At 38.8% G+C, this 120473-nt stretch overlaps 2 protein-coding genes across 3 annotated transcripts; one reads left to right on the top strand and one right to left on the bottom strand.

Moving 5' to 3' along the window:
- The first annotated feature begins 16244 nt into the window (after positions 1-16244).
- Positions 16245-28402, top strand: LOC137160213 (structural maintenance of chromosomes protein 2-like). The gene is made up of 5 exons (XM_067558652.1): positions 16245-16260; positions 17267-17355; positions 18448-18558; positions 19093-19197; positions 28280-28402. Exons 1-5 carry the CDS (start codon positions 16245-16247, stop codon positions 28394-28396), a joined length of 438 nt encoding a protein of 145 aa, XP_067414753.1. The 3' UTR covers positions 28397-28402.
- Positions 28403-44716: 16314 nt separating this feature from the next.
- Positions 44717-116828, bottom strand: UGT8 (UDP glycosyltransferase 8). Of its 2 annotated transcripts, none has more exons than XM_067558678.1 (6): positions 116317-116828; positions 86611-87434; positions 54749-54891; positions 53685-53761; positions 49524-49743; positions 44717-47333 (listed from the first exon to the last, which is right to left on the bottom strand). In XM_067558678.1, exons 2-6 carry the CDS (start codon positions 87430-87432, stop codon positions 46970-46972), a joined length of 1626 nt encoding a protein of 541 aa, XP_067414779.1. In that variant the 5' UTR covers positions 87433-87434; positions 116317-116828; the 3' UTR covers positions 44717-46969. The 2 variants fall into 2 exon arrangements, with proteins under 2 accessions (XP_067414779.1, XP_067414780.1); XM_067558679.1 differs by having other exon boundaries at positions 47201-47536.
- Positions 116829-120473: the final 3645 nt, after the last annotated feature.

Genomic DNA, 120473 nt, shown 5'->3' with positions numbered 1-120473 from the left:
CAGAGTGTTTCCTTCTCAGACACACACACACACACACACACACATTTCATTTCAGCCACATTGATATTTGAAAGGGAAAAAATAGGCAGGAGGCTCTCGGAGAGTGACTGAATGCAGCATTTATATACATCCACATTCCAGGGGAGCTTCACATGGCAGCATTTTATGTGCTGAAATCTTCTTATAGGCAGGGCCCCATGTATTCTGCAGCTGTGGAATATGATGTAGAATCTACTCTTTTGATGCGGAATTTTGCTACAGAATCTGTCTCCTCGCCAGCTGCCAAAACCTACTCTCTGAAAATTCTTCAGTGCAGTTATGTGTTCTCAGTACAAAAATTTGTGGCATATGTAAAGACTAAGGGAAGAGTAAAATAAATGGAATTAAATACCTAGCTAAGTAACATCAGACTATTATGCAACTGCTACTAAATAAGTTGTATAAAAGCAAGGCATTATTGTTTTTAAAAATTGTACTGATTGCATTGTTCATTTTGTTGGTAATTAATGCATTGGAAACCAAAAACTGCTACAACACAGTGCCAAAGAATTTAGGTCCAGTTTGCTATACAAAGCCTTGCTTATAAGGGGAAAACTGGGGCTGCCCAATCCATCAGGAATAACCAGGGATGGATAATTCAGTGTAGTTCCAAGTAGGTGTTCAGGATAGCATTTATAGGCAGAAATAGCACTGGGGAGCCCATTGGAGTTGTTGAATAGTGCAGTTGGTGTTATATGGGACTTCTAGTGACAATTTCAATCCAGCATTTACACATGGAGTTACCAGAATTGTCTGTCATGGATTTTGGACAATCCAGAGATTTGGAAGACCATGGCAAACACATTTAGAGCAGTGCAAAGGAAAAAGAGTAACATGGGTCTCAAGAGCAGCTTAATCAGGAAGCTATATGCAGTGCTTTGCATAACAATACCACTTTATGGAGCCCACTACTTTAGGACACAACTACATCTTACATGCCAGTGGATGCTACTCTTTCTGTGAACAATCTATATACAGATAGATATATTGTAATACTCTCTCTCACAGAAATCAAAGGATTTATTGGGACAGTGAAAGTTACAATTCCAGCACACTCAGGCAGGTCTTAACTTCCACATAGCCCCAATCCTCCCTCCCCAAACCAACAACTTAATATCAACACAAGACAATAATTAACACTAACATAAAGATATAGCATCATCAGTTGGTGGAGATGCTGTCTGTACTAATCATTATAACTATCCCCAACCCTTAGTTTAATGGGCATTTGAAAGCAGTAACAAAGGTTTTATTATCATTGTAGCTCCTGGGAATCCAGGTAGTATGCCAACCATGCAGTTTCCCTGATGGTCTGCCCCTTGAGTCCTGTATACATGATGGCATCACTCATAGCTGGATCTATATTATCAACAAGTATAGGGTACATGTCTTCCAAGCTAAGTCTATCTGTGTGGGTAGACTGTCTGCTGAAGATCGCAGTGTGGTGAGATTCTGAGGGTGTACTGGCAATTTTTCCTCCACAACCAGGCTCCCATTACAAGCTATCAGAACATGCTGAGATATTTCCAAATCTTCTTCTGCATGCTTCGTAGGGTTGTTGAATATCCTATCTGTTTCTAAATATTATAGATGGCAAATTTCTAAATCCTAACTCAAAAAGTGTTACATCAAGTCTTCATGACTTGAATACATTCCTTATGTGAAAACAGAATAAAGTCCATACCATCAATATATATACTTGGTGCTTTAAAGGGACCAGTTTCACAAAGCTAACCACAATAAAGCATCATTTCAGCTGGGAGCAAGAATTTAAAGCGAAAAATGTGTATGATAATTGGGAATGGTTTAAGAACACTTAACTAGATGTCCCAAAAGCCACAACTGAGAGAGAAGGTCATACTGGTTAAAAAAACAACCTGGTTAAGGGAGAAGTGAAAGCAGCCATAAAAAAATTAAAATGCATATATAAAAATAGAAGAAAAGGGAAGATGATATTCATGAATATAAATCATGAACTATGAACTGTAGAAAAATGATAAGAGAAGGAAGGGAAAATCTATGGCTATCACAGTTGACAATAGGCGGGAGATTTTAAAATATAGATTAAAAAAAGTATCCTCTCAGTGTTATTGGCCCATTCCAAGAGGGAAATGGTAGCACTGTCAATAAAAATACAAAAAAGGCAGATGTGTTCAATAAATATTTTGTGCTGTATTTGGGAAAATGCATGATGAGTTGGTCATATCATATGATGATGAAACGCTTTCCATTCCAATAGTAACTCAGGAAGATGCTATATAGCAGCTACTAAAGTTAGACATTTTTAAATCAACAGATCTGGATAAATTGCATCTAAGTGTTTGAAAAGAGTTGGGTAAGGAGCCAACTAAGCTATTCATGTTGGTTTTCAATAACTCTTGGAAAACTACAGACGTTCCAAAAGATTGAAAGAAATCTAATGTTGTGTCATTATTTCAAAATGATAATGATGGAATGACCAGAATGTCAGAAGGACCAGATGGAATGTCTCCTTGCTGGTATTTTCCTTTCATGACAGGGAAGACAAGAAAATACCCAGTCCTTAATGTCTTCAGCCATGCCCAGACAAAAAAAACTGTTGGATACCCATCTCAATGTCTTTTCATACCTTGCGTGGCCTGCTGCTTCATTATCATGAAAGCACTCCAGTACATTAAGCTTGCTGGCAAAACAATTCTTTATAGTTATATACCAGCAAGTTGATTGCTGGATCAATGGACAATTGTTCCTGGACTGCATTGAACATATCCAGTCTGGGTTTCCTTCAGCAGATCTGTTGGTGCACCAAACGTAAATCCAAGTCTTGGACTATTCTTGATAAATGTCATAAGACCAGGCTGAACCTATTCTTACTGCCCTCAGTTGTCTTACAGTATCAGCATCCACATTTTGCTTTCCAGGTTTATAGTGAACTGTGAATGTGTAGTCACACCATTTGTAAATCCATCTCCCCAGGCCTCTTTCTGGGCTGTACTTCATAAGGAGCCACTGCAGGACACTGTGGTTGGTCTGTGTACACTGTGAATTTTGTATTTCATAAAGATGGATGATAAGACTTGAGGGCCTCCTCAATATCCAGATAGCTGAATACTTGGTTTCCCTCTCATTTAATTTGTGACTACCAAGCTCATCCAATTTGTTCAAGTGCAGATCCAACAGCAATCTTTGAGGCATCATGGTTTTCCAGGAATGGTTTGGATGGGTCCAGTAATTTAAGCACAGGAAGGTTTAAGAGTCCTTCCTTCAGTGACTCAAGAGTTTTTTGTTTTGTTTTGGAGGGGGTTTTGGTATTCCTCTGTACAGACAATATTGCTCTTAGTCAGCTGGTATAATGGCACTGACCACTGTGTGAAATTTTGTAAAAATCTCCTATAGAATCTGCAGAGGCCTACAAACAGCTATGCCTCCTCCAGGTTTGTAGGAGCCTTCCAGTCCTTTATAGCATTCAGTGTCCAGGGTTGATGTTCCAACCCATCATCCAACTACATGTTCCAACTACATAACTCAGAAAGGTGATGCAAGTCCTTGCAAACTGACTTTTGTTTCCTGCAACTGCAAACCCTGACTCCTGAAAAAGCTGTATATCCTTTTCACTCCTACCAGATGTTCCTGCCATGTTTTATGGAAACAAAGGAAGTCATCTAAGTACATGAGAAAATCCTCTCCCAGTACAACAGCACTAGAACTACTGGTCACCACAACAAAAGTTCATTTAATATGCGGAGACCCCAAGTTCAGTAGTTCCTGTTGTCTGCAGTGGCTGATGATTAATAGTTATTAATTTAACTTCTGCGGTATAAATGTTCTTCCAATTCAGCCCTGGAAGTTCTCCATCAATCAGATTTATTTTAGATCCTGGAATCCAACCACACTGTGGTTTCCCAGCCGTCAATGTCTCCAGACACATAGCAACAGGTATCTGGGCAGCTTTTATCATGAGTTATTGTATAAGTTGCTGATGGTGGCCATAGTGCATCAGTAATTTTTTTTTTTTCTCTGATGAGGCTTCCCTCTGCTTCAGCAATTCCACATTGCCTGCAAATATCATCTGGTCTGGAACCCACTCAAGAAACAGTCTCTCTCATATGATGCATGGAATGTCTGTGAATAGCTTGCACCTGGACCTCCTCCAATTTTTTAGCCACTTCCCTAGCAATCATTTTTGAAGTGCTCCAACTGGTATAAATGAATCACCTGGGGCTGGGAATTAACGGATGATTCCTCTAAGGAAACCCTCACTTCTGCTTCCACATTTGTAACGCTGCATATAATCTGGTTCATAGGTTTTTTTCCAATGTGTTATCATCCTTCACCAGCAATTTCTGAGGTTTCCCTGTTAAACCATTTATAAACTGATTTTTCACATAGAATTCTGTCTTAGTTCCCCTCTGGACATAGGGCCCACTCTGCATTGCCAATACCAGAGTTGATACACCAGGTTGTTCTTGATGCACACCATCATCCAGCCAGAACAGTGCTAGGCACTACGCTGCTGTCTCATCAGACCACTTAGTCACAGAGAGCAGCACTCAACGTCCGTCAAATACTCAAAAATTCCAGTCTCATCTTCAGAAGCAGTAAACTACTCAGGCAAAAGTGTGTTTGTTATCTTGGATCTATTGCCCCCAGTTGAAATACTTGCTTACAGAAATCACTGGGATTTATTGAAATGTTACAGCAAGTGCCAACTCAAGCGCACACAAGAAAACTTAACTTCTTCCTAAAACCCTCCCAAACATACCCAACAACATAATATCAAAACACAACAACTTAATGCTCAGATAGAGATACAGGAATACCTGTTGGTGGAGAAACTGTTTGCACAGATTACTACAATATTTTATACAGCATTCTGGTTACTCCACGTTGAAGCCACCAGAGTTTTGCTTAAGAATGGTGAGCAGGAATTGCTCTAATGGTTCCACCTTGCGAGGTATAAACAAGTAACCACTCTTATTCATTACATGACTATTTTCCTCAATCTCTTTGGTCTTATTACTCTGCTGCCTTGTATAATTAACTCAGAAGCTGCTGAGAGCCTGCTGGAAAAAAGTACCACTGCTGCTTGCTGTGTAGATATAAGTGCAGAGGTTTCAGCCAGTTTTATAAATAACACATCAATGTATGTTTTTATAGGAAAACACGCTCCAAAAGCAGTAAGGAGTTTCCAGCCCGTTTTCACCCACAGAGACTCTGTCATGTGTTCTTTATTCTGCTACTGCTAACTTCCCAGGTATTTCTGAGTCTCTTTGTTCTGAAATTGCATCAAGAGTTGGAGACAGTAAAGCAGAAGCAAGTTACAACACAGAAGGATGGTAAGAAAGGAAAATCATGCTATATTTTGGGTTCACTTTAAATGACTGTTGCATCATTTTCTACTTGGAGGTTGAAGGGGGCTTCAAAGTAATATTTGCTGGAAACAGGGGCTCCCAATGGTTTCAATGAGCACTAGATCAAGCCCTATGTGAACTTCTAACCCCACTAACTGCTGCTGTGTTATGTGGCAAGAGGGCTCTTTCACTTTTACAGTCTGGGCCAATCTGATCAGATTTTCACTCATCCTTGAATCTGGACTAGTTTTCTTCCCCGTTAAACCATTCACCACTCTGCTCTCCCCATGGTTGAGCTATAGCCAAGACCTGTGAGCTGAGAACCCTCTCCAAGGTTGCAGGTCTGTTCTGTGTCAGTCCCATACAAGCTGTGCCCCAGAGCAATGCAGTATACATAAGCCACCCAACAGGATAAGACATCTCTGCATGATCTCATCCCCTACGGATGCCAAAAGCTGACTCTGGATAGCATCCTGATTCCTACCAGGCACAGCCATGTACTGCCAGCTAAACTGTAAGAGATTCAAAGAACAGGTTCCAGATGACGAATTTAGCACAGCTCCTACTGCCTCATATGTAGTACTTCTGTCACAGCCTGTGCCACAAGCATTCTAGTATAAGACACGGTTAATATGTTGGGCATATATTTAGTGTGTCTGGGAAAGATCCTTCTGTATAGCAGATTCCGCTGACTTAGCTGCTAAAGTCACCTGTAGTGTGGTTTGCTAGGTGGTAGACACAAACCTGGCCTGTGGTTAAACTTTTAACAGGTGAATTGAGAGAACAGAAATGACATGGTAAGAAATAGAAAGCAGCAACATTTATCATTTTGATTATTATTGTAAGTCACAGGATAGAAAGCAGCAAGTGTTTAGGTGTACATGTTTATATACCTCTTGTTTGGTATTTGAATTCCCTAGGCACTGGGGCTTATGAATATTATATTGCATATAAATGGCTCTGTACAGATACAGCAGACAAGTAAGAGTATCACACAGTCTTATTTATAACATTCGACGAAGCCAAATACTAAGAAAGTGCCTGCATGCTAAATCAGGTATTCAATCCTTAATACTAAAGAGTTCAACTTATTACCATCAAATTCTGGGGTGCTAAAGCTATTCTACAGCAGTTTAGCACCTCTTGTGAGTGTGGTATTTACCAATAATTTTGTCTTCAAGATTAGAGGTGTTATTTTGCTCCCTCACTTTTAGATCAGTGAGTTTATTTTCACCTATTTAAAGACACTTTGCTTTGCAGTGGAGAAAAGAAAACTCTCCTCTATAAAATATTGAGCAATCCTTAAGAAAATAAATTAAACCCATAGGCTAATTTTTTATACATTTTATTTCTTTTACACACATGCAATAATCAAAGCACAATACAAACTTCAACTATTAAGCCTGATGGCACCATTGTGTCATAGTTTAAGAAAGTCATGTTATCCACATTTTTCAGATGGGAAAGTCGATATATAGAGTGACATATTTTTTTAAACTTGAGATAGGAAGTCCATATGCAAAGAAAATATGTGAGAAAGTTACAGTATCTGTGAAATCATTTATCACACTTGGAAATCAGAAAAATGCACATGCAAACAATAATTTAGGCACCTAACTAAACATTTATATGGCCAATTGCAATAAGTGCATTTCTGCATGCATAATTAGGGCCTCTGCATTTTTAAAGTTGGGAGAGAGGAATTAAATATCTTGCCCAAAGTCTCGTCAATGGTGGAGCTGGGAGCACCTGTGGTCTTCACTGGATCACATTACCTCTCAGGAACATATACTAGAACTAATGCATCCTTTTCATATAAAGGTCATATAGTTCAGAAATACTTTATTCCTTTGTAGACTCTGTTCTAAGCAAAAATAAATTCCACAGAATGTGCAGCTATAGTTTTCTGATGAATTAGCAGAATACCACGCAGAGCAGTACAAACAAAATGCAATGTTAGATGTGCTTAGCATCTGAGAAACCAGCCTGTTATTAGGTACTGAATATTAGTGGGATAATTTAGCTCACTCCTCAGGCACTTCACCCCATATTTTATCAGTTTCTCTGGGAGATGGGAGCTATTTTTATTTTCTATTTCATTTGCCCCCTCCCTTATACATGTATTATTTTAGTTGAAGGTACGAAGTAGACATTTAAAATATTTATTGGGTTATTAAACTCAATCTGTTGTGTTGCTCCTGGATTCAGTTTTATGGGAAATCTACAAAATATGATAAGTTTCACCTTGGAAGTCCAACTCTTGAAGCTGCTGGCAATGTGACCACTACTTTTACTGCAAGGATAGAAACAAACAGCTGACTTAGTTGCATAATAAAATGAGTGACTGTTAGAATGTTCAATTTATATATCCATGGTGTATAGGCCTTATTACTACGGAAATATTCTTTCCAGTGGACCAAGATGTATTCTGTACAGTACATCCAGCCTTGCTGGCTAATAACATTAATTAGATGTTTCCAATATTTATTATAAGCAGAGCTGGTAGAGCTTCCTATAAGTAAGGCTGTCCAACACTTCCCATTTCAAAACCCTGTTTTCAGTTGCTGATAATTTTGCCAAACTTCAGTCATTCAGACTGAATTTCCCCAAACTCAGTGGTCTGTCTCAGACTAAAATTTTTGTAGAATTTCAGCAAAAACGGTTGAGTCAAGCATGAAATTAGAGAAAAATATGTGCTGCCTATGTTTAAAAAAAAAAAAAAAAATCCTAAACCTGGAAGGGATGGTCTCATGGTTAAGGCAGTTGAGTGCTGCCCTGGAGAGTTGGATTCAACCTCTGCTGCTGCCTCAGAGTTCCTGTGTGATACTGGGCAAGTCACCTAAATCAAACTTCTCACAGGTGGGCACAGATTGTGTGTTCCTCATTTCCTGGGTACCCTACCCGAGACCCTGGGCTCTTGAAGAAGGGCTGAGCACTCACAGCTGCAACTGAAATCAATGGAAACTGTATTTTTGAATATATAACATGCTATATAATGCTAAGGACTGCAAAGTCAGACTCAACTCATCTTAGATCAGGCCCCCCAAATGAATGGACCCTTTTTACATCTGTAATAACACCACCACTTAACCTCAAAGTTGTGTTGGGAAAATAAAACAGTGTGTGTGAAGTATTCAGAAACTATAGTGATAAGTACCATAGAGGCACCTAGGAGGAAATTACTTACAACACACATCCCAACCCTCCTCTGAAGACGCAGTTATTAAAGTCCAGGATCACAAACTGAACAATGAGGAAAAAACAAAATATTAAGTAGTTGCTCTTTCAAAAAGCATTGGCCATCATGGGCACAGAATGAGGCAGGGGTCCTGTGGGAAAAAAAGTATGTGATCATGTAAGTAAAGCCTGGACTATAATACACACATGTAGTTTATCTGAACTAACATTGCACAGAGGCAATGTTAAATCTGACATTTCTTAACTTCTGAGTGTCAGATTTTGCAACCTGACAATTCTTTTAGCATAGTGGTTTATGTGTAATTTATATATCACTATCTTCAGTCCCTCGCACATTAATTATTAGCATGTACTTTGCTCCAGAATTATGCTTCATGCTTTACAGAATGACATCTGTTTTTCAAATTTCGAGTCCAGCTGTATTTTCAGTGCCTTCTCTTGTTATAAGTGGCATATAATTTTGTGGCCCCAGTCCTTAATCCACATTCCCAAACCACCACACATGTTGGCACAATTCAACTTTGTTATCTTTGCTTATCTCCAGCACTGACTTTGTTCCCTCACTTACACAGTGGCAAATGAATGCACAAATTTAAAATGATAACAAACAGCTCCAAGACTTTTAGTTTGCCCTTGTAAATAACATTGATAAATGTTAAGTGTATATTATTTTTAGGTGTCTGACACACTTCCAATTACACCAGCAGGTGCTAAATAGTTACTTATTCTTTGGCACCTTCAAATTCATTTAGAAGAGACTGATAATTTATAAGCAGATGCAAAATAACTAACTAGCACCTACTAAATGAAGATCCAAAGACCTTAAAAATCAAGTTCCTCTAGGCTAGTAACACTTTGAAGGAAATGTATATAGAATAATAAGAACCACCAAAAAAAAACCGTCAGATGGTGAAGACTCTTTCAATGCCAATGCCAAAAGCCAAGGATCCTTGTGAATATTTGGAGTAGCAACTTAATTTTCAGCACCATGAACATCAGCAAAACACCTACGATGCCTCCTAAACCACAAAACACTTCATTAGTATTATTATAGCACTCCCTAAAGACCCCAAACAAGTCTGAAACCTCTTGTACTAGGAATTGTATATACAAATATATATATATATATATATATATATATATATATATATATATGTCTGTCAGCTCTGCTGGCCACATGGTCTGTTCTGGGGTCTATTCCAGTTCGGTAATCTGTTTCTGCTCCCTCTGCCATGAGGGTCTCATTTGATTGCATCCTTTTCCCCTCTTCCATTGGTCTTAAACTCAGAAACCATCAAGCACAATGGTGGACTCTGTATTCATGGGAATTCTAAGCACCTGGTCAAACTCCTCATAGTAGTGACAGGTTGATGGGGAGTTGCCAGATTCGCTGTTGACATCCTTTGCCTTGAGGTAGGTGCCCTTGAGGTTTTTAATTCTCCCCTAACACTGGATAGCCATTTGCATGATCACCAGCCTCTTGGAGATGCTGTCATACAAATGCTGGTTTCAGGTGCTTCTCCTGAAATCATGCTCTTTGCTGCACTCACAGCAACCAGAACTGTAGTGCAATCCTCTGGCCAGCTAGCAGCACGCTGGGTGGAGGATCTCCTGGACAGCAACATCTCATGCTGTTCAGATGAAATAAGCTGAGCAAAAATGGAGCAAGCTACACAAAATGAGGGGTTTAAAATGTGGACCAAGTGTATATAACCAACAGATGGCTTCTGGCACAAAGAAGAAGAATGGGAAGTGAGTGGGTAGAATGGCTGGGAAATACAGTCTTAGAAATTGTATGATGGCTTTGGATGACTATGAAAATCTGAGCTCCATATCCCAAGTTTTAGCTGCATCCCTCTACAAAAAAACCTGGGCTGTAACTTGTACCCTCAGCCAGATAAGCAAGCCTAGGTGCAAAGAACATATAAACCCAGATTTACGGGGCTTGGGTGTGGATGATAGGTGAGTTTGGGCTAGCACCCAGGCAAAAGCCTGGGTTAACTCTGCAGTGCAGAAATAACCAAAGTAAGAGACTGTTCCTGCCCTGAAGAGCTTTCAGTCTAAATATCCCTTCTCCTCCAGTGCAGCAGTCCCTGCTTTGGCGGCTTCTGCAGCTACTCTGCTGGCAGGAGCCTCTGACTGGTTCCTCAGTAATTTTCTTAATTAATATATATTCTGGAGCTGGAAGAGTTTCCATAAGTATTTTCCCAGAGTCCTGCCATCAGCACCAGAATCGCAGTTATCATTGCCACATCAGGAGGCATGAACCCAGTAGGACATGACTGGGAATGAAATTACTTGGATGAAATTCAATGTTGATAAATGCAAAGTAATGCAAATTGGAAAACATAATCCCAATTATACATACAAATTAAATTAGCTGTTATCACTTAAGAAAGAGATCTTGGGATCATTGTGGATCATTCTCTGAAAATATCCCCTCAATGTGCAGTAACAGTCAAAAACGTAACAGAATGTTAGGAGCCATTAGGAAAGGGATAGATAATAAGAAAATATCATAATGCCACTGTATAAACCCATGGTACGGCCCACACCTGGAATATGGCATGCAGTTCTGGTCGCCCCATCTCCAAAAAGATATATTAGAATTGGGAAAGGTACAGAAAAGGTCAACAAAAATTATTAGGAGTATGGAACAGCTTCCATAAGAGGAGAGATTAAAAAGACTGGGACTGTTCATCTTGGAAAAGAGATGACTAAGGGGGAATATGACAGAGGACTATAAAATCATGAACAGTGTGGGGAAAGTGTTATATACCCTTCCAAGGTAATCAGGAGTCAGCCAATGAAATTAATAGGCAGCAGGTTTTAAACAAACATTGTGGCTCAGGCTGCAGCTCAGGCTCTCAAATCTCCCTGATTCCCTAGGCTTGAGGTTCTGTAAGAGCACTAAGGATGCACCCGCATGCTTCTCATTGAAAGACGCAGATCTTAGAACTAAGGTCAATTCTTCAGGGCAAATGCAACAGCTAACTTTTAGCAGGGATAAAACTCTCCTGCCCTTTAAACTTTCATGCCCTTTAAAATTCTCCAACTGTGAAGGCCATAAAATCTGGAACCTATTTAATGATGTGGTGGGTCTGGATGAGAGGATACTAAATTGATGAATTGCAAGATTATTAATGAACCCTAACACACACCTTGAGGGCCACAAATTTATCTAAGTGCTCATTAACTATTAACTAATAAAACAAAAATATCTTGCTGTGTAATTGTTGCAATGGAATTTTCAGTTATTACTTCAAACCCACTGTTTTGAAAGAGAAACATAACTCTGAAAGTTTATGGGAATAATTTTTTTTTCCTGGATTTACTTGCAGAGGGAGTTCCACATTACTGAGTTAAAAATGAAATGTTGATTATTTTCTATAGTGATGTTATATTGAAAATTCCTAATGTTCCTAGGTAGTACAATTCAGAAACTGATCCTTGAGTTTGACATTGGATTTCTAAAAGATTGTACTTGTGGGAAAAAAACTATGGGTTTACTTGAGTAATGGTGATGGCAAACCATAATTTAAAAAGAGCTAGAATTGATTTGTATAATTATAATCTTAAAGGAATCCTATAATTCTGTAGTCTCTGCCACTTAAACAGGCACATAGGTAACAGGCAGCAGAGTCCAGTGTATAAAGACTTGAGACTGACAGTCTAGGGACCTGGGGTCTAATTCTTATCTCTGCCTGTCTGTAAAATGAATATAATGAAACTTGCCCTCCTTTGTAAAGTGCTTTGAGATTTCTGTGTGAAAATGGTAATTATGCATAGAAACTTTATATTTTTATTATTATAAATAACTGATGTGGAAGTGCTATATATACACACAACAATACATCCAAAGGCTATGAAGAGGAAAATACCCACTCTTCTTGGATATTAAGCTTTTCTCAAAGTCTGACCAAGTGGCATATTTTATATAAGGAGGTTTGAAATACAACAGCTCTTCTTTGGCTGCCACAAAAGGAGAAGTATAGACAAGAAAAAGGACATTGTTATGTAAAAGGCCATGGTTAATATGTTCTTGATTAACATAAAAACAACCTCAATAATAGAGTCTGAAAAAAAAAAGACATTATTTGGGTTTCTGTTTGAAGTGTCATGTCTTGGCCCATTATAGTCATTAAGGATATAAGAATTTTAATACCTTTGCTCTTTGAGTGCTGTAAGTTTAGTTGTATTTTTCATTCTGTACGATGCCATCTTGTGGCGGAATACATTTATCCTTTTCCTTTTTTTTCAGAATAGGGGCAATGATTATTAAGACTAACATTTTTAAATGTGGGTGCCTAAAGACACGCACTTAACTTCATATTTAAGCACCTAAATAAAAGTGGCTTGGTTTTCTAAGATACTGGGCACGCGCAGCTCCCAAGGAAGTCAATGAGAATTATGAGCTCTCCATATGCTTGAAAATGGGACCCTTTTATTTAAGTCCTCACCTTTAGATACCTGAGCTTGTAAAAGTTGGCCTATGGGGCATGCTGAAAGCATTAGTGTGACATTGTAGTGTGTGACTGGGAGATGTAATGAAGAGTTTTATCATGTAATCTTTCTTTCCTTCCCATTTGTGCAACATCATCTGCACCCGCACATTCTCTAAATTATCTGAACACAATATCACCAAAAACCCAGTTTTCAACTGTGGAGGCCTGGCTGTGTGGTATGCTAACTACACCATGCACTGCCCAACAGTTGACTCCGGATGAAGAGCAATATCAGAATCAGGATACTCGTTGATGGCAGTCCAGAAAAAACTTGGTGATGGCCCTACCCCCACCAGCTCCTATAGAGTGAGAGGCTGTTCAGTGAGCACAGGGGTCAGTATCATAAAGAAAATAAAGGATGGCCCAGTATTAAGGCATAGATAAAAAGTTAGGCTTAAACAGCTTTAATATGATGTCTCATAATAGAGCTCAGTAGACATAAACCTAGATCCCCTGCCTGTACCCAAATGTGCTGTAATTGCAGATGAGCATCAGGAGATCATTTTAATTGACAATTGGATTGTACAAGGTCACTCTGGAGCTTTTCTTGGAACTATTCAAAAGCATTTCAGGAAGTGACTGTGCTAAGAAATCTACCTGCATTCAGATCACTGTCAGAGAGAGAATACTGATCTGGCAATGTCAGACTATGGCAAGTTGCATCATATCATATCTTAAAGTCACTGGGCCTGATTCTGAGCTTATATACAAAAGTCTCACTCTGGTATAAGTGTATTGACTTCTTTGGAGCTACTTTTGATTTACACTAACAGCTGAAATCAGAACTGGGCTCACAGTATCTTTCTGGTGTAAAATTCCAACCACTAGTCTCATTGTAAAATAGCTCATAGAGCGATCTGATGAACCTTCCAACCAATGAAGTTTTCTCTATGTACCCAGAAGTGTCAGGACTTGTTAATGATAGGCCTAATTCTGCTTTTCCTGACAGCAGTGTAAGTCCAATGGACCTGATTGTCCCACCTCAGAATAAAAGTAATTGCTATTGACACCAGGCCAATTGACTTGAATGGAGTTACTCCTGATTTATACTAATGCAGGAGCATAATCGAGCCTGTTACCTTTCTTCTACAATGTTTAGTTAAAAGTAAAACAGAGGACTTAATTCCTATTCTTTTTTCCATCTTGAACTCCATATGATTACCTTACAGAGCCAAGAACCCTGTGGGAGAATAACACAGGTAGCAGCTTTCAGCAACTTGAGTGCTTTAAACTGGTCAGCTGCAAATTCTGGACAATCTACATAAAGTTGCTGCGAGTTTTCAGAAAACCTGTAAACATTGTGTGACACCTCCCGCACCCAGCCCTTCCCCTGCAATAGATGGAGTTTATAGGTTCATCCGACTGTAAACATATTCTTTCTACTTTCTTGAAGTACAGCATAATTTGAGTCTGCCAGTGAAATTAGCCATGTGGAAATACTTTGTGGTGGGGTGAAATGTGGTGGGGGTGACATTCTGCAACCCCACAAGACACAAAATAGTATCAGCCTTCAGACGTAGCCACAGTGAACAGGTCTAGCAGTCTTCCTCTACTAAAGCCAGATTCCTGAGATCTTTACTGTGTTTAATTGTTCACTGAACATGACCAAGCAGAAATTCAAGATGGACTCTTAGAACAAAGTCAGCTTTGTGGCTCTTGTCAACAGAGCTTTATTACCATTTTGATCCTGATGGCTCTCTATATAAAAGGAGAGGTCCTTGTAAATCACATAATGCATGTAATTTAGGACAAGGTCTGCAAAATTGCCATGAGCAAGAGACAATGCTCTTATTTCTTCTTTCCTTTCCTTGCTTTTCTGAATTATTTGTTTCACATTCCTTGCAACTCTCTGTATTCATTCCCATAAAGGACACCGCCACCTTCAGAGTGGATGAAAGGGCATGGGGAAAATCCACCATCCCCTTCATCCCTATTATGGCCCACAGGAGCTATGAGTTCATACATTTGTCTTTCAGACTTCATAAAATTGTTCTGTGCACTTCATGGGAGCAAATTAGCAAAGGCTGAGCTAAAATTAATGTATTTAATATTTGTTTAAAAGAAAAACTTCACTGAAATGAGATCACTTAATTGAAAAGAGGAGAGAATTTTTCCCTTAATTTGGAAAGAATAATGAGCTTTTGTGAGAAAATTGGGTTTGTTCCAGCTTTTTATCTGATTGTACCTATTCCCCTTTATACTTTTGCCAAGTGATTTTCTCAGACCAAATCTTGTTGCCCTTAGTTCTTAAATAAGCAAAATTCCCCTTTAAGTCCTTGGTGGTTTATTTTGAAGAGGGGCACAATAAACACTGCCATGTTTGGTCCTCTTTGCAAAGTTATTTTTTTTTTCTATGCACATTTGTATATTTTTTCTCCATTTTCCAAACTAGGGTTCTGGTTCAGGAACGTAGGTATGTACATGCTTAACTTAAAACAAGTGGATGTTTGAAGTCAATAGGAACATACACGTGCTTAACATCAGGTACATTTTTAACTTCCTTCCTGAATTTGGGCCTAATGTGGAATATCAAGAACATTTTGCAAATAAGAACTGTACTCTCCATATGTATTTTCTGTGTTATAAATTCCTCCCTCCCTACTATGTATCATTACAGCACGGAATTGCAATGTCTAGCAGGTTAAATCCTTAAGAAAGTGTCATCTACCCTTTCCGTACAGTGCCATCAGAACACTACACAATTTCTAGCATGCAAGTGTTAAAAATAGAGAACAAACAGCTGTTCAGCCTTTCTCTGAATAGAAGAAAATGTGTTAGATCTTTAGCAGTACATATGATTTGCAGATTAGGGGACAATGATAAGGAGGTTTCTAGCACGCACACGCGTGCACACACACACAGATGAACCCAAGACACAACATTTGGATGTGGATCCAAACTTCATCCATGCTGTCAGTGTTCACACCTGTGGTTTAGAATCTGGTCCATAATTATAACACCTGATAGTTTTAAATCTAAGTATGCCCCTTAAAGAGATTTTTTTTTGCCAGGGAAAGTCTCTGCCAATACTGAAAAGAAATGTGTTTTGTTGCCTCTGCCTGCTATTTGAAACATTGCAGATGATAAGCATGTTTTCAGTTCACCCCATTAGTCAGGTATTAACATACAGGGCCAAATTCATCTAGGCTCCAATTCGGGAAAGCACGTAAGCATGCGCTTAACTTCAAGTATGTGCTTATTGATTTCAATGGGATTTAGAAGTCAATGAGTTTAAAAATTTATATGCTTAAGTACCTGTCCAAATCAGGGCCATAGATACAACAGCAATTGGTATGTAATAATTAGGTGGATGGATAAATGGTAGTTGTTTCCTAGACCCCCCTAGATGCTGACAGACATTCCCTAAACCAATGAAGCATGTGATAGGGGAACATGCAGCATTCGCTTTCATAGTTATATGCTGATTTTAGGGCTTGTCAGCCCCTGTGTCCTTTAGCCCATAAGAGTGTGTAGACCTATGCTAGCATCAAGGAATGCCGAAATCTGATTGGAAGCAAAATTATCTCATGCAGCATTTGTGCTGATGTCCATTGGTGAAGTTAGTGGTCATGAAAGTAGGGGTTGAATAACCCTGGTCTGAGCTAGGTATAATGTAGACCAGGCTTGTTCAACTTCCTCTGCATGTTTCCGTCCATGCACCTCAGTCTTATAAGTTATTTCTGTCCTATGCAGGTTTTTGTTATCTGTGAGTTGTTTTAAATCAACTATAAGCCCTAGGATCCTCTCAGTTCCAGTTTAGCTGACTTTGGCTTCTGCTGTGTCTAATTATTTCCTTTCGGTATCATTGATGATCATCATTCAATGTAATGTGCAGCAAAGGCTATTTTTAAATTATCTGGGGAATTAAATTACTTTGGCTGGAAAATGTTTCTGAGGTGTTGGATTTTCAGTTTATTCCCGGAGAAATTTCCATATGAATGAAAGAAAAATAGATATAGTCTCTGTTATACATATGCACATGGAATTGTAAAAGCACCCTTCTTTGGATGTGAACGCTGTTCTCTCTGGTTTATCTCATATTGTTCTAGCTATAGATAAAAATTAAAAGCCTTAAATAACTTCACATATTTATTATATCCATCTCAGATGACTTTGAGAAAACATTTCTAGCTCATGCAGCATCCAATTTTATGAAAATTATTTGAAACATATTTTTTCCTTTCTTAAATAAAGTATCCCCTCTAAACAACATTTCAGCTGAGCAGAAGAATGTGGAAACAAACAGCAGAGGGGAATCCAAGCATAAATACTTAAGTCAGAAGGTAAAGATGAATTCATGGTTTTCCATACCTAGATTTGTACTGGGGAATAGTTGGTTGCACAGAAGACATAACAAATGGATGGGGAATGTGAATGTACTTATTAATTAATGTAAAGGGCTTGAATCACTATGCTGGTAAAAATAATCTTCCAAATAATGGGTCTCACTTAGATCAGGGTAAATCAAAGCCAAATGAGTAATGTCAATACTGCCTCAAATGTCAGGAGAAAAAGTCCCTGATGTCACTGCAATGGTGATTAAAATATATTTTGAAGCTCATTTCAAGGGCTAGTGTATAATACTTTGCTTCCTTTATTATTATTGTTCATGTCCACTGTTTCTTAGAAGCTTGCAGATTAAGGGCTTAATTGTACTTATATGGCATGGGCTGATTTGGGGCAGCTTCGAGTCGTGAAGCCCTAAGGGAAGTGGGCATTCAGAGTCATAGTTATGCAAAGGCAACCCTCTCCTGCTATACTCTACACTGGGTGATCAGCCTTGTGTGGGTATCTGTCTCTGCAGGCCACTGCAGAGATGTTGGAGATCCATTGCCCTGCCTCCTCCCTGCCATCTTTGGGGCTCTATGTACCCCTAAGGGAATAAGGATCATCCCCTGGATTCATCTGAATTAAAATTAATCTTTCAGGGTTTTTCAATGTTTTTCCATGCTTTTCTCATGGATACACAGAGAATTGTACATGCAATTCTTATCATTATTAATGGAAGCTATTTAACAATGTAAATTCTGTGTGTCTATGGGAAAACAGACCATCCTGCATACAGATCCCCTCTCCCAAAAAGAGTTGAACACATGGAACTCTCTGAACATCAGAATAGGAGCTCCCCCACACTCTGCAAAATTGTGACAACATCTCCAGGATAATTTCTGCTTCCACTGAGAAGGTCTCCATGCAATCACAGAATCCGTGACCCTGTCTAGGGCTGGCACTGAAGAACAACTTCTGTGTTGATGAATCCATCTCTGTAGGTGAAAAATCATAACTGCCTCCTTGAGAAGGACATCAGAGCTGTTTGCCAGATTTGATATTTCATAATAGAGAAATAATGGCTGGTAAATGTTGTTGTCCATTAGGCTGACGAATTGAAGCCTTCACCATCCACTCCTGAAGCCAAAGACCCCAGAAGTGATGTTTCCATTAAAGAGACTGTCTCCCTTAGACAAAGAGTTGATGCTTTAGAAATGGTAAGTGGCTCCAGTTACCTCTCAAGAGACTGTTATTTTGATCCACGAGAAATCTAATTTCCATTTGAATTATTCCTCAAAGTGGGCTTCAGGAACCAGATATTCCAAGCAACCGAGAGCTCTTTCTTGAAAACAGATTAACACTTTCAGGGCTAGTCTGAGACCTAATTTCTAGTTTTATTGAAGAAAGGAACAGCCCTGGGAAGGAATTGTGACTCAGAGTTTCAGTTCGTTCTACCTTGCTCCAGAGGGAAAGTACCTTATTGCAGCCATTAATTTACTGCACTTCTTACTAGTATTTTAGCGGAGGGGAATAGATCCAAGGCCATGGGAGATTAGAAACCCTATGGAGCTTTCTCTCTCCTCTGTTTCCAGAACACTGATCCAGTCAAGCTGTGCAGCAGGGCAGTCTGGGGCATATGTCTTTATTTTACAACATAACCATGTACAGGTGAACTGACTGGAAATTACATCAAGAGATTTCCATAGTTATGAGCAATGCTGGTGATTTTTTTTCCTACTTCTTGCTTTTAGGGTATGAAATTCATAGAAATGATTGTTTCCCAAAAACCTGAAGAAATGAAATTAATGCAAGCTCAGCACAACAATGACAATAGCTCTTTTGAGGAAAAAATCCAGGTACTACTTGGCATCTATATTCATTCCTTCATTAAGGGAACTGGGATTTCAACAAATCTGAATGATGTAGATTAATCCTAAACTGGCACATAATTCCTACAGGATCTCTGGTTTCTCAACCTGTACATGGACTATTATTTGCCCATTATTTATTCTCAGAGCAAGAGCTTTGACAAAAAGAGTGCTAGCCAATAGCTTCACATTAATGGTATTAATGAGATGTTTGGTATGCCTGCTTACACTTAGAAAAATGAACAAATGCATCATACGAACTGTAGAATGTAGGAAAATAAACCCCACCTGCGACTTGATTCTACACTGCCTTGCACACTGTGGAGTCATTTATTCCTATGCTGAGTAAGCAGGACCCAAGCATAATTTTTTCGGGCCCAGTACAAACTTGTAACACGGGCCCCCACCCACATATATACCCATGAGGGTTGCAGCCGGGGCCGATCCCCCCAGGGCCTCTGGACCCCAGTAAAGTGTACCTCCCCCCCCCCCCACACACACACACAGGTGGGGGCCCTATGAGTAAGCCAGGTCTTGGACTACACTCCAGGCCTTCTGTGCCATTCCAACAGAAGAAGGGCCATAAACTGGCCTAAAAGGCTAACTGTGAAGTCTCCGGGCATGAGGAAACCTGCAAGTGGTGCAGCCTGTCGTCTTAGCTTCCACCTTATTGGCAGTTCAGGCTACAGTGTTGCTCCCTGGGAGCCATTGTTAGTCAATGTAACATGGGGCATTCTCAAGACTGCTTTGAGGTCTGCAGGGGACCAAATTGACCTCAAGATGGCCCCAGGATCAGATCAGGGAAATACAGATATAGTATAAAGCCCCTTCACTGCCATCCCCCTACAATTCTGAGTCAAGTGCAACTCGACCAGGCTTCAGAATTGAGGCCAGTCAGTGTAGGATGCTATTACGGCGACAACCCTGGTTACAGTCTGTCCTGATGATGTTCCATTTGTTTGGATGTGCTTTGTGACTGCTGCCAAGTCACAAGTAGGCTCTGGCAGCCATGACTGACTGGTGACCTCCCTTGGCTATTGGATTACAGCTTTGTTTATATAAAAGGAACATTGCCTTTGGGTTGCCAGCCTGTATAGTCTCTTATGCAACAAAGATCTGGTCTCTCTCTGCTCACTGCTCACTGCTCTTTACGGCTGGAGCTAGGTGAATTATTTGCAGTGAACAATCCATTTCACTTATTTAAGCCCTTCTTCTGATTGTGAATTACAGCAGAACCTCAAAGATATGAACACCTTGGGAATGGAGGTTGTTCATAACTCTGAAAAGTTCGTAACTCTAAACCAAACATTATGGTCGTCAATGTCCTCCATCTGATTCTGGGAGAGATCTCTGCAAACGTGGCACCTGGCAGCACTGCCTGGTTTGCAAGCAGCTCCCTGCCCTATTCCTGTTTCTTGCCTTTGGGCTGAACTGGGGGTCTTGCCCCGCAGCCTTGGTGCTACAAGCCCAAGCCTTCAGCCACCTCTCCTGCTCAGTGCAGTGCTTGCCATGCTCCAGAGGCAGCATGTGACAGGGGGTTGGTGCCAGCCGGCTGCCAGTGCCCCTTCCTCCCCTGCCATTGCACTCCCAGAGGTGCTGGCAGGACTCAGGAGTGCAGCCACAGGCAAAGCTTGGGCCGCATCCCTGCACAGGCTGTGACCCTTCAAAACTCCTCCAGAGCGTAGTGTGCAGGCAGCAGCACAGACTGTGGCTCCCACTTCAGGCCAGGCTTCGGCTGCAATAGCAGCAGCTCCCATCCTAGCGCTGGCAGCTTCCTTCAGTTCCTTGCAGCATCAGCAGTTCAGGCTGCAGCAGCTTCTTTCCGGGGCTCGGATTGAGCTCGCAAGTTTGTCCCCCTCCTGACGGGGAGGCGAAGGGGGGGATGAAAACAGCTTCCCTCTCCCAGTGAGATGGGGTGTGGAGGTGAAACAGTGCCCGTAGACCCCAGGGCCAAGCGGCTTCTGCTCTGCGTGCTAGGGCTGCCTTGGACTGGCAGCAGGGGCTCACAGCAGTGCCTGTGAACTTCAGCGTCTTCACCTGCCACCTGCAAGTGACAGCTCCTCACATGAGAAGTGGTGTTGGGGACAGGAAACCCAGTTGTGCCGACCTTTAAGATGCAATACCTGATTGCTTTTTTCAGGTGCTACATGGTGTTCGGTAGACGGGTCATTTTGTAACTCTGGTGTTCATGTCTTTGAGGTTCTACTGAGCTTCCTCATTACTCTGAATTATTCAATGACTGGTTTATGAATTATTTCTCAAAATGGGCATTAGGATCCAGAGACACCAAGCGCGCTCTTTCTTGAAAACAGATTAACACAGTCAGGGCTAGTTTGAGACCTAATTTCTAGCCATATAGAAAGGGCAGGCGCAACCCTGGGAAGGAATCGTGACTTGGGAAGTTAAAGTTCTTTCTCTTGGTTCCCCTTGCTCCTGAGGGAAAATACCTTACTGCAGCCTCTCATTTACCGCTCTGACAGCCTGTGGATTGATCATAGTTGTCCTGACTTTTACTTTGCATATTCGCTATTTGTGCTGTGTGATTGGTTACTTAAGTCACATGCTATTATTTCTACTTCCTGACTTAGGTGACTCCTATTTTTCTAGATGGTGTTGCAAAGGCTTCCAGGACAAAAAGTCATGTTAATATATATTTGGAAGAATAGTCATAAAACTCCGTAGCTTTTTGTGCACAAAACTTTGCTTGTGTGACTTCTTTTGGAAAGTGAATAAACAAGGTTGTTTTGTTGTTTAGTTTTTCTAAGCCATCATAGCAAGTCTGAACATTTGGTTCAAATGGATGGTCAAAATTAATTGTCTGCAGTATATCTCAAGTATATCTCTAAGTCAGCACGCTGTATACTCAGGGTTGCGTTCAGAGGTTTTTTCTTTGTTGTTACCTCTAACCTTTAAGTACACAGACTAATGCTGAAAACCAGGACATCTGCTCTTCTTTTCATAATACTTTAATGTGTTCTATATATATATTAAATAAATGAAATAAATAAGCCTATAGTTGTTATTAATTACAATAATATCTAGATCTAATATATAATGTACCTAAAATAACTAGCTTTTATATGTGTGTGTGTCACGTATGACACCAAAAAAATGGAAGCAGTTCAAAGATGAGGGCAAGAATGATTTTGTGGTATAGAAAAACTTGCATATGAGAACAGAATGAAAAGACTGGAATTGTTTACTTTATGGAGGAGATAGGTAAGAGGAGATATGATATAGATATACAAATGAATGGTACAGAGTAGGTAGTTAGGAAACTTCTATTCACCCGTTCTCATAATACTAGAATAAGGATAGATTTGATTAAATTGAAAGGGAGCAAATTTAAAACCAATAAAAGGAAAAGCTTTTCCATACAATGCATTCACATGTGGAATTCATTGCCACAAAATACAATAGAAGCCAAGGGCTTAGCAGAGTTCAAGAAAGGAGTGAACATGTATATAGATAACAAGAACATACCCAATTGCAGTACTCAGGATTAACAAAAGAAAAATTGCAAGTATTATAAACCCTCTTCCTTCAGAGCATAAGCCAAAATGTAAGTAATGAGGAAGAAAATTTCCCTGTGGGCAGATTATCCTACAAATGCTTATGGAAGGTTTCCTGAACATTCTTCTAAAGCTGCTGGTACTGACCACTTTCAGAGATCTCTTTGAAAAGTACCTCTCTTGCTCCAGGATTATCCTCTTGCTCAATGTCAAAGTCCCACGTAAAATAATGGAGGCTTCAGAAGTTTTTAGCAAGGAAAGTGTTATGCAGGTTTAATATAGATGTCACTGTTCCTCCTCTTGTAATTCTGTGGGGGATTAATTCTGCTCACATTGAAATCAATGGAAACAGGTGCAGTCCCTATACAATGAACATAATTTAAAAAGTATGTTGGTTGCCCTGAAATATTTACCTTTGCCATGATATTCACAATATTGCCTATAGTTCGAATGAGAATTATTATGTGAAACTTTACATCTGGTGATAAATGTGCAACTTTTCATGGTGCTGCACTATATATTTCCCTTGAATCAGAAACATTAAGACCATTACATTCTATGCCCCCACATGACATTGGGCACCCTTCTCTGTCTTCTTAATAGTTGATTCTTTTATTTCCTGGGGCAAGAAGGTGTAGACACAGATTGCAGGAATTTGTAAGGTATACATCTGTCATACTAAAAACTGGGGATTTTTATTTCTGTGCAAACACATATTTGCTGAAATATCAATCTGGCCATCTGTTGCTACAAAACACCAGTTTCCATTTATGTTGATTTCCCTTGTTTTCATGTTAACTCTTTTTTTAAGAGAAGATCATACTTTTTTCCAGACTCAAAACAATTTAGGTAGCAATTGAAATTCTACACCCTTTTCTGCTTGAAATACATGTATTTATCATGGTTTTAGTTAAGTCAAATTCCATTCAAGTGGGATAGCTTTCTGTATCTTCTAATATCAAAAGGAGCCAAACTGGTCCCAGTTATCTCAAAAACACACAAGAAGTCAAAAATCTAACATTTTGGAAACATATGTTCCATTTTGCTATTTTCAGGAGGAAAGGCATCAAGGAATTAGATCCGGAGATGTTTGCCAGTGTCCTTAACTAACACAGATGGAAATCTTTGGCTAATGAGCACAAAATGTTTGTAGGTAGAGGGATATTTATTTCCTGTAAGCTGTCGTTAGGGATTCATTGCAGGAGCACTGATAATCTTGTGAGTGTTTGTTATTCATAGAGTCGTTCAGAGCACCTCTGCAGACATTAGGCATTTGCCATGTGCAATGATTTTTGCAATTAGAAAAGTGTCACTTACATATCCCCAATTTATTATGGAAGGCTAATTCAACACAGGTCCTTTATTCCACCTGTGGGGCGCCTGACAAGTAAATATTACACAGTGAAAACTGTAGGAAATGGCCTGTAGATTGTACCCTTGTTCAGATATCACCTCAATTAGCATTTTTCATTTTCTTGGCATTTTGAGTAATGGCAACCCCGGTGCAATAACAAGCAGCAGCATCTTTCTGTCACCATTCTTGTAGCTTATGAGTAAACTGATGTCTGATAGAAAATACACCTGGCACTACCCAATATTGGCATCACCTCAATTTGTCTATCAATAGCCTATCCAGCCAGAACTGCCATGTGGGTTCTGTTACCCATATCAGAGATAGCATTGTCTCAATTTTACAGATGATGATGAACGGAGAGAGAGAAAATAAGTGACATATAAGTTCACATAAGAAAATGGTGTCAGAACTCTGAATGGCTTCAGTGTCTTAACCATGGGATTATTTTTCCTTTTTTTATTTTCATTCATGCTTTTGGCACTTTTTTCCAGCTAATAGCCCACTGTGGTACCTAGCTTACTAACTCATTTAACTGGACTACATGAACCACTGGTCTGTTCTGGTATGGCAATTTCTATGTTCTACTTAGTCCAGAATAGAGCTGGACAAATAATGTTTTTTTCAGTTCACTGGCAATTCTTTAAAAAAAAAAAATCATTGAATCAAAATAAAAATTAAATTTTTCAAACTTCTTGAGCTAATGGAAAGGTTGAATGGTTTGTTTGTTTGTTTGTTCGTTGTTTGGGGGTCAAATGAAACAATTAGTTCAGGCTGAAAGAAAAATCTGAAATTTTGTTTCATACCTAATCATTTTAATATTTTTAATAATAAAAAAATTAAAGGAAATTTCAAAACAAAAAGTTTTGAATCACAAAAGTTTAAACATTCCATTGCCAAAATGTTGACATGAAATAGTTCATTTTAGGGGTAATTTTTATTTTAGGATTTGGGAGTTTTTTTACTGAAACAATAAGGCACAATCAACAGGAATTCCCAAACTGTTTTGGTGTTGCCCTTTTAATAAAAAAAAAAAAAATTCTGTTGAAAAACTCTAGTCTAGAACCCAGTTTCTGATAGTGGTCAATACTAGAAGCTTCAGAGGAAGGTTCAAGAACCTACATAATGGACATTGGCAGTCTTAACTGAGCTTTGCTTTTTGTGTGTTTGAGTGTAATCCTCATTCTTCTTTTAAAACAGCTTTGATGTGGGTTTTTTCCCGAGCCATTTAGTTTGAGACATCTAACAAACTCATTGGTTCAGTTAGCATTTCTATTCACTTTAGTGCTTTTCCCCACATTTTCATGTGATCCACATTGGCAGCTTGAGATACTGACAAAGTAATACTGTAATAGAGAAAATAAATAAATTGTTTCTTTTAATTTTGTTGATTATCAAGAGAAAATATCTAATAAGTACCATCTTACTGATATTTCTCTGAGACCCTTACTACACAGCAATGTCCCATTTATTACATTAATAACCAAAAACCCCTGATGATCCCATCTATGTCAATGGGAAGTATGCTGGGAAATTCTCATTGCAGTACATGCCATATACCCTATGACAAATACAATGCTAAAACCTTATTGATTTAGGGCTTGATCCTATAAGTGCTCAGCACTCTGGCCCAGGCCAGAAAAAGATGTAAGCTTGTATTTAACTTTGTGTGCAAGTAGTCCCAGTAAAGACAATGAAGCAACTCACATGCTCAAAGTTAAGCACTTGCTTAAACATTTGTCGGATTGGGGCTCAGCACCTTTTAGTATTGACTGCCAAAATGGTGCCATCTTCTCTACTGTCTTTAGGGTAGCACATTCAGACGCAGATACACAGGACCTGGTACAAATCTATATGGTTGCCATATGGGCTATATGGAGTTTTACATTTTGAGAGAGCTTTTTTGCACTACTGACTGAATCAAACAGTAAGATAACACCCTTATGATGGATTTAAAGGGAAACATCACTACAGCTTTCATGGTAAAAATTGGATATAGGTCTAAGTTGCAGAATCTGGATCCAGATTTGGATCTGAGTCTAACCTTTCCCAGTATTTGGAAGTCTTTGTTTCCACCATTCCATTTGAGCCCTCCTCTACTAATAACAAGCCCAAACCAAATTAGTGAGATCAAAAGAACCTTGAGACATATTCCAGGGAGATGCTTTTCAAATGTTTGTATGAAGTGATGAGTGTTAAAGGTACAGATAAACTAGCAACAACACATGAAATTTCTGTCATCTTGGAAGACTTGCCAAGACCTTGAGGTAGAGAAGTATGGATTCATCCATCTTGGAGTTTTTTCTACAAGGTGGCATCTGTGTAATGAAATCTATCTGATGACATTTTATTCAAGAAAGTGCTATCCATCCAGAGTAAATGAACCATTTCTTTGTAATCTATTTGATTCATCTCCAAGACATGAAAGTACACCTTGTAAATGGTGATATTACTGAAAACATCTTATTACGTTGGAACTTTTGCATTCATCTTGTGTGTTTCTGATGTGAATGCCAATGTGTCTAATTTCTTGAGAATTAAGATATCTGTTTTCCATTTATAGCCTGTTATTATCAGCAGTCTTCTTGATGACTTCTTTAGAAAGGAGCATGATGGAAATTACTAATGGAACTGAGAAGTGAACATTTCAGGGGATACTGCTAGATTTGTTTTAATCAAGAATACAACAAAATATTTCTGAAAAGCTTCTGACCATTGGAATTATTTTGATTAAACCCACAGAGGGTGTACTCAAAACAGTGTCAAGTAGAGAGACCCTCTAAAAATTCCTAGTTTAGCTCGACAGTCTGAAAGTACAAAGAATATGAAATATTTATCATTGGAACAGATTGTGCCCTGATGATCTTTGAATAATGCACAAGGAGCCCCCATCTTGCACCCATTGTGTGCAGCCCTAGGCACGGTTTAGCCCCTGCCCGATTCCAGTGGGTTTTGACGTCTACAAATATCAAAGCCACAGAAGACACTAAAGTTACATTAGTTTAATATACTTGACTGACTGCTAAGAACAATGGATGTCCAACTTATGCAAATACCCCTTTTCTCCATGTCTTGACCGTTACACTGCCCTACCTCACACACACCATTTGTCTCTTGATTCATCTGTTGTTTGTTGTTTAAATCATAGATGGTGTGAGCTCTCTGAACAGGATCTATTTTTGTGTTATGTGTGTGTTCAACTGGTAGTAAAATGGGATTCTAATACCTGTTTGGGATGCTTAGGTATTGCTACAGTAGAGGTAGTAATAATAATAAACAAAAATAATTGAAACTCACATTTATAAAAGGGGGAAAGGAGCTCTCCAGTTGCGCTGTGCTTTTTCAGTGACTGAGCAGCGCAGTGCAGACTAAGGAATCAGCTCTGCCTTGAGTATGCGGTTGTACAGAACACCACCACCTGACAGAGAGCTCCAGGAGTGACTGTGCAGGAGAAGACAAAATTCCTCCCTCCAACATCCCACCATTCAGAGGAAGTTCATATTCTGCACTGTCCCACTGACAGGAGCAGCATGCTCATATGAGTATGCCTGTCCAGCTTGGATGGGATGGTCCAGATGGGGACTGGGCCATGATACAGGGGTGATTTGCATCCCCAATATGTTTAGGGATATGTAGAGATTGTGATTGTATCTGGCCATTGTGTGGCAGGTACAAAAGGGGAATGAAAACTATTTTTTTAGTGTTGGCTTCAATGTGTCTCAAATCTCATAAGAATGACTGATCTCATGAGATTTCCTCAATTTTTTCGTTAAAAACTCACAAAATGATCTATCAGGATTTTGGTAATTCAAATCCAGACCTGAGCCTCAGACCTCTAGCCTAATTTTAATCTGGATCTAAACACTGTGTATTGGGTGAAATCCTGGTCCCACTGAAGTCAATGGCAAAAATTCCATTGATTTCAATGGAGCCATTGTTTCACCCATGCTATTTTATTCAGGCAAACTTGGAATATACCACTTCAAGTTTAATTTGACTGCCCATTAGATGTCAGTGTTGTTCCAATGCGATTACATTTGCTTTTCTTGCAATATAAAGAAGCTGAACCTTACAAAAGTACCTCAGAGATATATAACCTTTATAAGTATTTTCTGTTTTGTTGGGAATGCTTGATCCAATGGATTTTTTTTCCTTTCTTGTAACTTTTAAAATATGTCTCAACATTCTTTTTCTTTAACTCTTGCAGAATCGTTTTGAGTCTAAGATGAATGCCATAGAAAAACAATTTAACAATGCCACTGAGACGTTGAACAGCCTTCAAAACCGCCTTGAGGAGGTTAGCTTGTTAATTTTTCAGAAATAAAATATCATTTACAACAGACAATGATTTCCTCTATCCAATGATTTATTTGTAACATTGCTATTTAGGAGCGTTGGGCAGGAATACATACTAAAGACTCAGCACAGCAGCTATCATCAAATATTCAGTGTCATTGTAACCATGTCAGTCCCAGATATTAGGACTAGTCTATACTTAAAACTTACAGCGGCACAGCTGTATTGGTACACTGTAAGAGTGCTTGTGTAGCATTATGTCAAAGGGAGAGAGCTCTCCCATTGACATAATAAAACCGCCTAAATGAGTGGCAGTGGCTGGCAGTGGGAGACGCTCCCCTGCCGACATAGCGCTGTACATATAAGCACTTATGCCAGCAAAACTTATGTCACTCAGGAGGGTGTTTTTTTTTCACACCCCTGAGTGACAAAAATTTTGGCGACATAAATGCTAGTGTAGATAAGGCCTTAGAGAGACAAGGTGGGTGAGGTAATATCTTTTATTGGACCACTTCTGTTGGTAAGAGCGAGAAGCTTTTGATCTTATACAGAGGTCTTCTTCAGGTCTGGAAATCAGAGTGTCACAGCCAAACACAAGGTGGAACAGATTGTTTACCATAAGTAGTTAACAGATATTCTAAGGGACTATTCAAGATGAAGTGACCCATTAATACCCCTCCAGTGACAGGGAGGAAAGGAAGCAGGAAAGGAAAGCAGATGTGGGAGGGGGTTATTAGAGGATTATAGATTGTTGTAATAAGATATAAATCAGTGTCTCTATTCACACCATGATTTTTAGTGTCTATCAAAGTTATGAATTTAAGCTCCCAGACTCATCTTTTGAAAGTGTTGAAAGAGTTGTGTAGGTTTCCATTGAGGATGAGGATTGATAGGTCAGATAGAATGATCACTTTGTGAAAACAGGCTCACTTCACTTTGAATGGTTCCTTGAAATATGCGTTATCTATTTATGCTAAACAATCTGTTCTGCCTTGTATTTAGCTGAGACACTCTAATAAAGGTCTGGTCTACATTACAGATCTATATCAGTGTAACTGCATCACTCAGGGGTGTGAAATATCCACATCCCTCAGCGATATAGTTATACTGACCTAACCCCGCATGTAGACAGTGCTATGTCAGTGGGAGATCTTCTTCTACACTTTGCTCCTTGTGTTGGTGGTGCGTGTCCTCACCAGGAGTGCTTGTATCAATTGTACTGTCAGCATGGGGCATTGCGGGATGACTCCTGCAAGCTAGTAACAGCTGATGTAAGCAGCCCAGTGTCTACACTGACACAGAGTTGATGTAATGACATTGACCTTGACTCCATGCTGCTCATGGAGGTGGAATTATTACATTGGCATAGCAAGGCAGCTATGTCAGTGGGAGTGAAATTTAAGTGTGGACACTTCCATAGTTAGGTCGTTGTAAGCTGCCTTGCATCAATCTAAAGCTATGTCTACATTGACGGTGGCAAATCCGCAACTGTCAGATCCATTTTTCCAGTTCGATTGAGCGGCAGTGAAGACACACTCAATCGAGCCAGAAGTCGATCTAATAAAGCCACCTCCAAAAAAAGCATAGCACTGCATCGACGGGTACGCTAAACAGAAATTATGAAGTCAAGAGGAGTTACGGAAGCTACTCTGTGTAGCTTACGTAACTCCTGTTGACTGCTGTTGAATTTTGCCAACAGTGTAGACCTGCCCTAACTCGGTAGTGTAGCCCAGACCACAGATATCACTAACCTGAAATAAGTCCTTTCTGTTTCCTCCATCAGCCAGGCCAGGCCAGGACAACCGAGCCATTGCCATTCATTTCACTGCTGCATATGCTGACCCTTTTGACTGCAGGTCATAGAGTACTCAGCAAGAACTTTAAGCAACTTTAACTTGACTAGAATTTCCTGCTTAACACATGTTGCCATATTCTAGGAGAACAGCTCCTTTTCTAGGTCTATCATCAGCCATGTGGACATTTTACAGTAAGGACAATGGCAGGTACATAGAGTGTGTGTGGGTAACAGCTACTTAGCTACTGTTCCTCTTGATAAGAGAATTATGTGTGTGTGCGTGCGAGATTTCCATACCCAAAATAAATCACCACCGCAATATCCTATATTTATTTCTATATTCTATGCCTATATCATGAGTATCCATTCACAATTGCATTAATATTCAAATTTCCTTCTCTTGACATCCAAAATTCAAAACACTGTGGTGCTGCATTATATTGGAAAAACAAGTCCCCATCCCAGGCAGAATACAAGGGCTGCAATTTCAGCCCTGAAATTCAGCTGCTCTACTTGAATTGTGCTTTTGTGCTTTATGACATCAACAGATGCATTTCACTGAATTGCTGTCTTGTATTCAGTCACAGAGAGTTCTCAGTATTACCCTGCATTTTGCATAAGAGCATCTCTGAACATATCCCCAGTGCATTCTAAGAAAAGACTGGCTGGGACTGGATAGAAAGCAATGGTATTTTCTTTCCCCAGGTTTGGAATCAATACCATTTCATTTGAAAGTTTTCATTCAAGTAATCACATTCTCCTGCTAGGTCAAAATCCCAACACATCAGGACCCAATAATGCTAAAAGTCCAGCTCACTGAACCATGAGGGTATGTCAACACTGCAAAAAAAAAAAAAAAATCCAACCCTCTGGCACTGAATCTTGGAGCAGGGCTCTCAATATGGTCTGGAGCCTAGGATATAAGATTTATCCCCCTCACCGGGATTAAGAGCCAGGGGTCCAGCCAGAATGGTAATGTCTCCTACTGTTTCTAGCCCCATCGTGCGAGCCCCACAAGCCCAAGTCATTTGACCCAGACTCTGACTCAGTGCCACAGGGTTTGTTTTGTTTTGTTTTTGCAATGTAGACATAACCTCAATCTTCAGTGTCCTAGGCTTTTAACAGTATAATTTTGGGTTGTTTTTTAAATACATAAAAGATTTAATTAAAGCTATAATTCTTCATCCATAGACAAGAACATATAACCTTTAAAATATATCTAAGAATTATTAATAATGAATATTTAATGTTCTGATAACACCCCAGGATCCAAATCTGTTTTGGGAACCCATTTGTTCTGCATGCTGTACCTGCACAGAAAATACACAATTAATACCTAAGGGATTAGAATGTATAGACACACAGATGATATCTAGATGATATCTAGATACAACATAAAGCCGGTGAGTGTGGTGAAGAATTGATACAGCTCTGTTAGTCTCAGGGATTTTAGTTTGTTCTATCGTTGGAGTTGGGAAAGGAGTAGGAAAAGGACCGAAGGGAAGAGGAATAGTCACAGCTTGTTGCCAGTGTATTTAAGCAGACTGAGCTTTGCAGAATTAGCTTGTTCAGAGGATGAGATAATTTGTTGGCTTGGATTCTGTTCCCTTATGGAGAGGGGGAGTTTCCTGCCACAGAAACAAACTATTAAATAGACTGGCGTGGTCCTGACAACCTGCTGACTTGGAACCTAATTTCCTTGTACCTAATTTCCAATAAAGCAAAGGATTTTGAAGATGATCTCCTTTGCAGGTTAATCGAATCCAATGTAAATTTAGTTAAGACAAAAAGAATTGCTTTCACCACTAGATGTCACTGGAGCCCTAAAGATTTTTCAGAACTCAGGCCTTGTAGCTCTTTAGCCATTGAAATAAGTTGTGCTCAAAATACAAACTCAGCCGACGTAAACACAAAAAGACATTGAATGTTTCAGTAATTTCCATTTATAGTGAGCAAATAAACTAGCACTCTAACATACTGTCTGCAGGAAAAAGCTCAGTCCATTTGTTGCATCATGCCCACTATAAACAAATGGGGCCAGATCCTCAGCAGATATAAATTAGCCATACTTCACTGAAAGGAACCACATCACAGTTGTCTCTCTTGTTGGCAGACTGAACCAAGAGGTTACAAATTGAATGGTCATGGTGACAGTCTCTTGTAGAGGTGGTCAGGATTGAGGAATATGCTGGGCTATGTAAGGAAGTATTGCACTTCTGCTAGCCATACTGTACTCACTTTGTAGATTAGTTAAGTCAAGGCTTTCAGAGCCTCACTCAGGCAATTTAAAGAGGCCTTATAGTAAATAAGAATTGGGCTCAAAGTCTCCAGAACTAGAAATAGAGGTATGCCCTAGTAATTGATGAAAAAGTTTCAGTATGCATCACTCAGTAGTCACTTCGCTCTACTACCTGAACCTCAAACACTACAATAGGTTAATTATTTTATTGACAGAAAGTGGGGACTGAATTTTGTGGCAGCTAAACTTCTTTGAACTTGCTAAGAATCTTGTGGGCAGGCAATGATCCTGGGGGGTCTACAGTGAGGTCAAGCCCATTCAGGAAGAGGTAAACCAAATAAAAAGTGGCAATTGTCAAACTGTAAAAAAAGGAGTACAGGAGAGTGAAACACCAATTTAATATTAATCCCTAGTGAAAATCTGTTGAACTCAGTGTAGTTACATGATGGCCATATTTGACTACACCATTCTATTTGTATTTGATGGAATAGTACAGAATAGTTTTGGGAAAATACAGTGTTTAATTCTGAGAAGCATAGTATTTCTGATTTTTTCACTTTTGTAGGGCACTGTCCAAATAATTTTGCATATGCAGAGAAGAAGACTGGGTGGCTTTGCAGGATATAGTGCTTTAGAATTGATAAAATATTTCATGGATGTAACACATAACCTGTCTATGAATGGGCCTTTATTTGACAGGGACTGGATACAGTATTCCTGCAGATCTCTCAGCTTAAAGATGATTTCTATTTTATTGAGAACTTCTTAAACCACACAGATATGGGAAGTTCAAAGTCCTACGTGTCCACATCTGAATACTCAAAGGAAATAGGAGAAGATACACCTGCAACTTTGTCTCCATTTTCCCAAAATTATGGTGGGTCAGATACCTGAGTCCAGACTAACATTTAAACCCACGGTTTACACTCACTATAGAAACATGTGGAAAGATAAAGTTAAAGTAGATTGACAGGAATTGGATGAGTTTCAGACAACCTTGTATTGAGGTATAGTACATCTGGTACAATCCTTAACAGAGAAATGCACTTGCTGTTTTGAAGGAAGACGACAACTCTACAGAATGTGCCAGAGTAATTTTGCTCTGCTGTACATGTGGGAGAAAAAAACTCCTCTTTGATCTCTAATGGCAATTGGTTTATGACTTAAAATTTGGTGTTAAATTACCCATAACATTATTTTAACATGCATAGCTACAAAATACTATTTCTTCTTCAGCCCTTTAAAAGTATTTCACAGTGTTTGTGTTAGTGACTCCAATAGATTAACTATACGCTGTATCCAGCGATGTTTCCTTTTACTATTTCTAACTTTACTTCCCTTTACCTTCACAAAACGTCTTCTTTCTCTTGTATTATCCAACAAGGAAAAAGAGGAGCCGATAAGTTTTCACTGTGCCCTTCATAAGCCAGGAACACCTCAATTAAGTACTTTCTATATCTTCTCCTTTACAAGCTAACTAAACTTGCTTTTCCCAGATCTCATGCATAATGATTTTTATTGCTGTTGTTTTGACAACTTTTTATACCCAGTCAGAGATATCACATCCTTTCTTTTTATAAATATACATGTTTTATTAGGATTTCTATAGTTTCTGATGGACACTAACACAAACGATATAAGAGTTAGAGAGACATTCCAAGTTAGAGAGACTTGTTTTGCAAAAGCTATACAGGAGCTAATTAATAGTCCCCAAGTAAGAAAAATGCTAAATACTGTATTGACTTCACAATGACCTCCCAAAAAATTGCTTGAAAGTGACATAAAGATACTCAATATCCTTTCTTCATGAGCTCTATGCTTTTATTCCAGCATAAATGACTAGTCAACATACATGGTAGAGAAAAGAATAACCCACATTGTTCTGTTCCAACATGCCAGCTGGATCCACAGTTACTACAAATGCCCTTGAACATACTGATCAAGAAAGTTACATGCCACTGAATGGAAACCATGTTTAATATTTTTATCAGCATGCCCGTCCAGACATGTGAATTGCCATTAGTTTACAGTAATTACATCAATCTGCATGTCTTTATTATGAATTACAGGCCACATTCTCAGCCATTGTAAATGGCATTGCTCTGTGGGCTTCACTGGATCAAAGACGATTCATACCTTCTGAGGATCGGGCCCTACTGTTTTAATGCTTGCTAACAGCTGTTACCAATAGCAGCGTACCATACTGTAAGGGAAAAAAAAAAAAACATAGTAGGTTCATTCTGCCTAAACAATCAATGAATTACTTCAGACAACAAAAAGAAGGTGGTGCCAATTTACACTGTGTACACATTTTTCAGTATCAGAATTAAAATAATTTAAAGTAATTTAAAAATAAATTATGAAACAATTATCTGTCTGCCTTCAGTGGTAAAAGTGATAATAAGTAATAATTGCACATTATTTCTCCTGTAATGAAAGGATTTGCTATTGTGTTTACTGTAGCACTAGTGAAAGACCCAACACACCAGATTCTTCTGGATCATCAGACACAAGCCATGGAGCCAGAGACACTGGAAGAGAATCACAAAATAAATATCCCTTTCATTAAGAAACTTAGAGGTGAGATCCTTATTTGGAAGACATTATCTTCAATCAAACCGAATGAATAAATGTCAGGAGCCTACAGAGATCACACCTAGAAGCTATTCACTAGGTATGAAGTTCACCCCTGGGCAGAAGGCCAACAAACCCCTCAAAATAGGACTTAAGTAGGCCCTCTCCACAGGGGTGAATTTCATTCCAGTTAATGAAATAGCCTCTGAGAGAATCATATACGCAGTAGCTTTACACAATGCAAGATTTTTGAAGATTTTGAAGATCAATATATCCCAAAATGCTTTAATGCAGTTTCAATGCAAGACACTGCTCTGAATATTCCTATAGATTTTACCACCTCACTGTTTAACACATTTTCCCAGCTAATATAATCAATAATGCTCTAGCCCACATGGTCATGGAAAGGTGGGATGAGGGGTGCAAAGGAATTCTTTCTGACCTCCACAGAACTGATTATCTTATGCCCTAAAGCAAGAGGTTTTATAATGCCAGTCTGGCAGGTATGAATATTCTGCGGTAGAAAAGCTTTCTCCAGAGGACTGAGAAACCATCTCCACAGCTGCATTCGGGCACAACATTCTTTTATAACCTTTATAAGCGACTTCCCATCTTGTGCAGATTCTTTTTCTGTTTCAGACATCAGCGCCATGACTAATAACTGTATTTGCTGACCAGGAGTTCAAATTTGGTCCCTTTCCAGACATCCATATATACTCTAATAAATAGGATCTTTGTAAAAATCCAAGGATTGACATATCTATAGAGCTCATAATCTATAACTAAGATGATGAACATGATGCTGAAGTGGCTTGCTTTTATCATGCAGTAATGTGGTAAGGTATTCTCTCTCAGAAGGACGCTTGGAAAGTCGAACAGATTCTTTTATGTACTTTTGAGGGCTGCATCAACCAGTTTCAATCAATCATTTGCAGGAAAAAAGCTAATAGCTTTGTTTTATTTTTGTTGATTGTTCTTTTATCTAATTGAATAAACTACCGTAAAACTACCGTAAAAAACTGTAAAATGCAAATGAGATTTATCAGGAGAATGAAACAAAAGAGAGAAATGGTAAAGATGAATCAGTGAAATAATATGGATGGTGTAAAGGGCTAGTGCATTTTCTAGGGTTTTACCACCAACCAGTGGACTCCACTGGCCATGGGTAGGAATGCACACTCCACTTACTGCAAGGGTAGAAGAGCTGTTGTAGTAGCATGTGCTCCCTGGGAGCACCCCGATAAACTGTTGTCAAGTATGGCCCATCAACCACACCACCAGCACGGGCTATGGCTGTAAAGCCTTAATCTTAATAGCATGGTCACCTCTTTTCTCAATCATAACTGAAAAGTCTGATTGGCTAAAAATCGTTTGAGGCCCCTATCCTTGATTTAGAAGGGATTATTCTGGTGTAAATTCTAGGTGAAAATGTGAAAGATTGTACATGTTGATGTACTGTTTTGATTCAAACAGACCTCCAAGTCTTTTTCTATGGTGCTGACAAAAATGCAAATGGATACCTGACATTCACTGAGATAGAAAAGGTCCTGGGAGAAGATGCACCTCAGAAAGAGGAATTGGAAAAGTTTGATGACAATAACAATAAGATGTACTCCTACCTTGAATTGAGAAAAGCCTTTGAGCTGACAGGTAAGGATTTAAAAAAAACCCAATTAGGTTATTTCTTAACTAGACCTTTCTTTCTTCCTTCCATCCAACACCTCTTCCTCTTTATGGAAGATGGAATAAAGGCTTGTATACTCTTGAGAATTTACCAAAATATCTATTCTGCAATAATTATTCCAAAATAATTTATGTAAATTCCCATTAGGACACTTTTATTCTGGAATAATTAATAGCTATTTCATTAAATTTACAGATGTAGACAAACCCTTACAGGTAGACCTGTGTCACGAATCTGAGACTGGAATCACATCTGACCTTTCTCAGACTCCAAGTTGTTCAGGTTCAGAGTTCCAACAGAGAGGTCTGAGCCTGTGTCACAGTTCCACTGTGGATATGAACTTATTCCAGACTTGGCAAATTTCAGATCTTGGGACCTGTTTTGAACCCAACTGTAGCTCAAGTGAAATCACAATCCTATTTGTTACTCAACAGTCACAGCCATTTAGGAGTTTTGAGATCAGCCCCTACAATTATTACTTTCTGAGTTCCAGCTTGCTGACCACATTATAAAAGGGAGAAATGATTACCATAAGTACATTTCATAATTATGACTGAAGACTTGAGACAAGAAGTTTGGGGGAAGTTTGTATATGCATACTGGAATTGGGGTTCCCCCTTTCAATCCTTAGAAATATACCTGGAGAAAAAGGCACAGGATAATTTAAGATAATTTAAGAGTAAAATTCTCCTCTCATATCTGCATTTTGACTCCAAAATTCTGTTTTTCCCCACATGCAAAAATATCAATATCATATATCAAGAGAGTAAAATACTGGAACTGACATTCACCATATAGCTGAAAGAGAATTTTCCTTTAAGGCTTATCTATATTAGAAAACTTGCACTTGATTTAAAATTTTGTGACACCAATGAACATCTGCCATGTAAATCCACTTAAACTGGTTTAAACTGCATTTACACCACATAAACTTAATTTGGCAAATTAACAGAGGAAACCAAACCAGTTTAAGATTGATACAAATTGGTATAAGTGCATCTACATCAGGAGTCTGCACTGCTGCTGTAACTAAATTGATTTGGCTACACTGATGCAAAAACAATCATGTTGATCAGCCCCTTGAAACTAATCCTACCCCATAGCACCTGCATTGGGCAGAAGGCCCCATTCACAGCAGAACTGATTCAAATTCATTGTACACGGGAGAGGACACAGAATCCCAAATCTGCAGTTATACCTCACCTGACCAGAGAGAGGCTTGTGGGTGTGGTTTAGTGGTCTCAGAATGGGTGGCAGGGGTATTGCACGCAGCATGAGGGCTACTGAATCTCAATGCTACACTAGCGATTGCTGAGCAATTCTGAACTGCATTTTGAACTATCCTGTGTGAATAATGAGAATGAGAATAACAGGCTGCACAGTGACTTTGAGCCACACGTGTAGGCAAACTGTCAAAGTCAGGGCTGGAATTAAATAGTTGAACAGTGAGCTGATTATGTTCACTGAAAAAGAAGGACTAGACTAGAAGTCAGGGACTGAGGTGAAGGCAGAGCTATTAATGTGCATTTTAATGAGCTTCTAATGGCAATTATAAAATGAGTATTATGGAAAGGAGGCCTCGGAGTGCCTGGAAAAAAAAGCCAAACTGTAGAAGCATCTGGCATAATCAGCCAGGGCAGAAATCATTAGATAAATTGCCATCCAAAAATCATTATGCTCATCAGAGGCAAAGATAATGGGATCAGAGGATCCTTACTATTGTTTTTGCTTTAAGATTCTCCCCTCAAGTTCTTACTGCTATGAGTGTTTAAGTATTTTATTAACTGACATATAACAATAATGATATTACATAAAATCAGTAACACACTCCATGTAGTGCGACTATACCTCACAGCGATATGTATAGATTGCTGCCTTTGGCCTTCTTTTTTCACAACACACTGGTATCTTAGTCCAGTGGGTGTTTAAACTGTGTTGCCATTTATGATCCATATGGACTGCTCCAGCAACCTTTACTCAAGTTATCCTCTAACCTAAATGTTTCAAATTCCCACTGAAGTCAATACGGCTACTCATGTAAGTAGGAATTGAGAAGTTGGGCCATAATTTTGTTGGGTTTCCTATTCTCTCAATTTTGCTAGTTTCTATTTATTACATAATGATATATTACAAATTTGTCTACATTGTTCTAATGAAAGTGACTGTGATGATGACAATTGTCTCACATGACCTTCTCATAAACAAACTGGGGAAAGATAGGCTAGCTGGACCTAGTATAAGGTGGATGCACAACAGGTTGGAAATCCATACCCAGAGAGTAGTTATCAATGGTTCACAGTCAAGCTAGAAGGGAATATTCACTGGGGTCCCAGAGGGATCTGTCCTGGGTCTAGTTCTACTTAATATATTCATAAATTATTTAGATAATGACATAGAGAGTACACTTATAAAGTTTGCAGATGATAGCAAGCTGGGAGGAGTTGCAAGCACCCTGGAGGAATAGGAGTAGAATTCAAAATGATGTTGACAAACTGTTGAAATGGTCTGAAAAAAATAGGATGCAACTAAATAAGGACAAATGCAAAGTACTGCACTTAGGAAGGACTAACCAACTGCACAAATAGAAAATAGGAAATGATTGCCTAGGAAGGAATACTGCAGAAAAGGATTTGGGGGTTATAGTGTATCACAAACTAAATTTGAGTCAACAATGTTCTATTGTTACAAAAAAGCAACCATTATTCTGGGATGTATTAGCAGGAGCGTTGTAAGCAAACCACAAAAAATAGTTCTTCCTCTCTATTCAAGGCCTCATCTGGAATACTCTGTCCAGTTCCAATCCAATACTCTGTCCAAGTCCAGCACCATACTTCAGGAAAGATAAGAACACATTGGAGAAAGTCCAGAGGACAGCAATGAAAATGATCAAAACTCTAGGAAACATGACCTATGAAGAAAGATTTGAAAAAAACTGGGTTTGCTTAGTCTGGAGAAGAGAAGACTGAGGGGGGACCTGATAATAGTCTTCAAGTACATAAAAGGCTCTTATAAAGAGAAAGATGATAAATTATTCTCCTTAACCATTGAGGCCAGGACAAAAAGTAATGGGCTTAAATTGCAGCAAGGGAGATTTAGGTTAGACATTAGGAAAAACTTCCTAACTATCAGGGTAGTTAAGCACTGGAACAAATTAACTAAGGACATTGTGGAATCTCCCTCATTGGAGACTTTTAAGGGATGGTCTAGATAATACTTTGTCCTGGCTCAATGTAGGGGACTGGATTATATGACTTATCAAGGTCCCCATCCAGTCCTACATTTCTATGATTCAGAGCAGCTACATTTAGCTGAATTCATCATAAGAAAAACTATTATTTAAACATCTGTGTTTCAATATACTTAAGATATGACCCCCCATCTAACAATGAATCTTTTTGTATTACAGACTAACTGAAAAGACTAATTGCAAGTCTGAGAGATGCATGCAATGTTCTGGATTTTGATTTTCTTTTATAGGAAAGAAAAACACTTACAGGTTTATTTTACTTGATCATTCTTTTAGAACAGCAAAATACCAATTATATAAGAATAAAATGCCCCGTATTCCAATATGCACACCATATTTACCATAGTAGCCATGTATTTCAGTATAGACAGAGAAGGAGACTTCTCAAAACGTTTAACTCACTTTGTAAGATTGTTGTACATAGATAAAAAAGGAAGATGAAGGAAATATTACTGATCAGGAACGTTTTAAAACTATGGATTCAGTATTAATAATTGTTATGCAACTTGGGCATGTCTTTTTAAGTTTTATTTTATTCAGTATAATGTATAACTTCTTTATTCTTCTTTAAGCTCTAGCAGAGTCAATGATGATTACTCATTCACATCTCCTCAGTTAGCACTGTAGTACTAATTACTTGGCATATCAAAGAGTGAAACCCTTCCATTATCATGACAGATCTGGCATAAGGAGCAGAAATTATTACATATTTTTATTACAGTGTAGCAGGTGTGACTTCTTCAGATGCTTGCATGTTCCAAATGGTTATTACCAACATCAGGTGATATGCTATAGGACTCTCAGAGATTCTTTGGAGCCCTAGGTTAAAATTCTGTAATTATCAAATTGAAATGATAGTTGTGAAATGATTTATTTGCCTCTGATGGAGACACCCCCCTTTCTGGATATAGCTAAATTACTCCTGCTGTAACATTATTTCAGACAGTGTATTTCTTTCCCTTTGGAATTGATTGCACAAAAATAGTTAGCATTTAAACTCTTTTCCTGGGGAAGATACCTGCATCCGCCATTACTCCTAAAAGATCTTTAGCCTCATCTTTAATTCAGCTACTACAAATTGAGCTGTGTGCTTTACTATCAGCATCCACAATATATTTTTCAGAAACAAAGTATATAAATGTTTCAGCAAAGTGCAATATGAAATGCCTGATCCTGTGCCTGCAAAAATGGACCTGACTTGACCCACAAGAACAGTCGTGTTAACTTCAGTGTGGCTTCTGATATGTTCTCATGGCTGGGCCCTTAAGTAAGTGATGTTGCCTTCTTCCTTAGTTATGAGAAAGCATCTGCATTTCAATGGGAAATGAATGAATATTTGCCAGTCCAACACCCAATACACCTATACACCCTAATATGCAGGGGAAATTCTGGGGAGCCGTTTGTTAAAATATTGGAAGCACATCATCATATGCACTAAATCTATGTTGCCCCTGACAGATCTCTGAAAAAGATTTGACCCTACTGCAGTACAAATTATACTTGTACTGGCATAACAAGAAGGGAGTGTCATATAAAGACGGTAGCACATCCCTTGGGTAGAACATCTATTGAGCAGCACATATCTCTAATGTTGTGATACAAGGCAGGTGGCTGGGGCATATATCTAGAATCTAACCACACATGTAGATATAACAGAGTAAAGGCCAGAAACCAAAAATCAGTTGTTTAGAACACCACATTGGTTGCGGCAGTCATGTTTTCCCAGACACTATGCAAGCAAGTTTATAATTTATTAAACGTGTTCACACATCTCATGGAAAATCTAAGCAAATCAAACCCAAAGACTCACTTTTATACTTCATAACAAACTTCATAACAAAATGAATTTTTTCTATCATTCCTTGCAAACTCAGAGGTCTGTAATTATTCATATTCTGCTTTCACTTAGGCCCATGTATTCCCACTCTAATCAGTGGCCAGGATTTGGCATCAGGGATTTAGTTGATCTTCAGTTTACACAGTGGCATTGGGACTGACTTATTACCTGTAGTATTACTGAATGCATCAGACCAAATTTGGCGCAGATTTATGTGCCTTGCAACCCCCAGAAAATCAGTGGAAGATGTAAGTGAGAGCAGAAACTGACCCTTTTTGTAGTCAGCGGGACTTTAAACAGGCAGATGCAATTGCAGGATTTGGGAAGAAATGCCCAATCCTTCGAGGTACTGACCACTTCCTAGAAGGTTTTGAGTATATTCAGTATCTGCAGTATACAGTGGGTGCACTTGAAGAGTTCATGTTTGTTTTGGAGGTATTACCAGTTCCAGGAGTATTCTCCATGTTAAGCAAAGAGAATATTGCCACTACCTATAGTATTTTGAAAACTGGCAAAAAAAAAAAGAGCTTTTTAAGTGAGGCCACTTCAAAGGCTGAGTAGTGAGTACAAAGCAAATGATAGGAGATGCTCAGCATCTCAGATGATTTAGATTTCCATATTGATAAGATACTATACATAAAATGATGATTCAAATAAAGTATACCTACCAAATCTGGATACTTACTTATTTCCCCGTTTTAATTTTATCTCTTCATTTTAGATTTGCAGATTCGACTAACAATAAATAATAATAAATAAATAAATAATATCTTGTTTTAAAATATAAAATAAAATAAAGAAAAATAAATAGACAATAGTTCATGAAATGCCAAATCCTTATAACTGAAACAATTATTTATATGTCAAAAATGTCATAAATAGGGGAATAGATAAGACAGGAATAATATGGTGTATTTTTAATCTTGTAAAATAAATTATGTATTGGAAAAATTGGCAGTACAATTATTTTCTATTTCTTCAAAGTTAATATATTTTAATATACACCTTCCCAAAGCTACTTCTGTGAGAGATTGTAGGCAAGCAATTTAGCCTACAGCTGTTTTGCAACCAAATATGGCTGGGCTTTTCAAAGGCGCCTCAGAGAACTCATTACCCAAATCCCAAGTCAATAGGATTTGGGTAGCTAATTCTCTTAGGCTTCCTTGAAAATTCCAGGCCATGTGAATACCATGTGCTGGTGTTACAGTGCTTACCATAGCTGTTGCTAATTCTACCCATGGAGAATTTGCATCAGGTGTGAAAGGTACTTTTTTCCTTATACAAGTATTTAGAAAGTGCTCAAATGTGGACAGCGCAAACTCCTCTGTGAAAGCCAGTACAAAGCTGCCATTTTAAATATGGAACAAGACAAAATGCACTTCTTAGGGCACATATCAGCAAACACATAGGCATAGAAAGATCAACATACATATTCCCTATATTAAAATTGAGAATACTGCTGAAGCCAAGAATACCTTTCAAACCAAAGTGAACTTTCAAGTGCACCCTCTGTATATGGCAAGTATTGAGCCCCTTCAACTCAGCTGTGACATATATGACAGTTGAAAGCACTTAGCACAGGTGTGCAACCACCACAAAAGTCAATGAGAGTTGCTTGCACATAAGCAAAGTATGTGTCAGAAATAAACAGGGTGCACATCAGAAAAATTTCATGCCTGAACTCACTCCTGGAGGACCTGCAGACTTTTTTAGGACATCCTCAGAACCTCTCAGGTATGGTATTGCTTCATATTCACTCAAGAAATAGCGGAGGGGGAATTAAGGGGCAAACTTTACAGATGGCAGTATGTCAATTCCTCACCTTCATTAGTTCAGGTGGTATTTCTTTAATTTATTTGCTTCTAGGATCTCCTCCCCACACACTCTTTCAAATTATAGCAGGAGGCAAGAAAGACATTTTATTCCTCAATTTCTTTTGTCAGTTTATGCAAATATCATCACTAGTTTGGATGGCAGCCAAAATAAACTATATAAGGATAAAATGCCCCAAACTTGGATTGAGTAATTAGCTATTTATTTCTCTTTCAATCTCTCTGCTTCCTCTCTGGGATTTTCATCCCTCCTCTTCCTTCTGAAAGTTTCCTGCTTCTGCCTCCTCTATATAACCATCATTATATAGAGACATTTGTCTCTTTTCTTCAACTTTCCTCAAGATAATGCCACGCTGTTACTTGCCTTATCAACTTGGTCCTGGTCCTCCACTACCTTCGAGCTCATGTAATTATTTATTCCTGTGCAAAGGGCAAAGGGAATGTAAAGGGCTCCAAATAAGAAATCTCCTCAATTACATAGATTGTACTGGTTTAAACCCACTTTGTACTCACTTTGTATAGCTGTAAATAACTACACAATATGCAAGGCTGTGGAGGGTTGGGCCCTTTGTACAGTATCCTGTGTCAGCAATAGCTGAGAAGAGAATTAATTAGACTCAGACCAGTTTCACACTGCTGCTTTTGCCAGAGCTGCTTTTACAACTGATAAGAGCAACAAGTAAGAATTTGTCTAACAGGGAAGCTTGTGATGGGGGAAAAGGGGAAATGAGGAAATGCAGAATACATTCAACTTCAGACCAAATTTAGACTCCACAAAAAAATACTTTTTACAAGTCAGAGACCTTTCTCTACATTTTAATAAACATCTCTGTAATGTGATATTTTCCCTATATCTTGTTCAGTTCTATAATTTAACATCAACCTATTGAGTGCAAAAGACAAGTTCAAAGGAAGTTATTAGCAGTGGGTTGGTATAAAAGTCAGTGTTAAATGAATTTCTACACTATCATACAAAAATGGAATTTGTTGATATATGAACACTTTGTTCTTTAGAAACCCAATATGTGATTGTCACTCTTTTTTTGTTTATCCTCCCCAATAGATGGCCAAAAAGAACCAAGTAATTTACAAATAAATTTTGCTTCACAAAAAAAGCTGCTTCTTGCAAACTGTACTTTATTGAAGAGTTTAGTATAAATATTGGAAATTCTTATACCACTGCATTTTTTTAAATCTGGCTGGGGATTCAGGGGAAACGAAAACTATAATCATTGTCAGTAATGGGCTTTTTACTATGAGGAAACAGAATAATGTATTTGTTTGGTGTTTCATATACGTAGCATGCCCATGAGTGTGTACACTGACCACTACAGCATATACATATTTTAACATACATATATACATTTATACATACACACATTGTGTATGTATAAATATACAAAACCAGATACCCAAACCAAATACAAATCATTTGAATAAAGATGTACTTCCAACAACAGTATTTCTATATTAAATTCATGTTTATTGCATAAGTTTTATCACAGTGGAGATTAAATTATGTTTAATCATCCGGTCAGTGCTTTTGTACCTTTTTATACACCAAAAACAGTAAAAGCAACTCATTCATACACTCAAAGTCCTGTTACCATCCCATCATTCATTGCCTCAATGTGTTCCTTTAGTTGCTACATACTTATAAGATTGTAAAAAGATATAACTAATCAGCTTACTTATAATACCATTTTCTTCAAGTATTCGGAAAGCAGTAAAAATGTCTGTACCATAAATTAGAAACATATTTGTAATGTTATTTATTGCTATAGAAGAGAGGCTCCTGATGGAATGATAATGAAATATTATGTCACTGTGTATGAAGATGATCTCAGCATTCGATAATTTTCACAACTCTTCCCATGTTAGTGAACAACACAAGATAAATGGGCTTATTTCCTTCCTCTGTCATTCATGGGATTTCAAACTACAAATAAATAAAGCATACACTCACAACCTGTGTAGTGCAAATTCCAAGTAAACAGAATGACATTGAATCATAGTTGCCAACTTTGGTTTAGCAAGATAGCTCTGTTTATGCCCAGTGCCCTGCATCCCCGCTCTCCATGTCAGCTACAATGACTGACAGAGATTGTTGAGGAGAGGGGGGCCATAGTGGGGCAGGGGAGACAGACAATCTCTATGAACTGTTTGGTTTGCTAGGGTTAATGTCATGCATGACATCAAACTTCTAAACATACATTGGTTATCAATCCAGAGAATAGCCCCTATCCCACTTTCAGAGACTTTAGTGTTGGCAAATATATCTGTGTGGCCCAGACCAATATAAATTAATAGTTCTTCCAGATAGAACTGTTGAAAGAGAACATCTACAACACTGTGATTTAGAAAAAACTTAATAGTGTAATAATAATTATTAGAAAAGACATTCAACTTTTTTTTAAAAACAAACCCCAAATAGTGGTTTGATTCCACATTGCTCAAGGATCTGCCAAAAGCTTTGCACTGAGCTCAGGGGTAAAAATTATTTTCTGAGTTTCATTTATTTTTCTGAATTATGCATTCTACCCACACAGCCATTTTATTTATTTAATTAAAACTCCCCTACATTTCTTCCAGTGGAATAAATTATTTATGTAGGGAAAGGCAAAAAAAACCCCATAAAATAAAATAAAACAGAAATAAATATAAAATATAAAATTTACAACTTATCTTAGATTAATCAAAATCCTTTTCTCTAAAGCAATGGCAAAGAATTGAAGAGTTATATAGCCTATCGGGAAAAAATGCAGTACATATTTTTACCATTTTTCTTCAATGTTCAGTATTGACAAAGTTCTTTTTTATGGCTGCATTCTCAATCTGCAACTTAATTGCTGTCAAACACTGGGAAAGATAACTTTATTTAAACATCATTCTTAGACAACATGTCAAACTTTCAACAAATACAACCCAGAGCTATGTTTAAAATTCTCTCAGATAAAAGAGGGATATATATATATATATATATATATATATATATATATATATATTAAATGAAAATAAAAAAACTTTGCAACTAAAAGAAAACCTTTTCTTATCTGGGACACACACATTCAGATTTACAAACTGGGAAATCATAAATATGGTCATTTAATTATTTCAGAGAATTAAGGCTTCTAAAAACTTCAGTACCAAAATATCCTCTCTGCATCAGTATTAAGAATAAAATACATTTTGCATTTTAGGTTGTGTTTTTTGTTTTCTTTTTTTAAAGACATTTCCTAGTTCTGTAGAATCTCATCACATAAGATTACATATTGTAGGGGATTGTTAGAACTGTTAACTGATGTTTTACCTTAAGTAGATGTTAGACTAAGTTACAGAGATAAAATTCAATTATTGATCTGATTTGTTACTACTGTACATGGAATAGTTGGCTCATTTCACCTTTTTTTCATGTTTAATGTGACCATTTCTTCTGTATTTGCCATTTGGTATCCCGTTGTGGTAATGTCCATTAACGGTGCTATGTTCATCACTTGACCAAAGATGTTTGCTTTGTTTATGGATAAACTTTGCTATCCTGGTCAAAATGTAGTAAAATAAGGCAGCACCAAGTAGTATAACAAAGGCAATATCCAGTAAGAAATACTGATATAAAGAGATGGTGTAAACAGCAGCCCGTAGATGTTGTGCTCCATTGTGTCGGAGGATGTAATTAATCCAGTATACTGTCCGATTAACAGGGTGACCGGGTTGGTCCTTGTGAATTTCAGACAGCTTTTGGGCCCTTTGCCTGTAGCTGTGGGAAAGAAACAATGTGACAAATTAAGAATATTATCTAGCTCTCAATAACAAGTGTCCAAATGAACAGAGAGATGTACTTGCATTTTTCCATACTGAATGGGGTATTTAGGTAGGAGAATGACAAAGAACAGTGGTTGGCAGGAGTTGAGAAGCATCATAAGACTGGTATGTCATCTTCAATGCAACAGTAAAAATATTCTGAGAAAAATAAATAAAGTACTGGCAATATGTGAACCTGCATTGATATCTGTTCATATGTTAACATGGGGTAACAATCACCCCATACAGAGGGCCAGCAGAAGAATTTAAATGGGACTTTAGTGATGCACTGTCATTCTGTTGGTTTTCTGTACAGAGTGAAATGTCATTCATGCTGAAAATTAAACGTATCAAATTAAAGGCATTTCCCGCTCCCACTAAAACAGACGTACTCTGTCCAACATATTGTTCATTTATATTCCTCTCCAATGAAGTATGAAAAATTGCCAGTTATTAGAGAAATATACAATAAAGTGATACGCTGTGTCTCTAATATAGTCCAAACAGTTTTTTATATTGTATGACATTAGATCTTTCAGGTTTGGAGTTGAGATGTGATTTTTTCTCTTTGTTTCAAGACAACAGATTACTAATGGGAACCTCCCTTCCTCAGATCAGATAATTGTACAGTGGAAGACTGATATAAATGGGGTTCATTAGATTTCCCTTGCAACTTCCTACTTCGATATTTTTTCTTTCATTGAAACCCTACTCCTGGTGACTATTTCATTTACTCATAGCATTGTCCTGCCCCAAGACAATAAAAGTGTCATCCACAGACACTGTTCCTATCAACTCGGTACTCCAAAGCTCCTACAGTGTATTGCATTAGTTCTTCTACCAGCAGATGGAGACTCACACAATATAAAAGGTCAATAGAAACAGGCAATTCCTTCTGTGCACAAGAGGACAGGATAGGCTTTGCTGTCCCATCAATCAATGTTCTTCATGCCACCCTGTTTACGATATTTCTCTGTGGTGCTATTATATCTTTGGATCCTTAGCATCTTGCCCCTCATTCTGTCATTGAATAGTGATAACATGCTAGACCATCTAGTCTGTAAAAGGAGAAAGCTCTCTCTGCTATTAGTGGACATTTGTCATCGTGTGCGCCAAGTGGACACTTCATCCAAAGGGTCTGTCATGACCATTGTGCAAATTAAGGAGAGACCCAAGGGCAAATTCAGCAAGACAGTCTTGTCCTCTAACCACCAAGTGAGAGAAGACTTCAGATATGAGAGCAGTGGCAGGCAAATAGAATCAGACTGAAGTGACTCATGCATATGCCAAATTGAAGTATCTGCAGATGAAAACATGACAACAGTAGTTCCAGACATGCCCACATAGAAGCCAACTCATGAACCCAGGCTACCACTGAGTCCAGTTGAACTATGACAGACAATCAAGACCTCACATTCATAATCCTCTGTAGAGAGAGAAAAACATTTTTCTGATCAACCTGAATGACACACCTGGCCCCAAGAGAAATCTGCTTCTGGGATGAGAAAAGAGAACTTTGTGTTCATTTTAAGCCAAGCTGCGGACAAACAAGGCAAGGTTACCGTTTTGTATGCATTTTTTTATTTATACCACGTGACCCAGACAACAATTTTGGATCAGCTACAATTCAAATATTTCAGCTGATGGAGCCAAGTACATGCATAAAAATGTGTTTAAACTTCCCAGGTAGCAGAGCAAATAATGACTATTCCACATGCTGATTCATAGTGATTGCATGAAGACAGATACACAGACACTTTGCTGTATAATGAGGGACAAAGTGTATGGGGAAAAAAGGGCTGGGCTCATCTTCATTATGGTTGTCCTTGAGAATTATAGGATTAAAGGTTAGAGATCTTCCCATGGTGACTGTACATATTTACAAAGAAAAGTAAATGAGGATAATGATTTGTAATATGGCAGATAAAGTACTAAATATCTGAAAGATTTGTCTGAGTTATGTACAGGACATTTGCCTGCATAATGCCTGCATTTCCTTGTGCATGTTCCTTGTGCATGTTAGATGACCAGGCAGGAACACAATTATGTGCACTACTCTCCATTTGTATAAATATTTGTGCATACAAATCATCATTTGCATAAAGATTTGTCCCACAATGGCAATTTAGAAAAAACAATTCCTTACCTGGGATCATTAATGACTTTCACCAGTGCTCCATATAGTTCATCCTCAGTAATTGTCTTCCAGTTTAATAATATTCCCATGCCTTTGGCCTGCACTCGGGTCATAGTATCATAGTGGTCTCCAAAGAGGGGAATTCCCACTACAGGCACTCCATGGTACATAGTTTCAAAAATACTGTTCAAACCACCATGGCTAAGGAAGGCTTTAATGTTAGCATGACCTAAAGAGAGGAGCAGCGAAGTAAAGGGGAAAAAATGCTTTACATACATGTATATTATGTATCATAGAATTATTGAAATTAGAAATAGAAAAGACTATTACTGCATTCACAACTCCTTCCAATCAAATGTCATCTTAATAATAGCATTAATATGCTGTTTTAAATCCTTTCCCAGTTCATTGATGAACATGTTAAAAAACAGCTCCCCATTGCATGCCTCTCTCTGCCAAATTAATATATTGCCATTTATCATTATCCTTTATTTCAATCCACTGTTTTGTCCAAACCAATTTGAACGATTTTTTCAAATAAGATTTTGTGAGGCACAGTATGAAATACTTAACAAAACCTGAGTATATTGCAACTACTTTCAAGTTTTATGACTTCAGTTCAGGAAAGTACACTCAATTGCTTGAAGTTATATATGTACTCAAGTATCTTCTTGAATTAAGGCCATAGAATTTTGCAATAGATGTTTTCTCATTCCTGATAGTTCAATATACAAGACGGAGTATATTCAACAAAATGAAAATCTCATTCTACACATATAGGATAAAATAACTAATATAAGTGGTAAGTGTGATATTAAGAGGTTCTGATTAGGTCTATTCCAGGAGACCTTTAAGTTATGTTCACATGGTATCCCCAGACCCACCCAAGGATTCACATTCAATGTATTCTTTCCTCAGGTTTCTCTTTAGAGTGGAAAGCAGCACTGAGTGATTTCAGATTACTCTGATTTGCTGGAAAAGTTGAAGGAATGAGAGGGTTGAATTGGAGCAGCCTGTATAGCCTTGTGTTTATTTTAACAAAATAAAACATCAGTTTTATGAGAGACAGAAGCTGATTACTTTTAACTGACTGTTATTGATTACTAACATTGGTACATTCTAACTTAGCATTATAAATGAACCAAGGAAAGAGTCCTTATCCCCAAGAATTCATAAAAAATAAGAGTCATTAGTGACAGAATAATGAACTTTTTCGGGGGTCAAATGGTCTGAATGTAATCGTAACAATGTACTATTGTATTAAATAGAAGAATTTGACTGACCCAGAGTAATGTGGTTACCACAGCAAAACTACTTTGGTTAAAACTCATTTCTTGTCCCTACATTATCATTAAATCTCTCTCTCTCTCACACACACACTCTCTCTCTCTCTTACTTTTTAATAAGTTCCTCCTCAGACTGACTCATTAGATTGTTTTGCAAACAATAGGTAACCAGAAGCTCTAAACTCAGCAGTGTTTTCATACACTGTTGACACAAAATGAAAAGGCCTATAGGAATAAATCTTAAACATTCATTAAAAAGAAATTATTATTTCTGAGATTCAGTTGTTTGACTTCTTATTTCTCAGGTGCTTAGATAACACAGTTATGGCTTCGTATCCTGATAAATAAACTGAGAGAGGTCATTATCAATTTGTAATCCACATCCTATGTTTGATAATGCTTCTGTAGGAACAAGCAGCAAATATATAACTATATTGCCACATATACACATTCCTCAGGTTTGTTTTGGTGCAATATGAATCAATTGTGTGTGTCTGTGTGTTTTTGAATTTTCATTGAATACATTAGCAACGATTGCATATTTGAAGTGTTTGCTAGTAAAGCAAATATTATATACTACTCACTTACTAACAGTTACGGGTCAGCAGTGTTCCAAGCTATGTTGATTCTGACAAATTTCTACATAAATGATGCATAGCTTTTGCAGTATATAAAGTTTTCTTCGATGTGGTTGTCCCATTTATTAAGGCCACAAAATCCTGTACTTTTTAATGATAATTCAGCAACTTTTTTTTTAATCAGCTGTGAAACCTAAAGGAAATATAAAATAAACCCTATCTCTTGACTCTTCTCAGCTCTTCTGGAGATAGGCTAGTGAAAGTTCTATAAATAACCTTCCACTTGGCCAGCTTAGTTTTAATAGAACCATCCATTAGAGAAAGAAATAGAGAGGAGATAGGGGACAGAGAGAAGGTCTCATAGACCTCAGCAACTCTGACCAAAGGAAGGTGTAGGCTCAAGATAGGAGCTTTAAAGCAGACTCTTCTGGAGCTCCTCTTTCACTCCAGCTTAAGCAAATAATTTATGTCTTCTCTGTTATACTCTGTACATATAGGTTCAGATAGATCAGAGCTTTCCCCTAGTTCAGATGTGACCTGGTCCACAGCCCATTGATGTCAAAAGGAGTTTTTCCACCTACTTCAAAGGCTTTGAATAAGGCCTATGTTTTGTTGGTCTGATAAAGGGATTTATGCAGAGGTAAAAGGAATAAAATGTGTAACGTATTATAACCTCTTTGGGGCAAGGAACATCTTTTGGTTTTGTGCTTATAGAGAGCCCAAAACAAGGGAGTTGGGCCTCTAGCTACTACCACAATACAAATAATAAATGCATAAATTAATAAAATAATATTAATGTTAATTTATTGCTATACACTATATTTGATTAGGGAAAACAGTGAACAGTCCCTGCAGATATACCTGACTTAGTTTAGCCCTTGTGTTTAAGAAAAAGAATTGTTGGCATCTTGCTTTTATTTTGAGGAACAATCATGGCCACATAAGTGGTGGTGACTTTACGGGACAGTACAGGCATATGAATTTAGGGAGGAGTTAAGAAACACAGGCGATGAGCAATGTTTTGTGTAAGAGAAACTACCAGATGACTGAAGGAATGAATTTATGAAATTTATCAAATTTTGTGTTTGGGTATTCCGGGGTGGTTTTCTGTATGGTGCAAATTCTCTTGCAGAATTCTAGCCAATAAAAGTCACTGACTGAGCCACACTCATGATTTTTTCAATTGCTGGGAACGTCACTATTATCTTTGCAGCAATCCAGCTATCAGTCACTATAGATGTTGTAAGTGCTTAACTAAAGATGACACACTCTTTGATTCCTTTGGAGGCCCTAATTTCCAAGTAATTTGATTACTTAACCAAAAATGAATGTCTGTCAACTATTATGACAACCAAATGAGAATAATAATCATCTTACCTTAGATAGCACTTTATATACTCAAAGAACTGTACAAACATTAATTAATCAATGACCACTTTACAAAAAGGGAAACTGAGAAAGCAGGACCTGGTCCTTAGTGTCATAATGTTCTGGAAAAGTTTTCCCTGAGATTTTAAATACTGAAATAAATTAGGGTTTGGTTTGTTGTAAACTATTAGCACAAGGAGAAGTCCTCCAGACAACTGGCGTACTTAAATTTTAAAGATCAGGGATTTTGTTGAACCTCCCCCAGTCAAAAAACAAACAAATGTGTAAAACAAGCAAACAAATCCCTCCAGGCAGAGAATCATCTGGAAAATTTACAGTTAGAATGGAGAATTTTTCAGAAAATTGTAAGCAATTGAAAATGGAAGTCTGTTATTTTTTCTCCTTCTGTTATATTCTCAATACATGACAAACTTAATTAATTAGCACAGGTTTATTACTTTTCTTTTGCACTCAGAGCATAAAAAATGGTTGGTTTTGTTACCTTGTATCCATGGTGAGTTCTGCATTCTCACAGATGAATTTCTGGTATCGAAGTTGTTTGTTTTAAAATAACTAATGTTACAACAGCATCAACTGCACACACCTTAGCCTGATCTACGCTGCCAGCTGCCGTGGACGGGAGATACACAAGCTACAGTAGGTACTACTGTATCTCCCATCGACCTATGAACGTTCCTTTACGGTGGTGTCTCTACTATGCTGCGTTGACGGGAAACACTCTCTGGTCAACACAGCCTTACTCTTTTCGAGGAGTGGATTTACTGCATTGATCGGACAGCACTTCTGGGATCGATTGAGCGGGTCTCCACTGCCCGCTCAATCGATCCCTCTGCATCAATCAGTGTAGCCCCAGCAGTGCAGATATACCCCTTGATTTAAAAAAAAAAAAAAAGGCTTCCAGCACATTGGGTACTCACCAAGGAGGTCATTTTGTGGTAACCATTCTATGAGTTTTGTATTATTTCCTAAATTCCTCGGCTTGCTTCCTGAAAACCTAAAATTCACAGCAGACAACGATCTTACAAAATAAATTCTCAAAAGCTCTGAAATTGATAGACTTGAAACACACAATCAACATTTGCATTTGACAAAAGTGCTGTCACCCACAATAAAGGAGATGCTGGAAAGGCAGAATTCCTCACAACTTTCTACCTAATTATTGTTACACAGTAAGCTAAGGAATGCAAGTAGCTATGGACCAGTCTCAGACATGGGGGAGATTTCTAAGTTTCCAAGTGAGAGGGTGAAGATGCCTCATGCTTAGACAGAGGAGTCTCCACATCCATGTGATATTCCTGTTAATCACTTCAGACAAGAAAATGGGGAGATATTCTCTTTCCCTCTTTGTGTTTAACAGGTGACATAAAGATAAAGATGGGGGGAAACACAAACAACAAGGAGCTGCAGGCAATGAAGACAGACAGACAGAGACAACTGGAGACAGAGAAGAGAGAGAGACAGCTCAGAGGATGGGAATTTCCTTCCTGAACAAAGGTTCTTGTTCACACACAGCCCTTTCTCTTTCCTTCCTGTCACGTTTGTTTCCCTGGCCCCATCCCCAATATGAAGTCCATAGCATGTCATTCCCACTTCCTAATACGAGGTCTTTAGCTAGCAGTGATGTTTAAAAAGCCCCAAATGTCATACATACCCTCACAGAGTCCCTCATATTGTTCTATCATTTTTTTCTGGCTTACACCCCTGTGCTTGAGTATAACCTACACTGCTCTCTGCCAGGAGACTCCTGTGTTTCCTGACTACAAGAACAGTGCTACAAATCCAGGTTTTGTGAGGAAGTGAGGGGGAGATTTTAAAAAAGGGCAAAAAATGTCACCTTTCATGAAAGAGTTGAGTCCTCTTGCTACCCAGGCTATCTACATTTTATATCCCAAATCAATTTGCCTCCAAACCAGGACAGCCCAAACATGAGGTGAGAAACCTTCAAATCTACCTCAAACACATATTATAATGTAGTTCTTACCTCCAGATAACCCTCTGAGGAAGTCTTGCCAGAGCATGTGCTAATTTATTTGCTATGTCTTCTGACAAATATTTCACTCCAGCTCCAAATGAGACGAGGACAAAGCCATTTTCATTAGCACCATTCACCCAAGTTTGTAGGTCCTGTTGAAATAAAAGTGTGCATTGACCATCATAAAACAAGCATCAGAATAAAATTACCACTGCATACTGGAAATTCTCCTGTCAGTCACTACACTGCTTAACAATGCAAGCTTCACAAGGCATTTGAATTTTGGAAATGAGGTGGTATAATAACCTAGGGATTCAGACTACATAACTCATATTTTGAATGTTCTGAATATTAAATTTCTTCTTCATTTGGGTTTAATTAAGCCTTTATATTAACAGCCAATATCACAGATCAAAAGATTCTTTCCTAATTTGTCAAGGTAACAAATATTGTTTACATGTAGAAGCAGGCTTGCATCTGACCTCAGATGGACAGGTACACATTGCTGTGTATTTTGTAAAATCAACTCATATGCCTGCAAATACACAAAAACAAAATACAGGATATGCAACATATAAATAGAACCCAGAACAAAACTCCAGAATCCAAGGTTTGATCTTAATCAAAGAAGAAGGAAAGGAACTTCAGGCAGAGGGTTTTTTTAAGGGCAAAAATATTTTACTAGGTTGCTATAAGTATAAAACAGTAGGAAGCTAGGGATTTGGAGAAACAGGTCACACCAGTTTTATAAGAAGAAATAAACAGAACTGAACAACAAAAGGTTCACTTAACAAGCTATTTTTATTTATTTATTTATTTATTTGTAATCACTTCAAATAACCAGATCCTAGGTTTAGATACTTTACATTTGGACTGAACACCTCTTTAATTTATTTAGATAGACATGCTCAGCATTCCAAAGACATAAGCTAACAATAAAAATAACACTGCCCCAAAACAAACAAACAAAATCTTCTACACTTAAGTTAAAAACTGAAGCTGAAACCTTGACACCACTGAAGTTAAAGGCAAAATCCCCATTGACTTCAGTTAAGCCAGATTTCACTATGAAGGCTATATTACAGTATACAAATACACCAAAAGCGAAACTTCTTCAGTTCTGTCACTAAAGTACATATAGTATACAAGAGATATTCTATGCAAATAAATACCCAATATTCTTACACTGTAGTCATATGTTTTACCACTGTTTATTTAGTTCCTCTAAATGTTCTCTAAATAGCAAGGCACTTGCAATGGCATTTCTGCATGCAGAACTCCTTCACATAAAAACTATACGCAGCTCTAACAAGCAATATAATAGTGGAAGAGGTGGAAGCTCACTTAACTTTTATCACTTAAGAATTTAATGGGTTTTAAGATACACCCTGAATGCAGTGTAAGCTAATCAAGTTGTGGATCTGCCATGCATTACATGAAGGTATATGCTGTCAGATTAAAAAAAATAATCATCCTAACATTACTTAATCTATTGAAGAACAATAGCACAGACTGGGATGCCTTCTCTAGCATATAGCACAATTAAAACCTTGTAAATACTGCACAAGCATCCATTCATCTCCAGGTTAAGCCAAATTCTGCTCCTCAGAATGCCAGGACTCCCAATAATGGAAAGTCTGTCCATATCTCAACACAACACCTCTTCACCACAGGACACACTGATGGGCTGCCTATCACCAAAGATGGCTGGCACTGGCAGGGAAGAGGGCACGGCCCAGTTGCATGAGGGAATGACTGAGTACCTCAACTAATGAACTCCAGCCCCACGTTAACCCCAAGTTAAGTCTGCCCTCTCCTAAGCATGGCAGTAGCTCATAAACCAGTGAGGTAATCTGAATCTACTAGGCATTAGACATGCCTGTTTTACTGTGGTACATTCACCCACATATAGGGAGTGACATTTACATTTTAAAAATATTTTAGGTAATAACACTGTCACATTCTCAGTCAGTGGAGAAGCCAGTCTCCATCACTTGTATCAAATAAACTTAATTTGCTGATCACTAGGAGCAATTAGTTTACTTTTCAGTTAAAGGAGAGAAAGAGAATGAACAATATAACACATGTTAATTTTCATTTTCACTTTCCAGAAGCATTGCAAGTAGCAATCCATCTGTTATCTACGGTGTAAGGAGGTGAGGGTGACAGTCCTTATTATACAATCAGCAGAACTTTATGGCACTTACTGGAACCTCAATAGGTATATTTTCAAAAGCAGCATCAAACCTTTTATGAAAAGTAATATTTCAATAGCTAATAATTGTACTGGATGCTACATAAAATGTTAACTGCTGCTTATCAAATATAATGTATTACCATAGAAGCACGTCAGAGAAAATACTACTGACATTAAACAAAAGTCTGCTAAGTTCCCCAAACATTACTCATCATAATGAATATGAGAATGGTTCCACAACACATCAGACACTTGCTGGAAAGGATTTAGTCATTAGAAAAACAACATTTATTTTCACCAACAAGTAAGGTGAAATTATGGATCTATTTTTTTTTTTTTTTTTTTTTTTTGAGTTTTGCCATTAGCTTTAATAGGGCCAAGATTGCACTCTTAGTTTTTAATATAATGAACAAAAGCCTGTTACCAGGTTCAGGTAATTAATATTGGAAAATTAATTTTAAAATACAGGTGATGTGTCATATATTTTTGGTTGGAACTGGGTGCAGAAAGTCTTCCAGAATTCAGAGTAGGACACAGTCCCCCCGAGATAAACACAAAAGTGACATTAAGTAATTTGTCCTATTCTTGTAACATTCAGCAGAAACCTTATAATCAGGGCAAGCTGGTGGCTGTATAAACAAAAGAAAGGAAGCACAGGAAAATTCCTTATTGATTGATCCTGATTTTTGATGCAGAATGTAAAATAAGCAATTGAACGATACAGTATTAGTTTTCACTGGAATTCCACAGTAAGAGCCTTTTGCTTCCATTACAGGTCATCTGCCTATTAACTGTAACAGTTAAATTACAAAAAAAGAGACAGCAAAATTTGAACCTCTCAGCTGACTTTGTTGAAATAAAGTTTATATAATTGAAAATGCAGGCCAGCTCACAAAACTTCCCAAGAATACTGCAAAGCCCTGCAAAGTCAGAGATAACATCTCTGTGTCGCAGAAAAAGAAGAGTTGCTAGTTAAACAAAAATCCAAAACAACCAAGACAACAATGTCATCAGGATATCAGGAAAAGGGAAGTAAGATCAGGAGGCCTACTGTGCTAAACAGACCTGCCTTTTGCTTTTGGAAACAGACTAAAATCCTACTTATATCCTAACTGTTGTCAGTCAATGCTATAAACTGACACCAATGCCTTACAGCTATCCTAGTCTTCAAAATACTATTTGATTTCTCAGAACCATGATTCATTGCTATCTTCATACAGACTAATTGTAAGGCCCAATTATAATGCCCACATAGCAATAGGAAATGAGCGTGAGAATTGACTAAAAGGAAAATCAAGTGGTCTGTTTACACTGTGCACCGTATAGCAAGCCCAAACAGTATGGATATATTTTACTATCATATTAAGACACAAGGCCACAAAAGCTAACATTCATTACAATACAGCACATGTGACAGTGGCCAGTACACTAGACTGAGGGCTGTGCACTGCCCCTGCTACACAATGCAAAAATTAATTCCATTTTCTTACAAATGCATGTTTGAATCACATCTTGACACAACTATATTTTTCCCCTTGCCTTCCTGGGTTACCTAGGCATGTGGTGAAATCTTCATCCTTAGAGGTTTTTAAGATGCAGTTTGACAAAAACTCTGGCTGGGACGATTTAGTTGGGGTTGATCCTGCTTTGATGATGACCTCCTGAGGTCCCTTCCAACCCTAATCTTCTATGATTCTATGATTATTTTTTGTTTGGGGGTCTGAATTCCTTCTGTTACTGTATCCTTTAGCCTTCATGCTGAGTCTAAGACTTTTCATTTTGATACTTTTGACTTAAAGATATTTTTGACCACTTTACTCCTTTTTTGAAATTTCTCCTTTTTAAACTTTAGTGTTGCAGAGCTAATTTTTGGTACAATTCTTCCCTTGAAAATGTTTAACTTAATTATAATGGCTTAATTATAATGACTTAATTACTTGTGGTAATTTTTATGTAATGGCTCCACTTAACCATTTCCTGTGTGTTGTTTAGGGCTAAATTTAGAATAGCCTCTCCTTCTTGTATGCTAGAAACAGTAACGTGAGGTGTTGGGTAAGGTGTGTTTTTAAACCTGACCAATTGTGACATAGACTAGTTCATGTGCTGTTAGCTAAAATCACCCATCATTGTTGTTTTATTAGACTTGGATGTCTGTTTGACTTCCTTTGAAACTGTACACTCATATGGCCTTTTTCTGATCAGGGGACTAGTGATATAACCCTATTCGTATATTTGTATGATTATAAACTGGGAATTTTCTAAGTATTCAAAATGCAAGACAGCAAGTCAGAAGATCTCATTTCTATTTTTACCTTAGATGCTAATTTAAACTCTTTATGCCTCCGTTTCATCATAGAGATAATGGCCATAAAAATACCAACCTTACAAGGATGTTTTGAGGCTTTATTAATGAATTAATTAACATCTGGAAAGCACTTTAAAATCTCATGAAAGGCACTATAGAAATGCAAAGTATTATGCTGAGCACTAGAGAGAAAGAGTTAGAGCACAGGAACTTTGCATCGTTTATATTGCAGTACACAGTGTCAACCATATCTCCACAGTCTTTGATTTAGGTGTTACAATTTGGCACCCTTATGCTTCTTCCCTTCAATCCAGTGCCATTATGCTCAGCACTAGCAGAAGATGAGGGTGTGTGACATGGACACTGGCATAGAGTGTGTACTTTACTGATCTCAAGCAACAGAATTCCAAACATGACAGGCTTACCCTGTAACAAAGGCAACAAACATCATAGCTAGCACTAGTGTTCACATGTTTTTCTCCTACAGCAACAGGAAGTCATATCCTTGAGAGAATCCTGAAGAGTTTATCCTCTGCAATTAAGCAGCTTCTAAGTAAATAAAAGAAATGTTAACAGGAGCTTAGACAGAAGTATCTATGCTATGCTGAATTAGACAGCTGGCTCCTATTGGTCAGGATGTATGACTTCCAGTACGTGAACAGCTGTGAACTGCTATGGGGTTTGTTGCCTTTGTTACAAGGTAAACCAAAGGTAAGTTCAACTACACAAGACAGATAATACAGGTGGTGTTAAAACATGGTGGCGGTGCAGCTGTAGAACTTCAATGAAGACACTACTATGCCAATAGGAGAGCTTCTCCTGTCAGTGGAGTCATTGCACCTCCATGAGAGGAACCCTCTGTTGACATAGCACTGTTTATACTAGGGGGTTAGGTGGGTATAACTGTGTTGCTCACGGGTGTGGATTTTTCACACCTCTGAGCAACGTAGTCATACCAATGTAAGCTTATAGTGTAGACCTGGCCTAAGAGTCTTAAATCGCTGTGACTTAGCCAGAGTGAGTCACTGGACCTGTGCTTCTGCAAACACTTAGTCCTGGTCTACACTACAGAGTTAGGTCGATGCAAGGCAATTTATATCAACCTAACTCTGTAAGTGTCTGCACTAAAATTTCATTCATGCCAACATGACTCGCCCGCTACATCCCCTTAATAACTTTACCTCCACAAGAGGCATAGAGACAATATGGATGTATTTAGGTTGACGCAGTGTTAGTGTAGACTTACATCGACTGTTGCTGGCTATCAGAAGCCATCCTGCAATGCCCCACACTGTCAATTGAATCGGTGCAACTTTGCAAGCACTCCTGGTGAGGACACGCACTGCCAACATGAAGAGCAAAGTCTAGACATGCACACACGATGTAATTACTCTGGCAGCTGGATGCTGACGTAAGTTAGGTTGACTTAATTTTGTAGCTTAGACATGCCTTTAGTGCCTGGCTTTTAAAATCCATTCAGGGTGGATCAGCATATCCCCCTGCCCATCTTTATCCAGTTTAAATGGTATCCATGTTGTCTTGAGCTATTGTAAATTCAATTATCTGAGTGCTCAATTTAGATAATGCAGAAGTACTTTAGGGCAGAGAAATATTGTGATGTAGTTTCTTCTCTGCATCCTCCCAGATTCCTCCATATCAGTTCAGACATCCACCAAACACATTCCACTCCTTTGCCTGCTTTAATTTAACTCAGGAACATTCTTGAAGAGTCCTGTGTACAGGATCCCTCTTTACTCCAGTGAGAATTATATGGGCATGAGGTCATGATGCTATTCTGTCAACAGAAACTGTTTACATATAAATCATCATCTTCCAGAAACCCTTATCCCATTCAGTTTGTAACAAAAAAGCCTCTGCAAAACCTTTTAAGATTTCAGCTTGGGGTATCTTTCTACTGAGTTCTAAATTTAAATTATGGATGGCCAAAGAATGAAATAAAGTTTGTTAATAATTATACAATGAAAAAAAATCCCCAAAACATGCACACCCACATAAATCCCAATGAATTATTCAACCAACTCTAATAAACATCAGTTTCTTTCATTTTATTATTTATTACGTCCACTGGTTTGTCAATCCCTACCAGTTCTGGTTGCACTATATCATAAACTAATACTCAAATTTTCATCACTTTTGTGATTTGATATAGAAGACAGATAGAGGAAGATATTATTTCATTGCCACTTAGCTGGCCCTTCTGTCTGACACTACAATAATAAAAGTGGTGACTTCTTGTCCACATCTGCAATGTACTATCAGCTGTTCATATATTTTATATTTATTTTAACTTGATATTTCCTAACTCATTAAAAATATCCACATCTTCTTAAGAAAAACTCTAAAGACTGCTCAGTTGCTTTCATAAACAAGTGCAGTACATCCCAGATGGACCATGCCATTTGGGTGGACTCAAATGCTTTTTAAAGAACAAAACAAACCAAAAATCCCATAAAAGTATTTTAAGCTTTTTATTGTTATCCCTATCAAATGATTTCTCATCCTTGGAAAACAGACATACAGAGCTGTTTGTATAGTTGGTGTTTTGTCAGCATCTTTATGACAGAATCATGATTATTATTTCATGTTTATAGCATGACATATAACACATTTTATGAGCATATAAAAGCACACAGATACCAAAGTATAGGCACCTTGTTTATACAATAGATACACAAGGAAACCTATATAGAGAAAGGACATGCCAGGACCCTTATTCTTCTTATTCTCTCACTCTTTTCCTTTTCACATTTTTCTCCTGACATGACCTGTCACTGTTCCATGAGGCTGAAGTGGAGGAAAAGAGCAGTACACGACAAACAGGCATCAGTTATTGCAACTACATTCCCAGCATTCCCTATTCATCACACACATACGCCTACTCTATACAACATTAATTCCTTCATTTATTCCTGATTCTTCCACACAAAGAGTCTTAGAGCTAGACTGCAAATCACATGATTTTTCTACATCAAGATAGACATCTGCAGTGACAGTTACAATAACACTAGTCCCGTAGAGTGCTATAAAATCAAGCTTTGTAAAGTCAGATTAGTGGAAGAAGCTGATAGGGATATTTTGTTCATGGAAATTATGTTCATATATTTCTTATTTTTTGTAGTAGAATCTACCTGAGCTTTACCTAAGAAAGCAAAACTGAGTTGGGAAGGAAATGTTTGTTCCCTTTTCGGTCTCTTTTTTTAATCACATCCAAACACTGAATAAATCTGGTACTCTGTGGTACTGGAAGAAAGAGAAAACAAGTGCAAAGAGCATATTGCCATCTACTGAAAACACAGTATGCTACTAACTTTTGAAATCATGACATCTGTCATGCAGTAGCATAAAACGGATGGAACAAGTCTTTTAAAGAGCACAGGCAGGCAGGGACTGATCCACAGCCCACTAAACTCAACAGAAAGATGCCCACTGACTTCAGTGGGGTTTGGAGAAGGTTCTCAATGACCAAAAAAGCAAACATTTTTTGATATTTTTGCCTGATGATACTGTACAAGTTCAGTACTCTTCTAAAAAGAACCTTCTCATAGCATCATCTGAAAAGTATGAACAACTAAACACTCACGTTTTCTCTGGTGTGTACACAATGATGATTTTTCAAGTTCTTTACATCCCATTCCAAAATAAATAAAACAATATCTCTTCTACTACTAAAGTACACAGTCCACATACTGAACACTTTACACAATGCTAGACTTTGCCATGTAAAAAGCAAAAGTAAAAAGCAGTTACACTTAGGTTACACCGATGGTTCCCAACCCATGGCCCGTGGGCCATTTCTTTCAAAGTGACCCGCCGCTCCCCTCCCGCTGGCTGCAGAAGGGAGCCGCTGCCTAAGAACACAAGCAGAGCATGTTGCCATGGGACAACAATACTGATGCAGGCTCCTTGCTGCAGTCAAGGGGACGGGAGATCAGCACTCCCCTTCCCCTGGCTGTAGCCGGGAGCACAGCAAAGCGCTCCACATTGGTCCATAGGTGCTGGGATCCCTGCTGCAGCCAGAGGGAGGGAAGCAATGATTTCCTGTCCCCCTGGCTGCAGAAGGGAGTCAGTGCCTAGGGACCCAGGTGGCGCACATGGGGTTACAGCACATGTAGCCTCCTCGCTGAACTCCTGTCTGGCTGCAGTGGGGTGCAGGGGCTGCTGGCATAGACTGGTGGCCCGTCAGGTTGTAAAAATATCTGTGGCTCTCAAGCCAAAAAGGTTGGGATTACACAATAATAATGAACAATGAAAACCCTTTTCTTCAATTCATACATATACAATCCAAAGGACTCTTTCCCTGGCTTTAGTTTCAGTCACCTCTCTATCCATCAAGATTTCAGCATTCTGGAAGCTTGTCTTTCCAAAGCATTGCACAATAACAATCAGTTGGGATTAAATCCTTCATGGAGTAATTCTATCTCTCCAGAACTGACTGAGACATCACGTTACCTCTCCCTTAACAGTGAGGAAAACTATTAACAGCCTTACTCTCTAGCATTTCCTCATGGATGTCTCACAGACAAATTAAGCTAAATACAAGTTACTGATTTACCTTCCCCCACGCCCCGCTTTTACCTCAGTTCTTTAACACAATTCACATCACTGCTCCCTTACCCAGTCTTGAAAGAAATCTTTGACTCCTCCCTGACTTTCTGTCATTACCTCCAAATCTTGCAGTTCTTTCATGACAACAAATCAAAAATCCATCCATTCTTCTCTGTCCTGGAAACTAAACACCTGTTCATGACCAGGTCCATTACCACAACCACCTCCTCTCTTTCTTCCTGTGAATGGCAATGAGCCTCCCTCCCTAGAGGTTGCAGTCTGCAGCACCATCTAGAGGTTATGGGGTAGGGTAGGGGAACCCGAGCCCACTCCCTCCACTGGGTTTCGACCCAGGGACCTTCTTGAGCACCATAATGAAGGAGTCTGCTACCTGAAGTCCGGCTAATGCTCTCCCCTTGGCTTCTTCCTATTGCTCTACCCCTCTCCTTGGGGAACATCATGGCTGAAAGTTGTCTGGGTGATCTGGAATTGAGCCAGCAGAGAGGTGTGTGATCCATAATCAAAAGGAAGGGGTTTTGCAGTAGGTAATACCATAATACTACCCCTAGCCCTATGGCTGAAGCATCAGTGTAAAAATATGAACCATCAGGTGAAGCCTGGGTGGAAGAATACTGTAGGAGGTCTTTCAAGATCCTGAAAATTTAGTCGTTGCCTTCGGAGGTCTTTCAAGGAGGTCAGGAGGTCTTTCAAGATCCTGAAAACTTAGTCATTGCCTTCGGACCAAGCGACCTTCTTGGGGCTAAAGTTCTTCATTATGTCCGTGAGGCATGTGGCTATCATGGTGGTGCTGGGTATGAACCATCTATAGTAGCCAGCCAGAACTAGAAATTGTCTGACTTGCCTCTTTTCAATGGGATAGGATAGTCCATCAAGGCCTGGACCGTCTTGATTAAAGGCCTAATTTTGTCCCTTCTGATGGTGTTTCCCAAATACATTACCTCATGAAACCCCAATCAGCACTTGCCTAGGTTCGCTATGAGGATGGCATCCTCCAGGGCCTGTAGGACTGCCACTGTGTACTCAGGGTATTTCTACAAATAACCACTATAAATTACTATAATGGATTGTGTCTATCAACCTTTGGAAGGTGGACACAGCCCTGTGAAGGCTGAAGGAAATAGTCTTGAAGTGGTAGAGGCTGAAGGGTGTTGCAAAGGACGCTTACCCTCAACACCCCCTTGTTAGAGGGATCTTCTGTCAAATCTGTGGCTGAGATGTATTTTGTGGCCCTCGATCACTTTAACAACTCATTGACTCAGAAGCATCAAATGCATCAAATGTCTATGGAGAATGCATCAAATGTGGATATTGCATTTATCTTCCGAAAGTCAATATAAAACCAAGTCATTCCATTTGTCCTGGGCACTAGGACAATAGGGTTCTGCCAACCACCGTGAGATTCCTCTACCACCCTAATACTGCCTGTAGCTCCTGAAGTACAGTGTCTCATATTTTCCTGGGCAGGGGATGGTGGCTTTCCCAGACATTCTTCCTGGGCTCTGTAGTGATATGGTGACAAATTAAATAGGGTCACCCAATTCATGACAAGAACACAGAAGGGAAAGATCGGATCACCTGCAACATCTAAGCCCATTGGGATGGCTGGGACCCTTCCCCCAGTAGAACTAAATCTGAGTTGTGATAATGGAGCTAAGGGCCCAGTTCTGGATCAACAGGGAAGGGTGTTATGAACAAGTTCTCATGGTCCCACAAGGTCTTTAGAAGGTTTCTGTGATAACTTTGGGTCTCTTTCCTCTTCCCAGGCTGCTGAATCTCATAATTCACTGCCCTCACTAGGCATATCACCTGAAAGGCCTGTGGCATCCAGCCATCTGGGCAGTAGCAGCAGTATTTTTCACTGGGTTGGAATTTACATTGGTGGGCACCTTTGTCAGAGGCTTGCTTTTGATACTACTGGGCCTTAAGAGATTTTCCTTTGTGAAGGTCCCTAGTGTCGTCAGCTCCCAAGTTATTCCAGGTTACCTGAATCAGGTCTAGAATCTCCTGGGTTGCTTCCTGTACAGCAATTCAAAGGGTGAGAACCCCATTGAGTCCTGGGAGAACTCGCACACTGCAAATAGGAAGGGTAGTAACAGGCAATCCCAGTGGCGGTAGTCTTACATATGAAATTTCTTAGAAGCCCGTTCAGGGTCCCATTGAAGCGTTTGACTACCCCATCTGTTTGGGGGCAGTAGATAGAAGTTTTCAGCGATTTGATTTTCAGGATCTCATACAAGTTCTTCACTGGTTGTGACATGAAGTTCATTCCCTGGTTTATTGTTATTTCCTTGGGGATCCCCACCTTGTGAACATCTTTATAGGTACCACCGCTAAGATTGCCACATTGATACAAAGAGGAATAGCCTCACAATACCACGTTATGTAATCTACAATCATCAGTGTGTGTTGATGTCTGTTTGTGCTCTCCTTTACCAGCCCTACCATGTCTATACTAATTCTCTCAAAGATGGGTGTCTATCACCTGCATCACTGTCAGGAGGATTTGGGTGTTCTTCAGCCCTGTCACTCCAGGCCGGTCATACAGTAATCACTCAATTCTTTGTGGCTTCCCATTCCTCCCATTGTTTTTTCCTGCTCCTGGTGGCTGGCACATGGTAGAGTACAATCCAGAGTAATTTCCTCCAAAAGGGTGAGGGTACCAGCATTGGGCCCAGATTTTGTTGATCTGGGAGTCATCCCATATTGATCAGGAGAGGCATTTCCCTCTCAGCTTGAAGTGTGGCTGTTGTCCTGGCCTCTGTGTGTCAATTACCTCCCCATTGACAATGATCAGCTGTTTGCATGCCTGATTCAAAGTGGGATCTTTCTTCTATTCCCCGATGAAATTCTTGTTCTGGGTCAGCCATTCCATAACCACAGAGTTTTGAGTTTGAAGGATGTGCTGGTCTTTGAGGGTCTCCTCTGTCTGTTGTGAAGTCCTTTCTTCTGGATCTTCTCCTTTCCTGAATCAGCCAGTTCTGTAGACCTTGCTTCTTCCATGGCCTTGGGTTCATGATCAATCCCTTGGGCAGGGTCTCCCTCCTGCACTTGCAAGACTTCGCCAAAGTACTTCCAGTCTCATCCCAGAACCACAGGGTAGACAAAAGTGGCTTCCACCCCCACAAAGAGTCTTCATATGGTTTCCCACTATCAGTTGCATCTCCTTTGTGAGGTACCAGCACGTCACATGTATACACAGTAAGAAAATTGTGTTGGATGGTATCCCATGGGCCTCAACCAGCATTTTCCCTCAAGAAGGTCTGGCTCCAGCCTGAATCTAATAGGGCCATTACCATGGTCCCATAGATCCTCACCAGGACCATTATCTTGGCCAGCCCCTGCCCTGTCCAGGCCTGCTCATTGGTACAATCCATAAAGGGGCAGTGGCATCAAAAGTGGCCACACTGCCCACACTTGAAGCAACTTCCCACCAATGGGCAACTTCTACTGGGGTTGTCCTGGTCAGAGTCTTCATTGTACATTATTATTGTTGTTCTTGGTGTTGAGCAGTCAGCTCCCAGATGAATTGCTGTCGCTGCTGAGGTGATTGCTGCTGGTGGTTTGAGGCCAGCTGTTGTAATAATTGATTCTGTCATTGCTGCAGCTGAGTTCCCTGTTGTGACTGGCTTTCCATTACCCACTTCAGCAGCTTTTCCACCTCTGTGTCATCCCTTTTTATTTTCCTTCCTCGCTTTTCTGCTGGCCTTCTTTATGTCCTTCAGCAGGACTGGACTTTTATGCCTGTATTTTCCACCAATTGTGAGAGGGGGCGGGGCACACATCTAGCAGCTGCAGTTCATGGCAGCACTGCTAGTGGTTATGGGGTGGGGATCTTGGGCCCTCCCCCTCCACCAGGTTCCGACCCTCTTGAGCACCATAATGCAGGAGTCCCCTACCTGCAGTCCAGCTAATGCTCTCCCCTTGGCCTCTTCCTATAGCTTTGCCCCTCCCCTTGGGGTGTGTTGTCACTGGCAGATGTCCCTGGTGACCTGGTCCATGGGTCTCAGCAGGGTAAGGATTCTCAGTTCTGTGCATCAGACCTCCCCCTCGGAATGCCTTCCTGGCATAGTCCTTATGCAGCAGCAAGTGCAGTTCTGCCACTCACCATCCTGATATGTTGGACAAATTCACTTTTAACTCCCTCCTCCAGTGTGGGGTTTATCCACCCCATTGCACTTCTCCAATAGCCACACTACCCTCCTCCAGTTCTCCCAAAATGTAGCCTCAGTAACTGTCTTCCTCATCCACCTGATTACTCCACCCCTCTTGAATTTGCTGTGTACTGAAAATGAAAAAACAACAATACTATCCTTCTAACTGAATCTCAGAAGAGTTTTCTGTGTGGTATATAAGACTATAGGCAACAAGCTCACAGGACTGGTGCATTCCAGTTTGCAATAAAACATTTTTAAAATACCAATGGGGGAAGATTGGGCACCTCTACTAGTCCCTCCAGGCATGGTCATACTATTGCAGCATGAGGGTAAACTTACGTACACAAAACTACATCGCTGTAGTTTTTATTTATTTATTTATTCTGCCCCTATTTCATCTACCACAGCTGATTTTCAACCTGCAGGACCCCTGGAATGCCTTTGTGGTGAAATTCACTCATAGGCTCACTAAGAAATCGAGTCTCTTAGATTAGTACCTGTCAACAATTTGTCCTCAAGTGAATTGATTTTTGCTTCAGCCTTCAGATCTATACTTTCTTAAACCTCGAGTTTCACATATGCCTGAAAATGTCCTTAAGTCCATTCCTGGTCTTAAGAGACACCTAACCTTTATGAAAGTTAACACTCAAGTGTATGTGGAAGCTATGATAATATCTGCATGTTTGATGAGAACATACTATTTAGGCATTTCAGACTGAGGAGGGGGTTAGAAATTCCCCAGAGAGATTTCACCCTGAGGAGGGTGTGCAGTATGCAGAGATTTCACCCTGAGGAGGGTGTGCAGTATGGTAGAATTGGATGGAAACAATAATAGAGTAGCTGCTAAGGGACCTGATTTATTGACTTTTTGCTTTAATTTAAAGAATGACTTCTCTGGAATCAGGCAATACAGATTTGAATACATTACAATCAATTTCCCTGTGTGTTATAGGATGGATTGACACTAATGTCTCTTACATATTTATTTAATTACATCCTTGATTTGGTTTCTGGTGCTACAGAATGCTAAACCTTTTATAGTAAAGACACCATACCTATAAATGTTGATCAAAATATATTTCCTGATGGTGAGCCCCAACAGACTGTAGAGCTGACTCCCCAGGGAAGTGGAAGAAGACCTTTGCTTTCGTCATTTAAAACTGGGTTTGACAAAGAAATGGGAAATATACTGTAGGGAACAAATCAGCTAGTTTAGGGAGGGACTGGATGACCTAAAACATCTTTTCCCATCTCTAATTTTCATCTGTCTATACTTTTCTGGGATAGTGTCTTTTTTTTTTCTGATGCACGTGGAAGGTTACCATTTCTGTTCAATACTTCAGGTCCCAAAGATCCTGAGGATTTTGTGCACTGATGTTCTTTCCAATGGAGATTTTAAGCTTCTCATTTTTCTAAAACAAGCTCATATTGGTAAAGGAGAAGGAGACTAGTGGGACTTCCATAGGTCAGATGAAAAATGATTATTTACAAAAAATAAAAAATAAAAATTTTTAAAATAAGTATTTTTAAAAAAAATAAACCTTTAAAAATTAAATATGGAATTTTGCAGACCTATGTTAATGTCTAAACTTACGATAATACATTAAAATCATGTTAATAAATAAAAAATTGCTCAATCAAGAACTTCTCACATTTTAGTGATTTAAAGGGTGCTGCTTTTTAAATTATATACAAATCTGGGGCAAATATCTTTAACTTCTGAGGGCAACTCAAGCTTTCTAAATATGTCACTATGTCACTGCATTGAGTATTTATAATATTTTCCGTTTTTACAATGGAGAAAATGCTGATACTTACTTTTTTCAGTTTCTGTTATGCACAAAAGCTTTTGCCTTAACTACTTTTGATTTCAGTTTCGCTAGCAGGTGCAAAGAGTATATTTTCTTTGCTCTTCATAGTTCATTCAAAGATGACAAAACGATTGGGAGCTGAAAAAGCAGGAAAGCTTGTTTTCTTCTTCCACTCTATGAATAAAAGCCAAGTAGAAGAGGATGCACTCTACTAATTCTAAAAAGCTTAAAAGCCACAGGGCCAGATTTCAAAGGTATTTCTTCACCTAAAGATGCAGACAAGTGCCCAGTGGGATTTTCAAAAGCATCTGAGAAGGTTAATTTACTAAAGCCCATTGATTTCAATTCCCATTGATTTCAATGAGAGTTAGGCCTATCCCGCTTAGGCACTTTTGAAAATCGAATTTGGGCATCTATCTATCTATCTTTAGCACCTAATAACTTTGAAAATCTAGCCCATAGTGACCAGAAACAATCTGTCATTTCACTAACTTCAGGTACTATTACCTTAGTTTAATACATCAGTTTTATGTTTTGATATATTTTGATATCATGTTTTGATGAACTGTTTTTTCCTTCTGTATTCAGCACATTTAAAGTAGTTTCATTTAACTAATAAAAAACTATTTTAAAATGCTGGGTTTGTACATTTTTAATGAATTCCACTCTCCATCTAAATGCAGCTTGACACAAATCTTAAGTAAAAATTATCATCTAGCAAATAAGAAATGCATTATTCACCATTTTCCAAAATAATAAAAAGATGTAAAAATTAAGAATGTGCATAAATAAAAATTAAACTATAAAAATGCCTAAATAAATGTGTATATAGTGTATCCTCCTGGTTAGCAAAAAGAAGTATCAAATTTAGTATAAAAGTTGTATTTGGTTACATATCAACGGGGTTGTTGTTTTTTTGGTCATCAGTTAATGAGACTGAACCTTTCTTTAGCAAAATAACTATAGTATGAATGCAAAACAAGATTAAAAATCAATTATTTAAATCAATGTTTCCTACTTGCTGATTAAAATGAGTGAATTATTATGGTCTCCCATGTTTCAGAGGAGATATTTGCTCATATTAGTCATACCCCAAAATTAGATGCAATCTCCAAGCTGTTTTTTTCTAAGTGAGGTGTATGATCATTTAAGGTTTTTGATGAGGCATAGTTCAGTATTTTTAATCTTGGTAAAATCCCCATCAGAAACCAGATATTTCTTTTAACTCACTTCCTCAAGTTTCACATATATTTTTATCATAGAGACTGTCTAAGCAATCCTGTCCTTTCCCTATATTAGCAGTATTTATTGTAGCCAGTGCTTTATAAAGGAGCAGATATTATATAACCTTGCTTTGCTCTTTTTTATATTTGTTGATGAGTATATTATATAAGTATAGTATATAAGACTATATTATTGAAGAGTGAGGAATTTAAGTGTGTAATAATCTTTTACTAAAGTTCTGCCTCTGATTGTACACTTGGACTTACGGCTCCAACCATTATTATTATATGAAAAAAAATCTTTTTATCATTTACAGACAAAAATGGTATTGTGCTGACACTACTGTGTGAGCTTTGTTCAGTTTGATTTTCTAATTAGCTATTCTTAGCTGGTTTAAATGTTAAATGCACAGCTGTGACTATGGGGTGAGATCCCAGCTGGCAGTAACCAGTGGTGCCTAATACTGAGCTTTGTTTCAAATAAACAAAGTTCACAAATACAAACATAACTGAGTTTAAATATCAGAAGCTTTCCCTGTTCAGCTTTTAGATTCAAATGTGTAATAGCATCAATGTGTGCTCTCTGAATATGGTTGTAGACAATCATTCTTTAATGGAAACATATACACACTATGAGATATTTTGTATAATTTCTAAATGCTAAAATATTGTTTACAGTAGAGGAAAAACACAGATTTAATTTACAAAGTACAGTTAAAATAATTTTCAATAACTAGATTATTGAAACTGACAACTTTGGTTATTTGATTTTTTTACCAATTCCTAAGCAAAGAACAGCAACTAGCACAATGGGAGAGGAAGGGCTACAGTAATACAAGTAAGAAATAATATTTAAAAAGCATATAGATGGCTGTATTTAAAAAAAAAAAAAAAGATTTTTCTAACTTTCCTGGTGTATTCTAAATCAGAGAAGCATGTATTTGTTTAAATGCTGCATTGTGAAATGCAAGTTTTTTCATTGACTGCCTGGGTGTAGCTGGACAAAACTGGGGCCTACAGTGTAAACCAAAAAAGGAAACACTCCTGATTCAAAATAAGCAACAACAACAAACAGAATAGTGGCTGAGGGTCCAGAATGTGGGGTACCTAAGTGTTCAGAAAAATGTTAAGATTTCAAATGCATAGCATACTCAGAGTGGAAGAGGGGGGCATTATTCCATTATTTTGTTATTGTGAGCTGGGATGTGGAAAGGAGAAAAGGTCAGGAGAAGATGGTGTGTATACAACAACTATGGTCAAGATATGAATTTCTCTCTACATCCATATCATCCTTCTACACTATGATGATGGCTCCCACCTAGGGTGACCAGAGTGAGTGAAAAGTGAGGAAAATCAGGATGGAGTGAGGGAGTGATGACTGTCCCTATAAAATTGGGATGTCTGGTCACCCTATTCCCACCAGAGCTCTTCAGAGGACAGAATTTTTGGCACTTGTTACCCCACTATAGATGCACACAGAATTCCAGAGTAGAAGAGTTCAACATAGGATGGAGCATATTTCTGCTGTCCTGCCATTTATATGCTATTTAGTTTTTACTATAAATGAAGTGAATAAAGTCTGTTTTCTTTTTCTTTTCTTTTTTTATTTAGTTCTTGCCATTCAGGTTCCTCAGGGACATACTAATTTCCCAGGAGGATATATACTTGTGCCAATTCATTTCATAAAGTAAGTAAAACTCTGGAACCTTTCACCTTTTTTTCACAGATATTTATAATCAGTCTTAAACGAAAACTGAAACCAGTTTGCTGAGTGTACTTTCTATTATCTAAGTCCACATACAGAAACCAGCAAAGCCCTATCCTTGGATGCTATTCATCATTGATTATTCAGTACTCAGCTGTTTGACCCTGAATTGCACCAGTTTTTCCTCTTTCCATCCCCTCTTTTCCATTCCCTTCTCTCACAAGCACCCCTCTGCCTTCACCCAGTCTACCACTTAACCCTGGAGTGTGCAGCTCCTAAAAACAAAACCCAGGACCAAAATAATTGATGTTTTTACAGTATCCCCAATGTGTTTCTCTCAACAAGAATCTCACATGACCTATTTCCTTCCAGGCTTTGGTGTTATCCTTGGATCAGAAAGGAGACACAATTAAGAGGTCATTAATTCTTATCAGTGCAATTCATAATTAAATGTGGAAAATATTGTTAAAATAACATTAAACTTCCCACTTGACACAGGAAAGAACTCAGCTAAAACTTCTATAGTACCCTTAACTCATGCCCTGTTGTTTATTGTATTTCACTAGAGCTATAACAATTCACTGTTCTGAAAGCCATTCATTAGTCCTATACGAGAGTCCTGTAGCACTTTAAAGACTAATAATTTTAATTTCTGTAGGCATAAGCTTTCGTGGGCTGTAACCCATTTCGTCAGATGACAAAGTACACATTAGGTACACATTCATGGAGCACCAGACTGGAGTCCTCTAGTCTTCTGCAAGTCTAAGTCACACGTAACATTACACAGACATACATTTTGTAGGAATAACTGAACATGGTTTGAAACAAGTATTAGGTGTTCAAAGAAAATGTTATTTGTAAGGACTTCTGTGAGTACTTTTATCTAATAACGAAGCTGGAGGTGAAGTGCCTCTTTAGAAATCCCAGGTGAAATTCTAAACCGATTGAAGACAATAGGAAAACTCCAATTGACTTTACTGTGGCCAGGATTTCACCCACTATATTCAGCTTAGCTGTATAACTATTTAATATGCATTCTCATTTGTATATTTGTTTTATTAAAAATTTTAAAAAGATTTTAAAAAAACCTAATTTCACTTTTTGAATCTCTAGAGTGCATCTTCTAATGCATCTGGCCTTTATCATCTTTTGTATTCAAAATGTTTGAAAAGACAAAGTATTTTTTTTTATCAGACCATCTAGGCTGCAGTGGGGATGGAATTCTGTACCAAGAGGTAGATTAGAGACACAGTACCATGAAGCATCTTCATATTTTTTGCCTCTCATACTTCAGTACACTCTCTAGCATTTCAGACATATCCTCTGCATATCCAATGAAGCATCATCCAAGTACACCTTCTACTTTAATCCAGAGGTCAACCTTAGAAATGCTGTGAAAGTATTTTTCTCTGCTTACTTTGTCAGAAATCCATTACTCACTGCACCTTTTGCAAACACACTAAAAGAGGGAACTTGCCTTTCAAGTAAATGGAAAGCAATTGAAAATCAAAGGTCTGTCCTTCAAGGAAGCTTATTAAAATTGGTACACATTGCCTCCAATAAGAAACCAGAGAAAGATATGTACACCAGCATCCTCACTCCAGCACTGGAGCTTTTTGGAAATAAACAGTTAATGGAAAGAATTCTAAATTAGAATCCTGCTGGCATTTTTGCAAATGTAGTTTTCTGTAAAGATTCAGGTATTGTAGGCAGGATGTCTTATTGAACAGAAAACTAGAAGATACTGTGTATTCAGAGAGAAACATCAATGGGTTCTAAATATAAAATAAAGTTCTGCATCTCTTATAACTGCAGTAGTTTAAAATACAGTGGAAGAACCTGCATGAGTGACAGGGAAACAAATCAACTATAAATATTGAGTAGAGGCCCAATTCTGCCTTCAATTACACAGCTGCTCCTCCATCTGTGCAACTGAGGGCTGAATTAGGCCCTGGATACCTAACAAGGGACTACAGCCATCAAAGGGACAATGGATAGCAGGGCTTTCCTACTAGTAAAATATTTTTCAGTTGGTTCCTCTGTACCAGTCCAAGACTATTAGATTAATATCTCTTACTATCAGTAGAACACACTTCTACTGAGATGCTCAGACATGGTGAGACATGGTTTTAAAGCCTCATCTGCCTTTCTGTCTAGTGTAATTTTGGAAGCAGTGTCATAACATTAATGGGAGTGAACACATTAGTTAGTAAATACACAAGCCTGTCAACAGATCCACCTTTAGAAAGTCACACCATGCTTTTGTCTTTCTTGCGAATAGGCTCAATTCTGTTACCCTATAGCCTGTTTCTGTCACTCTGGAAGCACAGAAGACTGACGAACTTTAAACTTAGTTGAATTAGATGAAGGGCAACATCACAGTAGATACAATTCAATATTAATAAACTTAAAATAATGCAAATAAAAAGAAAACCTGATCTGTGTGTGCTCCTTTCTGGGTTCTAAATTGACAGTGTCAACTCAGGAAAAGAACCGGACATCATTGTGGACAGTTCAATTAAACTTTTGTTCTATGTGCAAGTGCAGTCAAAAAACCAAACCATCAAAAATGTTAGGATGTATAAGAAATGGAATAGGGAATAACAAGGAAATTACTTTAATGCTATTATACAAATCATGGCATTTGGAAACAGGAAGCTGGCTATGTTGCTGGTTGAGGCAAAAGAACAATGTGGATGGTTTGCCCAAGAAGTGGGGCTTAGTCCACAGAAAGTGACTCTCCTAGCTCCGGTTCTGTTCAGTAAAGCAAGGAGATGGGCAAATTCATTGTCAGGACTGCTGGATCTGGATACAAAAGACATAATTGTACCAAACCATTTGCTGAACAAATCAACTGAATCTGGCAACTGGTAAACTAATTGTATGCCATGTTCCAGCCAAACATGAATTAACAAAACTAAACTCTGCCCACTGAAGGCAAGGTTTCAATGAAAATGGCATTAAATAGAAGATAGATCTATTTATTACTCATTAATAGACACAGAAGCTGAAGACATATTATTAATTTCCCTGACCAGGTAAAAGGTTCTTGAAACCAAAATAGCTGAAAAAAATCTTATATATTGTTTATTATTCCTATTGCACATCTTAGAATAAAGTAATTAGTGAGAAAGCTCTCTCTCTCCTCCTACCCCTCCCATACCATGTATCTCAAGAATCATTGACTCTTCTAGATGACCTACTGCAGAGTCAGACTCTTCAACTACTATAAATAATGTTTGCCCTCTAACACTAATCAATAAAGTGATAAATAAATGTCAAAAGAGATGAATATCTAAAACACAAAAGTAGTCTGCTTTCATGACATAACCTTATTTTAAATTCCTGTAGCCTCTGACAAGAATAGAAGGTGACTGGCACAAAAATATATATTATGTAGAATTATGCTTTCCATTCTTAAATTTCATCTGGAAAATACTCTAAGCCACTCAACCACCTCATCCAATCCAACTAAAATATTTTCAAAATTCTGCAGGAACACATAAACATTTGGAAATAAAATCTCTTTTTTGTATTAACATGTAATGTTAGAAATCTTTCCATCCATGTGTCAGAGACATAAACCTGGAAACTGAAAACCCAGAACTAGTTTCTTTTTTATTCCTCAGACATACATTTGTGCATGACAAAAGCAATCAAAATGAGTATATCTTTGTTTTGTTGATTATTGCAATGTAATTGATAGATTATAATGCTTTTAATTAGAAAACCCATTTATAAAAATGTTTTTTTCACTGCACAATTAAATAAACTATTTTTAAACAAAAAATAAAATGTTAAAACAAATTCTATCATGTGTAGCCATAAGGAATTTGACCCACATTCAGCCTCAGCAAGTTTAAACACTGAACTTTCAAGTCCCAGCACAGATCTCTACTTCTTGAGCTAAAGGAGTATCTATTTTCTGCTATTACATATGGACCAGCTGCCACAGGGGGACTTTATATGAAAATTTGGATAAAATGTCATTTTTCTAAGATTTTTCTTCTCTTTCACAGTGGCACATAACTGCATTCAGTCCAACAAGGACTGCTACTTCAAGATCAGCTAGTTTTAGATATATTGCTTTGGATTCAGGAACCTTGCGGATATTTGAAGAGACACAAAGCTTTAAGGTTTAAAAACGCTGAGGAAAGTCTAAAATTTATAAACTCAGATGAAGAAAAGCTAAACTCAAAAAAGCCTTAAAACATCTTTGTGTTAAATTAATGCTGCCACATAATTAAATGGCAAACCTATTTGTTAAATGAAAGATATTTAAATAATCCATTTTTCTTATTTTATTAATATTGGTATATATGACCTAAATTTCAGTGATTATATGTTAATTAATAGAGTTAATCTCATAATAGTAATAGTATGAAAACCTAAATTTTGGGGATTGCATGAGAGAAGCCTACACTCTCCACATAATATACAGTGTTTGTATACTTAAGTGAACATATATGAAATCCATTGAGATTCTTTTCCTATACATAGGCTCCCTGATTATTCTCAATGTCCTTTTCTTTCAGTATGGATCTGATACTTCCAATTATTGGTCCTTATACCTGACTAAGAATACAAAATAGGGATAAACTTACACTCATTCAAGGACATCTTATCTTACTGATTAATGACTAACTAACACAATCTGTTTAAAAAGAATGTCATAATTCTTATTTTTCCATTGTTTATTTTATTTAATATTAACCAATGTCATTGAAGTTAAGAAGTTCTCCCTGAAAGAAGTAGAGTGAGGATAAGGGAAGGGGAAGGGGAAGGGAGATGGTTATCTGTTAGTTTGCCACATTGTTTTAGCTTTGTCAATTAGCACGAAACTGCTATATGAGTAATACTGTAGAGTTCCTATTGATTCAGTGATGTCTTTAACTACTGGAGTTTTTTTCTGTCTTTAGCTGTAATGATTTAAGAACAAGTCTACTTACGTTGCCATCAACATAGTGATAATGTGAGTCTATTAACAAGTCATCCCACTAAAATACTGGTTTATTATAAAAAAGAACTAAATAGCATATGAAGCAACTTTATATCGTACAGAAAGAGATCAAGAATCAGCCTGTTGAAACTCCCTAAATAGAAAACAGAAAGGAATATTTAATCTTCCAACTGGAAATTCTGTAAATCTGCAGCTGTAATTCAATATGTTTAGAACTGGTTATATTTTACAGAAACTCAAATCAACAGCTCCACATTGCAAAGAAATATATTACTTTCCTATTATTCTTTCTAACCTAATATGTGGCAAAGACACTTTATTCCAGCAGATCTCACAAAATCTCATCCTAGGGACCATTCTTCAGATTTAGTGGACTGTTATGTTCTTTGCTACAGTGCATGAATTATTTGTCCTAGTGAATATATGGGCTACAAAGCTTTCCTCCAAGAAAGGAAAACAGTATGTTTTAAAAGATGGGATGCGAAAACACTGTGGGCTACTGGAAATTTATCCAGGGCAGAACATTACTACTTCCTTTGAACAATTCAGAGTAAATTTAATCTACCTTCTCAGGAATTCTATATGTAGCTACAAATTAGATATTTCCTAGGCATACTAAAAAACATCACAAGTGGAGAAGAACCAGTTAGAATGTATAACCCAAATAATACCCTATCTACTGCACATCTTCTTTAGTCTATAGTCTGGGCTCCAGATGTTAAAATTCCTTGTATTGACGATCATTGACAAAAAAGTGTTTGAATACCCCCTTTGAAGTGTCTATTTGCAAAACTTAGAAAGAAATACTTTGTGTGATATAGATTTTTCTATTTTCATTCAATCCAGATAAATCCAGATCTATGTTTAAGATAGACTAAATGTGACTATTAATCAGACACTCAACATTGCTTATGGAGCTGTCAATACATACACTGGGCATTGATCCACCTTATTATATGTTCTAAGTTGGTAATTCATTCAGGCAGAACCTAAAACTTTCACTCACCTAAGTAAACACACTCACATGAGCAGTCCCATTGACTTCAATGAGACTACTCCGTTAGTAATTGCTCACCAATATGAAGAATTGCAAGATCTAGCCCTCAGTATTTAGCCCTTTATTATACATGCTGGGCCTAATCCTTAGCTGGTGAAAATGAGCACAGCTTCATTGCAGCCAATTGATTTACACCAATTGAAGAACTGTCCCTCTGAGAATTGACCCTTGGGACCAAGCCTTTGGCACTGACTCAAAAGTACAGAGTACAGTATTTACTGTGGGCAAAAAGCTTCCTGTAAACCTATATCCCTTAATCTACTGAAAACAACACACTTATAGTTTCAATACCACAGAAGAAAGCTTCTATAATTATGGAGTACACTATACTGTAGAATTTACTAAATGATAAATTAACTGACTACCATGTTAGACTCTATTTCTGCCCAAGGCACACTTCAATCAATCAATCTGTCATCCAAAATATTAGTAGCATTTGGTATTAGATTGATAATGAAGGTTAGACGGATGTGAAGGGAAGTTTACTATTAACAGGATTTTTAGTTACTATCCTTCATAGTAATAATTTGTAAAATGAAAGACCAAATTAAGGATAGCGAGGGCCATTTCCTGCACAAGGAAATAATGTTGTATAAGGCATGGCAGACAGTAGGGCAAAGAAGGGGAAAGCAGCCTCCACAGAGCTACTACTCCCTTTTCCCTAGGAACTGGGCAGAACTATTTTTTCATGAGTCCTGTCACATTTGATGTTTGCCTTAATGTTTCTGTTCCTGGACTCCTGGAATCCCAGCTTTCATTTAAAAATAGTAAATATTTTAGTCCTCATGGTTGCAGAATAAAGTTTGAAAATGTGACCTAAAGGCTTGAAAACCAGAAACAAGCAAAAAGAACCCCAAACTGACCATTAAAATACCGTCCCTCTTTTTATTTTTAAGCTAATTTCATACTTCTGGGCAGTCTGGCTCATGATTTTTGAGCATTTTAGGTTGGAAATACAGTACTTATACATAAAAATGTATGCTTTGTAGTTATTTCAGTTACTGCATATTAGAAAGCACAAAATCTCTTGATTTCTAGTGCAACATTGGTAATATATATATATATGCTCTTATGAATTTCTCGGTTCTCCATCAGACTATATACCAGTCAATCACATTTTAGGAATAACAAATTATTTCTTGGAGATATATTTTATTCTATATTAAAAGCCAAATTTGAAAAATCTCCCCTCAATTTCCAGAAAAACAAAAAATCCAAAAGCTTCAATTTTATCCTCATTGAACAAAATTTAGCTAATTTCTGGAGTCTGCTAAACCCAAATTGTAAATGTGAAAATGCATACCTCCTCATCTAGATTATATTTTATTTACATTAAGACTAAAACAATTAAGGCTGCAGGGGGAGCAAGCATCCTCCCAGCCCCTTCACCCCCACGCTGAGCACAACTACACCAGGGAGCCGTGGGGACCATGTCCACGCAGGGTCCACAGGCAGCCAAGCTAATGGTGGGGCTCCAGGACAGAGCTCATCATGCCCCCGCAGCACCTCCAGGCAGCCAGGGAGCATCTGCTCCTGTCACTCCAGCTCCCAGATGCACCCACTGCATCCACAGCAGGGAGGAGTAGGGAAGAGCAGGAAACAGACTCGCAGACCACTGCCCGTGGGGCGCTGCCACCGACTGGGGGGCACAAATGCAAGTATTGGCCTCCCAGTGCCAGAGACCCATGGAAGTGTGAGACCTAGACTAGATATTGTACCTCCTTAGAGATTTCTTTAAATTAAAGAAATCATTTCATTTATCCATGTAGATATATGAAAACGAGGGAAGCATCCCAAAAGGCCTAGTGGAAGGCATTTAATGCATGCATTAAAAGACAATTACTACTGAAAAACTGACGAAGTGGGTTGCAGCCCACAAAAGCTTATGCCTGCAGAAATTAAATTTGTTAGTCTTTAAAGTGCTACAGGACTCTCTTTTTTTTTTTTTGTCTGAAATACTGTGTACTACTCTGGTGTCCACACTTTGCAAAACATGTTAAAAACTGGACCGTATTTTAGAGAAGAACTACAAAAATTATTTGAAGTCTGAAAAATATACCTTACAATAGGAGATGACAATCAATTCAGTTTATCAAAGGAAATATGGAGGCAAACTTGATCACAGTCTGCAAGTACCTACACAGTCAGATGATAGCTGATATTATTCAAGTAGCAGAAAAGACATTAACAAATGAAATGGCTTGAAGTTGAAACTAGAAAAATTCAAATTTCAAATAAGATGCAATTTTTAACCGTGAGGGACATAAGTCATTGTAACAAATTACTCATGGGAATTCATTATCATTTTGAGTCGTGAAACTGAAAATGGATGTCTTTCTAAAAGAAAAGATGTAATTCAACCCCAAGTTATTAGGCTCAATAGTGTTCACTTAATCGATAGTGTTCACTTATGTAGGAGAGAAGAATAGTTTCCTTCACTCTAGGAATTATGGATGAAAGTCTATGACCTGTGTTACGCTGAAGGTCACACTAGATGATCAGAGGAGCCTTTTCTAACCTTACACTTTAGGACTTTACTACATATTTAATGCAAACTCCAAAGATGCCATTTAGCACAGCAACTGATTGTGGAAAAGAAACTAAAATTGCTTCAACAAAATCCAATAACTGATGCTTCCTCCCCTCAAAAAAGTTCAAGCTGAATAAATTCAACTGCAACTTGATATCTGTGACGATTTGGGGGGTGATCTGTACAATTAAATATTTTTGGTTGATATTATGAAGTCGTTGCAATGAATCATGGTGTATCGTGGAATGCCGCTATGTCTGTGTATCCACCATTGCTGACAAGCTTGAAATAGCATCTCTCCCATACCAGGGACAATACTCAATCGTTAAAGGGTATCAGCCCATGCATAGGTCTTACTTGGGGAAAATAAAATAACTTCATCCTAGCAGAAAGCACTTCTTTCCAACTTCTCTCAGCAGGCGACTGGCATTTGGAGAGTAGAAAATTCCCAAACAAGACAAAGGGACATATACGATAAAGCAGGGATTTAAAAAGCACACACAAAGGGAAGATTAGGAGAACCACATAAAAATTTTGGGTAGAAGAGGAAAAAAGGGATGGATTAGCCAAGGTCAGAGCAGGCAAGCAGGGGGAAGAAGATTCTGTTTCACAGACAACTTAAGCACTGCAAGAAGGACCCAGGACCGCCCCTATTGTCTCTGATCACAGCCCAAAAATGTTTTCGAGTGCTGAGGAAACTAAGGCAGGAAAATGTGTGTAGGGTTTATTTTTTTGGTATAGATTTGTGTATTTCACATGCAATTAAGTAAAGAGCAATGGTGTTAGAATCCTGTCCAAAGCATTTGTGAATTTGAAGCGTTAAACCTATCACATGTCCCTGGAAGAGGTTACCTGTGAGCCTAGACTACTCCATGCAGCTGGAGTACTGAAAAAAGGTGTGTTTTATCTATGGGGGGGGGAGTCCGTGGACTCAGCATTGGTTCCAGCAGCTGGGCAGTGACCCACATGGTCTGAGCTCTCAGGAGAGAGTGCTAAACAAAGGGGCTGCACCCCGAGAGTTTGCCTAGTGACTCCAAGTCTGGGCAATGCCTGGATTCTGTTTAGACTCTGGAGGCTAAAAACACCCAGGGATTCAGTGGCTAAATCCCCTCACAGCAGTTTGGTAGTGGCCAAGAGGGGATGCTTACCTGGAGCTGTGATAACATTATTCCAGACCTCCTGCATAAGTAATTTTCTCATAGACCCAACAAAGGACTTTTAAAATTTGAAACTAAAATTAGCTGTATACTTTTTCAAAAATATGGAATCCCCTAATACCTCAACGGTTATACCTGCAATTAGAATGGGAGTGGGGGGGGCGGGGAACTGATTTTTAAAAAGGAATAACAGGCATATTTTTTAAGTTCTACAAAAAAAAACATTATTCATCCTCAGGAACTCTTACTACAACAAAAATGCGTAGTTTTTGAAGACCCTAAAAATCCGCACATTACTGAAGAACAAAAGTACTATTTGAAACAAAGATGTCAGCAAATAAGATGCACAATGCGCTAAGAGATCTTCCAAAACTAGCCAATCTCCAGAGCTACTCTACTTTAGCAGCCAGTTTTATATTTTTCAGAAGCTTCTAAGTGTCTCTGATATGTTAATGTTCTGTTCTTCACCTAAATATGAAATTTACCCAACACCTGTTTGGAAGGCAATATAAACTTGCTTCTTTAAAAAGATAAAAATTCAGAAAGCTGTAAAACATATCAGCCAATACTATCAATTTATCTACACCATAACATATAGTCAAGAGTTTTACCGAGTTGTTACAATGTCTCTAGCCTATTACTACAAATTCATATTGAACAATTTGGATGCATTCCAAAGAAAACCACAAATCATAATTTCAGTGATCACTAATCATCATTCATTACGTTAATCAAATAAATAAAGGCAGTCTTCATCTTGTATAAGATACAGAAGAGGCATTCAACTGGGTTCTTTGGGACTATATTTTTAATAGTGGACAAATCAAACATTGGACATCAATTTATGATCATCATACTGTCCTGCAGTTCTCCATGTGCATTTGTTAATTTGAATAGCTCCAATCAGAGATCTTCTCTTTAAAGGGCAACACAAGGAAATGTTGTCATCTCTTCTTTTTGCTCACCAAACACAATCCAAGATAAAGAATATAAAATTACTTTCTTCACAAGTGGCATCCTGCTTTACTGTGCTGAAATGTAACTCTGTCCATTCAACACCTTTAAGCAGTCTTAGAGGTCTATCTCACCATATCGGATTTTCATGTAAATATGACCAAGTGAGAGGCAATGCCATTAGGCAGCCATCCCAGCAAAACTTTCTTTAATTACTATTCCGTGACAATGGTTCTTTGAGGAATTCAAACACCACGGGGTACAAAAGTCATCCAATTAAACTAACCTAATCAGATTAAGTCTGCAACCCCTTTTATACAGTTTACGTCAAGACCTTCAAAGATGGCATAACTTACTATTATCTATGTTTGGCCAATTCAACTTGATAAAAATGAATGCCGCTCTCCAAGTGTTGTATTTCTTACAAAGCCTCTCAGTACTTCCACTTACTTGATATGAAAAAGAACTAGATAGAATATGCAACTTTACATAGCATGGAAAAACTTGAGAATCAGATGAGCCCCTGGCTGCACCTAGTACCAGGTTGTGTGTATCATATGATTGCATGTTCTACTCGTACCCACAGGGATGCCAACCAGAGCCTTGTTACTAAGCCTATATTTGCAACATTTACAAGCAAATAAAGTACAGCATACTGCAGAAACTTAATATTTTCCTTCATTTTTAAACCAAATGGATCTGGACCTACATTTAAGATGTTCTTATCAATCACCTTCACTCATATATTGTTTATGGAGCTGTTTTTACATACCCAATTTTGGGCACTGATCCACCTTTTCAATATGCAAGCTGGCCATTCATTTAGTTTTTAAACCATTATTACACACAGTGGGAACCAACCAATAGGACCAGCTCAACTGTACTGACTTAGTGGGCAAAAGGATTATCCTAGGTCTATTAAACATACCAATGAAACCCACATTACTTATGTGGCAAACATTAAGTCTAAACCTGCCTTTAGGTACCCAAATCTCAAAATTCTGGCCTAATTAAATAAGATTCACAACTCTTCCTTTCCCTCCCTTGCAATATTACATGCAAAAATGCCCATTCTTCTGACGACTCACTCAACATCAACAAGTTGAGTTCTGTAGTATTCATATGAATGGGTCTGTTCCTTTAGACCTCCTGTACCTCTGAGCAGCACAGAGGCTAGGAGATGACTTGATCAGGACAGTAATACACATATATTATTCTTTGCTGCATGAAGTTCAGAATTCACAATTTAGTGCTCCCCCATATAACAGATCACAAATGAGTTGGTTTCACTAGACAACCTTTCAGCCAGTTAATGAAACAAACTTTGTCATCTGAATTTCCTAGAGTTGTGCAACTAATGTTCAAAATGTATATGTCTAAATTAGGATCTACACTTGAGCACTAACATAGGCATTTATATGCCCCCTCAAATACCTATTTTAAGGATACCAATCTGAACACTGCATCCAACTGTAATGCACCTCAGGTCTAGAACCCAAGCCTGTAGAGCTACCCGGTAGCTGGCAACTCCAGGCTGCCATCCAACAGCAGTTATAATTAGCTTGCACTCCCAGGAATCCCAGGTAGCATAAAGCCAAAGTAGCAGCTGTCCAGCATTCCCTTCCCAATATCCCATGTAAAAGGTCATTCTAGGAGAAATAGAGCATGGCCAGGAAATTCCTATATCCAATAACTCCCCTGGTGTCTGATAGGCTTTAAGACTACTGTAAATTATGCTAGAAACCAGCCCAGTCACTGGAGGAGAGCTACCTCTGCCCCATGCCTTTACATTGTTGCTCTCAATGTATCTCAGTTGCAGCAGAAGATTCTAGATCTCTAAGTTAGGTGTCCAAGTTCTTAAACTGGTCTATGTTATAGATGTTTTGCAGAAACATAGACTTTCCTTATTTTCAGTTGGTTGCCTTTCTTGTGAATCCTAAAATTCACATGCTAAAAGATGCTGGAGTCTTATTTTTCTCTCAATCTTTGAGCACATTAGCTAATGGATTTCAAAATGGCTCTTTACATCAATCAGTTGAAATGTTAAAATAGTTTACACATATGAATTTTGAAACAATATTAGAAATTTAAAGTCTTGTTTCATTAGTTTTCACAATATCCAGAAATTGTAGTTTAATTGACGCAGCAGGGCTGCTAAACACAATCTCCTCAACAGAACTCGTTATATAAGGCTCTGTTTTCAATCTAGAAGTGCTGGCCAAATTTCCTATGCTGTTGTCCCATCTTTCCATGTACTGGTACCAAAGCAATAGCAACTGGAGGTGGTCACAGCAATTCTGTATCCTTCCACGTGTCCAATATTCTCTCCAGGCCAGCCAGCAGAGTCCATTAATTGAATAGATTTGATTATTTACAATGCATATGTAAATAAACAGCTTGTTGAACAATTATTTTGTTCTGCCTTTCAGTCAGCATGGTGTTGCCGAACAGAGACATTCCTAGATATCATGTATGAAGAGCACATGATGCACTCAAGTAATTACATTTAATTATGAACTCTCAGGTCTCTGCAGTCAGTTTGCTAAAAATAATTCTGGCTCTAGCACTGGCACTATTTCTGGATGAAGTTTAGTTTTACTATGTTTTGTGGCTGTAATTTTATTTTATTCAAACTTTAAACTTCTACACTGCCGCCAAATCTCACTTCTTTGATTACAAACTCTTCTGATTCATACCTTTTTAAATATTTAAAAAAAACAAAACAGGACAGTCTCACCGCTAGCAGAAGACAATAATTTATAATAGAAGACATACCATCATCATGAGATTGGCAATAAGATGAGGTAGGATATTAATGGAATCTCTGTATGTAAATTTATCCATCTGATCACATTTATCTCTCTGCTACATTCATTTGCACTTGGCTAAGACTTCCATTTCTAACAGCCAAGCTATCATACATTGTGGTCCCTCTGCTGGATCATGAAACATCTAATTCAAAGTAGGAACAAGCATAAGAGAAGTAGAGAACATCTACATGAAAGACCAGCTTTTTATGCTCTGAATTTCTATGTACAAATCATTTCCCCCCTCCCAAAGTATTTCCAATTACTATAACTATGCATTTAACACACAAAAGAAGTTTTAAAATGTTAAGATATTAGGTCACCATTTAACTTAAATACATTTCAAATTCATTAAGAAATAACACTCATCTTAAGGATTGACCGATCTATTATAAAAATTGCCATAAAGTTCAGCAAACCTTACTTCTGGTAGAGGACTGGCTGGTTTGGTTAGGATTCCTCCCACATAAACAACATTTGGTAGCGTGGGTCTTGGAAACTCTAGTGCTATATCAGTACACAGCATCCACAGGCTGGAGTCATGAACCAAATCATACATGGACCGCTCTGGCAGCACCTTGTGTTTCTGCATTATCCTTTCGTATTTCGGCAGAACCAAAAAATTGACTCCAAATCTTGAAACCAGATAAATAACAGTGTTTTTAATCCTCTCTAGAAGGTTCATATGATCTGTGAGAAGTGAGTTAAATTCTGGAACATAAGATAAAGGAGCTGGAGCACCTACTTCTGCTGGATACCAAAGGCCAGTGGAAAAAACAGCATATTTAACATCTAAAAGGTGAGCTATAACAAACCCACACATTTCATTAGGATCCACCAGCAACAGGTCGAATTTTTCCTGTTTCAAGACATGCATTAGGTTTTGGTTGCCCACAATCATGTCACAATTCTTTGAATAATGATCTAGGATGTCAAACAGTTCCAATGCTGTCAGCCTCCCAGAGAAAATATTCCTCATTTTGGACTGAAGAAAATCATCCGAGGTGCTGCTGTTAAAGATCCCTGGGTAACGTTGGAGTCTATAGTGATTAGATGGAGGGATGTGTCTGCCCTCGGAGAGGAGGAACACCGTCTGATGGCCTTGCTCATGCAAGGCTGAGGCCAGGGCCTTGAAAATATACAGATGGCTTTCAAACATAATTGGCGGCACAACAACGATTTTGGCAGCCCGTGCTATCCCGACAGTGCCCCACAGGAGAATGAAAACTGGAGTGTAAGACTTCATCGCTGAAATGACAAAGAAAAAAATATTTTAACAGATTTCAATCCCACGTGTTATTTAGAGTTTGAAAAACAAACATTACTTGATAACATTGTCAAGTATTCGCCATAATAACCTTTAGTATCATTTTATCCCAAAGTCTTTTTAGTACAGTCACTGGGAACAAGATAGCCACTTAGTTAGCTGCGGAAAGAATCAGGTGTAGTGTTTAGTTTCTTCTTAGGCTTTAATTTTTGTTCTCTCTCTTTTCCCTTCCATCTGGCTATACAGGTGGGAAAGCAATTTCTTCTGATACTGATACAGCCTCCTGTATTATATGGCAGGAAAGCTGATGAGAACAATGCAGCTGGTACCCTCCTGCAAGATACTGTGTGCATGGCTTCTGAATTATACATGCTATCCAACCGCAAAGGGAAACAAGAACTTAGAGTCCTCTGAAACTCAGATCATCCTAGATTTTGGAGCACAAGTATGCCTGCCATCAGTTCATTTAAGTATTTTGGATGAATGCTGCGTTGCCTACTTCATGGAGAAAGGGCTTCTAAGGCCCAGGCTTGCACCTTTTAAAGCCTTCTGCCCTTACAGTCTCAAGGGATGAGTCAGTATCACCAATCTTTTTTCATCAGTTTCTGACTTTCTTCCCCCTACCCCACCCATAAAGCACTGCAACCTTCCTCTGGCAAGCCCGGACAATGTCCCCTCACCCCATCCATTTCAGGTGCAGTATGGTCAGTATCACTAAAGGATTCAAAGACCTAGAGGCTAAACTCCTCTGTTTATCCACATAACAGGCACAGTTCGTGCAGTAGCACTACAGCCTTCCCTACCAACATGACTCAACTCTGTATCTAGGAGCACCATCTCTGCCAATGCACTACTGACTCTCTCAGTTGAGAGTGCCATCAAATGTAATGGTGAATTTTGGGATATGCACTCATTACCATGAGAGCAGCAGTGCCTCTTGTGTGTTTCCATTGTAAACTCACGTTATCAGAGTTGCCCATAGCCTTCAAAAACTTTCACCTACATTTTCCAGGCCTGGCCTCTGCTGAAGGTAACTTTTTTTTTCTTTAAGTTTCAGACAAAAATGATTCAAATTTTCTCAGTACATGGAGAAAATAAAAAATCGTTTTTCATACACATATTAATGTTATCTTTTTAACAAAGCTATAGTCCAAACCATAGCCTTCCCTGAAGCAGAAGTACCTTTTGAGTGTTGCAAGCAAAACTGGTTTTGATGTGACTGAATACTGAGCCTTTGAAAGTTACATTTTGCATACGAGTACAATTGTTTTGCTTGTTTGACATTTGTAGTAATATGCAGAGTTGAGATGTGCATGTTTGCATTGCTAACTTAGGCCTTAATTGTTCTTAATTATTTCACTCTGCATGCTGCTGCAAATGTCAAACAAGCATAACGATTGTATTCATGTATGAAGTATAATTATAAGCATGTGCTTAAGTCATCCTTACTTGGGTCAGCATTTAAGCATATGCTTAAGTCCCATAGACTTCAGATTGTACAAAGGGCCCAGATTCTGACCATAAGTGGCCAATAGAAAATTGCTGGAGTGTAGGGGAGTTTCTTGCAGGCAGAAAGCCAAACCCTGGGTTCTGCAGGGAAAAAGGGAAATGAGAGAGATGGTGTCACAAATGGGAAAGACAAGAGATAGGGTGTCCCGTGCCACTCCTCTGATCCTCTGTTAGCACAAGGAGACTAGTGTAGAGTGATTCACAGGATTCCATGATCACCTGTGCCAAGAAGAATTTCAGACACCGAGGAGGATCTGTCCCTGTATCTTAGTACACAAGCATAAGGGGAAAGAGTTAATACTGCAAATGGAATCTTTGTCTCCTAGCTTCTGAATGCTTAATGGTGTATGATATTATAATTCCCTTAATATAAGCTAATTAATTTTTCAATGTTATACAGATCCACAAATAAACATGAGATAGCAATGTCTTTGGGTCACTAAAATATGTTGTGCATCAAAAAAGGTACCCCAATTCTCCCTTCACACCTACATAAATGGTCTGATTTTCAAAAGTTGTGAGCACCAAGTAACTTCCAGTGACATCAGAAGACTAACACAAGGCCTATGCACTACTTAAGTCCAATTTTAAACACTATTTTGAAGATTTAGGTGGAACATAAGCTTTGTACTGCTATCCGTGTAGTCTTTGTGTCCACTATTATCTCATGGATGCATCTGCCATAGATTTAAGTTTTCCTTGAGAGGAAAAGAGCTTAACACAATAGTTATCACCAGCAAAGAAGAACAGGATACACAAAAATGTTTTTCTAATATTCAATTACAGAAACTATGTAAAACAGTGACTAAATTGCAATAATTGTTCTTATAATGGCAATTGCTTCTAGAATGGAAATTTTAATTTAATTTTATCTTTTCCTCGTTTTCTTTTAGCTTGAAAAACCAAATACTCACCACACTATTTTGTGATATAAACCATAACAAACTGAGTTGTTAAACATGTAATTAGCTGATCTTCTAAAACAAAACCACACACAAATTCTGCTTGTGCATAAATCTGCAATATTTTGGGCTACAGCAGAGGTCTTCAAACTAGGGCGCACCCTCTTAGGAGGCATGGAGGAATGTTTGGGGGGGGGATGCAACCAGGTCTGGCCAGCCCCCACAGGGCAGGGAGGGAGCACTACCCAGTCCCACTCTGCCCTGAGCTCTCCCCGGAGCCTGGTCACGGCCTCTGGTTCCAGCTCTCAGCTAAACCATGGCCATGATTCCTGGCCCTTGCCTTAGCCTCTGGTCATGGCATCCAGCCACGGTCTTGAGGCCTGGCCCCCAGCTCAGCCCCTGGCCCCTTGTGGCCTTCAGCTGACCACAGGCCCCCGACCACGGCCCCATTCCCAGCCCCAGCTGGGGGGCAGAGCGCGGACAGGGATAAGGGGGGGTGCAGAGTAAAAAGTTTGGGGACCACTGAGCTACAGGTAGAGGAGTCCCTCCTTTCAATCTGAGTTCCTCTGCTCTCCATGCTAGGGATTATTTCATTTTCTCTGGAGCCCCAACCTTAACTACCAAGGTCTGCAGAAGGTACTGGATATCACTTGGGAGATCACTGATTGAATCTCAAAGAATCACTCCCCTGACAGGCTCACTGTGTCCTCTATGTATAACAGAGGTTGCTTTTCATCAGTACTGATGGTAAACCAATGTAATTGCAGTATGAACAATCAGATGTGTCAAAACTTTGGTGGCTGCTCAGCTGCAATTCTGGACAAAGATGCAGTTCGGGGATTGGTACATTTGCCTACCCTGGTCTTGAAGTTGCATAGTGGGACCTTGGTCAGCTGAAAGGGGGCTGTCCACATTGGTAGTGTTCTGAATTATAGATGAATTCAGAAATTTTCTGTGGCATTGGTGAACAAGTATCTCCTAGTGTAAAAGTAGTAATGTCATTAAGTTCCCATATTGGATGCTTAGGAGGGTTGATGCTAGAATTTCTATTCTGTTTATTCCAATATCTTAGGTAAAGAACTTCCACATTCCTTCTCTCTTTTTTTTTTTTTTTTCTTTTTTTGGGGGTAGGGGGGAGTTTGAGGACCAAACAAAAGATGTAATAAATATTCTTTTTAAAGTCTCTCTCTTCTGAGGAGGAATCACCTTCGTGGCCTGGGTTCTAGGAAGAGATGCTAGATGGCAGTCTTAAACCTGAGGCAATTCTTTATTGGACAAAGCAGAATGAGTTTTCTGATGCGCACTCCTCCCTTAAGATTTCTGATTCCAACTTGTATGTGTTCAATTTTCCTTACTCTTTCAAGAAACACACTCTTTCCCTGATCCTTGAGGGCAGGCTTGTCCACAGAGCAAATCATGCTAACACAGTTTTGTTTCCAGTGTTCCAGAAGTACTCATCTCTGAATTGACTTGCCTGAATCATCTGGGCCATTGCCTTTTTCTGGAGGACAGATTGGTTATTCTTTTCTCAGGTACTTATCACAGCTTTAGAGTTGAAGGAAATAGTGATTCCTATCCAATGATATGGAATCTTTTTTGAAGATATCCTTAATGATGATGATGATTTCTTCTTTAAATGCTTTTCTGAGTTAGTTCTGGGGTGACAGCTTTGACTTAAGATTCTGCAGAAAATCTTCTGCTTTGGAAGGTAGCAGTAGCCGCCCACAATTTTTTTTTTTTTTTTGGTCTAGGTGGGGGAAGATCAAAACTGCCCAGGTACTGAGACCAACAGCTGTGATAGCATTCATTGCCATAGATCTGGAGCAGAATCTAATGGTAACCATGCACATGTCAATAACAAATAATGAGCTATGGAGGTCTTATTCAGAAGGCTTCAGATTACTAACCCTAAAATGGGACCAGCTTCTTGCTCTCATGCTAGCACCACGCTGGAAAAGCAGATGGATGGAGTAGCCTTCTGGAGTGAGCCCACTGAGGCTTCACTGTTACTTTTCATGATGCTTCGATGGTTCTGTGAAACATGATATTTTGGGCAAAAATCTTTTTGCAGATATGAGGTGTTTGTATGCTCCTGTCACCACTGTTGCATTAATTTTGGACATTTAGATAGGACTAGGAATTTTCTTACTGGATTTATAAAATGCCTCATTTAGTGTGTTAAGGCATTCCCTCCAGTGTCTGCTCGCATTCAGATAATTGCCTCTAACTTGAATTAATTCTTTCATACAGGAGGTTGGGAAGCATGGTTCCTACCATTGAGGGAATAGCTATTAGTGGTCCAGTGTATTGGCCCAATCTGACCCACATATTTCTAGCTACAAAAGTTCTTTGGTTTCAATAGAGGAAAAGCAATGGGTTGAATCTTGAGATGATAGAGGAATCCAGTCCCACTGTCTTTTGCTGTGTTTCTTTATATTTTTTTTCTGAATCTGCCATTGTATTGGGTTTGGAAGCAAGAGAATCTGAAATACCTGAGAGTTCCAGGTATTTGTTTTTTGTCTGATGCTTCCTCACGAAGCTGGAGCATTCAAACATCTCATCAAGTATTTGCTGGGTGGCTTCCCAGGAGCTGATAGATGGAGGGAGAATAGGTGAAAACATGATATGACCAACCAACTGATGAGTTTCTGGTTGGTCGAACTCATATATTTTAATTTTTTTTCAGCAAATTATGCAGCTATCCCGCAATCTGATGAAAGATGATAGGTTCAGGCCCAGATTGCCAGCTGGGGCAAATTGGCACAGTTCCATTAACTTTGATGGATTAACAGCTGGGGATCTGGCTCCTTACAGATTATAAAAGCAAATAGAGTTTTTTGGCTAGAGTAGTCAGGAGGACATTAAACAAAAGAGAATGGTAAAAAAGAGTGAAGGTATGAGCACTTATATAGCACAGAATCAAGATGTTGACAACAAAAATAATGAAGGAACCAAATGATATGAGACAAGAAATTCTTTAATTGTCTAGACACCAATGTGAGGAGCCTGGATAACAAACAAGAGGAACTGGAATTGCTCATTTATGAGCATAGATTTGATCAAGCTGGTATTACTAAAACCTGGTGGGATGTTAAAATGAATGGTTATAACCTATTTAGGAAGAATCAAGTGGGCAAAATGGGAGAGGGAGTGGTACTCTGTCAAAAATGGCATTACCTATTTCAGAGTCACTGATAACTCAGAAGAAAATTATCCTGAATGTTTAGGGATCAATATCCCTAACAGATAAAGTACAAGATGGGGTATTAGTTGGTGTCTGCTACAGACCACAAAATCATATAAGGGAGCAAGATGACCGACTCCTTATGCATTCATCTGTAATGTATAAGAGAAAAAGCTGCATGATTGGTAACTTCAAGCTGAGTGACACATGCTGGTGATTTCCTGATGCCAGTACTAAAACATCCTTGGAATTGCTAAATATTATAGATGACAATTTCCTAACTCAAAAAGTGTTGCAACCACCATGGTGGAATTCTATATTAAATCTTGCCTTGACAGATAAAGAGTAACTGATCACAGAACTAAGAATTAATGGAAGCCTAGGTATAACTTATCATCATTCACTCTCATTTACAATGTGCAAACAGAATAAAGTCCAAATGAGCAATATATATACTTGGTACTTTAAAAGGGCCAGTTTTACAAAGCTGAAAACAATTGAGCCAAATCAGCAGAGAGGAAGAACTTAACCAGAAAAATGTAGTTGGGAATTGTTTAAGAACACTTTATTAGATTCCCAAAAAGCCACAATTGAGGAACAGGGCATAGTGGTTAAAAAACTACCTTGATTTACACAAAGGAAGTGATGGTAGATATAACAAATAGAAGAAAAGGGAAGTGGACAGTAATGAACATAAATCAGAAACCAGGAATTGTAGGAACTTGATAAGCAAAGTAAAGGGACATAAGGAGAACCCTGTATACAACAGAGTTAAGGACAATAAAAGAATTATTGTAAGTATACTAGGAACAAAAAGAATCCTGACAAAAGTATTGGTCCATTAATGGTAGAATTATCAATAATAATTCTGAAATGGCAGAAGTGTTCAATAAATAGCTCTGTTCTGTATTTGGGGGGGAAGTTGTAGTCCCATCATATGATGATGATAATACTCTTTATACACCAGAAGGATGTTAAACAGCAACTACTAAAGTCAGACATTTCTAAATCAGCATGTCCAGATAACTTGCATCCAAAAGTTTTAAAAGAGCTGGCTACAGGTCTCACTGGACCATTAAGGTTGATTTTTCAACAAGTCTTGGAACACTGGGAAAGTTCCAGAGAGGAAGAAAGTTAACGTTGGGCCTATATTTTAAAAGGATAAAGGGGGTGACTCATGTAAATAGAATCTGTCAGTCTGACATTGATCCTGGGGAAAATAACAAAGTGGTTCATACAAAACTTGATTAATAAAGAATTAAAAGCGAGTAATGTAAGTAATGCCTATCAGTGTTGGTATACGGAAAAGAGACCCTGTCAAACAAACCTATTTCTTTTTATGAGATTGAAAGTTTGTATGATAAAGGTATTAGCGTTGATGTAATATACTTAGACTTCTTTAAGGCCTTTGACTTGGTACCATTCATTTTTATAGAAAGTCCAAAGTGATATAAAATCACCACGGCGTACACTAAATGGATTAAAAGCTGTGTAACTGATAGATCTCAAAATGTAATTGTAAATGGGGACTCATCATTGAGTGGGTGTGTTTCTAGTGTGGACCTGCAGGAATCTGTTCTTGACCTTGTGCTATTTAATATTTGTATCAATTAGTTGGAAGGAAACATAAAATCATCACTGATAAAGTTTGCAAATGACACAAAAATTGTGGAAGGAAGATGACACACCAATGACACAGAGTGACCAGGATTTCTTGGTCAACTGAGCACAAGCAAACAATATGTGTTAATACAGGTAAATGTAAATGTATAGATTTAGGTACTAAGAATGTAGTCCATATTTACATAATGGGGGACTCTATCCTGGGAACCAGTGACCTTGAAAAAGATTTTGGGTGTTGGATAATCAGCTAAATACGAGCTTCCAGTGTGAAACAGCGGACAAAAGGGCTAATGCAATTCTTGGATGCATAAACAGGGGAATCTTGAGTGGGAGTAGAAAGGTTATTTTACCTCCATATTTGGCACTGGTGCTACCGCTGCTGGAATACTGTGTCCCAGTCTGGTGTTCACAAATCAAGAAGGATGTTGACAAATTGGAGAGGGTTCAGAGAAGGGCCACAAGAATGAATAAAGGATTAGAAAACCTGCCTTATAGGGACAGATGAGGTCAATCTATTTAGCTTAACAAAGAGAAGGTTAAGGAGTAACTTGATTACAGTCTGTAAGACCTTACAAGGGGTACAAATATTTAATAACAGGGTTTTCAGTCTAGCAGAGATAGGTTTAACATGATCCAATGTCTGGAAGATGAAGCTAGACAAATTCAGACTAGAAATAGGGCTTAAATCTTTAACAGTGAGGATAATTAACTTCTGGAACAATTTACCAAGGGTCATAGTGAATTCTCCATCACTGATGATTTTAAAATCAAGATTGCATTTTTTTTCTAAAAAGATATGCTCTAAGAATTTTGGAAGAGAAAGTTTTATGACCTATATTATACAGGAAGTCAGAGTGGATGATCACAATGGTCCTTGCTAGTCTTGGAATCTACAAATGTATTAATCAATTCTTCCATAAAATAGCCAATAATAAAATCAATGATTAAATGAACTTCATCTAATAAAATTAGTATAAACATTTAGGATATAAACATTCTTATGGTATTAAATTACCACGTCTGTTAACATATTTATTACACATAACACATGGCAGCATAATATTCTAATTAAGAAAGAAACAAGTGTTTACATTTTTAACATCAATATGAAAGAAATGTAACAGAAGCTGAAGGGCTGGAAGAAGCTGGGAGTGTTCAAAATTGATTCCACACTCATCTCAGTGAAGAGGAAAATACAATACATAGCCAAAGTGAATATTTTTTCCACATATTACGTTATGTATGTACTACCAAACGCTACATAAATTAAGGCTGTAATTCCATCTGAGGGTTATGGTAACACAATATCACCAGATCTCCTCAATGAAACTGAAGTGTTAATATGTGCAGTGTAGAGTACCTTAATGCTTGTAACACTATTTGTAGTAAACAAAGCATTATATTTCTTTTGAAGCATAAAAAGAATCAATGAAAAATAAAATGTGATATAAAACGTAAAATCCACAAATTGCTCATTCACCTTTTTTTGAGCAATGTACATTAATATTGCAGCAATGACACTATTCCTCCTTTGGAACCATTATCCAGTCAACACAAATGCAGAAGAAACATGATACCTTCATTATTAGTAGACTGCTTCTTTTCAGAATTGATACAATAATGTTTCACAAAAACTTCCATTGCAATTGATGACCTTTGTATGGTAACAATAATATATACATACTACCTAACAGAAACGTAAATATTAGACATAAGGGACCATACTCTTGGTCCAAGAGAGATGCCCTGAGGTAGGTGATGATTTCCCCCAATAATGGAGAACCCTTAGGTAGGATAGAGCTGGCGTGAGGGTGTACCAGAACCACGTCAGAGCACAAAGGGCTCTCTGCCTGATCTGACAGCACAGCTTTCCCAAGGAGACTGCTGCAGCAAACACAACTAAGATGAACTCTCGAGCTTCCCTAAATTAAACCAGATGCAATTTCAGCCCATAGCCAGCTCAGGATTAGAGGAACCGAAAGGCTTGTACTCCAGCACAGCTAAGAATCTGCACCAAAATGTGTAATACCACTCATCAGCCTGCAAACCAATCAGTCCTGAAAATATCACTGTTAAATAATAATATTTATTATTAACATTATTTAATATTTTTATTATCATGATTAATTATTATTATTTATTACATTTTACAGTTGGGGGAAATTCAGACAGAGGGGTTAAGTGACTTATTTAAGGCAACAAAACAAATGATTGATAAGATTGGGTTAAGCCCAGCTTTCAGTCCCATGCTCAGTCCATTATTAGACCATACCGCTTCTCTTCAAGCTATTTGTATCATTAGCGTTCAGTGAGAAATCAGTTTTTGAATATGCTGGGCATTTCCAGCAAGTTTCTGAGAGCCTTCGATATCTGTTGACTTTGATGGGGTCTTTGAGGGCTTTCGGCAGTTAACTGGAGGTGTTCAGTATCTGTTAGGGCCAGGACTTACGGGTAGACACTGGGGTTACACACATGTATGTGAAAGCAGAAGTCTATCCTCTGGTGTAACTTATAGCAGCCCAAGGGCTAATCATAGTTGTGCTTGCTGCAGCGGTTTCATCAGGACTTGTTCAAGGCCAGCTAACCAGTGGTTGAATCAGAAACAGAATGGAGGAGCTCCTAGTTCCAACTCTCATCCTCAGGCCATTACCCTATGCCTCTTTCTCAAAAGTTAACTTATCTGACCAACAAAGCAGATTTGATCTAAATATCAACAGGCTGTTGTGTCACGTTGCTGAATACAGTAGAAGATAAGCAGAAAAACAAGTCTCTAATATTTCTTCTCTTAATTAAAAGGATCCATGAAAGAACACACATTGTTCTTCAAATTAGTTTTCAAAATAATTTAAAATAAAAGATTCCCTTTCCAGGAGTTTTCCTAGAATTTGCCTTCCTTTAAATAAGGAAAATTTGTGGGCCTAAACAGGTTGCAATATCCCCATAAACGAGAAGGTTAATAGTTATTTAAAATGAAAGTTATTTATAAATCTAGCATTGAATTTAAACCCTTACTGCCCCCAGCCAGCAAAGGAAGCAAGACTCTATTAAACTTGGAGTAGTATTTGTACTAAGTAGTTTCTGTAAGGGGGTGTGGAAAGATAAAGTTAAATATTGTAAAAATCAAAAAGTTAAACATTAAACCCTGCTAACAGCTACACATAAAGTAAATGAACTACATAAGGCCTTTCAAATGGAAGAGATTGTGAAGGTTTTAATGGTCTGTTAAAACAAACTAAGCATAAACACAGATGGCTGGTAGATGAACAATTTTTTTTTCTGTAGACCAGACGAATTCTTGGATTTCTGAATATTTTCTTTATAACAAATACTAGAAACAATGACCTTTTGAAATTACAAAACACAAAAACAATCAATCAAAAAAACTATTCCACACACACCAAAAACTGATAAAGCAGGAGCTAGAATTGCAATAACAATTTTATTGTCCTTCAATCCACTGCTGAAATCAAACTCAGCCTCCAAACTTATAGCTTTGATCAACACAGACAGACCCATTCACCTGTGCAGAGCCACAGTGAAGTCAAGGAGGCCTGACATAATCACAGAGGTCTGGCTCCATAGGGCAAGTTGCAAAATCTGGGTCTTGGATCCTGTTCTTGCACTTCTGACACAAGGTAAACCCCGAAGAGAAGTCAGTAGGAGTTTTGACAAAAAAGGAAGTGTCTTTCATGAACTGAAGGTGGCCTGTTTGTAAATATTACCGGCAGCTAAACCAGGGAAAGCACTGTTAATATTAATGCTATTACATTCTATCTTCTCATACTCACTCTTCAAACACACTAAACAATTGTATTGATTATTTTTTTAAATCTAGCCAGCAAGAAGTGAAACCATGGATAAAAAGGTGCCCTCCATATTAAGTAGTAGGGATGCAATGGCAGCAAAGGAGCAATCTTTCTAGCCATGGAACTCTCATCACCTTACAAAAATATTTTGAGTTATTTGCTACAATTTAACAGATACCAGAGCACATAGCAGCAGGTCAATAAACTAGATTTTCACCTCTAGAGACCAGGATTCAAATCCTGATTAACAATAAATTTGTTAAGCTCTTCTTAAAGCTAGTGGACATGTCTCACAAGATACTATCCAATTACAAAATAGAAAAAATTGAGATTTACGTATATTTTCATAAGCAATGTTAGGTTGGAGATTACAGCCACTGCTCTGGAAAAGTTCTGAGAGATTTAATTATTTGAATCTTTCCTCCCACCTACAGTACTGTCCTTTCTCATTACCCTCTAATCTCCTATTTAAAATGAAAACTTCAGCGCCAGGAATATAATTGTGTTTGTGGAGCTGTTAAAATCTTTAGGGCTTTTTATTCAAAATTTTGAAATCCAATTGTATTTCCTAAATTAGATCAGCTAGAAAAGGGAAAAAATAGTATTGATTGGACAACTGGCGAAATCATTAATGTATTTATTAGACTTATATTTTTTGTTAACAACAACATATATACATATCAAGATTGTAAATCTGTAATTTCCAAACATAGGGAGTGGATCTTCATCATACATTTTGGTCCATGTTATAACATATAAAACAGGCCAACGGCTGGAGTATTGCAGGTCAAACTGTTTTGTATTACCCATGGGTACACAAAGTCAGAATCAACATCAGGAAATGGAACTGCTAGTTGTGTCATTCACGCTACAAAAAACAAAACTGTAAGCAATGCAATGTCATCACTGCTGGCAGTTCCACTTTCTGAAAGACCAGTGACAGCAAAATGCTACTTTAGGAGGTTTTATACTAGAGCATATACACCACGCTGTAAACCAGATCATAGGTAAAATATTCAGCAAGGGACTGAAAGTTGCTGATAATGTTATTGACCCTTTTTAAAGCACTTTGAGAGCTACTGATAAAAAGTGCTATATAAAAGCTAGGTATTATTCTTGTTGTTATGACTACTATTAATAATAACATTTTAAAATACTGTTAGAGTTTAAATTTTAAAAGACTTATGGAAAAAGAAATGAAAACAAAACAGTGGTAAAACCTCTCAATGAGCTCCAAAATGAGAGAGAGAGACAGGGAGATGAACACAGAAATCAGTTTTAAATAGAGCAGTAGAACAAGCCATTTTAAAAAAGCTAAAGTGGATTCTAATGTCACAAGTTTTGTTCAGAGCCCAATTCTTCACTCTCTACTCTGGTCAAAATCCCACAGACATCAGCAGGAATTTTGCCTGAATAAAGCAAATTCTACACTCTTATTATGCACTCCTATTATTAAGGAAATACGGGTCAGACCTTTATGGGCTTATATGTTTTTGAAATGTCTTTTCTTTTCATATTTTTAAACATCAGAAACAGCGTGAAGGTCTTTACAAAGGTCATTACTATAGTTAAAACTGCTGAACAGAGGTAAGGGCAGAATGCCAGTCATTTTATCATACCTCAGATACCTTAGAAATTGTGGGTGATGGGCCAAATTTAGACTTGGCCCAATTCCACTGACTTCAGCAGAGGTGAACCCACTTACAGCCTGATTTGAAGTTGGTCTGAAGAGTTTCTGTGGTCAGAGTTTATTTGACAAAGATTCTGACATCTGAGTTCTCTGCTATGTTACTGAGAGAATGGCTTTATAGAGGCACCTAAGGAAATCATATGCCTGCATTCCAAGCCAAAGGTTAGATACAGCAGTCAAGCAGAAAGCAGGTGACACTTCAAAAGGTTACAAGCCAGATAGATCATGCAGAGGACATCAGAAAGGGGGAAATGACAGAAGAGAAAGAAAGGGCTTACTCTCAATTTTTATTCCAAACAAAATACCATTGGGAAAAAAAGAATTCTAAAGTATGTTGGGGGGGGAGAGGGTTGGTTAGTTTTAATGTCAGTCATACATCATTCATGTTGGGCAGTGTTACCAGGCAATTCCACAAAGCCACCAAATTAGCATTAATCAGGACATAAAACAGCCATCTTAGAAGAAAGGAAAATGACTGAATGAACAGGGAGACTGAACTATTGTCTCACAGTTAAAGGTGGCCTCACCAGGTCAAGTATGAGGAAATGTATGGTAAGGTTCCGAAACTGCAACTGAATAAGTGCAGCTGAACTGCTGCACCTGCAAGCTACCATTTGCAGGTCTGAGAAGTAAGCTCGTAATGATGCAGTCTATGTTCTACATGTTCTGAAGGCAAATCACTTTAGTCACTCCAGTTTCTTTTGTGAGCATTAAATTCAGTCAACTCCCCCGACAGCGGGCTTACAAGAAAAAGTTATGAATCTGCATTGTTGAGTAAGAAACAAACCTGCTATACAGGTGTGAAGAAAATGGGCCACACTTATACCTGGTGTCACTCTACTGAAGCCAGTGGAGTTCTAATGGATGACAGTTTTAAAAGGCTACAGATCCACAAAGCCTTTAAGAACAGAAATAACACATTGTCCAGGGTAGGGGACAAAGATTCTATAGCAACTACAGCACTCATCTGGATTGATATTATTAAGGTTTTCATATCATGTGTCTTGTTACGGATCACTGAAACTGTGTGTTATTCTGTCTTGTAATGTTTTAGGTATAAAAATGAATAGGTGCAAACTTTGTCCTCCGATGCAACTATGGGCTCCTATTCAAGTCACTGGATGAGCCTTTAAAGCCCTGCACATACAGCTGAAGACAGAATATTGCATTTACTCTTTACTCATCCTGTTTTTAACAATAACAGCCACACCCCCAATCCATCTATCGAAGCAGCATACTGGGTTTGAGAGCATGATATACAAATATTACATCTGCTCGGTGGGAAGTGGAGAAAAGTTTGATGGCTTCAGTTAAGTTTTTATGATGGTCTTTGTCAGACACTTGCTGAGTGGTTTGTTCTGACCACCAAGGGGGTTTAGTGAGGGAGTCAGTTGATTTTGTATAAGGATTTGAGATACATGCAGGACAATATATAGCAGTTTTTGGGGTAGACAGCTATTTATATAACTGATTTTACTGGACTTCACCTACTACAAATTTGGAGGTAGATTAAACAACCTTTTACATTCAAAAAAAAAATTATGAAGAAGAATCAGTATTAAATGCACCTTCCTTAAAGGGACTGTAATGGAGTATATATCCTACATAAGTAATTAAAAGGTTAACTGGAGCTGGAGAGCTCAATTAAGGTACCTGATTGGCCTGGCCCATCTTCCAGGTGCAATTAAACAGGAGCCCCAACTGGGAAAGGAGGTGGGTGGTTAGTATAAAGATAGGAAACCCAGACAAGATGGACTATAGGAAGAAAGTATGCAGTCCCTCTCTGGGTCCTGGAGAATGGGGTGGGAGCTAGATAAAAAGGAGAAATCTGGACTTAAAATACTTTAGAATCAACATTTTCTAAAGCATGAGATAGTCCTAATATAGAAATGTTTAATAATAATTGAGATACATAATTTCTGCTAGCATTATGCCATTGATTCTCTGAAACAGATGCTTAAAATGAGACTTCATGTTAGAGAGATACTGGGACTGAAGACAATGTTGGAATAGCCTAACTGGGCTAAAAAGACTAAAGGTGTATTCTACTGAAGTTTCAATGGATCTCTTCCCACAGGGTAAAATCAATAATCAAGTCAATGGAAGATTTACCAGATGGAGAATCACAGGTACAGGACTAATGAGTTTATTATAATATAAGGTCACCACTATCTTAATTCTGACAAAACATATTCACCTCTGTGCAAAATATTTTTCTTGCAAAGCTGCACTATCACCAAACAAATACAACTTGTCTCTAATTTAATTTTCATTTTTTCCTAAATTTAAATACTGTACAACCATTAATTATCAAAAGTACTGTCGAAATAGGGATTCAAGCAAAGGTGTACTATCTTAATGAAATATTGAAAGGAAAGTCACATTCTCACAGCGCATGCCAGCAAAAGTTAATCAGAATGATTCAAAATAACTGAAGAACTTATCTGTAATCACTCCAACAGGATGCAGATGTGGTGTAGAAGAGATGGGAGAGACTCCTGTTAAGTTTTGCTATATATTTGGGTAACAGAGATGGGAAATCTTGACGTAAGGTCTTGCAACATACATATTTCTTGGAATTTCCACCACATGAAATGTGAGAATGTTTGCAGCCAAACTAAATTATACTTACTTCTATGTACTCTGTATTCATAAAAACACATAGGGAAAGGAGGATATCGCACACTTCCTATGTTATATCTTGGTAGTGACCGTTCCCCTTCAGGAGGGAAGCCTCTTGACAAGTATTTAAAACTAGAGGCAATATTTCTCAAATTGCTCAACTGTCTTGCACAAAAGTAACCATGAGCTATAAGCTTATCCTATCAAACTCAGGAAAAAAAGAATAAAATAGGGAAAGGCACATAGTGCTGTAGCAATATCAGTGTTTAACAACAAACAAGTTATTTGCTTGAAAACAGTGGCCCTGCTCCCAATGCTTTACTGCACTTCTACCAAAAATATAACCAATATACGGGAATAACCAAACAGAACGTATTACTCAGTCACCATTAACCACCATTTGCTTAGCAGACACCAGGGTAAAGTGGAGGAATCAGAGTAAATAGAGGAGAGAGGAAACCCTTTTACCTGCAGAAAGAGAGTGCGTGTTACACTGCAGTACCATAGCAGGAAATAGTCAGAGGCAGACGAAGAGACTTCTACCCAAAGATCTCTGAGACACTCATGGAGTGGGGGGAAGTACAACAGTAGCGGCTCACACCCAGTCGCTCCTGGCCTACCCAGGCAGAAACATGGAGAGAAGTAAAGAACCAGGCACAAAGGGAGCATATGGACATCCAAGGAGAGAGGGCAAACCCCAGAGCCTTAGAGGGAATAAGGCCTACCTAAACTCCCAAGGATTACAGGCATTAAACTGATCTCTCTCTATCTGGCAGAAGCTGACAACCAAGGTGGCATATGTAATGAAGATGATACCATGTAAGAGCCTGAGTGTTTTGTCTCCCTCTGGTGGGAGGGAGGAAGCATGCCTTAAGCCTTTAGAATAGCACAAGAAGACAGTAAAAATGGAGTAACTTTTTCTTAACTAGCAAAAGATGCAGTTGATTTAAAACATCTCCATCAATGATAGCTCTTTCCATGGCAGCACGCCTCTGTGGGAAGTGACAGAGGACAGAAGTTACAGTGCAAGGTGATGAACAGCAGATGTATTTTAAAAGGGTTGTTTATATCATTGATAAAGCAGAGAAGAATACAGGCTATGTGCTCCTGGATTCTTCAGTAGGATCCTGTAGGTCACAGTGCGGAATTTGACTCAGAAGATCAACTTCAGAGTTAGAAACAGCAATGTTTTGGTAAAAACCAATAACAATCTTATTTTACTGAGACTGGGGGGTTTAATTTTAAAATAAACCATTTGTGGGGAGAGGTGATGGCCTGGTATTTTGTCTCTACTATAGCTAGCTCCAGCGTAGTACAAGCTATTCCCATTTCAGGCCATCACATGACAGCCAAGCATTAAAAGGGCAATAAAGAACTCTTTTTTTTGTTCTGCTTCTGATCTCATCCTACAACAAATGACCAAACTTTGATAAATCACATGATTAAAATTACAGACTAAAAGATATCAAATATGTCAAGTAGTGTAGTTGGAAATAAAACTTTATTTAAATACATGCTTTAACTATGCTTGCTGGCAGGCTTGTTCAATTTAGATCAATTAAAGTAACTTTATTTCTTAAGATTTGTGTAGGTTATTTTTTTCCAGAAGACGCTTTCTGAAGTACATATAATTCACACAACCCTTAAATCACTGATCCTATGTCACTTCAAAATGATTATATCTTTATAGCTTGGTCATTCTTGATTTGACTTTGTTTTAAAATTTATATGCTTAGAGGTACTTTTCTTGAGCATGAAAGATAAAAATCAACAGAACTAGTTTAACACCTTACTCCTTCCTGTGACAGAGTAAAAGTAATTAGAATGAGTCCCATCAGTTTTACTTCTGGTTATCAGAACTTGGATTTGAAACTGCCCCTCTCTCAGAATAAACCTGCTTTCCTACCTCTATAAATATTGCTTCTCAGCATATTACATATTTCACATAAGTACTAACTTTTAGGGTACATCATGTCCATTAGTTTTCATCTTAGCTTTCATATTTTCAAAAGCCTAATTTTTTTTAAATATGAAAGCTTAGATGAAAACTAATGAACATTAAATACCTAAAAGTTAGTAGGTGTTATCTATTTCAGATAACATGTTATGGTTGCTTACAATTAACGTGAATGTGCAAACTGAGTAATATAGAAATGTAAAGCTTCGATAGGTCTTCATGGCGAGAAAGCAGAGGTTAGAGATATCTACATCGATGTAGAGCTGACTAAGACTGTGTGACTTTTGAAATGTTTATTTTCTGAAAAGATGATTGGGTGCTGGAAAAATCTAGTAAAAGTAGAAGCATATTTTTACCAGACACACACACACACACCCAGAAAAGAAAGACTTTTGTCTTTAAAATGTCACTTTGTACCTGGGTTCTTGTTTTGCAAGCTCCAGTATTGAGCTCATGTTCATAACTGGCATATATAATTAGTATAGACAACTACTGGGTGCCACAGTAATACTACTAATTACTGCTCACCCACTCTAGACTAAGTAACTGTAAACTCCATGGGCACATGGTCCAGGAGACCCAGATCCCCCATCAGAGTCACAAAAAGTGGGAGCCTCAACAGTACCTCTCTGCAGTAGAGCTTGCACACAAGAAGGGAAAGACTCAAACTGCTGATGGAGACATAGCAACATGTTTTCATATCCCCAGAACACTTCCTGACAATCTCTGATGTCAGCAGTGAATTAAGATCAGGCTGGAATATTAGGAGGGAGGGATGCAAGGATGCTGGAGCTGAGGCTAGATTACTGGGAAGATGGGGTGGGAGTTACTTGTTAAGGGAAGATGTAGGGGAGGAGAATGTAACATGCTTAGTTTAAAAAAAAAAAGTGCACTCCCCTGGTTTGTATCAAGGGTTGAGCCAATATAAAGAGGAGAATAACTACAGATATGTCTTCACTGGCACGGTGGCAGGAATTGATGCAGTGTCATCAATTGAGTGGGTCTGTGTAGACCCGCTCAGTCGATCAGAGAACATTCTCCAGTTGACTCAATTAATCCACCTCCCCAAAAGGAGTATGGCTGCATCAAACAGAGGGCATCTCCCATCGACGCAGCACCATGAAGACACCACACTCCGTGAACGTAGGTACATCGACAGGAGATACACAAGCTACGTTGTGTAACTTGCATATCTACTGTCGGTGCCAGTGTCTTTAGTCTGCAGCTGCCAAGGCAGGAGGGGCTAGGGACAGCTTGGGTGTAAACCTATACAAACTGTAACCATCACTTTGCATATATGGTGTTTCCCAGCCTTGTGCTTGTCTTTTTAGATTGTACTCTCTTTGAGTTTGGTTAAAAAAACTTCTAAGGGAAGCCCTTTGGCTACTACTCTGCCATAAAAGGAGCCCTGGAGGGGCAGCACTTGGGGCATTGGACTAGTGACTAGTCACGTAAGATGCTGTCTGTTTGGGACACTGATATCTCAGTAGGGGGAAAACTTTCAAGTGACCTGGCTGAGTCACGGGAAGAGAGACCACTGGAGGAGCTGTCAGCATAGGATACTAGAAAAAGAAAGAAGTGCTACACCATGCCCAGTCTGAGGGAGCATGTGCCACTCAACCAGAACATATTTGGAGAATGGATGGACCAATAGAAGAGGAAGGTGGGAAGGGAAAGAGATGAAAAGTAGGAGGATGGAAATAAGTGGAGTAAACCATCATCCTATACTCGTCTCCAGCCCCATTCCTATTCCCCTATCTTAGATGAGCATAAGAGGAAATGATTTAAATGGAGAAAGGGGCAAAGGAATATAAGCCACAAAGAAGACTGGAAGAATGAGGGAAAGAGTCTGATAGACATGAAAGAAAAGGCTGGGGGGGGGAAATATACAACTGAAGACAGGGAGAAGGGGGAAATGAACCAGGAGACATGGCAAGTTTTAGGAAATGATTGTATGGAATGTCTAATGCCAAAATAATGTAACTAAATGCAAATGATTGCTTTAAATATCAGGGGACTTGCATAGGAGGAAACAAGGAGGAGGTTATGGATCTGAACTGAGCACCATAAACGCAGTATTAATCTGATTTGATTTTTTTACACCATGTTACTGCTGCCATCTGTCATGTGTCTGAATGAAGGATAAAAAAAGATATTGCCTGTGTTACTTGTCTTATTAAATTGCAAACTATTTCAGCAAAGGACAGTACCTAGCGCATGGTGGGCAGAATTAATATACAAATAAAAATAATAAGTATAAGTTAATTTAGGGCAACTTTGTTTGGGTGGATTTGTGGCATGATTGTTTTACAGTAGAATCTATCTTGATGCTGGGAAGTTAAATGACAAATGAACAATTTTTAAACATTTTCATCAACATTTCAGGTGAAAGATTTTATCTTCTACAATGAGGGAAATTACACTAGGTATTTAAAAATATTTTTAGGAAGTGGAAGGCCCCTCCAGACTGCCTATTTTACAGTCCATACAGATTCTACATCCTGATCAGGTCTAAATAATGCCTAAATATAGGGATGGGAAGTAGGAAACAAAAGAGAAAAGAATATCAGTAAACCTGATTAAACCCCAAGAGCAGGAAGATTTTTGCTGGTTATTTTATCCTGGAAAAAGGGCCTCAAATAGCAAAATTCCCATTGATTTTACCCCTAGTCTTACTTGCACCTGTAGTACAGATGAAAGCTTCTCACAAGCTCCACCGTCCCTGGAATCCAATTCTCAAACTCAAAAGTGATGTACTTTAATCACCTTTTAGACAAGTGTTGTAATGCTGCCTCTGCGTTTTATAACCTGATGTCCGCAACTACAGCCCAGATCCACAAAGCAACTGAGGTGTCCAAATCCCAGACTTAGGCACAACTGTGATCCCCAGCACCTTCTGCTTAGCTGCCACCCAACTCTGTAGGTGCCTAAACTCATACGGCACCTACATTTTCACTGTAAAAGATCCCTAGAGGCTGACATTTCTGCCTCTTGTCATGCACACTGCTGTCTCAGGTGCCTGAATACCTGCCTATCTCTCACCTAGCCCTAGTGTGATCCTCAAACCAAATGGAGATAGGATGGGGAACAACTGACTTCCCTGCAGGGCATGAGTGGGTGCACTCAGAGCATGTCTAACTCCACACAGTGGCCTGGGAGAATGGGAGGGAGGAGGAGAAGGAGGTGGCCTAAGGAGGAAGTCAGTGGACATGGGAGACCCCAGTTTATTCACCCCTCTGTCTGATAAGACAGACAGGTGGGAGACACTTAATCAAAACCTGAATGCCCCAGCCACTGGACTATAGAGTCACTATCACTATTTCTCTGCCCAATTACTATCTATTTAATACAAAGTAGAATGACTTCAACAAGAAAGACTGAACAGTTGCAAGAACAGTTTAGGTACTTGTCTGTGGGACAGGGTTCCTGGCTGTGGACCGGAAGATAGATGCCTAATTTCTTGAGAGGCGAGGAGGTTTGGACACACTTCTTTCATAGCCAACTGGAGATGTCAATCTTAAACAGCCCCCTGCCTAGCCTACTATGTTTTTTGGATCCCATTCTCAGGCACCTGTCTCTCCCCATTCATTGTATAGGGATCCTAGGCATTTAATTCAGGTTTTGTGAATTCCAGTGGATTTTTTTCCTTATGTCACCTAAAAGTTAGATGCTGCAAAATCTAAAGTCCTTTATAGATTGGGGTCTACATCTAGGAATGAGTCTTAGAGAAACACACTTTATTAATAATATTATCAGCTTTTAAAAGAAGTGTATCACCGCTGACAAAAGCATTAATCTGAGACCTAACTGCTTATAGAATCAGAGAACTTGTAACACAATCTATATTGGTCCTACCTAGTGTTTCCCAACAATGTTACAGAGGTATGTAACATGCATTCTACTTCATCTATTCCATAAAAAGGGATTTTTTGCCTAATCAGTTTCCTATACAAATTCACTAACTTACAATCCTTTTAAGATTTCTGCTTATAGAATGTTTCAGTATTAAACTTATTTTAACAGGTACTAGAGTAAAACAATGAATCTATTACACTGCAAAGGACATTGAATTGCAGTAATTTTCTGCATTGTAATGATTAGCAATATTTTAAATAGAGAAACAAAACTGAAGGCTGAATAAAGTTTCATTAGCCTTAGAACTGAGATAACATTGGTTTCTCAGACTATTATATCTTTATATATTATTACTTAGCAAATCACGTTCTTACAATCTTGTCTTCTGTACTTCCCTGCTTCTTCATAGACAAACTCATTTTAATTAAATCTAGTTTTTTAAATCAATGCAATAAAATAGATTTTTTTTAAAAAATGTTGTCTCGCTCGTGGCCTGCCCAGTGTAAGAAGAGGCTGTTCAGTTAAGAATGGTAGTGGAGGCATAGGAAGTCTCTATTTGCATTCAGTAGGACACGTTCCCTCCCCAGGTCTCAAACAAGTGATAGGAGGTATGCCTATGTAGCACTCCAACATCTGCACCATGTCACAGACAGAATGGGGTGTGCCCGTTACAACGGCATACGGAATGCATCAATTCATCACTCCCTCTCCCTCCCATCAACAAGCCAGCATACACACTTACATCAGCAGCAAATGCTAGATGGTTATATAGGCGCAGAGTCACAAAGGTATTTAGGCTCCTAACTTCCATTACCTTTGTGGATTTGGGCCATACTGTAGTCCTGCACTGGATATGAGCAAAGTGCACCCTTTCCAAGTTCCTAGTCCTTTTATTGGCTTGTAGATCACTGTACCGGGCTGCATCTCTGTTTACTGGCCCAGCCAAGCATGATTTTTCCCAAAGTCTGAAAATATCTTATTTAAACTATGAAGGGCATTAATGTCCTGAAAGGATGGTTAAGGACAAATAACTATATGTAAACATACAGCTTATATTTTTAAACAAATTCTCTAACTCCTTTGGAAATTGGCATGAAGCAAGTTTATTTCACTGAAAATAATATTGTTAATTACAGTTCCCTAAGAGCTAGATAATGTAACCCTTACACCCAGGCCATACCTGAGGATACAGTCATTGCTCTTTTCACTTCAGTGGGACTACTCAAGTGAGCAAATACCAACCCGAGTAAGGGTTGCAAGTTCTAGACCTTAAAAATGTGAAAATACTAATTATGGAGTGGTTCAAATAAGGGCTTAATAAAGTGAATCATAGAATTCAAAATTTAAATATATACTGTAATTGTATTTAGAATTCAACTCTGTATACCTAACAAATGTAAGTATTTGAAAGAAAACACCATCTTACTAAACCCTGTTTATTTCCCTAGAAATTAACAAATAGCCTATATCTATCAAAGTTACATCATTCCAATGCATACTTCTAACTCCCATTGTATGAATAAACTGGGATGGATACTATTTCTATGCAGGTTTTCCCATCCTCTGAAACTCAGTAAATTTCCATTTGCAGAGTTTCTTTTGCATGATTTTATCTGGGCTTTGTTTCCTTACCCCTGCAGAAACAAAAGGAGATTTGGCCCCAAATCCCATGACTCTCCTGGACATCTACAACAGCTTTGTGCAATCTGACTGCTTCCCAGCCCTGTGGCAGAATGTCTGCCCTATAAGCTACTGTCCCGAGTCTGTACTCTTCTCCCAGTGATTGATGATGGGGTTTCAGAGTTGGACAGGAAAGCTAACATTAACTTGCTGATTCCTTGGGGGGCTGAAGGAAAGATGATACCAAAGGAATCAGCTGTTTCTTCACCTAGCTGCTCCCCAGTCTTAAGCCCTATCTCCACTGAAGGGATTCCATGGAACAGGCTAAAGGAAAAGCATGCAGTTGGTATTCCCCACCCAGATCCTCTGATCTTGTGTCTCTTTTTTTTACTAATAACCATTCAGGGAAGGAGAGGATAGCACAGGGGTTCTCAAACTGGGGATTGGGACCCCTCAAGGGGTCGTGAGATTATTAGGGGGGTCATGAGCTGTCAGCCCCCATGCATGCTGTGACTGTGGCTGTGGCCATGCTGACAGCCAGAGCCCTTCAGATATAGGTGGCCAGAGAGCAGCAGCTGCTGGCCAGGTGCTCTGAAGAGAGTGCCACCCCAAGCAGCAGTGCAGAAGCAAGGGAACTATGGCATAGGGATAGAGATGTGGGTGGCATGGCATGGCGGGGTCATCACAGCCTGAAATATTTTCAAAGGGGGTCCCAGGAAAAAAAGTTTGAGAAGCTCTGGGATAGCATATGTCTACTCTACTTTTTAGTTTGATTGTATAACCGTACATATAAGTCACAGCAAATGCTAAAATAGCTGTGCTGGTCAATAAGTTTAACTAAACTTGTATTACTTTTTGCAATTACACTTGAAATATGTACACAAAAACATACCTCACTACTGACTTTAAAAACTGTTTAAAAAAATCACCATCTCTGCATTATTTTCCATTAGAGAGACAAGGTGGATACGGTAATCTTTTATTGGACCAACTTCTTTCTGGTGACAGCACTGAAATACAACGTTTTTGAGATTTACTATCAATTTTCCTCATTCAGTAACTGACAAAAACATAAAACTTATAACTATCTGATATCTGATAAGGGGACACTAATGAAATAAGTATCAGCTGTTTATAATTAGGTTGAACTAGGTGACTAGCTATTTTTCCTTAGCTGTCTAGCATCAGCTGGATAGCAAAGAATTTGCTAACCTCTATTAAAAGTTTAACCTTTATTTACGAAGAATGTTGTACACTTCTAGTCAAGAGTACTGGTTTGGCACACTGTTCCTTACTTACACACAACATAAATTTTTGACATTGTCTATTAATCTATAATATTAACCAGTAATGAGAGCACGTTGGGCTTGGGGGGAAAGTTTCTTCATTTAGAAAAACATTGAATATATGCATATGTTATTGAAACAAAAATTTCTTTAGGCTTTTTAGCACCCAAATTTGATGTCCTAGTAAATCAGAGACTAGGTGAAATAGGGCTTACTCAGAATGAGCAACTGAGCTTGGTGGGCTGAGTTTGCTCTTGGTAACATTCTACGGGAGGCACTTTGGCCAAAAGCCTAATGAGTTCAGAGTCAGTTGGGTAAAAGGAAAGTACAGGGATACCAGAGGAAAGTTGACTTTGCTGACAGACCCTAATCTATTCAGGTAATTGCTGCTTCGCATTCACAATTGTGTATTTTCTGGAATACATTGGAAAGAAAGTGCCCAAAGAGGAGAAGAGAAAGGGAAGTGGGTGGGGAAATGCACGGTAACTAAGTTACAAAACAGAAAACTCGGTTCTCTGAAAATAGAAGAAATCAGAAGAATGATAATCATATTTAATTATTAAAGTGATAAAGAGGATTGTTTAAATGAGAAGCATTTTCTGAAGAAGACTCAGCAGGTGAAGAGGGGGAAGGACATGCAGCCCTCCCAGCTGGTCCATGCACAGCAGCGTTTTCTACATGATCTATTATAATCACATAGATGATTAAACATCTGCATCTTTAGTAAGACTAGCAATGACAGGAAGAATTTGATAAAACAATTTTGATTTTTCTCAGCGAGTTGGTAGTATTTAGTGCTAGAATTCAACTCAGTGAAATTGTAATGTTGTTAGTATAGTAATTTTCATCATAAAGGTACTTCACAAACTAATCTAGTGAACTAATCTTTATGCATGATACTTTGCAATATTCACTTCTTAATCCACTGGGATCCTCCCAGATAAACCACCCAATATACAAAACATATTCTAGTGGGTTGATAGCTTACCTCTGAGGTATTCTATATACAAACAGATGAGGCATAAAGATCTAAGAAAGTAAGTCTTGATTTCTTCACCTCCCCACACTCTCCAAAAAAAAAAAAAACAGAATAAACAGAGTCTGCTCAAGAGGCTAATCTGGAGTTGTGACAGAATCCTTTCTCTGATCTCAGATCGGGGTGCAGGACACCCACAAAGACAGTCTGCGGTTGTTATTACAGCCTAAGGGGTTGTAGCAGTGGCTAAAAAGCCGCTCACTACACAAAATCTGTGGCCAATGGATCCATGCATAATCATGGATCAAATGGCCAAATGCATGCCATTCCTTTAGCACACCCACTGTCCTCCACACCCTCTTGCACTCCTCCAGAGTGGACTTCCACAAAAGAAGGTGGCATGACCTCCATGCATAGTGGAACCAGGGTGGTTCTTCATGCTTTGGGGACTTCTTCAGCCCCTCATTACCCAGAGAGACTTCTCAGTGCAAAACTGATTTTTAGAATGATACAACTGCATGGATTATTTCAGTAATCTAAAATTTAAGGAAGGTTTACAAAGTACACCAATATGTTCTGAAACTAGACCCTCCATTTAAACAGAACACAATGCTTGACAAAGAGTTGTTACAGTCAATAAGCTATCTCATTTTGCATGCAGAACTCCCGTTGATGTCAATGGGAATATTACGCAAATATTAAGTATAAGTCTTTAAAACCAATAATCCATTGTCTAAGATTTCATAGACAGTAACATCTATTTATATAACTCTTCAAAAGTCCAAAGATACATATTTTCATGATAGTATGTAAAATCTGAAGAAATGTCTAGTTTTAATGTGATCTTTTTTTAACTATTAAAGAAATCAACATTTATATAAAAAAATAAGGGCTTGTCTACACTCATGGTTATGCCAGCAAAACTTTGTGTGTCCCCCCCAGCGACATAAATTTTGCCAGCATAAGTACGAGTGTAGCCACGTTATGTCCTCAGGAGAAAGCTCTCCTGCCAACATAAAACCGCCAAAATGAGCAGCTGCTGCTATGTCAGCAGAGAGCATCTCCTTTTGTGGGAGGGGATTGGTTCACATTCCAAACCGACAAAGTTTTGCCAGCATAACTGCGAGTGTAGACAAGGCCTCACTCTGTAACAGTAGCGTGAACAACACAAAAGAACAAGAATAACAGGGAAATTAGAAGTTAAGGCTAAGTGTGACTGCCTGCTGTTGGAATTGTCTATTTCAGCCATTCTAGGTTCATAAGTGAGCTTGTGTAATATATCCTAGGAAAACTTGTCTACAGGCAGGCAGTTTAAAGATGAAGTGCCTCAGTTTTTGCCTCAGTTTTGAATTTTCATTCCTATCTTTGAGAATTGCATTGTATTGTAAAATGAATGTTTTTCAAACAATCTGATAACCTGTTTAAGAAGTTCTGCTTTTTGAATATTTTCAGATATAAAAATAAATGTTGAGGTGTTTATTTTGCAAATTATTCTTTTGAAGAATCTTTTACTACTACAGTTCAATCTTTTCATAAATCTCATTTCTTGCTAAGGAAATCCACCGAATTTAAACTGCTCAATTTTAGGCAACTTTAGTGTGCAACAATGTGACACTAAGTACCCCGGATTCATAACCTACATGCTATTGTAATAATCTTTGTACAAAATATGACAGTTGAGGTATCATTTGAAAACTAGTAACTCACTGGTTATTAATACCATTGTGTAATGTAGGTGCAAGCAAATGATGCCAAATTATGGACATAAACTGAAATTATAATTCTTAAAATATGTTTGCCCATCAAACAGGAGTCAATCCATCCTAAACAAAGGACTGTGTATTGGCTTCTCCTGACTAGTTTTGTCATCAGACAGACAATGAAGGCCCCTGGGCATGCTAGATAAACAAAGCTACCAAGCTAACTGGTGAGGTGCTGGAGAAGAGACAGCAAAGGCTACACCCAGCAAGAGAGAGAAGTTTGGTCTGGGTTTTACTTTTTAGAAGAATCCCTTTCAAAGGTTTACTGATCTATAAATACAGGAAGTTGAACCTCAAGTGATAAGTAATTGAATCAACTGATCATATATTATTACATATAATACTGTATTATAAGATTTATAAGAGAGATGTCTTTTCTGAAAACTAGTGACACAATGCTGATTAATATCATTATGAAATATATGTATTAACACTATGTAGGGAATTATGGATACTTACTGATATAGTCTGCCTAGGCAGGAGGAAATGTCACAGCTATCTACCTGTCTCCTATGTAAATTAAGCAAGATAGAATCAGAAACAATGGAAGCCCTATTTATATAGAAATCATACTGGGGGGATGGGAGGCCCACAGGAAGGGAAGAACAACATGAGATTATCCTGCCTCTTGAAACAAGTTAATTGAACTTTGAAATATATAAGCAAGGACAGAAGTCCTCTTTGGCATCCGTCACTAGACAGACACAAGGGGCCAGATTGTTCTCAGAGGGCCAAACATTCAAGTGTGGGTATTTAAAGGCTCCTAAGTCTTTTGGCAGCTAAATATTTGTGGTTGGCCCCCAAATAAGGATTAAGCTGCCTAATTTTATGTAACCACGCTGAAATATTTGGCCTTCTTTGTCAAAGTAACTGTGACTCTGCCAAACCATCCCTGCAAACGTTAATTTAAAATGTAAACTAAGCATGATTGTCTCATTCAGGGACATTTTATGTAATAAAACTGAAGCCCCTATAAACCTAGACTTAGTGCACAATCTCAACTAATGAAGGTTGTTCCTTATTATTGGTAATACTGGGGGGTAAAGAGGAGGCCCCTACTGCACCCATAGAACAGGAACAGTCATGGCCAGACCCAGAAACTTCCTTTCCCCTCAGCTACTTCTAATTCAAGTTTTATTCCCCAAACTCCCCAGGCCTAGCCACCCTCGGCTGAGAAATGGAGCAAGCTGACACCTGCTTCTGACCCACACAGATGCATCCACCAGCATCTTCCCCAAGAGTCCGGCGCAGACACCCAGCGCAGCTTCCTCTCCGCCAGCGGGGATTCCACTTGTGCCAATAAAGTCAGTTTCCATTTCCTTCCCACCCCGGCCTGCTTATGTGTGGAGAGAAGCCACCCAGCACTGGGAAAATCCCCCTTTCAGTCCTGCACGCCTCCCAGAGCCACTGTGCCCCTTTCCTTTGCCCAGCCCAGTCAGTCACTGCACCCTCTTGTCCATGGCCCTGTGGCGTGACGAGCTTGTGCCTCCCAGGGCAGCGGCAGCTGACTGGGGAGGCGGGGTTGCACTTCAGCCAGGAGGGATCAGAGTCTCCTGCGTCTACCCTCCCCCAGCCCACCTCGGGCTCACTACCGGGCGCTGAACCTGCAGTAGATCGCCGCACCTCGGGGCCCAGCCCCTTCCTCAGAGCCAAGTGCAACCCACGGGCGCACGTAGGCACCGAGGACAACCCGCCCCACTGCTGCGGCTGGGCTCGGGAGCGAAGTAGAAAAGCGTGAGGCGAGGCACCCCACACCCACTCGCCCTACAAACACACACCTGCTGCTAGCCAGCCCGGTGAACCTTCCCCGGCCTCGGCCCCTCTCCGATTTTCAGCGCCCCTCCCCTGCTCTAGCCCCTTCCCCTCCCGGTACTTTTCCCACCGCCCCACCACACTCCACCCCCTCTTCTCCCTTGCCTGCCATTAGCCCGTGGCCCTCTTCTACCCTTCTCCAGCCCACGGGTCACCCCCCCCCACGATGCATCCCCCGGGGCCACACCACACCCCCTCCCTCCCCTCCGCTCCTCCCAGAGAATCCAGGCCAGTTTGCAGCCCTGCCTCTGCGGCGCTTACCTTGCTTCGGGGCTGCTCCGCTAGTCGCTGCCTCTGCACAGAGCGGGAGCCAAGCGGGGATTTGTCCCGCCTGCTGCCCAGGTAACCCTGGCCGCTGTTGTTACACTGCACCGCTGCAGTCCACTTCCAAAAGCCCGCCGCCGCCGCCGCCGCTGCCTCTAACCAGGAGAGACAGAGCCCGGCTGTCCCCTGCGGGACTCTGCTGTCTCTGAAATCTGGGGATCGGCGAGGTGGGGGGACCCACACACAAACTCAGGCCACCTTCACCTCCTCATCACGTCCTCCTGCCTCCTCCACGCCTCTCTCTTCAGCGCTGTGCCACCCTATCACACGCGGTGCACATGGACCGATATTGACATACGTCCTCCAGAGCCTATGTCCACACTCAATCCACGTCGCCACACTGAGCAGCTCCCGGGAGAGGGAAGGTGCTGATGCAGCTTCCAGGTCGCTCTGTTAGCCAAATAGAGGTGTTTTTTTTTTACCCTCTCCCCCCCTCTAGGATCTGCTCTCCAAACCTCCAAGCGCCTTCCAATTCTGGACACTGCCCCAGACTCTGTCCCAGTACAGCGGGGACTTCTCAACAGGGCAGCCACTTATCCCCGCCTCCAGCAGGCGGGACCGGTTCTCCCTCTCTCCAATCCGTTTGTCCATACTGGAGCAGGAGGCGGTAGGTCTTAGCCTCGTTGTCCTGGAACTTCTTTGTCCGGAAACCAAGACTTGAAAGGGAGAGTGGAACTGCTGCTGGGCTTTCAAGTGCTACCCTGGGATAAAGCTAGATCCTGTCGGTTTTGGGGGCCAGACCTCAAAATTCTGCTTCCTACATGAACAAGCCTAATCAACTGTTGTATCAAATAACACCCCCCCCCCCAAATCCCTAGACCGGCTACACACCCCTGCAGCAGTGCTGAAAAAAACTAGGCTCCTTCACTTGCATCCTGATGGATCCAGATCATTTTTGGATCCTCCCTTCTCCAGCCCGCACCCACCCCAAAATTCTCCTGTCGAAGTACAGAACAAGCCCTAGTCCACCATAATTATCTGAATTCTAGGATGCAGAACCAGTTGGCTGCTGGATCATGGGTTTCATGGCACTGTTGTGCTGGATGCATTGTGCTCCAAACGGTTTAGGTGCAATAGAAATGTTTACACGTGTTCTCTCAAGGCATTAGAATTTAGGGTGTGGGGACAAAAATTACTTGGATTAAGTAGGTGCCAGACCCAAAGTTTGGCTGTGCTGTTGTGTTAAGATGCATAAGAATCCAGGTTTTCTGATTATGAATGAATGACCAGACTGTTTCTATTTTCACAGTACAACTAGGGGTGTTGGTACAAAAAGCCAGGAGTGAGCAAGATCCACGTAGAACCAACTTCTACCTTTTCCCCACTGCCTTTGGTTTGCTCCTTACTAATTATGAATTGAGGCACCATCTTCTCTTCCAGAGATAATTACAAAGATATAGGGCTTGTCTTCACTTACCTTGGAGATTCGGCAGCAGTCGAAGGGAGTTACGCAAGCTACGCAAAAAACTTGCGTAACTCCCGTCAACTTCTCTGTTTTTGTTCTGCGCACCGTCTTCACTATGCTGATGGAAACCACGTTCCCATGGATGCAGCGCTATGCCACTGGAGAAGGTAGTTTTAATAGGTCAATTTCTGGATCAACTGAGCGGGTCTTCACTGACAGCTCAGTCGATCCAGAGAAGTTGATCTGACGGCGGCAAATTTGCCGCCTTCAGTGAAGACATAGCCATAAGGAAATAAACAAGACCATTTATTAGAATTAATAATCTAATTAAAGAGCTCCCCTCCTATGTTTTTCAACATCCAGGAAGAATAATATTGTTTGTGGAATGCAAAATATAGGTCTTCATCAGAACAGAGCATTATCAACATCTATGCATTTAAATGAGCAAAAATGTTAATACAGTCTGGTGGTTATACATGTAAGATATTTTAAAAGTTGAAATGACTGATTTCATGATTCTCAGGAAAGGAAGGAGTATTGGAAGCAGAATATGCTCAATGGACTTTACAAAAATAAGAGAATTGGTAGATAAGGTACAATGGGAAGAAAATCTAAGGGAAAAAGGAGTTCAGGATAGTTGGCAGTTTCTCAAAGAGACAATATTAAAGGTGCAACAGCAAACTATCCCAATGGGAAGAAAAGATAGGAAGAATAGTAAGTATGGCTCCATTAGCAGCTTTTTAATAACCTGAAAATCAAAAAGGAATTCTTCCAGAAGTGGAAACATGGACAAAAGGATGAATATAAAAGAATAACACAAGCATGTAGGGACAAAATCAGAAAGGTATAACTCATTGTGTGTTAGCCTAACAAGGGATGTAAACAGCAATAAGAAGAGGTTCTATAAATACTGTAGGAGCAAAAGAAAGATGATGGAAAGTATAGGTCCACTTAGAGAGGAAAGAGCGCTAATAACAGATGGTAAATTAAATGCATTCAAGTCAGTGGAACCTGATGAAATTCACCTTAAGGATCTAGCTGAAGCAATGTCAAAATCATTAGCAATAATCTTTGAGAACTCATTGAAGATGGGTAAGGTCCCAACGGCCTGGAAAAGAGCCAACATAGTACCTTTTTTTAAAAAGTGTAACAAAAAGGACCCAGAAAATTATAGAATTATAGACAAGCCAGCCTAACTTGGATCCCTGCAAAGATACTGGAACAAATTACTAAACCATCAGTTTGTAAGCACTTGGAGGATAATAGCCAACATGGATTTGTCAAGAACAAATCATGCCAACCAACCTAATTTCTTTCTTTGAAATTGTAGACAGGGTATATCTTGATTTTAGAAAGGCTTTTGACAGAGTCTCACATAACAGTCTTAGAAATAAAATAGGGAAATGTGGTCTAGATGAAATTACTATAAAACAGGTGTTCGAAAATACCATACTCAAAGTGTAATTATCAGTGGTTTGCTGTCAAAATGAGGTGTGTATCTAATGGGGTCCTGTACAGGTCTGTCCTGGGAGAGATATATGTTCTCTTGCCTGTCTCTCCTGTGGCACCTGATCCTGTAGGCATGCTTAGAGGAAGCCTGACATATTGGGTTCCATTCAAAATGTAGCAGAAGAGGCAGCAGATGGTGACCACCTTAATTCTGAGCTCAGTAGTTGGAGCACTCTCCTAGGAGGTGGGAGATGTGGTATAAATTGCCTCCTCTGTTTTATGGGCAGAAATGGTTTGAAGAGGGATCTCCCACCGATCAGGAGAGTAACCTGAGCTATATGGCATTGTGTTGTGGGTCTTTCTCAAATGCTCCTGTTGAATCGCTTTGGATAAACACTTAATAGTCATTGGACAATAAAGAGTGAGTGACAATGACTCCATCGTGGTGGTTAGGGCACCAGTCTGAGAGGAGGAGGCCCAAAGCCCAGTTCTCATGCTCCAATGACTATTTAATTATTTACCCAAGTGGAACAGCTTCAAAGGAAATATTGAGGGAGCACCACACCTAAATAGCCTAAGTGTTGAGGCACTCTCTTGAAAGGCGTGGAAGACCTCTGTTCAAATCCTTTCTCCCCATCAAGCTAAGATGGGAACAGAACCTAGGTCTCCCACAACCTGGGTGAGTATTCTAACTACTGAGCTAAAAGTGATAAAGGGGCTGGTAGCACCACCTCTTCCAGTGTTTCTTGAAAGAAATAGCTTAGGCACCTGACTTTAGGAGAGGATTCCCAGCTGTAGATGGTAAGCAGAGATGGGTTCCTCCTTGGAACCCAGACCTAAGAGCCTAATTGAGCCCTCGTCTATACTAGAAAATTAGGTCGGTTTAACTCCATTGGTCAGGGATGTGAAAAATCCACATCCCTGAGTGGCATAGTTAGGCTGACTTAAGTCCCTGTGTAACAGCTCTAGGTTGATGGAAGAATTAGCTACCGCCTCTTAGGGAAGTGGATTACCTACATTGAGGAGAGAATCTCTCCCATCTGCATAGGTAGCATCTACACTGAAGAGCTACCGCAGCACAGCTGTACACAATGGGTGCTAGATCAGCCTTTCAGATGTTATTAATTCTTGCTTTTCCTAGTATTAGAAAATGGAATGAGGCATATACTTACAAAGTACATCCTTTGAGGGTTAAATTTTTTATACTTTCTATTTATAGACTCTTAGCATTTAGCAATTT

Source organism: Emydura macquarii, unplaced genomic scaffold (genome assembly GCF_026122565.2).
Source record: "Emydura macquarii macquarii isolate MOO-44397 ecotype Brisbane River unplaced genomic scaffold, CSIRO-AGI_Emac_v2 contig_2171, whole genome shotgun sequence".
In the NCBI taxonomy this organism is placed as follows: Eukaryota; Metazoa; Chordata; order Testudines; family Chelidae; genus Emydura; species Emydura macquarii.
The sequence above is the reverse complement of the archived record's forward strand: the minus strand, read 5'-3'. Positions and strand labels throughout refer to the sequence as shown.

What these genes read in the sequence shown, in the direction of transcription:
- LOC137160213 (XM_067558652.1), top strand. An exon ending in ATAAATACTTAAGTCAGAAG is followed by an intron (nt 17,356 to 18,447) that starts GTAAAGATGAAT and finishes GTTGTCCATTAG; the next exon opens with GCTGACGAATTGAAGCCTTC. An exon ending in CTTTTGAGGAAAAAATCCAG is followed by an intron (nt 19,198 to 28,279) that starts GTACTACTTGGC and finishes TAACTCTTGCAG; the next exon opens with AATCGTTTTGAGTCTAAGAT.
- UGT8 (XM_067558678.1), bottom strand. Translation starts at nt 87,432, where the DNA reads ATGAAGTCTTACACTCCAGTTTTCATTCTCCTGTGGGGCACTGTCGGG. An exon ending in CAGCCAGTCCTCTACCAGAA is followed by an intron (nt 54,892 to 86,610) that starts GTAAGGTTTGCT and finishes TTATTTCAACAG; the next exon opens with GACCTACAAACTTGGGTGAA. An exon ending in AAAGTCATTAATGATCCCAG is followed by an intron (nt 47,334 to 49,523) that starts GTAAGGAATTGT and finishes TCTTTCCCACAG; the next exon opens with CTACAGGCAAAGGGCCCAAA.